The sequence below is a fragment of the Lampetra fluviatilis genome, chromosome 22, assembly GCF_964198595.1.
Source record: "Lampetra fluviatilis chromosome 22, kcLamFluv1.1, whole genome shotgun sequence".
NCBI classification, from domain to species: Eukaryota; Metazoa; Chordata; class Hyperoartia; order Petromyzontiformes; family Petromyzontidae; genus Lampetra; species Lampetra fluviatilis.
Window position 1 is genome coordinate 12,066,284 of NC_136296.1, and position 106,575 is coordinate 12,172,858.

Consider the following 106,575-nt stretch of genomic DNA (forward strand, 5'->3'; position numbering starts at 1 on the left):
GGCGGCGACGGCAGCGGCGACTTGGGGAAGCGTTCATTCGGTGGCGCGTGAGTGCGGCGTGGGAACGCGCTGGGGGTGACTGCGGACTCGATCCCGCGACGCTCACTGAGCGCCTCAAGCGAGGAGTCTGAGACGCGTGGAGTGGCAGCAGCCGAGAGTGGAGAGAGAATTGAGGGCAGGAGAGAGTGGGAGATCATGTTTAGAGAGTAGAGAGGTGAAAGATTGGAGAGAGTGGGGTTTTCCCTCCACAGTTAGAAACATGCGTTTAGATTGTTTAGATTAATTGGCTGCTATAGATTTCCACATAAGCCACTTCCATGAGAGTTTTCTTTTGGGTTAGATCGCGTAAATATGTGTCGTTAAAACCCGCCACCACCCGACACAGCCAACTAGTAAGGGTTGTCACGTAAACAGAACGTGCCAATTCGTCACTAGTACAGCACACCGGTGTGTTGAAGAGCCAAGCCACAACATTTACAATCTGAGTACGACGTTTCGCCAGTAATTACAACTAGCTTCATCAGGTGACAGCCAGAAGTGTGGTCACCACATCTACGCCTCTATATAAGGAAAGAAACAGGCGGACTTCTCTACAAATCTGGCTGTCGCCTGATGAAGCTAGTTGTAATTACTGGCGAAGCGTCGTACTCAGATTGTAAATGTTTGTGGCTTGGCTCTCCAACACACCGGAGTGCTGTACTAGTATACTACACTATACACTACACTATACACTAGTGCTGTACTAGTATACTACACTATACACTACACTACACACTAGTGCTGTACGAGTGACGAATTGGCCACGTTCTGTTTACGTGACAACCCTTACTAGTTGGCTGTGTCGGGTGGTGGCGGTTTTAACGACACATTTATATATTTACGCGATCTAAATCCATTAAAAAAACTATGGATGATATTGGTCGCGAAAGCCTCCGACGTGTCACAAGATTTATGAGTTCCGACTGGAAGGCCAAGTCAGCGTGGGGTGGACGGATTCATGGATGACTTGTTACACACTCATCCCCCATCAATCGCGTGAGAGTATATGTTTTTCAATTCGTACGCGTCGTGCATATTTAATGGTACAGCGAGTTTTGGGGAGGCCTTCATCCGGCAGCGGAGAGTCCATGGCTCATGGTGATTAAAAGATGGACGAAGTTGATTCACGTGGCCACTCCGGTCACTAGAGGCGCACACATTGTTCCATTGAAGAGACGTGTTAACACCCTTATCCATTGGGGAGCCACGGTGGCTAGGAGATGTTATCTCCCTCGCTTGGTAGACAGGAGGTCGTGGATTCGATCTCGACCCTGACGTCTGCTGCTGTATATTTGGAGTTTGCGTCTCTCCCCGTGGTTGCGTGGAATTTTCTCCGGTTTTTCTCTCCACATTTAGAATCGTCATGCGTTCAGAGTATTTGGCTGCTATGTAGTTCCACATAAGCCAATACGTTGAGTTATCATTTGTGATGTAGCTGTATCATTTGTGATAGCGAGGTCGCTTCTGAAAAATGGTTATATATAGCTCAGTGGGCCTTACCTGGTAAAATAAAATAGTTGTATAGCTATTGAAGCTTTGACAGTGCTGTTTGTTACTGGCCTCTCTTGACGTTTTGGGCCTCAGGCCCCACGCTCGGCAGCAGTGACAAGAAACAAAACAACGACACCAACACACAGCTTCTGAGAGGGACAAGACGCACACCCACCGAGGCTTTTTTGCAAAGTGGGTGCAATTTGTATTCATTGTTTCATTTTTACTTTACATTCATTTGTTTCCAGACACAGCCACAAGGCATTAGAATAAATAATCCCTCCGAGAAAGGACAAAATTGTAGCCGGGGAAACAATACCGGGCTTGAATGATGCGCAGGAATTGCACCAGACCCCAAAAGCAATTTCCATCTACGGACAACGGGAGTTTTACACGGAGGAGAAGCCATGGCAGAGCGGGAATTGCTGTCAATTATTGACAAAAGAAAATAACAATTCTTGGCATCAAAATGAAATTGATAACAAAAATCAAGGCCCGACGCGATGTGGGAGCCGTTACAAGCTTGGGGAGACGGCCGCGGAGATGTCACGGGGATTCTACTCCAGCGTGGCAAAAATATCCCAAATATATATTTGCGCGTGGACAAGCGGAGTTCTCTCCAAAGCTCTCCGACACGAGTTTGGGGGTCGTGCCGCGCCTCCTTCGGCAAGATGTCCCACGTGCTCCGTTCGCGCGGGAGCTCTGAGCGCGCCGCACGAGAACGTCGGACATCGTGCCGCACGGCACGAGCCGCAGACGGAGCGGGGACCAGAGGTTTCTCTAAGCCTACAGCCGCGCAAGCGTGATGCAAAGCAGGCGAAGAGCATTTCCGAATGTGGCGTCTGTTGCGAGAGTTTGCGATTGCACGTGGCGACCCTCATGACCTTTTGAGCAAACTCAACGCAAAACTGAGAAGCAATGTAAAGATGTGCGAGCGTTCTTTCACAGTAGTACGCGTCGTGTATGGACACACACACACATATATACTACACATCAGGAATAAAACAAATCCCTCCAGAGAGTGGTTTAACCCTACGACCGCAAAATAATATTAACAATTCCAGTTTAATGGAAAGTAGTGCCGGCACAGGTAGCTGTGGCCCGAGCCGATGGTTCGAATTAACGAGCACGGACACAATCGTTGGGCCGACATTGCGTCACGTGGGAGGCTTCATTTCAACCGGGCCGGTCCGGTGTGCCGGCGACCCAGAAAAAATTTCCACTCCCGGCACACCGCATCCAGTATACCCCCCCTCTCGCCTCGACTGCTTCTACAACTCACGTGCCACCTAGTCTAGTCGAGTACCAGCGAGCCAGAAAACAATTGCCCAAAACGTAATGCTCAAGTGGCCCGCTGATCACTTCCAGCTCACTGCCTGGCGCTCTCAAGGGAAAGACGCGACTTCCCCTCCGATGCGCCTTCAGGTTTGCTACCACGTGTAGTTCGGCACGATACTCGAATATTCAGTGGCTCAAGAAGCTCCCAGCAGGAGCTGCGAAACGTCGGGCATCGTGGCAGGGTAAAGGAGAAAAACATTTAGCCTTGCATTATTTAACAGTGATGCGATTTTCATTCAGCTCATTGGGCTTAATTTAATGAGGTGAGATTCCAGCGAGTTGAATGATCACATCTGTGAGAGGGAGACCTGGACAATTCCACTTAGCGGGGACAGTTACGCCAGCTTTGTTCGCACCAACATTTTTAGGCGCGAGTCGTGTTCACATTACGGGTGCCCGTTTGGGACTCGGGCACACGGCGGGGCTGCTCGTGCGAACGACGTAGCAGTCTCGATAACGTCCTCCGCGCAGCGGACGGCGCACGCGAGACAACCGGGTGGCAGCAGCAGCAGCAGCAGCCGCAGGAATCGAACCTTCGCCTCGGTTCAAAGTGGCTCAGTGGCGAACACACTCGGACCCGCGCGGCCACCCAACATTGCATTGCGAACACCCGTGGCGTTATTCAGCTATACCCTTCCTTCTGGAGACCAGGTGACTGGGTGTGGTACAGGTGGCTGGGCATGCCCCTTGGAAAAAAAAATCATATTCCGTGACACCTGATCACAGGGTAAAGGTGCAGCCCTGCAGTTGTTTGTTTACGCCACTGCTGGCAGAACAGCGTTCACTCGAGGGAGCTGTAGACAGCCCCATCTAGAAGGTATCTTTTTGGCCAACTCTTCCACGCTGGCCAAACGTCTCGGGGAAAAGAGTACCCAGACTTTACCTGCCGATCGACCGTGGTGTTCACCGCTTACACTCATGGGTGGGACGGTTTAAGAAACGTGTCCAATTATTTCAACCTCCCCACTAGGAGGTCGAACAGAACCGGCGACCTCTGCATCGCAAGTCCAGTGTGCTGACCATTACACCGCAGCTCGCCACAAATAATGAGACGCGGCGGCGGCAGTGGTGGCGCAAGCGGCCGTCGGCCGAGCTCCAGCATCGCCAGTGCCCAGCCGCGCTGCCCACGCCACGGCTTCCCCTCGAGCCGGCGTCCAGACCCACGCCAGTGAATCGCCCATTTAATTCGCGCAGGCGTCCCCCATCCCATGCCCCCATCCCCCGCCCTAGCCGTCGGTCCCATCCGATTGTCATTAGCGGTCACAGATATGGAGTCAAGCTTTTCCGCTGGATTGGCTACGGGTGGCGTCGCGAGTCGGGGGTGCGAGTTCTACGTTTTGGCAAACGCAGGCTCCGCCGTGACGACGGCCGAGGTTCAAGTCCCCGGTTTGCGGACCCGGTTGGAGGGGCAACAGGTCGCAATGTAGTCCCAACGTCCGCACGACCGGCAGCTTCGCGACCGCCCGCGCCCTGCGCTCGTCGTCCCACTGCGAGCGCGAGACGACTCTTTGTTGCCGTAAACCGGCGGGTGGGCAGCCTCAATTACCTCGCGCGCACAGCCACTCACTCGTTCACAAACACGCGCCTCGGCCGCTTCCGCCACCCGCGCGAGAGGCCCTTGTGGCAATTGAAGTGACTGAGCGCGGCGCTAAAATTAGAAACCGTCAGGTGAAGAAAATATTCCCCCTCCCCTCGTGCGGCTTGCAGCGAGGGATAAATGTTGTGTTGGCCGATGTTTCGAAGCGGGGGGCCTCACGTGGCGGCCGCGGGCCGTGTGAAGGCCAAGTCGCGGGGGGCCGTAGCTTCCCCCACCACTCCCGTAAACAAATCAGGTAAACATTTCGGCCCCCCTGCAGTTAAAAGCAACTCCCCTCGTCGGGAGCTTGACGCGGCCCATGTGCTTTGGCCAGCCGGCTCGCCCACGCGCGGGCGACTCAACAAACACGACCGGCTAATTCGAAACAGACAACCCGACCGTACTGCAGAAGCGTCACGCGGCACGCACACGCTGCACGGTGTCTTGACGGAGGATTTTCCCATATCTTCGTGACCCCCAATCCCAGGTCAGTTTTTCCACTTTCTCCCATTTACCTCCTTTCAAGTACAAATTGAGTTATTGGGCAACGCGAGCGCCTGATTTAGTTTGTTGTTCTTCCCCCGCACCTCCGACTAGCACGGTTGGCTACGTACGGTGCGCGAAAGAAGTTCAACGCCGTACATCTCGCTAAGCAAGGTCACACGGCACACGCAGAGAAGGGCGATCCGAGCCGAGTCGCGATCGCAAAGCGGCGGCGTCGTCGGGTGTGCGAGGGCGTGCGGCGCGCAACGACAATTTGTCGTTGAAGCGGAAGAGCGCGACGACCGTGACGTGGCGGTCCGCGGCGTCTGGGAAAACGCCGCTATAAAGTGACCCCTCACCCCTACCGCTCCCGCGTTGCTCACAAGCCAGACAACCCCCCCCCCCTCCTTCTCCGTACATGTCGGAGTGCCGGGGGGGGGGAAGGGTGGGGGCTCGGCGCCGGCAGCGCCTCCGGCTTTCAGTGGGACCGTAATGCACCGGCACGTGACACACGGTCAACAATGCACTGCTTCAGTGGCGGTGTCGCGTTTCGGTTAATGCACCGGTGCGTGGTACAGTATTCCGTATTTCCAGTCTCCCCTTCTCGGCGAGCGCGTCAACACCGGACACTGCGCGACACTTCAACGGGCCGCGAAACGCAATCCGCTCCCCGAGAAGCGATGTCCGCGGGGGGGGGGGGGGCCCTCCGATGCGCCCGGTCCCCGGGAGCGAGCCGCTTTCTCGACGACAGTCCCCTCTCTCCCGTTACGACGGGACGGGCCATCGGCGAAGGCGCGCACTCCCAGACTTCGTGCCGTCGCTTCGCACCGCGTTGCCTTTTCTTCTCTTTTCTCCTTCCCGTAGATTGCATTTGTTTGAACGTTCAAGCAATGCCACAAACCGAGGCTCAAGTCGGTTCGGCAACAGGAGCAGCAGCAGCAGCAGCGGCAAGACTTCCACATTCTCCCCTGGGTTCAGAAGGTTCAACCAGCAGAGAAATCCCGAGGGTTGCTCTGCACCGCTTTTTGTAAGTTTTTTTCTCCAAGCGTTCACAGGCAGCGCCGTCGCACCCCCCCCACCCCCCGCTCCTTCCACTCGAGAGTCAGAGTCAGTTCGGCGGCGACGGTCGTGACAGCAGCATCAGCAGCAGCAGCTTCAGCAGGAAAACATTGCAGCTGTGCGTTGTTCGTCTGGCTGGCACGGTGCGACCGCTGCGTCTTAGCGAGGGACAAATCTACTACGGGGGAAAAGGAGAGAGAGGCCGGGAGCTGGGAACCCGAATGCGGAGAGAGGAGGCAGCCGGGACGGGGGGCGGCGGCGGCGCCGTCGGCGGCGGTATGGGTCGTTCGTCTCCGTTGTGCGGCGCTCTCGTCAGATGCTGGGTTTAGACGCGACGCTGCCGTTGCGAAGGGCGCCGTTGTGGCCGGCGAAGAGGCGCTGCTTCTCGTTGCCGTTGCGCGAGAAGACCGTCTCCTGGTCCGAGTCGAGGTCCGAGTCGGACACCATGATGCTGGTGCTCTGCTGGGGCCGCTTCTTCCTGATGCCTGTGCCGGCGGCGCCCGGGGGAGACGCGCGGGGGTCAGAGAGACGCGCGGGGGTCAAAGAAACGCGTGGGTCAGAGAGACACGGGCGTCACACGACTGCGTTGCCCCCACTGCACCAGCCACGTTCTACTGTCTCTGACTTCTCATCGCGTGTTTACTGCGCCACTTTGTTAGACCCGGGCCTCCCCTTGAGAAATAGCTGGGTCTTGGTCTCAATGAGTTCTCATGGACATGTACAGCCCTTCCGTTAAACCACTGCCGGATGAGCACCATCCATGGTCGTGGCGGCTATTTTGACATTTCACCACACTCGTTGGGTGAATGCAGGGGGCGTAGATGTGGGTGCACAGAATTACAGTTCAACAATAGATGTTGCTGCACTGCCTCTGCTGTTCACCACGTAGCAGCTTGACTGTGCGTGGATGGTGCTTGTATGGGCACCAAGGACCGGTTCAAGACGATATCACTCGCCACTGATGTTAGCCGTGGCCGGGAATCGAACTCAGGTTGGTTATCGGGTTCCCAGTGCAGTGCGCAAACCATGGCGCCACCACTTGCCCCCGCATCCCTCTCTGACTCGAAATACAATTATAGAACATTTAACTTGAAAACACTGTGCTCTTCAAAAAGTACGGCTTGAATTCAAATAATGTCGCGCGAATGTTAACTCCTCTCTGCCTTGTTGTGATGACAGCCCTGGCTATTGCTCAATAATCCGTGTCGCTATCCTCGCGTTCTCTAGACCAGCCTGCAACACACAACACAGAGCGGACGCGCGCACACACACGCAAGCACAAATGGTTGCAGTTTCACGACAGCAACATTGGGTTTGGAAGTTACCCACCAAAAATAAAAATCGTCATTAAATCGTCCGACGCAGAATGCTTCGAATCATCACGACCCGCCATCGCGATTCAAGCGTCGCTTCTTGCGAGACAATTACGACACCGGCCGAGAGCAAATCATTGATTCCCACTCGCACGTTTTGACTCACGGGTCGTGGAATGACGATCCCCAGTCGTTAAAACTCCTCGACTTGTGAGGGTTGGTGGGGGGTTGGTGAATGATTACACGCCGCGTTATTGCAGTGACCCCCCACCCCCCGTTCATTACTCAACGCGGACCACCTCTGTCAACGCGTCTCAAACGCCCCAGGACGGTGCTCGCCGAGCCTGGACGCTGAACGGCGAGTCCGGGCGTGTCAGGGAGAGGGCCTTGGCTGCTCCAGTGCTCACTCTGCATTGTTAGCCTTCTCACAGGCTCCCCCGCCCGCCCGCCTCTCTCCTGGACAAAACCTCGCCGGTTGAGGCGCCGTGGCACGCCAAGACCTCGATGGCACCCTCTGCTGGCTGACCTGCTGGAATGCAGTCCGTGACTCCTTTGGCACGACCACCAACGGCGGCCATCGTTATCGCGAGGCTCATTCGACCACAACGACCGGTTGGTTCCTCTCATTCAGGCTGCGTTAATGATAATGATTATCATAAATACAATTTATTGGTTGCGCACGTCTCACCGAACGGACGCATTGTGTTCAACCACCAAGATTTATCTTTTTTCCTCGCACTGCTCGACTTTTCCCGAGTAACTCTGGTCAATTCAATGAACACGTTAGTTCTCATCTCCTATATGATCACATTCGTGCTGTCCTGTGTTCCACCCAGTTATGTTCCGATTGTGCCGTTGGCATCAACTCGTAAGAAGACATTTACATTGGAAACTATCGCAGCGAGCAGTGCACTGCCTTGAGTCGGAGAGCAACCCTGGGAGAGAGGCTGGATCTCTACAGAGCTCCCCCTCGTTGGAGTCCCTTCCGCCAGCAGTGGCGTGAGCGAGCCATTGCAGGGCTGCACCTTTACCGTTACCCCGCCCGTCAACTGCGGACCAGGCCCCCCGCACGTGACAGGCTTTCAGGCCGACGCCGAACAATTTTTAGAGTAAGTTATTTATATTTTGTTTACCCGCGGTGCGACTGCGGGAGCACCCACCCCTGTGGCTGGGCTTCATCTCCATCTCGTGGTCGTCCATGTTGTTGAGCATGCTGTAGCGTGGCTTCCGGCGATCCTTCGACCGTGCCCTAAGAGCGAAAACCCACACGGCAGCATCAGGCACCGCGCCCCCTCCCGCGGCCAAGACAGCAGCGACGGTAGCAACGGCGGTGATGGTGGTGATGCTGGTTTTGGCGTGAGTGGTGGCGGTGGTGACGGTGGTGGTGGTGGCGGCAGTGGTGATGGTAGTGGTGGTGCTATTGGTGATGTCGGTGGCAGCGTTGATGGTGGTGGCAGACGAGAAGGGGTCGAGCGGACGCACGTACCTCCGGCACCAGCACACGGTGAGCCACGCCAGCAGCCCCACGGTCACCGCCACCGCGAACGTGGTGAGCGTCACGTAGAGCACGCTCCAGTCTGGGAGACACGAGGACGAACATGAAAGATCCGCCAACGCCCCCCACGTGCACCGTGTAACAAGGCTGTCGGGGCAAGCGCTGTTGGGCGAGGAGCCTACGAAGGCCAGCACGGTGTGTGAAGGGGTCAAGGCACCAACGCCACGCTCGGCCACCTTCGTCTCCCCAGTTGCACAACGATTCTGACTAACAAAGGCCCAGGCCTGGTTCTCGCACAACTACCACCGACATTATCTGTATCCAGAAACCAGCTGCAGTGGATTTGTAGCACAGCGCGCGAGCCACGACATCACTGCTCTGTAGACCAACATGCAACACGAAGATCCCACCATGTATAGCCCACAAACGATCAAAGCAAGTTCTCTTAGCAAGCACCTAGTTAGGTCTATGTGGCTCACGAGGGAGTGCTATAGCCAGAACCACATCCGGCCGCCTATTCACCCCAGTGTTGATGTTCACACACATCACCAGGTACCCATGTAGGGCTGAGTCATCCCAGTAAAGGCCCAGGAGCAGTTTAGAATAAGGGAATTTACATGGCTCAACAACTTGAAGCGCCTCGCATATGATCGCCAACGTTCCGATGGCCCATTGCAGTTTAGCTGAGGGGACCCCCAGTGGTAGCTGTCCCTGCACAGCACAAGGCCTACGTAGCACCGGCCTGCGAGTGGGCATCAGTCTGCTAGTTCAGATAAGCGCCACCGACGTTAGTCGTCGCCGGGAGCCGAACTCGGGCGACCGGCTTCGTAGCGCAGAACGCAGATCCGCTGCACCGCCCGCCTAGCACGCCCGAAGGCTACACGTCACCGAAGCCTTACCGCAGTTACTCTCGCCGTCGCCCAGCTGCGTGCGGATGACGTTCTCCATCCAGAACGGGAAGCACGTACAGCGCTTGGTGAACGAGTCACAGCGGCCGTGGCCCGAACACGCCAGCTGGCACACTGCTCGCTCGCAAGCCGCGAGCATGCACGCGCACGCGCACAGAGGTGAAGATCACCCACGTAGCCTTTTCTAGATTGTTTTCTCACTGACTCCGCCCGTTACCTTTAGCCCAGATATATCCCCGCTTAGGATTGGATACCGGTTACCCGATAGTGGCCGTGCAGTTACCCCTTGTCGCCCACTAGATGGCGCTCTCTCACTACACTAGTACAACACACCGGTGTGTTGGAGAGCAAAACCACAAATCTGGCTGTTGCCTGATGAAGATAGTTGTAATTACTGGCGAAACGTCGTATTCAGATTGTAAATGTTGTGCCTTTGCTCTCCAACACACTGGTGTGCTGTACTAGTGACGAATTGGCACGTTCTGTTTACGTAACAAATCTTACCAATTGGCTGTGTCGGGTGGTGGCGGGTTTAACGACACATTTATATATTTACTCGATCAACCCAAAAAACCTCTTATGGACAAATCTGAACACTTGCATGCATTGCCTGGTATCTGCCGCATATGCCAGGCCATGGCCATCGTCCGTGGCGAGCGAGATATCTTGACAAATCCTGGGTTATGACCCTTCACAAACCCGCCAGTGACCACCACAGTGAAGAACGGTCAAACAACCCCTTTCACCGACACAGCTTGGGGAAGTAGGCCTTTGTCCAGCATAAGATTGAAAAAGGGCTGTAACTTGAACTTCTTTAGCACTGTACATAGCCAACCGTGTTGATCGGAGGTGACTTATCACGTGGAAATGTATAGCAACCAAATAGTCTAAACGTGTGACGTTGATTCACGCGACCACAGGGAGAGAGACACGCAAACTCCAAATATACAGCAGGCATCAGGGTCAGGATTGAACCCACGACATCCTGTCAAGCAATCTCTAAATCCGTACGCGTTTTAGCACGATTCGTGTATGAGTAAAGTAGCCTCTCTCTTAGCTAGGCACGTCATCTGTCACTACGACGCTTGTGTGCGAGATGGGGGCGATGGGCGGTGCTCACCGAAGGTGTCCACACGCAGTGTCCGGAACGCCAGCAGGTTGGTCTTCTCCCTCTGCAGGAGTCGCCGCAGCATGCGGGCCACGTCCACGCCCTTGTAGATCATGTTGGGCTGTTCCGTGAGCACGTAGAACACCAGCTGGGTGCTGCGCAAGGAGGGACACGGGCCGCGTGAAGAGGACATGCGCTCGGGCGGAGACCGCCGGCAAAGGCACGGCTCGACCACGGAATTTAATTTTACCAGTAAGGCCCCACTGAGCTATGTAGCTCTCTTTCAGAAACGACCGGGCCACAAATGATAGCTCAACGAAGTGGCTTATCACGTGGAGATTTACAGCAGCCATATACTCTAAACGCTTTTTTTTAAATGTTGAGGGAAAACAGGGAGGAACCGGAGAAAAATCCATGCGCCCACAGGGAGAGAGACACGCAAGCTCCAAATATACAGGCGTCAGGGTCGGGATCAAACCCACAACCTCTGTTAAAATCGCGTCACCGTAGCGCATCCGAGGGGACAACCGCCGTGGAGATGTCGCGCTGAGATCAGTTCAGCAGCACTGAACCGTGAAGCTTGGCGACACCGTGGGGAGGCTTTCATCCAGCAGTAGACAGATAATAACCAAAATCCGACTCACAAGTCAGCGAAACACAAGGCCTAATTAAATGACCTCGGTGAGATGTACACACACTTACCTGCAACCGCACATTTGAAAGGCTCAATAAATGGACTGCCTCTCACCAGTAGCATAGCGCGGTTGACATGTGCCCTGGAATAAGGAATACGATTCCCCCCCCTCCCCCCTCCATAGCCCACGCAGCGATAGCTACGACGCCGAGCTCTCGCGGTTATCGCGGCGATTGCAGTTAACGAGACGGTTCATAAGGAACGGGGATCCGGCCCGGGTCTTTCGCGCTGCGCCGGCGCGGCGAGCGGGAGGTGCGCTCCATCAGCGACGCCGCTTGCGTCGGGCTGCCGGCGCCGCGATAATTGGATACGCGCGTGCACCTGCACTCCTGTGGCCTTCTCCACTGACTGTGATGAACGGATTAATGTGAAGTACGCTGCTGCTGCTGCCTCAATGAACACATCAAAGGCCTCGCTGTTAGCGATTCTAAAACCCGGCCATCAAGAAAAACTCAGCAAAAAATAAATATATATTAGCGTATATATTAGCGTCAGGAAATTTTTTTCATGTTCAGGCATGCAAGCGCCCCTTTCTATAAATCAAGGGATTCTATTGAAGCCCCCCGTCAACCTTCGCTCAGTGGCAGGTCGCTCACACTGCTCTCCCCATGGTCTGGAGCGCTCTTCCCTCAACCATCCGTGCTGTCGACTTCGTGCCACTGTTCAAGTCCAACCTCCATACCTGCCGCTTCTCCTCTGCATATAACCGATTGCCTCTATAAAAAATTTGAAGTAAACTAGTATGCCCACTGTATCCCTGATATGAGGTTGCATTGCGTTACTCTTGTAGGATCTGCACACACGCTGCCAATTCATTTCTCTTTACACAGCCGAAAGGTGCCACGGTCAAAGCACATGACCCACAATTGGAAGGTTCCAGTTCAGATCCGAGTCAGGGGTTCACCCCAGACATCTAAACCTCACCGCCATCCCCACCACCATACCCAACGGCACAACCGCCACCACCAGCAGAGCCCACGCACCTGCTCTGCGTGTAGGCCTGCAGCCTCTGCACGTGGATGTCCGAGTCAAGGACGCTGAGCAGCACCGACAGCTGGCGGATCAGCAGCTCCTTCTGCTGCTGCTGCAGCTGGCTCACTGGCACGTCCAACACCAGCTCCACCAGCTGCGAGCTCTTGGGGTCTGCGGGCAGTGGCGGGTGGGTGGCGGCAAGTTAGTTTGTCCGGCCGCCCGTCAGGTCGGCTCACGCAACACAAACCGCTCCGGCGTGACCTAACGCGCGCAAATGTTGCCGAGGAGCACACTCGCCATCACACCCCCGCCGACGTGTGTATGTTGAACTTCTTTCGGCACCGTACGCAGCCAACCGCGCTAATCGGAGGTGCGACGATGGCGGCCCTGCGACCGAGGAGCGCTCCCGATGTCCCGAAATGGGGCGATCACAACTCTCGATGACGGCAAGCGTCCGTGTCTGTCGGTCTCTCACCGGAAAAAATCACGCGCTGCGCAGGAGCTATGGACTGGGTGTGCGGCTGCGCACGCGAGCAACGGGCGGCCAAGCAGTAAATGACGCGTCCATGGTGACGCGCACTTAGCGGCAGCAGCTGTGGTGTCGATGCTGCCGCTTGGCTCTATTCAGGAAAATGAGATGCAAGGTTGCAGAGGCGGGGCTCAATATCGGCCGGGTCTGTATGGCTCGGGGATTCGCAAAATATTTCTGCGCCCGGCACACGGATATAGGATATCTCCCCGCTATGGCTGTGGCTACGAATGGAAAATATTTGGCAGGAAATTAAGCAGCGCTCGATAGCAGTGATTCGTCGACTTAAATCAATTGTTTACGCTCGCGATCCGTGTGTGGAATTGTGCGAGCGAGGGTCACTTATTAATGATCCCTGGACATGATACGGAAATTATAATTTCGGGTAATGAGAATGTACAAAAACTCTACATTCAAGACAAAAAAAAGCAATACAATTAAACCGTAAAAACAAGTCAAAAAATAAATATAAAAGTATTTGATTCTTGAATTGAATCGTGGACCCCGAATCGTGCAACAACTTAATGGAACCACCGGGTTGGGGAAATTGTTACTCGCATACTCCAAAGCGCAGCGAATTAATGCACAGATCAACCACATTTCATTTCCAAAGCAGAACAGACAACGGTTTTGTCATCCAAAAGACAAAGGGGTAGCGGGCGGGGGGGGGGGTTATCATCCGAGGCGTGCGTCTGTACACAAAACCGCAATGCAGAGTAACACAAGCCCACACTCTTGGAGTGCGTTTCCGCTCACACTGAATCAACAGTGGGACGGCGCAAACGGCACCGTAGATGAACAGGGCCATTCCCCTGCCCAAGGCTTGTCGCTCCATTTGGCACCAAAACAGATGGCGCAACAAAGAGAGTGAAATTGAAAATGAAACTTATATTAACATAATGAACCTTCTCTCCCGTGCACATTTCACCATGAAGCCGACATATGCCCATATTGTGCAAACGTAAAAGACATATGCGGCGTGGGGGGGTGGATAGTTGGGGGGGAGGGGTCGGGGTGGCGCGGCCTTGCTGAAGACGGCTTACGGTGGGTGGGGATGCAGTTCACAGAATTGTGTTGAAAAGGCGCAGTGAATGAGCCTCTAATTGAGCAGCCCTGGCTGGGCCACCACCCCAGCTCTCACTCTCCCTCTCTCTCCTCTTCTCTGCTTTCAAAATTTCTCTCGTGCAGCGGAGAAAATGGGCTCGCTGCCGTACGACGCAGCCTGGTTTTAACAAAGCGGTTAAATGCAGACCTCATCTCGAGACGCTGTTTAGAAAGACACGCGCGTTGACTGAGGGTGGGAACGGGTGCGGTGACGCGGCCCAGCGGTAGCGCGCTGGCAGCTTGTTGCGGAGGTTCATGGTTCGAATCAGGCAGGCCAGCCTGGTTATTACTGCGAATGTATTAACCATAAATACTCTGCGCCGTCTGCAACACAGCGGATGGTAAAGATCCCTCACGAGTATGCCGTTGCGTACCGGAATGTGGGATTGTCCTTCCCTCGCACCTCCGATTAGTACGGTTGGCTACGTGAAGTGCAAAAGAAGTTGGACATACGTTTTCATTGCCCCCTCCTGGCAGACGACTGCCTTGCTAACGTTATTGCGAGGATACGCCGCAGCAATAGAAGATCGACAAGGGGGGAAACCCCGCCTGCCGGCGAGCGGGTGCCCAACCGAGCACGATGCGGAACGGGGAACGGCGGGGGAGGGAGGAGGGGGGTGAAGCGAACGCACGAGGGCGCGGTAGCGGCCTACCCGGTTTCACCTCCACCGTGGCCATGTCCTGGCTGCTTTCGCCCTTGTTGTCGGTCACTTTGAGGCGGAACACGTACGTTCCCTCCACCAGGTTCGTGAGCCACAGTACCGGGTGGTGCTCGGAGCCGTTGAGAACCACCTGGGACAATCGCACGCACGCACGCCACCCTGCAGTCACCCGACCTGTCCGTTGCTCCGTCGCGTCCTCTCTTTGGGGGCGTGGCCTGACGGTGGCGCGTTCGCCGCTCGTTGAAGATGTCCGCGGTTCGAATCTGGCAGGCCGCCCTGGTTATTACTGTGGTGCCTATTAACCATGAAAGTACTAAGCACTGCGGATGTCATTTGAAACGAGTAGGCCATTCGAGTTGGTGCCACGCTCCAAATTTGGCAATTTCTAAAAATTACTCGCTAATCACTCTATTGGGATTACACATATCAACATCATCCCCTGCTGTACAAATACTGCAGATTGTGTGAAACATAGCAACTTCCTTCGTGATAGTCTTGCCCTATAAGAGTGGCACAAATACCAAAATCACCAAATTAATATGATTAAAATTTTTGCAGCTAAACACGTGTGAACCAATACCAAATCATCATAAGTAGCCGTTCGTGGCTCCAGATTGAGGAGGCTACAAAGTCCGCCTCGGGTTTTCCAGTCTCTGGTGGTACCTTGTGGTCAAGGTGAACTGACTGAAAAACTGGAATGTGCTGGCAGTAAGCTTCATGATCAGTGCTTTCTCACATAGAGACCCTCAGACTCGCGCAGAGACCCACAGTCTCACACAAGAGACCCACAGACTTAAACAGAGACCCACACTCACACAGAGACCCACAGAATCATAGATCCAGACTCACACAGAGACCCACAGACTCAGAGACCCACAGACTTACACAGAGACCTTTAGAATTATAGAATTAAGCTCAGTTGGAAAGCAATACAAATGAGAGGCGCCGGCGCGAAGGAGCACTCACGCCGGCGGCGGGGCTGCTGCCGTCGCGCGTCCACTCGTACGACAGCGAGCCCTGGTCGTCCCAGGAGCGCGACCCGTCCAGCATGACCGTGTCGTCGGGCAGCAGCAGCACCTTGTTCCCGCCGGCCGTGGCGTGCGGGGGTTTGTTGTTCTCTGCGTGCGTGAGCGGGGAGGGGCGCGAGCATGAGCGTGGCGCGGCGCAAGCAGCAACAGCGCCCGGAGTGGGGAACGACGGCACGAGCGTCAATGGGGGTAAACAGCGCCAGCGCGGAGGCAGCGGTAAATGCGCGAGTGTCGACGGGTGACTAGGAGAGGGGGATGTAGCTACTTCCAAAACAGATCCGCCGCTGGTGACTCAGACGTCACCTGGGGTGAAACCGGGCTCTCGATTGAAGCCGGTTGATGGTCTCGGCAGAGTCGGTACGACCCGAAAACACGTCGGACATCTACAAAGCAGAACCGCAAAAACCCACGCAGCAGCGTCGCTCTAGGAGAGGGGTCGGCAACCAAATTAACAAGAAGAGCCTTATTTTTTATTCAGTAAAAAAACTCAATATTTCAGGAGCCGCAATTCATGTGGCGAATACAAGACGGTGGTCCTTCATAAATAACGTCACTAAGCGGTCCTTGAAAGAGCCGTGTGCAGCTCTGGAGCCGCAGGTTGCTGACCTCTGCCCTAGATCTACAGCCGCAAAGCAGAGCGCAGAACATCTGTGGAGCGCTTCCGAGCGTCGCATCTTCTCCAGGGTCCGCGCTTGCACGTGGCCGTGACCCTACGGCCCTCTGCGCGGAGAGACGTTCGTTTCGTGGGCCGCTCGTGTTGCCGTCGAACCGCCGGGCGGACGGGCGTCGTGAAACGGCCGCGCTGGCGCCGGGCCTCACCCTCTTTGACGGTGACTGTGACGGACGCGGTGCTGCTCAGGCCCTTGGCGTCGAGCACCGTCAGGGAGAAGACGTAGGTGCCCACCTGCAGCTCGCTCACCGTGGCCACCGCCTCGTCGCCGTGATCCAGCCGCACACCGGGCGGCCCGCTGCTCGCCGCGCACACAAAGATCCCTCATGTAGTCCTTGCAGAGTGAGTGCTGGTTAGTGAGCACCTATGAAGGGCGCACGAGACGGGTGGCGCAGCCAGAACCACGCCGGGACACATTTGTCTCCACGGGTGCTCGTTTACTGCTGAGTCAGCCTGGAGGAGACCCAGGCCTGGTTCAGATCAAACTCGCGACCTGAGTTAGCCATGACCCTAAATGGGAGCCTGGGTTCCGGGTTTGCAGGGCGGTGCCATAACCACTGTGGCACCGCTCCACCCGCTCGCTGAAAGCCCGGATAGCTCGGTCAGTATAATATTTCGATTTAAAGCTTTCGTGACTGCAGGTATTCATATTCTTGGTTCTTTTGGTAAAGTCACGTAGAAGGGAAATAATAAAATAAAATAAGTAAAAAATGAAATTCTCACGACGTTTCGATTGTAACACAAGCAATCATCATCAGGTGTGAAAAGCAAGAAAATTAAAAATATATATATATATTATCTAATGGCCCAGGGTTCAAATCCCCGTTCGGGCAAATATATTTTCTTCCACATTCAATAATATTTACATACCCAAAACATAAAAAATATATACTTTGGCCACATTCAATGCTGTTTAAAATAAATCACTCAAAGATCTCGCATGTGGCGTTTAACAGACTGTTGGGGTAAGTGCTGTTGGCCAGCACCCACGACTTCTGATAAGCGCACGATGGGGTGGCGTGGGCAGCATCACGCCTGGCCACTTTGCCTCCCCAGTGCTGCTATTTGATACACCTGTAATGTTCTTGGAGGGAGAGGGAGTCTTCGTAGAGGCAACATGGTTTATTATACCAAACAGTTTACACTTAAACTCTAACACAAAGGGGTAATGGCCCCTTGCGCGTGTGTGTCAATCATGACCACCACACACCTTACCAGGTAACTCATTCAAGACGAATTTGAGTCGACCTATAGCGAGTCCAAAGACTGCTTCAGATAACTGCCACTGATCTTAACGCTGAATATACAATAATCCATTTAGCTGCGCTGGTCCCTCCTGCCCACCTCTCAGCCAAATCCTATACAACTCCCTCATATTCCAAAGGCAGTGTGCCCATCCAAGTACTAACCGGGCTCAAACTTGCTCAGCTTTGCCCACCTGATTTTCTCCCAGTGGTAGGATGCGATGCTCTGGTCGTCGGTGCTCTTGCTGCCATCCAGGCTGGTGCTGTCCACCGGGATGGTCAGCTCCTTATCAGGCCCGGCCTCAGCCACGGGGGGGCGGTTGTTCTCTGCATGGCATAGCAAACAAAAAGCAAGCCAGGAAGCCAGTCCGTTAACCGAGCCTCATTCTCGTTCGGGGCTTCGGCTTGAAGAGAATGTGCCGTTGGGTACGCGCCGATGTGCACACAGACGTGCATTGGCGCTCGTTCTTTAGAACGCGCGCCAAATGTACTTGTTTCCCGCATATTTTTTAAATAAAAATACATTAAAAATTCTTGATTTGCCAATGTTTAAAAAAAAAAGACCTGGGCATTGGTGTTTGGACAAGCTGTACATTATGCTTGATAGAGAATGTTTTTGTAACACGTTACGGATTTACAGACACAATAGTTCCCAGGCATCCCAGTATCAGCTCTCTTAAAACCAAGCCACTCCCAAACACTCGTTGTGAGGTAGCTATGCAACAACAATTAGCCCCCAGCTTCCCACTGCATGGCACAGACATGCACACACACACATGCCACCAAAAGACAAAGATCCCCTGTAACACACTGTTAGGGCAGGTGCTGTTAGCGAGGCTCGTGTTGCTTCCGAAACGTCGTGATTTAATTGAGTTATTTTCATTTTTATTTTATTTTATTTTAGATTTTCACCTACGTGACTTTACCGAAAGAACCAAAGAGTATGGATCCTTGCAGTCACGAAAACTTCAAATCTAGGATGCACATGCCACCTCACACACACACACACAAGCAACCACACACTAAAAGCTTCACACAATGATCCCCCGTGTAGCCTTCAACACACTGCTGGGGCAAGACCGCGCAACTCACCAGGCTGAATGACGACGGTGACCTCTGCGGTGCTTTGCTGTTCGGCCGCGTCGGTGACTGTGAGCTGGAAGGTATAGTCGCCCTCCTGCATCGACGACAGCTGTAGGTAGGGTGTCCGCACACCCTGCACACACACACACAAAAACACCCCCGGATAACCTTAACAGACTGTTGGGGCGGGTGTGTTTAGCATGCACCTATGAAGACCGACACGTCAGAAGAAGGGGTGGTTTGACTAAAAGTCCACTCAGTCGCCTTTGTCTCCCCAGTACCTGATGTGATTACGAGCCCCCTGGGCAAACCAGCAGAAGCCCGGGCAATCGGGTACTAGAGAGCGGTTATCTCCTTCAACCTGGGTCACGACCTCTCTCACCTGCATCTCCAGGACCTTGCCCTTGGTGTTGGAGCCGAGCGTCCACTCGTAGCTCACGATTCCGTGGTCGTCGGAGCTCTGGTTGCCGATGAGCGTGACGAAGTTGCGCGGGAGCGTGATCGCCTGGTTGGGCCCCGCGTTGGCCACGGGGGGGTAGTCCACCGCCTTGTTCACCGTCACGTTGGCCGTCGTCCAGTTGCTCACTCCGTCCGTGTCCACCACGGTGAGCCTAGATGAGAGGGCCACAGTCCCCCAAACCATCGGCACCTAGTTGGCCGTGGTCGCAAGCGCTCAAGTTGGTGGGTTTTCCCGGACGATGTTAAGTTGGTGGTTTCCGTTCTGTTCGCATGGCCTCCGTAAGTAAGAGGTCCACGGGTGTTGCCGTCATCAAAAGTAGTTGTAACACAGAAGACCTCCGTAGCGCTCTTGAGCATATTTTGTGGATACGATCTCGGCTCTGCAAGCTGGACTGTACTGCATGAGTCTGAGGATTTCTTTACGGAGAAAAAATTATTGATGATGATGGCCATTGTTTGTGTTGCTCCGATCATCAAGTCTGCTACTGCTGATGAAGATGGCAGCTGCTGCCAATGCCACTCTTGTTGTTTCGACTGATTATGCAACTGCTGCTGCTGATAAAGACGATGATCATGCAGCTGATGGTGATGGCCTCTGCAGATGACGTTGCTACTGCTGCTGTTAATAATGCTACTGCTGATAATGATACTGCTACTGATGCTGCTGACGATGATGGGGCTGCTAATATTTTCTGCTGCTGTTGATGATGTTGTTGTTGCTGCTCACTCTGATAAGGACTCTGCTGCTGGTGGCGATGTCCCCGCCGCCAGTAATGATCGTACATGCCCGTATGGAATCGGGCAGCCTGCGCGACTCCCAGACCCAGAGCAAGAAACGAATGCATTGCGTGACCTTCCCGTACCCCGGGTCACTCTCGCTAACGCGACTGCGACGGTCTCTTTCGAGCTCTCGCCTCGCTGAGCCAAACAAACCGTACATAACTCTGTTCACCTGAAGGTGTAGTTGCCGGCCACCAGGCTGGACAGGTGCAGGATGGGCAGGTTCGTGACCCTCTCCTCGTGGAGGGGCCCACGGATCTGCTCCCAGCGGTAGCTCGCGATGCCATCGTCATCCTGGCTCACTGCACGATCGGCACGAGACAAGCAGCGGCGTCAAGCGCCGGCGGCACGCACCGACGCACGACGAGGGTGGGGCGCAAAATCCTCGTATTGTTATCCATTGATTGTCGGCAACATCAGCCGCCAAGACCTCTCGCTAATCCATCCAGAACCTGTGCATGATATTATCTCATCGCTCCATCTCCTCGGTGGACGATCTCAGATGCATTCCAAATCCTTAGCCTGCACTCCGTGATTACTCGTAAACATCTACAAGACGATTTGGATGCCTTTGACCAAATTAGAACTTTATCGGCGGTCACTAATATTATTTGTGAAGGCTAAGTGCTTTGGACACATGTTTATATAGACAAAAGAACGATGCAATTAGATGGGCTATGGAGAACAAATACTAATAAAATGTGTACAGCGACTTATAGACTCACAATAATCCCATAGTCTCACGCAAAACTGCAAAGAGCCTCATAGACTCACTAGGAGATCCACAGAGGGGCAATGGAGATGTGAAGGTTGCAGGGCAGAGGGAGTAGAGGGAGACCGAGCGAGAGATGGGAGAATGCGGTGGAGCGAGATTCGACCTGGATGAATTGTGCCTTATGTCAATTATTATTAGAAGATGAACAGAACAGGACATGGAGAAATACAACCAGAGCAGCAAGCAAGAGTTGACAGTTCTTGAACATGAACTGGGGTAGCCAGCACAACAACAATTAAATCCATCTGTGTGGAGCTTTGAGTGTTATCCCCTGAGAGTTACATGTGTTTTTCTTCTTCTCTCCATGAACTCCAGCGTCCTGCCATAAGCCAAATCCTCTTCAAAGTCACTCGTCACCCAAACGCAGGACCCCCCCCCCAGGAAAAGGAGCGTGTTGGCCAAGTGAGCTCACGTTTGCCGTCGACAAAGGTAGAGGAGGTGGGCAGAGAGATCTCCTGGCTCTTCGGAGACACGATGGCGACAGGGGGCTGGTTAACCCGTGGGGCTGTGAACATCACAAGACAAAGATCCTCAATATAGCCTTAACAGACTGTTTGGGCAAGTGCTGTTAGAGCGCTTATGAAGGGCGGCACGGCACAGAGGGTGGGTGGCAAGCACCACGCCAGGCCGCATTTGTCTCCTTAGTGACAAATTTTACAAACCACAGCAGGTACTTATTTGAGGCCGAGGAGACGCATGGGAGGCCCAGGACCGGTTCAGATAATCGTCGCTGGTGTTGGTCGTGAGCGGAATTTGAACTCGGGTCACCGATTACTAACGCGTCTCACTGTGAGTATCCAGGCAAATACACACGTGCGCAGAGACACAAAACGACAAAGATCCCCGACTGTTGGGGCAAGTGCTGCTAGGGAGCACCTATGAAAGCCGGCATGGCACACGAGGGAGTGGGTGGCAAACACCACACACATATGCACACACACACACATTCACTCACTCACACATCACAAACACATAACGAGACGTATACAAACATGTTAAATCTATAACTTATACAGTAGGCATTTATGCATATGAATATCACACTCGGGCAAACAGAGAAATGCATATCAAATACAGGTTGTGTCTTTTACAAGTGTACACAACTATTTTGAAAAAACGTTACTTGGGTACACTGTTAAGCGACACACCCTGAATATAAACAGTGCACACCATCAGTCCATAGAGACCGTGCTGTAACAGTTGAAGATGTTGTGCAAGTGCGTTTGAGAGATTTACCTAAGCTGAGTTTGGCGGCATATATTAGTGTATACGGGAGATGATTCCATGCTGAAGCAGCGATGCGTCTGAGCGAGTGTGCTCATTCTGGTTTTCACTCTCGGGAAAGTTACATTGTTACGAATTTGGGAATGAGGAGCAGAGTTATAGTTGGAGTAAAGCGATGGTTGTTAAGTGGGAGGGGGGGGCATATAATTGTTTCCACGCGGATGCCCAATAGAGCAAGTCTTCTATTGTCGGAGGGGAATGCCACTACCACCAATCAGTGGTTTAATCACAGGCAGCTTGCTGGATTCAAATCCAGAATCTTGGCGGCGTTGCCTGTGCAGCGTCAGCGGTGCTATGTCAGCGCCGGCTCGTGGTGTGAATGTAATCGTCAGCGCCACAACGCGTTCGGTGCAATCGTGCCACGCGACGGCGGGGCTGCGTGCGCTTACCCGGCTTCACCGTCACGTTTATGAAGCCCTCTCCATAGGCCTTCTTCCCTATCACCGCCACCTTGTACATGTAGAGCCCTGCAGACAGCTGGGCACACAAGGGTCAAAAGTACCCCCGTGTAGTCCTTAACGCACTGGTGGGGGCAAGCGTTGCTAAGCGAGTGCCTCATAAGAACTGTCAGGGCGCATCAAGGGGTGGTGTGGCCACATCACGTCCGTCCGCCTTTGTCTCCCGAATGCTGATGTTAAACGCTGCACAAGTTATTCAGTTAAGGCTGAGTGGGCTTAGGGGAGGCTCAGCGCTGGTAATCACTTGTCTCTGACGTTGGTCATGGCTGAAAATTAAACCGAGGTCACAGGTTCATAGCACAGTGTGCCAAGCACCGTGTCACCGCCCCTTCTGAGTACAAACTCTTCTCTGAGTAATGGGAAAAACTAACATCACAAGCGTCTCCGGCTCGCATGAGCCAGAGGTGACGCTGTTCTCCACAGGGCAAGGCAACCTCTGAGTGTGCGGTGCAAAGTCCACATTCACAAGGCAGGCCCTGTCTGACTATTGGAGCAGAAAACAAGCTGCCGGGTAAGTCCATTAAGGGTGCTTTCATTCATCAGAAGTGAAAACTCACACTCAGAGGCACACATTGTAGCGTGCGTTGATCGCTCGGGAACACAGGCAGCCGGTTCGCAGTTCCCTTCAAAAGCTCCTTAAATGAATGCATTCACATTCACAACACATTTTTGGCATAGGCCACCTAACCAGCTGTCTGAGTGTATGCCGTAAGACCCTCCACCACCCTACACAGCAACGTGTACGAGCGTTTAGCAACACGGCAATAATTATTTCAGCTCACCAGTAAGTTGTCCAACAATACTCACGTAAACCTGTGAATTATATTGTGCCGCAATGCAGTTCCATTTCCATCTCATTTTGTGAGGGCATATTGCTATGCTCATTTTTATCATCAAATACACATTTCCAAAAGCACTCCACCATGCTGTTGATCGTTTTCCTGCGCCTCCAGCGAGCACGGTTGGCTATGTATGCTGCAGAAGAAGTTCAATATACAGTACATACGTTACCTTGGACAGCTTGAGGGTTTGCGGGTGCTTATCCTCGATGGCGCCCTGGTAGTCCTCTGGGTGGCTGATGAGCATCCACTCGTACTGGTAGGTCTCGCCTGCACCACGTCGCATTGTCGCAGGCACAGCAGTGTCGTCAGTGTTGACGAGGGATCGCTCGTCACAGCAACACAGCCACTCGCCACACTGCAGACCACTGCAACACACCCACTCACCACACTGCAGGTCACAACAACACACCCACTCACCACAATGCAGGTCACAGCAACACACCCACTCACCACACTGCAGGTCACAACAACACACCCACTCACCACACTGCAGGTCACAACAACACACCCACTCACCACACTGCAGGTCACAGCAACACACCCACTCACCACACTGCAGGTCACAGCAACACACCCACTCACCACAATGCAGGTCACAACAACACACTCACCCACTCATCCTATTGCAGACCACAGCAACACATCCACTCACTTACCACACTGCAGGTCACAACAACACACTCACCCACTCACCACACTGCAGGTCACAACAACACACCCACTCACCACACTGCAGGTCACAGCAACACACCCACTCACCACAATGCAGGTCACAACAACACACTCACCCACTCATCCTATTGCAGACCACAGCAACACATCCACTCACTTACCACACTGCAGGTCACAACAACACACTCACCCACTCACCACACTGCAGGTCACAGCAACACACCCACTCACCACACTGCAGGTCACAACAACACACTCACCCACTCACCAAACTGCAGGTCACAACAACACACCCACTCACCACACTGCAGGTCACAACAACACACTCACCCACTCACCCTATTGCAGACCACAGCAACACACCCACACACTCACCACACTGCAGGTCACAGCAACACACCCACTCACCACACTGCAGGTCACAGCACTTGATTTTCTGCTTTTACCCTCCCACTGCTCCATTTTGGATTCCCTCCCATCATCGTCGTCATTATCGTCTCTTTGCCCCAAGCTCTTACAACAAATAACCTTGCTCAATTCAAGGAAAGTGTTAGCGCGCATCAAATTAACAACTTCGATTGTGTCGTTTGTTTCTGGCCGCTTGACGTTTTTGGCCTGTGCTCAGCAACTGTGTTATGAATATGAATGCGTGTGTGTGCATGCGTGTGTGCGTGCGTGTATACATGTGTCTGTATGCGTGTGTACGTTCATGCATGCGCGTGCTCATATGTGTGCGTGCGTGTGTGTGTACGTGTGTGTGTGTATGTGCGTGCGTGCGTATCTGCGTGCGTGTGCATGGCGTCGCTCGCGAGTCCCACCTGCCGGTGGCTCCGGGCTCGCCACCGCGTTGAGCTCCACCTCGTCCTTGGGCAGCGTCACTTCCAGGCTGTCGCCAGTCGACACGACCAGCGCCTTCACTGTGGGCACACGTGCACCGGCGAGGGACACTCGCTCGCTCACTCACTCACTCACCCACACACAACAACAACAACAACCGCCATTCGCCACTAAGTGGCGGTGACGTCACCACGACGCTTGTGCCAGGCCATGTGCACCTTGAGGCCACGTGAAGTGTCGAACGCCCGCTGGCAGGAGGTCACGGGGCAGACCCAGGTGCCATGGGTTGACTGACCGAGATGACCGAGATGACTGGCTGATGCACCACCTGTGCCCCCTACTGTACCAACTTGCTGTGGTTTAGCCACCCGGCGCTCCGCTCGTTGTTGTGAGCATCGCTCCTCCGCCCTCCGTTGTTGTTGGAGGGCGACTGCCTCCAACTTCAATTACTCATTCTCCTACATACCCACCCTACTCACTCACCTAACCACCTACCCACCCACTCAGTCACTTCCCCACACACATACTTACCCATCCACCCACTCACTCACTTAATTACTCAATTACTCACTCATTCACCTACTTACCTAAACACCCACTCACCCATCCACCTACCCACTCACTCAACTCACTAGCTCGGTCATCTACTTACTCACTCAATCACTTGCCGATTCCCTTCCTCGTTCACGGTTTCCTCTCATCCACACTGTGTTCAACCACCATACTGAACATCACCACACTTCTCTTTCTGCATCATTCCTTGCCCTGCTCCACTTTGGAATTCCCTCCCATCATCACCGTGTCTTTTCCCAAGTTCTGATAACAAGCTTGCTCAAGTCAAGGAACCATTTGCACTATCATCTATTAAGAGATTGATAGTGCCATTTTTTGACAACCTCTTGACGTTTTAGCCATCTGGACCTGCGCTCAGTTAACGGTGTAAAAACAACAACAAAAAATACCCGGCTTAGCCGTCGATGAAGTGCTCATTGGCATTGGCGTGGTGGCGGTGGCGGTGCTGGGAGGCCAGCTGGCGTTGGACGGCGGGCTGGCGCTGCTCCACGTCTCCGAGGTGTTCGCCGAGGAGAGCGGCAGGGCTGGAAGCTGCCCGGTCGCACCGTCCAATCTGTCTCCCTTCTGTGCAGTGTCGGCACCGTGCGTCGAGGAATCCCCTGCCGGCTTCCGTTTCTCTGTGGGCTTCTGAGGGGGCGGCTGGCAAGTGGCAGCATTCGTATGAGAGACACAACAATTCGTCGAATAAGTCGATTAATGATTCGATTAAAATTTCCCATCGACCGCTTTGCGTGTGGTCAGTAATACGGGCCCCCTTTAAACATGGCGGCCGGCCCCCGACATTCTGTAATATAGCAGCACCCTCCCAAAAGCATTCTCGTGGCTTTCCTGGGTAAATAATTGCCATTGCAAACAGAGTAGCCTCCAACATGCACGACTGTTGCAAAGCGAGAGTTGGCGATGGCTTGTGGAGGGCCTTCATCAAGCAGTGGATTGATCATGGATGATGATGATGTCGACATACACGATTTTACGCATGTAACGTGAAAGCGAGAAACAATTTTAAGTCGATGAATCAATTTAGCGTTACAAGGTGAGAGATCGGTGCAGTTAAGTTTGGCTTATGTCACACACCGGGCTCGTGGAGGAGGCCAGGAGGGCTTTGCCGGTGGTAAGACTGTTGCCATTCAGTTGGTCTTGGCTGAGGAGCGTCCTGACGTAGCCCTCCAGCTCCTCGTCAAGAGGCTGTGGGATGGGAGACGTCTCCATTGAGTTGTCAAACATTAATGAGAAAAATCGCGCACATGCATGGAGCGTGTAAAAACCTCCCAACGTGCGTTCGTCCTCGCCAGTATGTAACCAGCAGTGCGGAAGCCAACGGCTAGACGCAGGGCAAATGCAGTTCCTTTTGCTTTGGTTAGTGTCTCAAAGCTTTGGGAATCCCAGCACGACGAGCAATCCACATGCGCTGCAACCCGGGAACACGGTGGAGAACTACCCATCATAATTATTTCTCAAGAAGCTAATTGTCGGGCCACGCCTGTACCATTAGGGGCAACGCGAAGGCGAGATGTTAATTGCCTCGCCTGGTATACAGGAGGTCGTGGGTTCGATGCCAACCCTGACTCCCGCATATTTGGAGTTTGCATGTTCTCCCCGTGATCGTGTGTATTTTTCTCTGGGTCCTCCACTTTTTCCCTTCACATTTATAATCAACACGCGTTTAGATAATTTGGCTGCTATAAATTTCCACAAGAGAAGCCACTTTGCTGAGCTATCATTTGTGGCCATGTCGCTTCTAAAAAAATAGCTAATAGCTCAAGTGGGCCTTACCTGGTAAAATAAAAAATAGTTTTAGTCTATAGTATCATTATCGTCATCATCATCGCAGTACCTGGGCCGTATTCATAGCTCCAAGCGGCGCTGGCGTTGTCTGCCGCTGCTCCGGGCTGCTCAGCGGTTCCGTGACCACACTCTGCGCTGCTCCGGTCGTGGACGCCACAGGCCCCATCAACTGCTGGATGTACTCCAGCTCCGAGGCGGCGACCAACTCCGGCAGGGAGCTGGTGCCATTCACTGCCGGCTCCGCTTCGGGCACGCCCTTCCGGCCCATCACCTTTCCCGTGTGGGCACGAGTGGACGCAGACAATCGAGCCGCCGTCACCGGCGCCGCCGGGTCGGCTCGATCCGTCGCGTTAACCGGTCCCGCCAATCGCTCGACGACGGCCATGGAGGTCTGCACCAATTTCTCGCCCTGGAAGGTGCAGTCCCCGTGCACCCGGCAGCTCACGGCGTAGCAGCGCTTCCCGTAAAGCCATGCCAGGTTGCAGGTGGGCCGCAGGCAGCAGGCGTGCAGGCAGGCGTCCCACAGCGAGCCGTTCGTGACGGGCGGCAGGTCGTTGACGGGGGTCACGTTGTCGGAGACGTTGGCCAGGACCACGTGCGACACCGTGTCGTGGTAGTTGCACTCTTCCTCGCAAATTCCTTGCGGCGGCGGGCAGGGAAACGTGGGAAGGCACACGACACAGAGTTTTTTTTCACCACACAGGTCAATGTGGGTCAGGGAAGAGAGAACCAGGACCGGCTCAAATATCTTTCGATGTTAGCCACGGTCGGGTATTGAACTCTGGGCACCGGATTCGTAGTGCGGTACGCTAACCACCACTCTGCCACTGCTCCCCCCCCTCAATCCCCCCCACCGCCAACCCCCAATACATTTCATAATTTCTAGTTGTGGTACTCTTGCAGTGAGCAGTGGACCACCTCATGTAAGGAAATGGTCCTGGAAGGTCACATCACATCCATGCTAGGTGACCCGCCAATTATATGCCCTGCAAGGAGTGTTAATTGTGTATAAATCAAACCCAAACTCCTGATTCACGGATCTGGAGTCAGCTAAATTAAGTGAGATGCCAAATGTAATGTGATTTATTCATGCGGTATTTAATAACCAGTAAACATGTAATACTGCACTGATTAATCAATTAACGTCGATTCTTACGCTTGTAATAAATGCATCGAATCACGCATATTAGAGTCCATTCCTTGAGATTCATAAATGTGGCCATTGGCTCTCGTGACCTCTGTAGCCAATAGAGGTGCGGCATTCCCAACAATGCCAAACAAAGAAGCGATTCTTGAATTTAATCACCACCCCGGGGGGTGGGGAGCAGTGCCATGACAGCTGTGAGTGCTGCCCTGGCTCTCCCTAGAGCTTTTTAAGTGCGTCGGCTGCCCTGATGATGGCCTAATGCTCGTTAGTGCTGCCCTAGCTGCCCCTGGGACTCGTCGTTGTTTCTGGACCTTGGTTGCTTCATTCTGGGCTGTGCTGCGATGTTGTTCTCTCTCTCCACCCCTCCCCCCCAACCCCGGACACCCCCTCACCCCCATTTTTGTAAAACGTCTCAGGATGCAATTGCATTTGGACGCTTTATAAAATTAAAATATTGTTCTAATATAAGAGATTAGGCAGACATCTACAAGAGCCGCGTGGTCATGTTTTTGTTGCGTCTCCTGTTATATACAGACTGGTGCGTTCCAAATTGTCGGTGCGGTGCAGGAAAATGGTCCATCCACCCAAACGCAACATCATCCGTGGGGGGCACCTGAATCAGAATATTTATTTATTCCTGGAGGAATCCGATGAGCTATAAAGCTCTTTTTCACAGATGTGCAGTAGGGGTGGGTAAGAACGTTACAACAACAAACAATACAAAAACAAGATAGCAGTGCAAAGTACAGGAAAGGAAAAAAAATCACCCAAAAACATACAAATGAAACTAAACCATCCCCATCCTACCATGCAAAGCCCACTAAGGTGTTAACTTACTTTTCATAAGCGACCTGGCCACAAATGATAGCTCGACAGAGTGGCTTATCACGTGGAAATTTATAGCAGCAGTGCTCTCACAGTCGCCTGGCGTTGTCGCACGATCTTTCTCTCGGCCTAGCCCGGGCTGGGGCGTCACCTGCCACGTCGTGTCACCCCAGTCGGCCGTGACGCAGACATGGCCAATGACATTTGGCAGAAGCCGAGCGGTGAACTTTAAGCATGAAGCCAAACTCGACGATGGTCAATGAAACAAAACAAACGCAACGGCAGCCACAATAGCACGCGGGTCACCCCGGTCCGAAGCAGGCTGCGGCTAACACGGCAACGCGAGGGCAGTCGATGAGTTCCATCAGCACTGAGATTCTCCGTTCACCGCCAACCTAAACACTCCACGGCTCAACAAGGCCAAGCTGTCTTCGTACATTCGTACTGCCAGACATCTACGGCACGTGGGAATACAAAATTGTAACAGCTCGCACGATGCTGCAACGTCAGGACGATATTACCGTTACGACTTTTATTTCACGCTATTCCGTCACATTTTTTTGTCTTACTTAAAGGAGTATGCGGACATGAACAATCGCCCTAGGAAGGGGGCTCTCTTGGCCACTTTGCCAGCAGGGACCCCGAGGAAAGGGGCTCGGTTGGCGGCTTTGCCAGGAGTTGGCTGGCACCGGATCGTAGATGCTACTACATTGCTGTCTCAGCGTATGTATCCCACAAGTAACTTTAATACAAATGTTTGTGAACCCCCGGGGGCTATGAGAGTTTGTATGTGAACGTTTTGAAGGGTGCCGAATCCAAATATGACATCAGACATACATGTCCCATAAAGCATTATTAATTAATGGCGGCCCAACCGCGAGCCTCCCCTCTTGCACGAGCAATGTTGCTGGCCCAGGATGCCTGTCAGGAGACCTACGAAAGCAACGCCACCCACGCAGCCTACGATTGCAAAACAGGTCGGGAAACCTCATGCATATGCATGGACGTAGCACTTGCCTCAAACGCATTTGATGAGCAGAATAGAAGCCGATAGGTTGCTGTTGGCTGTGGCAAAAATACATTTGCATATTTGTGAAGTCTTTGCACCCCCACATTTGTGAGCAGCAGTTTGATTAATTTCACCGGATTTTCTATGGGGGTAGGTCCCTAACAGCCAAACAACTTTGAATTAGAGTTGTGTTCCTGTTGGATCATCTTAATGAGAGTGACAGAACCCCCCCCCTCCACCCCCGCTATGCACGGATGAACAGACGGGCGGGCAGGCAGAGCTAACGCGTCAACTCTTTCAACCTTGGTTGTTGAAAGCGTTAATAAAAGCCTACAATTATATTAGATGAGTAAACATCGTGGAAAAGTCGCCTCACAACAGCCTGTTACCGCCTTGTTTATTGCCCGGTGGTCGCCTATCCAAACATATTTCTGGACTCAACCCCGAGATCTGATTTGGTCATAAGCAACCTTTAGGACAAACCAGAACAAATGAGAAAAAAAAATTACGTACACACTGGTAAACTTATTTGCCTCAACACCTTTTCAATATGCATTTCATATAAACTACACGGACAGTTGAAACGGTAACTCCGAGTGACAAAGTCACGAAAAAACATCTGTCCTATTTATTTTTATTTTACCAGGTAAGGCCCACTGAGCTGGACAGCTCTTTTTTTCAGAAGCGACTTGACCATAAATGATAGCTCAACGAAGTGGCTTATCACGTGGAGATTTATAGCAGCCAAAAACTCTAAACGCATGTTTCTAAATGTGGAATGAAAAACCGGAGGACCCGTAGAAAAATCCACGTGACCACGGGCAGAAAGACATGCAAAAACTCCAAATAAACAGGCATCAGGGTCGGGATCAAAACCACAACCTCCTGTATACCAAGCGAGGTAGTTAATACCTCGCCACCGTGGGTATAAAAAAACGCTGACGATTTGCTCTGGGGCAATAAGTTTTCACGTGGCAATACTGTACACGTCGCCAAAACGCAACAAACGCGCTGCGGGTGGCTTGCGTCAGGGCTGGAGAGTAGCGGCGTTAGACTCCGTACAGACATGGGCATGATCTTAGCACGGCCTTGGCACAACAGGCACTTAATCACGGACTAGACGTGCTTAAAACAATTACGTTTATGTTATTGTAAAGAGGCTCTTGTTATCATGAGGCAAACAGTGTTCAGCCTCAAGTTGTTCTAATCTCTGTTTGCCAGACAGGGTGATGTATTCACCATAATATTATTTTTCTTACCAAAAAGCTATTTGGCGACATTTCTCGCAGAATAGTTAAAAAAGTACTAATTCAGCAAATCAGCCAAATAATCCAATGCAGTATATTGAGACTCCTTGTGACCTTGCTGGGTAATTAAAACATTTTTAAAATATCACTTTGTGGTGATAACAGTGCATTGTCGTACTGCTCATTCTATGCTCCCCGACGTCACCAACCCCACACTTCTCCAGCATGAAGTGTGGTCAAACAACCCACACGGCATGAGGAGGCCCAACATCCAACAGTGGATTGACAAAATAACATTTTACGAACAATCTGGTGGTCACACATTCAAAGGAGGATAAGGCCCGAGCTTAATCGCAACCATTATTCTGCATGCTTAAACCAGGAGGGCCTTTCCGAGTCTCGTTAACATTTTTCAGGAGGGTCCTGCCAAATTGCCACAGAAGGAGAACATTGCCGCTACGTGGTCTCTAATTGAGCAATACGCGGTGTCATTTTTCATATTTGGGGAAAAAAATTGGACGGTGGCGCTGGCAAACAAAAGTCTCCACTCTTCCGATTTAAGTCACGGGACCTATAACCTCCGCTGCGAAGCGGACGGTACGTATCTTTATAGTTACTAACACAACCGCAGTAATAACCAGGCCGGCTGCGAAATTCGAACCGTGAACCTGTGCCATAAGCGGCGGACGCGCTCCCGCTGGGCCCTGTCACCACCCTCACTTAAACCCCCCGGGGGTGGCTGTGAAGGGAATCTCAGAAGGGCCGCGCTCTCGTTTCACCCTTGAGGGCCACTTCTGTCCTGTGGCAAACACGTTTACACAGAGTGTGGAAACAACGCTGTCATCTGGAGAGCACCCTCGGAGCTAATGGAGTATGTTTGTCTTGATCTACTGCGAAAATATTAAACTGGTTTTTTTAGCTGCCGGTCGGACCGGCAAGACTGGATTTGGCGGCATACCACAGCCACCTTTCTGCCAATAAAACCAAATGCGCGGTCAACAGTTTTCAAGGCATCTTGTTTATCACGTGTGCAAGCATTAATTAAGTGCACAAATCAATTATTTCAATCACACAGATCAAACATTAAAATAAATTAACAAAATTCAACAATTAGGTGACTTATTTAAAAAGGTTACTTGTATGCATGAAATGATTCACAACCCACACCCAGCCAAGTGATGATGTATCACAATTCAGAGGGGCCATTCGTTTAAAGATGTAATTATTCTCATCTCGTTTTCACCATCTCCTTTGTATTGCTTGGAGTTTTCGTCTCATTTGTATGACTGTCCACACCATTAGCCTGAATTTCAACATTCATACTCAATTTGCAGGTAATTTGTATACATTGCATACGGCTGATTTTTTTCCCCTTCGTAAGAAGGCACTTTGCGAAAAAAGCTTTCGCAGGGTGTGTCTATCCGGGATGACCCTTCCAAAGCATGGTGGTTATACACATTTTTTTTTATAAACGCAATTGCTAAGCACAGTAGGCCCAAAGGCCCAATATACCAAGTGGCCAGAAACAAACAGCACCACTGAAGGTGTAATCGATAAAGTGTTCGTGTTTCTTTAATTGAGAACACGGGATGATTGGGTGCCTGTATCGTAATTGACCCATCATTCCACGTCTGTCGGTCACGAACATAAACCGGCAATGCTAAAGATTTACCGCCTCATGTGGAGTGGAGCAGTGTAACCTCTGGCCCTTGGGCAATGTGGTACTACTAAACTCCAGGCCATGAGCCACCGTGGGGGCGATGGGCGTCACCATCGCTCACTCACTCCACGCTTCGTTCTCCATACGATGAGCATTAGCACACCCAAGTCAAATCGTCTGTGTGAGAATCATTTATCTGCAATATATGCAAATGATATGCCAATTATAGACACATTTGATGTTTAGGGGTTATGGGGCAAACAGTACCGTACAAAAGAGACGGGGGAAATAGGAGCCCAAAAAGCACGGATTATTGGATTAAATCTTTTGACCAGCCATCGCATGGCGAAGGAGAGTCGTTATTACAAGCCATAGGCAGTGGTTCCTCAAGCAGAATTAACACAAAAAAAAGATCGACACATTCGTCAAAAACAGTGGCCTTAAAATAAAAAATATATAATAGGTAACATTCTGGGCAATGGCCTTTCTTTATCGCACGTATAATAAGATAAGGGAGAGGCGACAAGGCGTTTTTAAGTGGATAAGAGTTGGAGACTACAGCCTATGGTATAAAGTGCAGTCTCCATCTCCTATCCACTGTCTCTCTGGCCTCGATATGTATGAAGGGCCTTTGCCCGAAATATCAGCTGTTTTCATTGTCAATTTTAACGCCACGGCGTTATTGACCGATGTGTTGAGAGTGTTGTGTTTCTGGAAACACTGTAAAGGAGCAAAACGTGCAGACTGCAACAAAACCCCACCGCCCAACAGCGCGTTCTCACGAAAAGTAGTTTTTTCTCGAAGTTCTGCGAAAACCGAGCCAAATGCCATCGCAATTGTTGATTAATTCGTTATCAGCGTGGTAAGTAAAACCGCTTCCCTCCAGATCCCAGAGCAGCCAGATGACCCACAGCCAAATGTTTCGACGCCTGCTTATCGTGAGTTTACCCTTCAGCGCCATGACCGCGGGGTGCAAAAAAAACTAAAACCCAAAACAATGGGAAATGCCACACCCATTGCCGCCAAGTGGGTGTCTTGAGCTGCTGTGATGAGGTAGCAGTGATGTTCGATGATGAGTACGGTTGGCTAAGTACAGTGCAAAAGAAGTTTAACATACATACATACATGACAATAGGATTCATTGTTATAATGAAAACATCCATGACTAAAGCACGAATTTGCCACCGCTTTCACGTGCTGGGAAATCCTTCAGTTCCTGAAGAAGCTCCCTGCACGAGGAGTGAAACGTCGGACACCGTGCCGAACAAGACGCGGAACAACCCGAAAACACATCGGAACGCTACAGAGCACAACCAAGAAATTATACGTGGTAGGAATAGGACAGTTGAGAAAAGTTGAATTGTAATAAAAAATATTATATTTCCATTTTTACGGGAAAGTCTCACGGAGCCTCGGGGGTCATATTTCTGAGGGTACTGCATTGGGATGTTTGCGCAAGTTTCATTTTAATATGTATTGTGCGTATGGGGAGGAATCCAGTGGCTGGCAAAAACCCACCAAACACGAGCAAATAACACTCCAAGCCATGCATACATAAATTCAATAATTAATGGATCGACTGCTATCTCTTGGCCACCTTCCAACATAAGAGGGTTGTGGGAGTTTCAGAAATTTGTCCATAATCCACAAACACTTGCCTCCAAAGCACCGGATCACCAGGCTTGGATGACTGAAAATGCCACCCCTACTTTCAATGAGCAAAATCAATCAGGCGGAATCGGGGCAGGCCACATCGTGAGAGCAAATTATGAGAGACGAGAGGCTATTTGACCACCGTGTGGAAATCGAAGGCAAAAAAAGAAGCGGAGGAAGACAGCGGAAGAGATGGTAGTAAGCAATATAAAATCACAGAGTTTGGAGGCCACTGCTGGATTGGAGCAAATGGAGAAATGAAAGAATAGCAGAAAAATAATAGAATAATACTTCCTACCGCCGGGGAAAGGCTGACCACAACAACCACAACCGCGACAACTCCGATGGCATGCGAGTGCGCATTACCTGGCAGGATCAGGAGGCTGAGGGTGCACAGCAGCAGAGCAGCCCAGTGCAATCCTGTCCATGCCGAGCGGCGGAAGGGTGGCGGCACGCTCTGGTGGACTTTATCCAGGTGACACTCCATGACTAAGGCCTGCGTGTGCCCCAGCTCACATCACCTGCCACTGCAAACCGTCTCCTGTCCACAACGCAACAGACAAATAGAGACAAAATGTTCCACATGTAGCACACACAGGCTGTTGGGGCAACTGCAATTAGCGAGCACCGCGCATGTGAGACGGTGGTGTGATGTGGCCAGGGCCATGCCTTTGTCCCCCCCCAATGCTGTGCTTTCCACACGACACTGGGTACTCATTTAAACTGAGTCAAATTAGAAGAGGCCCACATTAGGTTCATAAAAACACCCCTGATGGCAACCATGGCCGGGAATGGAACTCGGGATGCCCGATTTATGGTGCAGTGCCCTAACCACTGCACAACCGCTCCCAACAATTCAACTAAACAAACACACACAGAGCAAACACGTGATGCAACCTCTTCGTAACGAGTATTTAACGTGACTTTTACTGCTCTGGTGAAACGCGATACAAATTTAACAAAAGCGATAGCCAATGTCATGTGTTGGACCAACAAAGACAAAGTTTGGCCACGACTGTAGCATGTGGCATGAGTCATACATAGGCTGGCATTATCATTCCCGAGATGCACATGTGCACACATATGCCGGCACTGTGGACTGTATGCAGGGCTTAATATCAGCCTGGTCTGTCTGGATTGCTGAACAAGAAAATATTTCTACACACTTGCCACACAAACATCCAGCCTACCTCTCGCTATGGCTGCGGGGTTACTCCTAGCCACGTGCCACATGCTCCAGTCTACGAGCGTCTCGGAAAATATTCATGAGTAAAATGAAGCCCCGGCTATACGTAAAGGGTATGACCTAGTGTCGTATTTATTGTGCGAGATATACATGTATAATATTATATTCTTGGTTCTTTCGGTAAAGTCACGTAGAAGGGAAACAATAAAATAATAAAAATAATAAATAATAAAATTCTCACGACATTCGATTGCAACACAAGAAAAAAACGCCACTTTTTCAAATTTTCTTGCTGTGGTTTTCACACCTGATGATGATTGCTTGTGTTGCAATCGAAACGTCGTGAGAATTTTATTGTTTTATATTTTTATTACTTTTTTGTTTCCCTTCTACGTGACTTTACTGAAAGAACCAAGAATATGAATCCCTGCAGTCACGAAAGCTTTAAATAAAAATGTATAATATTATTAATGTACAGCCCTTAGTCAATCCACCGTTGTGATGATGGCCTCCCCATGGCATGCCAATCGTGAGATTTGTTAGATCACACTTCACCAGCCCTGTCAGGCAAAGGGGAGGAGTGTCCTGTACCAGTTCCAGTGACTTTATCCGTGGCCAGAAATTTAACTCTGGTAGCAGGGTTCACATAGTTCATGCTAACCACTGTGCCACCATTCCCCTCATATACTGTGCATGAATAAACAATTGCACAGCAGATTATTTTCATATCAAAAAGACACACGGAGAGTCATGTCAATTCTCATGGACGCACTAGAAACGTGAAATCTGGGACAAGTATAGCCCAGTCTATGCTTGTAACTCAACAAATCTGGCAACAATGTTGAAAGTATTTGTTTAGAAACTTATAATAATGAACCTTTGTATCTGGCGGTATTTGAGGGGAGGCTGAATCCACATGACATCAAATGTTAAATTTGAAAATCCCAAAAGAAAATGTCAAGGTAAGATGAACAATCGAATAAAAGTTTTAGTTTTTTACTTAGGCTTACAATAATTCAGTTGTGATGGTTTATACGCGTGCAGATACCACATATTTATATTGAACAACTCGTTTTTTCTTGGTGCTTTTATAATACTTTGAAGCTAAAGCCAATAAACCAACTGAAGCCTGATTACAGATGATAATAATAATGTTGGACAAGAGACAATTATGCTGCTGAGTGGCAGCTATGATTAGACAGCTTGACTCAAGATCAGAAGGATGCCGAGTTCAAATCCCGGCCAAAGTTGACTCAACCCATCAACCACTCCGGGATGATAAAATAATCACCACTGTGTGGAAAAGCCAACAGTGATGGTTCTGTTGAAAAGAGTGTGAACCCCTCTGCTGCTGATGATGCTCTTGCGGCCAATGGTAATTCTACTGTGGTTGCTGATGATACTGCTAATCCTACCAATGCTAATGATGCAGCTGATGATGATGAAAAAAACGAGAATGCTACTGTTGCTGCTACTGTTGCTGCTACTAATGACGACGATGATGCAATGAATTTCCTTCTGCTGCTACAACAGCCGCGAGACTATTTGAGTTGACTTTGAGAACCAAGGTGAGAACACATATAACGGTTACAAAACTTTTGGGGCAAGTGCTGTGAGCAAGCACCTATGGATAATCATAATCAAAACATTAATTTATTCTGTACTGGAGGAATCCAATGGGCAATAAAGCTATTTTTTCAGCAGGTCAGCGCCATGCTCAGCCGTCTTTGTCTCTCCAATGCTGATGTTTACAGGCTGTACCAGGTACTCGTTTAAGGCTGAATGGACCTTGGGAAGGCCTAGCTAGGACCCGTTCAGATATATGGCACCAATATTGGCTGTGACCGGGAATCAACTCGGGTCCCTGCGCTAAACCACTGTGCCACCGCTCCACACAAATGCAGCATAGACAAGGATGTGCTGTACATAACGGCGCTCATACTATTACATACTCTAATTGTGAGCAGACTTGTACACGTGCACAGGAAACAGAGCACACTGCCACGTTAGATACGGGGTATGTGCATGCGTATGTACCACTGCCATCACATCACATAGGGACGTCCCCATGAACAGTCTGATGGAACCGTAATCAACATTGCACAATAAGTACGCGTGATTCAATGACATAACACTTAGATTGCACCACTCACAAAACCAGAGGTTTGCGTAATACGGGTTTTGTCTACTTGCAATGGCTATCTAATTTAGACGACGTATTACCCTCCTAGAATAAAAATGCACAATCAGCAATTGTTGAAGCAACTCTACGCGACCAACTTCGATTTTCTGGGTCTCATCAGCAGTCAGACTTGCCAAGCATCTGGTAAACAAGCAGCAACACAAGAAAATATTGATTTATATAGCAACGAAATGTGACCGCATCTCCAGACACTGTACAGAAACACAGGGCATATTCAGTACATATGTATATTTTTAGAGTGGGTCAATCATAGGTCTCTCCGTGAGTCTATGGGTCTCTGTGTTTGTTAGAGGGAACGGCAGTCAGTGACAGGTAGAGATGAGGTGTGGTCCTGAGCCTGGACTTAATTAGGGTCACAGGGACGACAGCACGGATTAGAGGGGGGAGTTCAAAACAATGCGAGCAGCAAAATAAACTGAGGGAATTTCCAGCTAAGGCTAACAAAAGCATTCGTTTAACAAAGCTGACTTTGCTGATGAGACCCAGATTTTTGAAAACATTCCAAAACTTTGATTTTAAAATGTGATGGTTTGTAAAAGTCTAAGTCCAATGAGTCAATGTATTCAATATCCTTTGATTTTATGGCAAAAACATAACTGATGTTAATGCATTTAACTTCCTCATTATGCTCCACTGCGGCGGTGCCATGGTTCGTGCCCTGCACTATGAACCTCGTGAACGGAGTTCGATTTAACACCAGCGGGAAAGTGGTGTCTGACCCGATCTTGAGCACCCTCTCGCCCCCAACCTGCACTGATCCGGCTTGATGAAGTATGGTCACACACAACCAATGAACGACACAGCATGGGCAAGCTTTCATGCAACAATGGATTGACAAAAGGCTGCAACAATGCAGTACTCCACTCAAGGAACACCAAAGAGTGGTAAATGTTGGTCTCAAGTAAAGCGATACAATTCTCAAAATGTGTCGATTGTTGTGATGGCCAACGGCTATGTGGCTTAAGTCACGGGCCATCACAACACACCCACACCTGCCCACCTAATTTAGCCAAGCCCATAATGCTATTACCTTACTCATTACTACAGTTGTTCGAGCAACATTCAGTACAGCAGACTGGCGTGCGTTGGTCCCTGACAGCTCCTGTAGATTCATTAAATGTTTAATATCTTGTCAGTTGTGTTTTTTACAATGCACTGTTGACTTTTAACCACGGTAAACGATATCACCACCACCACTACCGTCAGCCATGATCAATCCACTGCTAGATGACGGCCTCTCCAATGTGTTGTCATCTCTCACAGTCCGCAGATACTACTGGACAACAATCCATCTCCAGCTCCTGCACATGAGCCAATTTCATAGCTCCATCTCATCGGCGGATGTCCTGTCGAACGCGTTCCCTTCGCTTGGCTGTCACTCAGCCGTGAGTCCCGTCCATCGGTCATCATTCTAAGCAACCTGTCCTGCCTCACCTCCATTAGTTTTCTCAACAGTGAATATTCATCGTCTAACTTGCGTATGTTCTCTGATACATGCGTTACTCGATATGTCACATCGATAACCGTGGCGCCGTGGTGGCTATGAGATGTTAACTACCTCGCCTGGTATGCAGGTCGTGGGTTCGATCCCGACCCTGACGATGCCTGCTGCTGTATATATTTGGAGTTTGTGTGCCTCTGAAGCCGTGGTCGCGTGGATTTTTCTCCGGATTTTCTGCTAAAATTCCACATGCTAAGCCACTTCGTTGAGCTATCATTTTTGGTCACGTCGCTTGTGAAAAAGAGCTATAGTATAGCTCAGTGGGCCTCATCTGTTAAAATAAAAAAGCTCATGTATTTATGTTTTATAGTTTAACGCACATGAATCAATAACCTTTAAATAAAGTTGGCAGACTACGCTTTATTGACCGTAGATATATATTTTTACTAATTGCAATTACAAGCCTTCAATGCTGTCTATACTACACCTCTGTATGATCACTAAGGTACAACAACAACGTTATAAAAACTATAATAACCGTTCCCAAGTCTCTATAACTGCCTCACATTAAAAATCAACAATCATAACAATAATGAACACACAGCCAGCAGGCGTTAACATATTTCATATTTAAACGTGTGCCTTATACACTAAGCATAGGCCTGACTAAATATACACACACACATATACCGCAAGTACGTCATTAAATAAGAAATTGTGTTATTTTAAAGAGGTGGGTGGAGCGGTGGTGCAGCGGTTAGCGCCACGGCTCTCCATCAGTGTCAGCTCCCATCTGAACCGATCCCAAATGGCCTTCCTCATCTTCCAATTCGCCCTGACCAGCGTGTTGAAGTCATGACCAGGCAGGCAGGCGGGTGGATGTGAGGCAAGGCAGGGCAGACGAGGCCAGGCATTCATCCAGCAGTGGAGTGAATAACCTGTCATTTAGTTTTGACCGGGGGGGGGGCATTGGTTGATGCCAGTAGGTGGCGGTCACTGTCAACGCATCATCCCCATTCGAGTGCTTTCGACCGCTGCGAGAACATTAACATGTCACGGTATAAAGAAAAACGAAGCGATAACAACAATATTAATAAACGACCACCAACAACAAGAACAACAGCCAATAACGAGGGCTGCTCAACAACAGCCATGGCGGTTACCGCGTAACGCAACATAACGAGAGGTTCGTCATCCGTGGCCCAGGCCTTACCGTCAAATCATGACGGCAAAGACAGCCGCCGATCGGCCCCCTCGTCAACCGCCGGCCACCGTCTCCGGGTGCGAGAGAGGCGGCTCAGCCCCGCGGTGTCGTGCCGCTGCAATTCCCGCCGCGGGCTTCGCCTGCAACAGCCGCGGTCCGAGTGTGTTGATGGTTGGGCAGGAGGCTGAGGGGGGGAGGAGGAGGCGGTGACGTCACCGTAGGGGTGGGGTGAGAGGGGGGAGGTCGCTCAGGGGAGGACGGTGACGTCACCGTTGGGTGAGGTGAGAGGGAGGGGCGCTCGGTCGTTGACGTCACGGCGACCGCGCCTCGTCCGTTCCCAAACCTCCATCCTCAGGGTGGGAGGATTTGTCAACATCGTCAGCAGCTTCATCAGCACTATGGTCATCATCAGCACTATGATCATCATCAGCATTATGATCATCATCATCAGTACTATGATCATCATCAGCACCATGATCATCATCAGCATTATGATCATCATCAGCACCATGATCATCATCATCAGCACCATGATCATCATCAGCACCATGATCATCATCAGCACCATGATCATCATCATCAGCACCATGATCATCATCAGCACCATGATCATCATCAGCACTATGATCATCATCATCAGCACCATGATCATCATCATCAGCACTATGGTCATCATCAGCACTATGGTCATCATCATCATTGCCATGATGTTCATCAGCACCATGATCATCAGCAGCACCATCATTATTATCTTCACCAGCAGCACCATCATCAGCATCATCATTATTATTATTATTCGCTGCAGTAGCAGTATCATTATCTTCATCGGCAGCAACATTATTGGCTTCAGCGCCATCGTTATCAATGGCAGAATCCGCAGCAGCAGAATCATTTGCATTATCATCATCAGCAACTTTACGTGAATTTTCATTACCATAACTTACATCATCAGGAGCAGCAGAGGCAACAACATCATGATTGACATCACCAGCACCACAACATCATGAGCAACATCCTTGCCATTGCCACCACCATCATCAGCAGTATCATGCATCATAAGTAGCATCATTGTCTGGATAGTCAACAGCAGCAGAGCGTTTATGTACGAGCCTTGTCTGTCCGACCATCTGTAACGAGCAGGCACTATAACCCTCGTTAAGCTGATCCAGTATGAACAAAACTGTGGTATGAAGTTGTATTGCTATTCGGGACTTCACAGTCGTCAGCCTTGAAAACTGGCCAAAGTGATCAAACAGTTTCCCAAAACTTGGAGACAATCCAGAGAGAAAACAACTACGAGCAAATATGCAAACGTGTTTTTCCTGACAGCTGCCAGCCAGCTTATAAGGAAGACCCCCAGATGAACAGGAAAGCAGCCGGCGCCAACAATTGCCCAAAGCTCTGCGGTCCTCTACATATTAAGATCTGTTCAGCCAATGAATGTGTGAAGAAACTGGAGCATTCTAGATTTGAAGTTTTCGTGACTGCAATAATCCATACTCTTTGGTTCTTTCGGTAAAGTGACGTAGTTCAGCAGTTGTTTCTAACTGTTGTGTTCCACCTGATGACGGGCGCTTGTGTTGCGCCCGAAACGTCGTGAGTTATTTTTTTATTTATTTTTCACCTACATGACTTTACCGAAAGAACCAAATAGTATGGAAACTGGAGCACCCGAAGAAAACACAGACGTGCAAGGGTGCAACGCTCTATCGCACACGGACGAAACATGTGGAGTCCACATTCTTGCTGTACCGCCTTCTCCTGGCGAGCCAGGGCATGGCCATCAGGCAGCTTTTAATAGTGGAAAATGCACGTATTCAATTGATAATAGAGTTGTTACATGAACAATCCTGCCAATTCAATTACTTCAGCACACCAATACCTAGCGGTTAAACGTTGTGGATTGCTCTCCAACACACCGGTGTGCTGAAACAGTAAATTAGAACGATTGTTTACGGGGCAACTTTATTAAATGGCTGTGTCGGGTGGTGGATGGTTTACAACACACATTTTAGCGAAGCGGCGATCTGACTAGGAAAACAAACTATTATGAATTTGTGAATATTAGCATTGCTTGCGGAAGCCAACATGGTAAATTGAGGTCATAAACGCGCTCGACGTGGGAACCAAGTTTAATAATGGGCAGCTGCAATCCGGATTCGCACTGAGGGACTCAACAATGCCGGCTCACGTGCCCTGACGTGGAATGGGCCCTCTGAACCACACGGCATCCTCTGATTCACTCCGTTATAACGGGAGGCTTGGCACTAAGGTTATTAAATTAATATGCTGCAATGCACACTTCACGTTCCTTGAACCAATGGCCCAAACAAATTTATATCCAGGTCTCAAATGTGTTTGACAGCAAGGTCGCCGTTGTAGCTTTGTATGAGAAACTCCAGAGAGTTTGATGGAGATTATCGTTTTGGGGGTAACATCGAACGTGATATGAAACATCTACACAATATGAAATAACAAATTAGGCGTATCCAGTAAACAAATGATAAACCCGCTAAGCGTTATGGCCACGGTGGACCGCTCTTGGACCACGTCCTTAAAAAGACACATGTGAGCATTTCACACAAGGACAAAACTCCCCCGTATAGCCTTAACAGACTGTTTGGGGGCAAGTGTTGTTAGCTAGCACCAAACGAAGGTCAGCACGGCACACGAGGGGGTGGGTGGCCAGCACCACGCCCGGCCGCCTTTGTCTCCCCAGTGACGATGTTTACACACGTCACCAGGTACTCTGGACCTAAGCGAGGACCAGGACCGGTTCAGATAATCGCCACTGCTGTTGGCCTGAGCGGGAATCGAACTCGGGTGGCCGGGTTCGTAGCACAGCGCGCTAACCGCTACGCCACCGCTCCCCGCACGTGGCACACGAACACGCAGCCGTGGCGCACGCACGTGTGAGTCGAGTCTTAGGCAATCCGTTCTTCAGGCGCGCCATCTACTGACGAACAGCCCAACATACATTTTATTGATATTCAGTTGTGATTTGAAGCTTTCGTGACTGCAGGAATCCATACGCTCTGGTTCTTTCGGTAAAGTCACGTAGAAAAAAAAAGAAATAAAACACAACGTTTCGGTCGCAACACAAGCGTCCGTCTTCATTTTATTTATATTATTTGGGTATTTCGGTAAAGCCACGTAGATGGCTTTACTGAAAGACCCAAACAATATGAATTCCTGCAGTCACGAAAGCCTTAAGTTAAGATTTATACATTTTATTATCTATTCATATAAATGCGTTTAGTAGAAGAACGTAATTATTACGGGGTTTTCTGGTTACTCAGTACTGCAGCGACCGTTAGTGTAACGATGAACGTGCCAATTTAAACACCGGCCATCAGGAAACATAACAAACATCTCATCAGGCCCCATGGTGTAAACACGTGAAAAACTACATCAACAATAATCATTACAATCTCGGCCCTGTGTCAATCCACTGCTGGATGACTGGTTGTTTGACCATACAGTACTTGTACCCTGGTCAGTACGGGTTGGTGATGCCAGGAAACATAGATGTACAGTACAAGTCGTTTTCGCCACCCTCTGCTGGCAGCAGCTCAAGACATGCCCTCTAATAGTCCATCCAAACAATATTCAGGCTCAAGCCTGCTAGACTTGAGATCTGACGAGATCGGGCACATGCCGAGTAATTTGTGCCAAAATATAGAATAAATAAATAATATCATTTAAATACAACCCTCTGACGGCATTCCCATGGAATGGCATGGGCTTCGTTTGGCCATACTTCACCATACTGGTCAGTAGTTTGAAGGGAACGGCCATGGCTTGGAATAAAACTGAGGTCAGAGTTCACAGTGCAGTCCACTAACCACTATACGACCACTCAAGCTACTCTAGATACTGGAGTACCCGGAGAAAATACAACACGCATACGAGTGGGTAACACTTAAACATCTCTGCACAGATGAACTCAAGAACCCATTGTTGTACTGTCATATCGTTAGCGCAGTACCGTGTGGCTTTCCCTCTTGGTAGCTGTCCACACGAGCATGCCATGTCACACTGGAGTCGCACTCATACCCACACAGGATTCGAGGTCAAGCTTATACTGTGAATGAAATCATGACCCGTACAAGTTGTGTCTGTCAGATCAAATTTATTAAAACCACGCATTTTGCAAAAATGTTTTAAGAGGAACATATTTTTTTTCAATATTAATATAATTGCTAAACACACCACACAAAGCAATCTGTACATATTCCCTTCCATAAATATTAACTCTGTAATTGTTTTACTATTTAGTCTTTACGTTGTGTTACACATTGGAAGTTCTGCTGCTTTTCTGTCACCACGGTCCTTTTAGTTCTTTGCTGTATGTGGTGGTGGTGGTGGTGACACTGGGTCACGATTTTCCTGGCTCAGGTCAAACACCTCTGCCATTGGCGTACAAGGCACGTGTAAAGTACAAGACGTAGAATCAAACGTTGGATTGTTCTAGCCTCGCCAGATGACGACGACCTGGTATTATGATATATACACCCAAAATAAACCTGTGGTCAAAAGTGAAAACAACCAAACGAAGCCTTGGGAGGACAATTCGGGTGGCGACCCTCCCTCGGTCATGAAGCAACTTCCCTCAATGCTCTTGGCAGGAAAATTCGTTTTTAGAATGCGTCGAAGGCGAGGCGGAGTTTCGACCAAAACAAAGTGCGGCAAAGCGACTCACGACTTACTTCGCGCGGTGGCACAACCTTGCAAATGCCGGCGGAAGGTCCTCCACTAGGCGCTCTGGAGAGCCCCTCCCCCCCCCCCCCCCCCTTTATAGGGTGATTGGCCTACTCTTCCACACCGGCCAAACTTTACCCAACCAAACACGATCTTTTTGATCGACTGCGGTGTATCCATGCATGCTTCAGGGTGGAAAGAAACGTGGTGGGTGGGTGGGTATTAAGAAACACGTGTATCGTAACAACTGCTGCGCTGGGAGAACCGGCCAACTCTGAATTGCAAGTTCTCTACACCAGGGTAGCATCCCTGCTATTTAATATATTATGTTGCCTTTGGTTGGAAAAAAAATAATGAGGTGGTTATCAAAAGCATTCCGTGAACATCATGCAGCAATGCGGAGGCGTTTCCAAACATCACCTACGATTCCATTCAAACATTCCACACACTGAGGACCTGTTCATCAGTCTGCATGGAATGGTTGACCCACATAAGGCATAAGTAAGTCGTCTTTGTGAAGCCCCTGCTGTAGTAAAGGTGGACGGTTTTAAACACGAGTTTTAACTTAACATGACACGCGCAAATACCTGTGTAAAATAATAACCATATCAGAGGCGGCACACTGACAGTTGTTGGATTGGTAGCACGAGATGACATTGGTTGTATTACATTTATAACGTAACCGATTCGTGTTTAACCACTAGTGCTGGTCCACTGTATTTAAATCTATGTCCAACTGCTTGGCGTTTTCCTTACAAAATCCTTCAAAGATGCCCTGCGTGGACCTGTTTTTGTGCACATATTGTATATATATAAAAATATATATTTCCGGCGTTGTGAGAACGAGTGATTATTTGCAAACATCATGGGAACATTTTAAGAAAAGCACCAATATGATTAAAATGCTCCACATGGACTCAGCTAAACCACCATTAACAATGAACTGGGATTCACAAAATTGTCCAAAACTTGAACTCCCACATATGACGATGATGATGCGACTTCGAAGAGCTGTCATGTGCGGCTAAGTCACCTCTGAAAAATAGTAAACAGCGCAATGGGCTTTATCTGGAAATGCAAATAAAAACCCAACATGCCACGTGATAATATACGAGCGTGTTTCAAGGTTAACATGCACTTTTTGATCAAGATATTCCTACAAGAATAACATACCGCTGCAGGAGGTTGTGTGGAGCGTTAGTGGTATCGTCTAGAAAGTCACGTGTGAAATTTAGCATTTCCAATGCGGTGGCAAATGTGCCAATTGCTGTACGATGGGAGGTCCTGCTGATGCACAATATCACGGCGGTCTAAATGTACAGGTTAAAGTTCCGTAATGCGTGTATCACACACACACACGTGTGCTTTAGTGGTGCTAAAGGTTTGTAAGTGCAAAAGTCGGTCAACAAGTGGTGAGGAACTGAAAGCAGTCGTCTTGAAAAGGGCTGCATACGTGCCAGAAACGATCTTAAATCTCTGGCATCGCAACAACGGAATGGACAAAAGGGGTATTTGTAACGGCAGAAATCCTTGAATTCAATTTTGAATTTTCGATCACTATAAATGAAAGATAACGTTGAGAAACCCTCAGTGCATGATGTATTTTAGAGAATGGGTGGAGAATGACAGAGGGTGAGATAAGGTACTCATTACACACACCAATGCCATTATTCCTTAATGCAGAAAGCCCTACCAGTAATGCACTTGTTTAATTACGTCGATTCGCACACGAAGACCGGGCGGGCTTCTGAAGAGAGCCCAACAGGATGGCTTGAAACACCGTATTTACAAACACGTTCTCAAATATATTTTTTTCCCAAAAGCTCCATATGCGCGTACTGCATGAAGTACGAATCGTAAATGAAATTGGGCAAAACGTCTCATTAAAACGCGGGGCTTAGAAATGCAAACATGGTGAAGGCAAATCTGAATTTTTTTTTTGCTTTTCTTCTGAAGAGGCGAGCACATTTTTTTTAAATGTTGACACGTGACCCACCACGATAAAACCACAATGCACCACATGCACAGTACTGGGCACTACAACGTGAGGGGGGATGCAAATCCACAGCACAGCAACTGTTAATAAATAAATAAACTCATGGAGGAAAAAAAACACGAGCTCATGGTAAAGGTTTACCATCAATTCATGCTTGTTCAATGAAACTTTAGGGCAATCCAATTATTACCACTCCCGATAGGTTTTCGGGTTTCACTGCGTGTTGTTCGGCAAGATGCCCAATGTTTCAATGCAAGTTCTGGGAACTACTTTTAAGAACTGAATATCATGTGCAGCGAAACGTCGGACATCGTTAAAGAACCCAAAAACAACATCGAAGACCTGACCTATACACGGCACAGCCACGAAAACCCGCTGCAATGTGGCGTGTCCACTATCGTTTTCCTGTTTCTCTACAGTGTTGCATTATGGTCCCTCCAGCTCACGACGACTTATTTCAGGTCTCCATCACGCAGTGTAAAGCTAATCTTATTTACATTCTGTACTGCGATACTGTTCTTTTTTTTAGACCGACGGCTATATCTGGCAAGCACTATGGAGTTATCAATTTTGGAAGCGTCCCCATAGCGTGTTTTCCGATCCACCCCCTGGTCACACCTTAAGCTCTCATCACCGCTCTCCCCTCGCCCAAATATTTCCCAGCACCACCGTGCAATCGGGCGTCTCGCTCGGCGAGGTGATCCGGCTTGGTTAAGAACGAGGCTAAGTGTAAAAAAGATTACGAGGATGTTATATAAACAGGGCATGCTCCAGCATTGGTGAGAGCCTGAAGCTTTTGGATGGAGGGGGGGGGGCGGAAGGGCAGTGGGTGTGGCGATGACTCCCCTTCGGGACACATTGTACAATCCACCGCTGGATGAGGGCCAACTCACGCATTGCAGGTCAGGGGTGGGACTGTTGATACTCTATAAATTTGAGGCTCAGGGAGACAAGACTATTTTGCATCAATCCTGCGGCGGGGAGGGGGGGGCTCCCAAGCCCGATCGGTCATGGAGGTTGTTTGACCAGACGTCGTCATGCTGGTCAATTCGGGTTGGCGAAGACCAGACGTTAAAGAATACAAGTACGAGACAGCAACATATGTTGCTGCAATGCCCCCCTCGTCGACCAGCGGTGCACAATGATCACTTATTCAAGTGCCATCGAGGAAAACGACTCCGCTTGGCTTATTCAGACCCGATAAGAATTTGGGGCATTGCAGGTGATTGGGTTATAGGCAGGTCTCACGTGAAACGCGAGTTGAAAGATATGTGGTGAGCGCTGCCCCCCGCCCCCCACACATCGGTAGTGGCCAGTGGGGGAACTTCTATAACACTTTGACTATTTACAACAATGCACTGTATGACAAGGGGGGGTGTGTGGGAGGGAGGGGGGGGACTTTTTCCTTACCGAGGGCCAAATAGGAGCTTCAAAAACCTTTGGCAGGTCACGTTAAACACACACACGAAGCGCAATCTCTTCTGTCACCGCAAACAGGCCCTTTGCGGCGACAGAAGTTACACTTAAATAAGAAACACGCCGGTTGCCAGACTGGAAGTGTGCAGCGGAAAAGAGAGAGAGAAATATCTGCGGGCCCTTTTGAAGTGGTAGAACCATTGTGCGGTCGAGGGCCCATCTGTAAGTATCGTGGACGAGCAGAGCGTCACTCCGACCACCCTTGTTTTGGCCGAATGCGAGCGAGCGAGCGATGCCCCATCCTCCACGCGTGACATTCGGAAACCAACGCTGTACACGGCGAGGATTCCATTCGAGGTGTAGGCAGAAAAGGGAACAGCACCTGGGAGTATAAGCCGTACTGGAAACGGAATTGGCTCTCAAGCAGGCGACCAATGGCCAATGGACAGCTTGCGTATCAGTAATTTAATAACTTCTGACAAGCGATTCTTTTAAATCATGATCACTCCCCATTTCCCATTCACTGCAGTGAGCAAGTTGCATTGAGAAGCGATGTCGTTTTGAATTAAGACAATGAATGTACAGTATACAATTGTTATACACTGGCATATCACCTCTGTTAAAGAAGCTATGTTCAAAGTTGTGAATCCGAGCAAATGTTGATATTTTCATGTGAGAGCCTCTAATACAGCACATTCTCCAGCACCAATTTAGCACCTTGATATTCCATTTTGTCACCGTACAAATTCCGAGGTGCTGTGCCAATTATCCTGAGAGGTGCCGATAATTAGCAGCTTGGACGACTCAACACGTATTCCTCCACAAGTCTGGTCCAATGCAAGTGAAATACTGTTCGTGGAATTATTAAATCACAGCAAACTGTACAAACAATTTACATTGCAACGACAAAATTATACACTTTCATATTGCTTATTGTAAATTATATATGCATTGTGTATATTTCCCAAAAATATCAAACAGCAGAAAAAAAACAGGTCTTATTATTGTTATACTAACTCTTCGCAAATTAATTTACAAAGCAGCTGATAATGCCACGTCCCATTTCAACCACCACACGCCAAACGTCATTGAAGAAACCCTTGGGCCCCCCATCCCCTGCACCGTCAAAAAATCGATTGTTCATTTCCTCGCGATGGACACCTGCACGGCAGTGTCGACATCAACAACAACAATTATTATTATTATTGCGTGTGAATTGGTGAACGTGGCCGTACGTTTGCGGCGGTGGGGGTTGCAATTGTGGCCACCCCGCTCCCAAGGGGCCAGGGTACCACGGCCATCGAACGTTAAACTCCAGCGGCTGACCAAAGCCCTCCCCTTCACCACCTCCGACAGCCACGTCTGCGTGCACAGCCCACACAGACCGAGGCATCGGATTGATTTTCTTCCCAGTCACTTGCAGAATGTCACTCCCATCTCCCCCGCCGCACACCCCCCTCCACATCGAGAGCAATTCTTATCCTCGGGTTTCCTCTCCCTTGATCCATTTCATTCGCCCATTCTCGTGGCCGTCAAGGCGCGAGTGCACTTTATTTCCCCCTCGTCGGCGAGTACTGGACTCAAAATCCCGTGCTCGCTCCTCGATGCGCGCGTTCCTCTGCTGCGCCTCTCAAAGAGACGACTTGAGCGTGCGCGTTCACGTCATCTGCGTCCATAAACTTTATTTTTTTTGTCATCCAGCACGATCGATGTGACCACGGCCAAGGTGGAACGTACCGGGGCTGTCACGCGTTACAGCACAATCGGAAACCAGACAACAGCATGCATTGACACAAAAGTTAATTTATCGCTCGTGAGCCGAGCTCACGTTTATACACGTGACCATAGCCCTCCCCCCCGCCCCACCAAAACCTCTAATCATTGGCGCTCGCTGAAAAAATGATCAGTCGTACCACTCTACTCGGAGCACCAGTCAATATTCATCAAATTTGAGTTCGTGGCAACGAGACTCGTGGTCGATAATTTTAAAAGCAAAAACGGGCAGTGGCGTTTGTTATTTTCAAATATCTTGAAGATTTTTTGTCTCAAAAAGTGTACAAATCAACGAGGACACGTATAAGGGTGCCCTCAGTGCATCCTGACCAATCACCTGCCCCATTCCCAGCAAAACACGAATAAATCAGACCCCCCAAATATAGACAAATGCGATACATAACAATTTAAGATCTTACGATGGCCAAACATCGCCTTTCCATGCATACCGAGGCATTTAGAGTATCCCACCTTTAAGCATTCAGCACTAAACCCCCACCCTCGCTGTAAACACAAGTGTAAAGAGCACACATTATTAATATTCGCGTAAACTACGTGCCGTGGTGCAAGTAATGCCCACCAAACGAGCTTAAACCGAAATCATTAAATAATTTTATTTTTAAACAACATGCTTTTAAAATAATTGCTCACACATAACATTTAAAATGCATCTCTTACGAAGTGGGAAAATAACAAAAATTGGTCGAAAGGATAAGTGTACAGTCAGGGCTTGAATTCAGCTGGGTCCATCCAGGTAGGTGACCCAGAAAATATTCCTGGCACCCAGCACTACCAAGTCCAGTAAACGTCTCGCTATGGCTGTGGTTACTCGTCACGTGTCTACTACAGTCTAGCAGCGACCCAGAAAATAGGCTCTGGGTACGGTTGGACATGACTAGCTGCTGCCAAGTTCGATAGCAAGTCGGGCAAAACACAACGGCAGCAGCCCAAGCAACACCAGCCACCAACTTCGCACACCACCCAAACTCTCCGCAGACTTCGCATCAACCAACACCAGCGCGGCAACCGGTTATAAAAGGATATAAACACAAAATTTCATGTGTTGAAACCTTTAACCCGTTCGACGACGGATATGACGGTTGACATCGATGACAACACGATCGTCTGCTCTGGAGACGATCACGAGATTTTTCGTGCAAGTCGAGGCCGGGCGATGACATCGGGGGGCGCAAGCTTTAGCAAAAAGTTTCTCAACGTCTCCGCTGGCACACACTCGGCTCACGAGCTCCCGACACTCTTTGCCACTGCCGGCGGCACGAGCCGTCGGGGGGGGGTTTCCTTCTGCCGTCTGGCGTGGGGGGGGCGGCACCTCGCGACCAAACCGGGGCCGCCGCCGCTCCCTCTCCCCCCACCTTCCTACACAAGCAGCGAGCCGAGGTCGGTGCCAATGTCGAAGAGGTCACTGATGCCCTCGCTCTCCGCCAGGCTCCACAGGTAGTCGTCGGGACCGAGCGGCGGTGACAGGGCGACCAAGGGCAGCTCTCCGTTGGTCTCCGTCTCCCAGGGCAGCTGGTCCTCAGTCTGCATGAGCAGGCTGCGTCGCGGCGTGCCGAGCGGAGACGGGCCGCCAGGCGCCGCTCCGTTCTCTTCGACGTTCACCGGCACGGCCAAGCAGTTGACCGATGCGCCGTCGAGGCTTAAAACGTCGTTGCTGCCGCACGCCATGAGGGCCAATGCCAGGTCTCTCCTCACCGAGTCTGTAGAACCAGGCACCACGCGGAACACTTAGAGGAGGTACATTCATTATAGCTATAGGTTCGAGTCGACGCTACGGCTATGGGCAATCGTTAAGTTTAAGGCGCACGTGTTAAGATGTGTTATGTTCAGAGTAAGTTACAGGTTAGCATCAGTTTTTGCTACCCATGGAGAGTTATAGGTAAAGCAAGTTACATTTAGGGGCATGTTATATTTGTATAATGTAGCTAGATTTAGAGCAATAGGCATAGCCATGGTTAATAAGGGTAATATACATGTGTATATATAGTTAATAAAACATCCAAAATGCCAAGCGACCAGCAGCAAACAGCACTATCAAAGTTGTAATTGATAAGAGTTAAAACACGTTTCTTTAAGTGAAGCTAGGTTATTATAAAAGCTTGGAAAGAGAGACGATGGGAGGAGGGGATTCTAAAGTTTAGCGGTGTGAAGGAAGAAACAGACAAAAGTGTTGTGACCTGCAGCGTAGCGAGTGGATGAGCGAGTTGGTCAGAGTATAACCTGCAGTGTGGTGAGTGGGTTGGTTGGTTGGTGAGAGTATGGCCTGCAGTGTGGTGAGTGGATGAGTGAGTTGGTCAGAGTATGACCTGCAGTGTGGTGAGTGGGTTGGTTGGTTGGTGAGAGTATGGCCTGCAGTGTGGCGAGTGGGTGAGTGAGTTGGTTGGTGAGAGTATGACCTGCAATGTGGTGAGTGGGTTGGTTGGTGAGAGTATAACCTGCAGTGTGGTGAGTGGGTGAGTGAGTTGGTTGGTGAGAGTATGACCTGCAGTATGGTGAGTGAGTTGGTTGGTGAGAGTATGACCTGCAGGGTGGTGAGTGGGTGAGTGAGTTGGTTGGTGTGACCTGCAGTGCGGTGAGTTGGTTGGTGAGAGTATGATCTGCAGTGTGGCGAGTGGGTGAGTGAGTTGGTTGGTGAGAATATGACCTGCACTATGGTGAGTGGATGAGTGAGTTGACTTTTGAGTGCGACCTGCAGCATGGCGAGTGGATGAGCGAGTTGGTTGGTAAAAGTATGAGCTGCAGTGTGGTGAGTGGGTTGGTGAGAATGTGACCTGCAGAGTTGTGGTGGTTGAAGAGTGTGGATGAGACAAAACAATCGGTCCAGCAGAATGAATCCTCAACATAGGCAGAGGAATCGACAAGTCAAGTTCACAGGTTGGTAGTAGCGACAGATAAGTGATAAGGAGGCAGCTGACCACTGGCCAGCACGTGGTTTGAGTGATTTACGTTGAAATATGTTTAACTATAGCAATGGAGAAATCGGGTGTTTCACACCAGGTATGACAATAGCTTTTCAACTTCGGCCAAATCTGCGCAGCATATACTAGTGATTATTGGTTGATGCCATCTTTACAGTCAGTAGGCACACGTGGATAAAGACCCCCACCTCTGTTGGTGGCGTCCGGCGACCTTCCCCGCGCCTCGCCGGAGGTTCCCTGCTGATCCGGAGTGCACGGCGTTAGCTCAGAGCTGGCGCCGCCACCGCCGCTCGTGCCACTCATGGGGCTGTCGGGCGCCTCGTCGGGGCACAGGTACACCTCGATGGGGCCCCGCTTGCTCAGGAGGTGCATCCGCAGGTTCTGCGGAAGCAGAACGCGAGACACGGATAAACTTCAATGATTGGACATGGGCGAATTGTTTCCTGCACCTACGATTTGCATGGTTGGCTACGTACGGTGCGAAGGAACGTCAACATACATCGGTCACGTGAGAATTGTTTCCGTCCCAAATTCGTTGGTGGTTTTAATGATCGAAATCGACAAAGCTGAGATTGGGAAAGGCTTCTAATGTTGCTAGAAATAACGATGGTGAGAGAGCACGTCTCCACGCTCGACTCCCCTTCTGGCGAGTATTTTGTTACTTCCTTTGGGAATTCTCAGTGTAGCTGAGATTGCCCGTTGAGACGCACAACCGAGGGTGCAAAATAATCAAGTGAGACAAACGATTAAGATTGGCAAGAAAAGTAAAATATTTTTTGTTGCATAAAAGTTGTATTACGTGCAGATGTCTCGTCGGTGAAACAAAAATACTGCAATTTTTTTAAAAGGAAACAGCCATGGATCAATTGTCTTAAAAAATTAATAAAACATCACCATCAAACCACTGCTCGATGAAGGCAGTGGATTCTCACGGCTCAATGATGCAAAAATCATTAATTTCAAGTGCTATTGTGCTGGGCATTTGTAGACTACGAAAAGGAAATTGATGGCCATCCAAGCTTTCACAAACAGAAGCCTCTCTTATATATATATAATGTGAGATTTGTAAACCGAGATTACATGAAGAGATATACAAATTACAAAAGAAGACTTAAACAGGGACTACAGTACAGCACTGCATTAAAATGTTCATCGGTGACTATTTTATTTATTTTATTTTTACAACAACAAAAAACTCCCTGCTGCAATACTCCGTGTGCCGAGGGTTCATGCACACGTGGCGGGGGAGGCTGAGATCGTGGCCAGCTCCGCCACGTGCCACCTCGGAGTCACTTTCCTCCGCGAAAAAATCTACTCGGGATGCACGGGGCAGCAATGCCAGCGACCGAGTGAGGGAGCGGAGGAGAGGGCTGAGGGGGAGACGGTGGGGGGGGGGTTAATGTTGGCCACCACTCAACAGCCAGCAAGTAATCTTGATTTGAAGCTTTCGTGACTGCAGGAATCCATACTTTTTGGTTCTTTCGGTAAAGTCACGTAGGTATAAAATAAATCACGATGTTTCAGGCGCAACACAAGCGTCTATCATCAGTACAAGTCTAGCCCTTTTGCCATGCACTGCTGGATTAGAGGTTCATGGGTGGTTATCTGACCAAACAGCATCATGGCTTGTCAATGCACATTGGTGTCATATTTGCACAAAGTAATTTTTGCTCTTTCTCCCTTGTAGACAAATTAACTCAACTTAACAGCAATAAAATTCATGGAAAAAGTTTCATGCGCCTCCCCAGTTACCGACGGAGGTAATAACGCATTAACACTTTCAACCTTTGGTGGAAAGTGTGAACATTTTCCGAAAGAAACGCAACAACACAGACAAGTGGAAAGAGACAACGAAATGTAGAAGGGCCGCTTCATCACAGAACCACGGTGCCAACAGTCTAGGCTCGGAACGTTTGTCGTCTGCGTGTCGAAACTACACGACTAAACTAATTTTATTTTACCAGGTAAGACCCACTGAGCTATACAGCTCTTTTTTCAGAAGCGACCAGACCACAAATGAAAGCTCAATAAAGTGGCTTATCATGTGGAAATGTATAGCAGGTGAATACTATGAACGCATGTTTCTAACTGTTGAGGGAAAAGCTGGGAGGATTCGGGAGAAAAATCCAGGCGACGACAGGGAGACACAAATGCCAACTCCAAATATACAGCAGGCGTCGGGGTCGGAATCAAACCCACGACCGACCTACTGCATACCAGGCGAGGAAGTTAACATCTCGCCTCCACTGCCCCGACACCCACAACCCGTCCCCTTTGGCTACCTCTGCGGGATCCTGCACTTCCAAGCGCGTCTCCGGTGGCGCCTTGACAGCAATGACCGTCTGCTCGCGCAGGCTGCTCACGCCGCGGATGTCGTGGTACGTCACGTATGCCAGCGTGAGGCCCCGGCACGGAGGGGGGCAGTGTCAAGGGTAACAGCGATTATGTAACGCTCACAATCAATCGCAGTAATCCCCTATCACTCACGCAAACCCATCCCAATTGAATGTCGACCGCAAAAAACGTCAACGCTAAAACAGACGATCAGCCATCCGAGTCGGTTAGTCGGAGTGAGCGTGACTCCGTATGTAGGTCAGTCTGAGAGTTGGTCCGAGCATTGATCATAGTGGATCATCATTGAGAGTCACCGTACCTAACCTCGCCCACCACTTCCCCGGCCCCTTCCCTAACTTGTTACAAACAAACACACGAACGGACAAGGCAAAGGCATCACTTTGAACCCTACTTGCAAAGTATTCAAAAGTAATCTCCATTCTGCCATTCTGACGGCACGGAGCTCCCCCCCACCCACCATCCCCACTTCGTGTAGGTGCCACAGCGCTCCGAGGCCAAAATGTGGGGCAATGTGGGCACACAAGGGAGTGGTGGCAGATTGCAGGGAAGGATATCTCTGGTTGTGCGAGTCCTCTGTCAGTTGCTTGAGAGTGGCCGTGCAGCTCCCGATGAGGTCGTCGAGGGCGCGCTCCTTGCGACTCAGCTCGGACACCTCCTGGGGCAGCCCTCGGGCCTGGGTGCCAGTGTCCAGGGGCGACTGCCCGCTGAGTAGTAACAAGACAACAAAAAAAGGTCCCCAATGGAGCCGTGACAACACTGTTGGGAGAAAGTGCTGTTAGGGAGCAGCTGTTGAGGCCGGCAGGCACACAAGAGGGTGGGTGGTCAGCACCACCCTCGGCAAGCTTTGTCTCTCCTATGCTGATAACAACACGTGGCACTAAATGTTTACACATTTAAGGCTGAATCGACTTACGGGAGGGAGGCCCTGTACTGGTTCAGTTATTCATCACCGATGTTGGCCGTGAGCCGGAATCGAAATTAGGTCATTGCGTTAGTAGTGCAGTGTCCCTAACCACTCCACTACCGCACCCCCACACACGGGGTGGTCAGGCACATATACACACGGACACACGCATACGCAAACTCACGCACAAGACACACGAAAAACATATGCACACACACCATCACTAGGGAACACAAACAAACACAAGCAGAAGCCCTCACTCTGACCGGATCACCCCCCCCCCCCATCTGATCTCCGATTCAGCAGCTCGGATGGAACTACTTACACCCACTGAATGTGGTTCTTGGACTTCTTGCGGATGAGGTGAATGCCCTCTAGGACATTGGTGATGTCGTAGATGCGCCGCTTCTGCACGGCCAGCGTCTCGGCAGCGCGGTTCAGGTCAACGACGCCGTCCGATGACTGGTTCATGAGTCCCAGGAACTTCTTGGTGAGGAGCCCGAGCGAGGTGTCGTAGCGGGAACGCTCTGACGGTGACTTGGGAGCTTCCGTGATGAAACACGCACGCACACACACATACACCACCTCGACATCAGCAAACATCATCCTCTTCATCCCAAAAAAACATGAACGGCATTTGGGAGGAAACTGGAGTAACCAGAGAAAACCTTCACATAGGAGGAGACAATACTCAATGGTCCCCACCTATCTGTTGTTCATCTTCTTGGCTATTTCATAGCCGCTTTGTTTTGGGATTTTTAAAAAAGAATCTACTTTCTCTCTCCCACTTACTCTGTGACCTACAAACACGAAGAAGCACCCCTAAGAGGATGACCACCATGGAGATGAAGCGATGAGATTTGCTAATACGTAGAAGCTTGATGGGGGCTTTGCGTTGTGGAACCGCGAGGGTTGACGACAATTCGTGGAGGCTTTTATCAAGCAGTGGATAGACCATGGCTGATGAAGATGATCAATGCCCTGCGTTTCACTTCTTAATTTTCCCCTGAACAGGGCACAATCAGGGTTCTTCCCTTTCTGTTTGTGTGTGCCTGTGTATACACACGTGGGCGTGTATGTGTGTGTGTATAAAAAGCAGCCATCTCCTGCTTATTTCCTTTGTTTTCATGTTTGTACGAGCACCGAGCCAAAACATGCTGGGTGGTTGCAACCGCTTTGTTGAACGTTTGCCATGAAAATGTCACTATAATATGCCCAAGGGGTCAATATCTTCCCGCAACTTTCTCATTCCTGCTACTGCCAAACATTGCGCACGACTTGCTCTCGGCAGAGCTTGAGAATTACCGGCGCTCAGCAATCCACTGCTGGGGAGAGGCCAGGAGTCGAACTCAGGTCGCCGTGCGAGCCGCGGGGGGGGGGGTTATTTGAGCGTACTTCAGACAATGGTCAGTGCGGGTTTAAGTGGATAAGGTGGCATAAATGTAGGGGCATAGAAGTAGAATACGACGATGGAATTGGTTGAACTGCCCGCTTCTGCCCACCGCATAGCCCCACAGGCAGCACCTTCTAACACCGGTATCCAGCCCATGGGCTGCCTCCGGCCCACGGGCTGTAAGGTTTCCCACCCGTGTGTTGTACTCTGTGCCGAGGGTCGTGCGCACGTGGCGTGGAGGCCATGGACCGAGGCCGTCTCCGCCACGCGCCACCTCGGAGGTGCTCTCCTCCGCGATAAATCTACTCGGGACGCACGGGGCAGCATTGCCAGCGACCAAGTGAGGGAGCGGAGGAGTGGCCCTATGGCAACCTGCTTGTGCATGCCAGTCGCCCATCCGAGCACTATGCAGGCACAACCTTGCTTAGGTTACCAATTCTGACACAAGAGCAGGCACATGCCGGCTAGGAGCACCGGCAGGTCCCTGCTGGTGTTAGAAGATGGACTCTGGCACAGAGGTCAGAGAACTTAGCTGGCACCGCTAAAATTCTAGGGTGGATCGCAGGCAGCCGTTTGTGATTAAACTGGGTTTTAATGCGTAGCAAGTTGATCATCTCAACCCTGTCACCAATGACTACATTGGGATAAATTCCAGCTCGGAGAATTAAAATGATCTGGCAGCATGCACCTAACATTGCTCTCATTTACAGAGTGAGTGGGAAAGTGCTGCCCCCTACTGTGTCGACCAGAGGTCACTTAAAGGAATCTCGGAGGAAGCTCTATAGTATCCGTTAAATGCTATATTGCATACAGCATCTAGATGTGGTTGCATATCCATCCCATATAAAATCCACGTGCTCCAGTTTCCTCCCATGTGCTACTCAATAATGGAATTGGCCAATAAAGAATGTTCACTATATAATCACCACTGATGTTGGCAAGGACCGCGAGTCAAACTCATGTCGACGGGTCCAGTAGAGCTCCAATCACTACCCATGCCACCCGAAAGAGACAAGATAGTATCTCCGTAGTCTTTACAGACTTTTGGGGCAAGTGCCGTTCGCGAGCACCTATGAAGGCCGGCACGGCACGCGAGGGGGGGGGTGGTCACTAGGCTAGCACCTTGCCCGGCCGCCTTTGTCTCCCCAGCGATGTTCACACTCTGGACAAGGAACTCATTTAAGGCAAAGCCGACCCAGTGAGGCCTCGAACTGATTCAGATGTTGGTTGGAGATTGTTGACAGTGGAAATTGAAGTTGGGTCTTTGGTTTTGTAGCAATGCGCTAACTACTGCTCCCTACAGTGCCACATGCACGCGCGCGCGCACACACAGGTCGCGTGGTATCCCCGTGCACTCACTGCGGGGGCTGTGCGGGCGATAAGGCGTGCGTCCCTTCCCCCTGGGCGTGTGGAATTCCCCGCTCAGGTACTGGTGGTCAGGAACTTCCAACTCCAACTTTCTCTTCGCCTGCATCACAATTCACACGCAAAGACAGATACACAAACATGCGTCAATTAAGACAAAGCTTCCACATTCATAGCTCAGACTACTGGGGCAAGTGCTCCAATATAAAGCGTCGTACTCAAGATTATAAATGTTGTGGCTTGGCTCTCCAACACACCGGTGTGCTGTACTAGTGACGAATTGGCACGTTCTGTTGACGTGACAACCCTTACTAGTTGGCTGTGTCAGGTGGTGGCGGGTTTAACAACAATATTTTTATTTACGCGATATAACCCAAAACACCTCTATTATGGATAAAGCATCTTTGACATATATGCAAGCACATACAAAGAGTACAAACATACGTGCACATGCATACTACTGCACAACAAGCCATTTGCCACCAAGTGACATCACTAGTGTTTGCGCCAAGCTAGGTGCCCTCTTTATACAAAATGAAGAGACGCACACATAAGAGGGGGTGAGGAAGAAGTAAGGAATGAAACGAGGGTGGAGAAAGCCAAAGGTGGCATCACGGTGTGGTAGCGCGGCGACAAGATTGCTGCAGAGGTTTGTGGTTCAAGCCCTGTGGCCATCCTGGTTAATACTGAACGGTGCATTAATAAAAATATATATACGCCGTCTCCTTCACAGTTGACGTTAAAGATCCTGTGCCGTTATAAAAAAAAAAGTAGGCCACGAATGCCGGCATCACGGGTAAAAACTGCATACCGACGTCGCCCATACTAGCAGACGAAACCCGTCGGACAAACAGCGCCTTTGTGATAGCCTCCTCGCGCTATAAGAATGGTGCAAATACCAAACGTGCTAAATTACTATTATTACTATAAAGGGGGGCAGGTTTTCAAGGTTTGCTGTGGGTTTGGGGGGGGGGGCACTCGGCATGGGAAGGAAATTGCAGCGGCCGACCACCCCGGTGGGGGGGTTCTTCAATTACGCAACGGACGAGTCACACAGCGGCTTTAGGGCAGCGTCAACCCGCTGGCCTTTCGCTGGTGCCTCGACTGCTGCACATCTTTTACCCATTACAGACGCGCGCGAGATGTAACATTGCCCAGTACTGTACTCTGGTTGGCTTGCAAAAAATATATAAAATGAGTTGACGTCGAATGGAAGTTGTTGATGAAGTCGCCGTTGCTCATTTTGTTGGTGCTGCCGAATATTTTACTCCATGGCCCTTTGTCAAAGCACTGTTAGATGATGGCCTCTAGCCTTTGCATGCCATGTGAGTTGTGGGGGTTGTTTGACCATACTTCACAAATGCTGGTCTGTGCAGTGTTGGTAAGTGGGGGGCCCAAACCGATTCAGATATAACTCGGCACTTAAGTGAACCACGAGCAGATATCAAACTCAGGTTTTCTGGTTCAATGCACGACGCACTAAACATTACGCTACCGCTAATCATATCCCTCATACTTAATATAATAATGGCGATGGAAGTTTGGTATATTTCTCATTATCACCACCGGCAAAATCATCGTCACCGTTGGCATCATCATCCTCAAAGTTCCACGTATTGCCTTCCTTCAGAATGGCGCACCAGAGAAATTCCTCCGTGCACAGCCATGTGGAGCGTTCAGGAAATGGTTCAATTTATGGATGAAGTAACCGCACAGGCATCGCAAGCCAGGAAAAAAAAATCTAAAGCAAATCGTAACCACAACTGAAACTTTCAATGACACATTCAAAACAAAAGCTGCAGCACCATCGCCACCAATAACAAAAATTTACAACCTTCATTAACCTCGGTCGGTAACATGCACGCATAACTTAAATCAACGGGGGGCCACGCCTGACAAAAGAAGCGAGCGAGCAACGGCACCAGCGCGCCAGTGAGAAGGCGGGCGGCCCAAACTCCATGCAGGAACTCCTCAGCGTCTGAGGGACCAGACAGGAAACAGATGGTGCCTGTGTGAGCATGCGAGCGCACGATTGACCATCAGGGTCGACCAGCTCGCTCGCGCTCTCGCCGAACAGCACCAGTCGGCGCTAGATAAGCAGGAAAAAAACGGTTCGCGATGCTGGCGCAAGTTCGTTTCTGCTGTGCAAGCAATCTCAAGTTTATTAATAAGCTCGCGAAAATACAATCGCGCGAGAAAACGTTCCTCGTTTTTTCCTTATCAGATATTGCCTTTGGGAATGGCCCTGCTAGTGGACTACTTTGCAATTCAGCTTTATTTTTATACTGATACCCATGACAAGGATCAATTAAATGTTTTCCTTCCAGACTTGTTTATGCAAGTGAGCCATCCCCAAGCAATCATGGGACATTTGGCTTAGTAGAGGAGACTTAGGGCAAATGCTGCGAGCGAGCGCATATTAAGACTACCACAGAATGGTGTGGACAGCACTAGGACTGGTCACTTTTGTTTTCGTACGAGTGCTGATGTGTACACACCATACTAGGTACTCGTAGGTAGGCCCAGGACGGGCTCAAATGCCAATTTCCCACTGATGTTGAAAGTTAAATGTTTGGGAATCTAATCTTGGCCCTTGGGATCACGATGCATGCAGTGCGCTAACAATTGGACCACGACTCCCACTATATGTAATTACATGTAAAAAAAACAGACAAAAATCCCCCGTATAGCCTTCAACAGACTGTGTGGTGAGAACCACGCCCGGCCACCTTTGTCTCCCCAGCGCTGATGTTCTTTTAAAAATGCACCAGGTACTGTACTAATTTTAAGCCTGAGTAGACCTCGGGGAGGCCAAACAACGATGCATATATTCACCCCTGATGTTGGAAGCGAGTGAGATTCAACTCAGGTCTCTCGGTTCAAAGTGCGGTGCGCGCTCATCACTGCGGCACCGCTCGGCACTATACGCGCTTCTGAGTTGGTAGACGTCTCCGATGCTTACAAACGGAGTGGTGTTGTCAGAGGCGAGAAGCAGTTGAGTAATAATCTTGGGCGACTACATTGAGATAACAATAGCAACGTTCAGCACATCGCACAGCCAATGTGATGATGACGATACAATTCAGGCGGATTTTTTGAAAACGTGGTTCAATGTCAGCGGAAAAAAAAAATCCACTTGGCCAATCCTGCCAGCCGCAAATGATTGCCAAGTCCAAAGCAATTCCACAGGTGAGCACACCTTCTTTTACAAGTGAAAGTGAGCAAATATTTATTTATGTAAATATTTATTGTTTTATCTGATTCCATGGAACCAAATAACTGTGAGTCCAGCAACCGTTTGCAGTTTTCATTTGAAATAAAAAAAACTGAAGACCATTAAATATAGCTTAGAGCCTCATCTACAAATAAAACACATTCCTGCGGAGGGAGCTGGTAGGAACGTTGGGTTGCTCGGTCAATGGCCAAGGTCAACGGCGGCGTGGTGTATTCCGCAAATATGCCCGACTGTGAGGACGGGCACAAGCCGGCGTGAGTAGGTGAAACGTTGAGTTTTATAAGGGCACCACGGGGTGACCAGCCCCTCCCCTCCTCACCCAGCCCCACCCCACCCCTCCCACCCCACCCCTCCCCACCCAGCCCCGCCCTACCCAACCCCACCCCACCCAGCCCCTCCCCTCTCCACCCAGCCCCTCTCCACTCTCCACCCAGCCCCTCCCTGCACGATGGACGGACACAATAATCCCCTGTGGGCTGGTGTAACCAGAGGTTCCTACCAGTACAATTTATTTTAAGGATTCCATCAATACATCTTGTTCTATTAATTTGTTCCAAAAAATGTCATTTTAGAATGTGAGCACTTGAGATTGTTTTCTTCCACTGTTTCCTTTTCTGGTTTTACACGACCAGGATGATTAAGGTATTTTTCCTTGCTAATACTTTTCCAGTATAATTACCTGCAAATTATCCAGTTTTCAAAACAATGACTACCCCTGCATTCCAATCCAACTGAAGGGCGCAACTTAAATGTCCGTGGACAGTTGAAACAACCTTGAAACACTGGTAAAATGAAAATTGTATACTGCAACATAAAAATATCTAAAAACCCATACAAATAAATATTATACCAGGCTTGAATACAAACTGTTTCAATTTAATTCAAGCAAAACTAAATATTTGTCATGGCACAATTGGAAGAAAATAACTTTCCATCCTAACGCTACTCCACTGCTCATGGCTTCTCAAGACCGTATCGGTCTTGTTTGACCATACTTCACCCATATTGGTTAGTCCAGGCTGGTGAAGAGGGGGGGGGCAGGAGCAGTTCAGGTATCACTCACCATTGGCAGTGGAAAATCCACATTCCTACGGCAGAAAACAGTTGCTATAAAAGGGACAACCGGTTGTGACTTTCCACAGTATCGGTAGGCCTCATAACAAGTTAAATCACGGATGAAATTAATTCACTCACCCCTGCACGAAACAATGGCTAAGACTCTTTATCCCATGGTCCAGACCCTCGGGAGAAATGGCGACAGGCAGACTACACCCCTCACTGTCAGCAGCTGTGGGGGGGCAAGCACAGTGGCCCATTGACTCCTGTCTTGACAGGGCAACACCTGCTAGCATCAACTCCGACCCCCCTCGAGTGACAGCACAACACCTGCTTGGGCACCCGCGGTCAGATTCCATCGAGTGGCGACAGTCAAACTCACCCAGGGAGATTCAACCACTGGTTCTCACTCGATGGGATGGGGAAGCGCGCACTCAACAAGCGCGTGCACACACAGGCGTGCTTGGGACGCTCGTTCGATCGCAGCTGCCCGGGTTAAGAAGCGTCCGAACGCCGCATTTTACCGGGCGACGCTGTAAGGGCCGGTGACACCAAAGCCACACATGAACGATTTTAAACAACAGCGATAACGGCATGGCTGCTATTTTTGTATCACTCCAACTCTTAAGTTGAGGAGCAGGCCTTCGCATTTCGGCAAAAAGGCGTCTTTCGACCGAAGTGGCACTTTGCATTTTGTCAAGGGCCACTCTCCAACACCAAAAATCTGGTGGAGATAAAAAGGCCTTTCATAAAGATGGGTGGCAGGCTCCAAATTCTTTTTTTTACTCTACCATGTTAAATCCGGGTGTTGATATTTTTTACTAATGCCCAAAAAATTCTGCAAAAGTAAGAAGTAAACATTAAGGCAAATTCCATATACATGGGTAGCCTTGTTTTTCTTTACAGGAAATTAACTCCAGGATACACGTGCCTACCCCAACATGACCGATGAAGGTTTTGAAACAACTCGCAGAAGGATGCTTGCAGGAAAAATTACGAAATATTGAATATGAATGCCAAGTGTCGATTATTCAGTTAGTACTTTAGGTTACAACTATTTCACTCGGGACATAGCCTGATATCGTGACATCTCGGAAACTATGTAGAGGCTTGAGCCTGCTTGAGCCTGCATAGTGCTTGGGTGAGCAACCAACACGCATAAAACAGGTGTGGTAGGCTGCTGGTGGGCTACATTATCAGCAGAGGCAAAATACATTGTTGTACTGTACTTTTCTCCCGTCTATGCTCCTCACCATAACCAAGTGTGGTGAAGTATGCTCATATGACCCCCACAATATAGAGAAACAATGGGGGTTATTTGAATGCGAGGCATCATCCCATTCAGTCAATAATCATTACAGGTCATTAGGAAAGTAATGACCCACCAATTTATAGATTGAAATCAATAAAAAAAATGTTTAGATCAGTAGATGTTATATGGTGGTTAGCCCACTATGCGATCATGATCTTGGCATTGTCAGTTCAATTTCGGGTCACGGCTAACATCAGCGGCCAGTGCTATATGAAGAAGTCCTGAGTGGCTCTCCTTTACCAACTAGCACTGACCTGCATGAAATATGACCAAACAACTCCCATGACAGACACAGCATGAGGTCTTCATCCAGCAATGGATGGACAAAGGTCTATAATTTATCATTATATTTTGCATGCGATTGGTTCAGGTAACCCATGTAACAGTGCTACATGCACAATGGCAAAGGAAAAGGATATGTTCCTGAAGTCAAACAGAACTGTAAATCGTGACAATTCATCAAATCACAAGGGAGGCAAATCATGACATGCCAAGCATTAACATCCATGGAATCAAACCGTCAGATTGCCACCTGTCGCGTAATAGCTTGGAGACAAATTTAAGTCGAAATAAAAGTTTGAAATGCAATTGGCTTACTCCAACCTAAATGTGTCCAACCAAATGTTCGGTTTGTTATTTGGATGGCCATCCAAGTGACAGCCAAATGACAAAACTAAATTTGTTCAAAGCCACAAATCCCCTCCCAGTCTCTCACTCATACATCCCTTTTTAATAGGCCTCCACCCCAAAAAAATCACACTGCATTCAGATTAAAGCGATACAATACCACGAATAAGGGTGCGCAGCATCGTCTTAGGCAAAGGACCTTTTAAAGTATTTCCATAACTTCTGAAATGCGGCGGCACGATGCCCACACCTCAATTTAATTCCCACGTGCGGTTTATTTTACTTCTCTTTTGGTGACGCCATTTTATGCAACGCTGCCTGTGGCCACAGGTCACACATAACGCACTCTTCCGAGCCCCTCCCAAAACGCACTGTAAACGCAAACCAGTTGAAAACAATATTCCCCGTAGCCAAAATCCACCTTAGCGCGTCTGTTTAAATCGTTTGTCAAAATTTGATTGGATAGGTTTTGTTTTATGTGTCAAGAGTTCACCTGAAAAGCCTGTCGGCTCATGATAATGAGCCACAGAGAAAAAGTTCAATGCAGCATTTTACAAACTGAACTTTCAAATGCCATGGACGATGCCTGTCGTCAATCCCTAAATAACTTGCACTTAGAATTAAATCAGAAATTGTGGACAAAGTGCACAATTATCTATAATTGCATTTGTCAAACAACACAGGACAATAAGTGTATACGCATTACATGGTTGGGATTGCAGGTTGCCAAAACACCAGGGCATGGCCACATACAATAACATTTTAAAATTTTAGTATTTAACTTTTTTAAGAATTGTATTTTCTAAAGACATTCTCCTAGCATGAATGGAGTGCAATGTAAGCCCCTATCTCAAGGAATTTTGGAAATGCAAGATAATTTTTGTTTGGTTCTTTTGAAAAATCAACAACCGCTGAATAGCTCCCGCACCGGGAATTGTTTGCTTCATATCTACAGATCATCTCCCTGTGATGAAACTTGGAATGGCTCAATGCTGCATACATGCACTGTCTCTATGGGACCAAGACCATCACGCTAGCGCATGACCACGTCTGACAGGCGCCACCTTCTGAGCACCGGCAAGCCGTGTGGTTTCATTGTAATGGATGCTCATCAGCATGGCCTAGCCCAAGGGAACCCTCAGCTCATTGCCAACACAGCAGACAAAAGCCCACGCATCTCGTCACGGCCCTCTTTGAAGTGGAGCTAATCATGTGGCGGGAGAGGACATTCCACTAATGAGTTTATTACTGCTCCCACCAAGGAACTGGGCTGGAACGGGTGGCACAATGGCTATCGCACTGAGCCCAGTGACCCAAATTCAATTAATGGCAACGACTAACATCAGTGGCGAGTCATATCAGAACTGGCACTGCCACCCTACACACGACCCCCCCTTTCTCCAACCCACACTGACCAGCGTGGCAAAGAATGGTCAAACAATCTCCATGGCCGACACACTGGGAGGACTTCATCCAGCTGTAGATTGACAAAAGGCTTGTCCATCAATACATAAGCACGGGGCATCACAGCCGGTTGAGCCTACGTTTCCAGTGACAGACACTGAACACAAGGAACCTAAAGACCCAAGCACTCAAGACACACTATGGTTTAATGTTCAACACTCAGTAGGTCACTCATTCTCCTCTTCTGAGTCCACTGCCTATAACTCGCTTCTCCCCGCCACCCATGCTATCAACTCCCTGCTGTTGTTCAAGTCCAAGCTCCAAAGCTTCCTTTTTACCAATGCCGATCACTGACTGCCTCTGTTTAGAAAATAAATGCATTCACTGTTTCTGTACAGCGCCTCAAGATGCGGTCGCATTTAGATGCCATAAATACAAGCTCTATTGTATGAACTCGCACAGAGACCAATAGACTCGCATGGGGACTCAGACTTGCATAGAAACCTATGACAGACTGCCTTGCTCTATAAAATATGCTCAGTTTTTGTACAGAATTTTGAGATGTGGTCGCATTTAGACCCTGCTGTATGAAATCCCTGTTATACAATATCGTATTGTGCTGTTGTTAAAAGACCATTTTACACCCAGGCCAATTACTACACACAAATGCATCAACCCCCTGTGGATTTTTATGAGCTAGACCCAGCTCGGAAACTGCTCAAAACGTTGATGTGAATACGCAAAAATGAGTGTGCATTGTACTACTGTCAAGTACAAGCTCACACCACGGCCCGAGGCGAGCAGCAGCTCAACAACCACGCAAAATGCGCCTGCAACCTTACTCTTGACGAGTGAAGCCATAAGCATTCCTCTCCATCCCATCCCCACCCCCACAGAGCCCTGTTCTCTATTCTTCTGGAGGCCTAGGCTCATCAACTGGCAGGCGAGTGGGTTGGGTGGATGGGCTGGCTGGCTGGGGGAGCCGTCGACGGGAAGATATTAGCACAAGCTTAATCGAAAGCTACATTGAAAGCTTGTGGCCAAAAGTGACGGCAGACTCTGGTGCGGCCCACTTACACGTGGGCAATGGGGTGGGCTACCCCCCCCCCCCCTTTGTGAGTAAGCCCACCAGCTTGCCCTGCCAGGGGACGAAGATTCTACTTGGACTCGGTCCCGGTCAACATTCCTGGAAAGCCAAAAGGGCACTTGACAGCCACATCCAAGAAAACAACACTAAATATATATACCATACAATGCATTGACCAAATCACAAGGAATGTGCCTGATCCAGTCGGATCTCAGAAACCAAGCAGGTCTGAGTCTGTATAGTGCACTACAGGTCATAGGTTGCCCACCCAAGCAGGATCAGCGTGGTGAAGTATGGTCAAACAACCCAAACCAATGACACGGCGTGTAGGGAGGGGCCCTCATCCAGCAGTGGTTTGACAAAAGTGGATGTGCACATAAGACGATCATAAAATATCCAACGCTAAAGCAACTCAACATTCTAGTTTTTGTAGGCAAGTGCTTGACTTCTGACGTGCATCTGTCCCCACACAAAGTCTCAGTGGATTCACAAAACGACAACAGTAGGTTAGGGTGTCAACGTACACACGCCGTACATTTTTTACCACCATTTCCCTCCTCGCGCCACCGACGTCCATTTGTCACCTGAACCCATTTTCAAAACACTCACATTGACTTGTACATTCTGATCTCTGGACTGCACACTGCACTACATCGCACTACCACATTGGTTTAAATATCTTATTTCTTTAAATACTTAATTTAAATAATATTTTACATTTTAAAAATTTTCGACTGTTTATTTTAAGTTTATTACATTTAGATTACTTATTTTGTGTTGATCGCCGATTGTTTATTGTTTATTTATGTCTGTTAATTGTGATTATATATTGTTTTTTAATTGCTTGGTTGCACCGTGGGACTAAGAGAGAGGACTGTAATTTCATCTGTGTTGTATGTTATGCATGTAACACACTTGACAATAAAGTGACTTTAAGACTTTAAGACTATTTGTGTATTTTGTATTCCGATGAACGGCGTGAAACCATCTCACACAAAACGACCCAAAAGGCCGTGGGGACACATCAAAAAGAGAGGTCTCCATTCAAACCCAGCCCTAACTGCCTAAACTTCCAAGTGTCATTAATAATCCTGGATTAATTAAAGATGCACAAAAAAAATGTACATCGCGAATCAACTGAGATTATAACCCACGACAAACAATAAGAACAAATGTTGAGCACCACGCAGCCCGAGTGTGCGTGTGGTGTTGTGTGTTTAAGCTGGCTTCGGGAGCGGCCTAGGGCCTCCATCACGAACAAAAGCAGCCACAGCGAGGCCGGGGCTCAAACAGCAACACCGCAACCACACACTCAGAAACTTTTAGAACTTCACAATAATACAGAGCCGTGTAAACACTACACACATTTAAGGTTGTGGGGGGGGGCAAGTTGACCCACCACCCACCCCCCCAATACCACAATTATTACGAAGCGAACCAGCGTGGCCCCCCACCAATATTAGCAACACAAGCACATCTTATACACAAATAACTTTATTTTTTTTTTGGGGGGGGGGGGTAACGATTAAAAGGTGCCCCCCATTACCCCCCACTCAGATCAACAATCCACGTCCACCACAACACGTTTAGACGCCACGACACGGGATAGTGCCCCCCACCAAACTTTAGCAGCCCTACAAAATGTTGCACATCGTATACATTTTAACACTTTTGACATTTCAAGAGGGGGGGGGGGGGGAAGAACTGTCGCAGCTGAAAACAAGAGAGCAAAGGGGGGCGATGGTCCGATATAATCGATCCTCCGCGCGCCCCCCACTCGCCTTATCGATAATGGACCTGGGTCCGGACTCGAACTGAACATCAAAGCCCTGAGGCCAGATGAGCCTCGTTCTGTCTCTCTCACGGTCTCCCCCTGCCCGCTACTGTACGGAAAATGAGCAGCCATTTCGCGACGAGACAAGAGAAAGACGTGGGGGGGTGGGTGGATAGAGGAATGGTGGTGATGATGGCGATGATGATGATGATGGTGGTGATGTTAGCGACGATGGCTTTGTGACAAAAGTTTGCGCGCAAAAGTTTCGTCAAAGTCGCCACGGCAGTCACACACACACAACTTCCTCGCACTCAGCAACATCCACGGACACATCTCTCACAAGGCTTGTTGTTGTGTGTGTGGGGGGGTAGTAGCACCCCCACATTGTTTTTTTTTACCGGTGGTCGGCCAAGACGTGGCCGGGTCGTCCTGCCGTGAGGGCCTTGCGGGGTCGCGTAGGCACTGGCCCCGACACCGTCCAGTTGACTCAGCTGGTAACTCGCGGCGGCGAACAGCTTTCTGTCAGCAGACATTATCACAATCTCTTGTTTGTTTGTTAAAGAAAAACAACCACCAGCAACACCGGAGCGCGAGTTCTTCTTGATGGTTGATCTCCGAGGTGATGGGCCTCGAGAACCCGGTCCGAAGGCGCGACTCCCGACCCGACCGGGGGCTGACGAAGAGACGGGGAGGGAACCCCGAAAAATGAAGCAATGGCTTCTTCTTCTTTTGTTGCCAAGGTCGCGCGTCCAACTTGCGGCGCTAATTTCGCATTCGGCGAGTAGCTCCCGACGCCAAATATCGCAGCCTAGAGTCGAACTGGGTTGTCGGCTTTCGAAAGGAGTCGGTTTCGTGAAGCTGTGCGGTCGCTGCGCCGAGGATGCCTCGGATTACGGTCGGGTGCGCTCGACGAGCGTTAGCCGCTTTTCTGCCTAAGATGGCTCCAGGAAGCGGACAATGAATGAAGGGAGAGAGCGGCGCTGCTGCATTTGAGCGCCAAAGCCCGAACGCGCGAAATTCGCATTTCCCGCGCAATGGAAGCCTCGCCCCTTCGTTCTCCCCTCCCTCGAAGCTCGGCAAGGACCACGCCTCCATTGTGTTGTTGCTGCTGCCGTGTCCACCCACCCACTCCGCGAGCCTCCACGACGTCTCTGCCTGCGCGGATTCGTTTGTTGCGAGACGAGGCGAGGGCGTTGTGGGCCACTGTTGTAATTTATTGAGCAAAGTTTTATTTTTTGATTGAAAGCTTTCGTGACTGCAGGGATTCATGTTTCTTGGTTCTTTCGGTAAAGTGACGTAGAAGGGAAATAATAAAATAATAAAAATATTTAAAATAAAAATTATCACGACGTTTCGACTGCAACACAAGCAATCATCATCAGGTGTGAAATCCACAGTAAGAAAATTTGAAAAAAGGTTTTATGTTATAGGCTTCCACCCTCTCCTGCTCCCCGCGAACGATGACCTGTGGGTTTTTTGTCGTCACGTCTTAATTTGTCGTTCTCTTAGCCTAGTGGATTCAAGTGTTTTTAATTTGGTTTTCTGCCACGCGGTTAATGAGTGACAAGATACATCTGAACCAGTACGTGACCCTCCGTCACCAATCCACGCCGACCAGTGTGGTGAAGTATGGTCAAAACAATCCCAATGACTCGGGCATGACTGATCAGCCCTGAGTCTGAAGACTCTTTCAGGAGGATTCTGCATTGGGATGTTTGGCCAGTTTCATTAATGTTTGGAATATGGGATCCAGCCAGCATACCCATATTAATCAGAGTACCCCGGCAGATACGTGGGTCCACATTAAAAGCCCCACACAGGTACAATAACTCACTGATATTTTTACTGGCATAGCTATCTCACCAATTGCAAATTAAAGCTACCAACTCTCTCTTAGGTTTTCTATTCTCAGGTGATATGTGCTGATGAGAAGCTGCATGGATAGAATCCATGCTCCTGTCTGGTTGGGAATAATTCCGATTCTTTTGCTTTCTAAGCACCAATTCACCGATCTATGCATGTCACATAAGACTGGGAAATCAGAGGCAGTTTCTGTTTTCTAGGTTCCCCAAACTGAAGCGACAAAGCACTAGTACTTTGGCCCCACGTCACATTGCGTGTCACACACAAACGTGCCCTCCCCACACAAACAAGTGTCACAAAAAATGGGCCATAGCTCCAGGCCCACACCCACTCCCTATGCTCACACGCACATACGCTTGCACATCCTGTCACGCTCATAGGCAAACACGCATTCGCCTTCTCCAAACTTAACCCTGAAACGTGTGCATGGAAACACAAAATGCGAATAAAAGTGAGCAAGCGCATTACAAGCACACATGCAATGAACGCACCATAATAATTTGGTCCATCGCATGTAAAATGTTTCATTAATATGTTTTAAAATACTTTTTGTAAGTATGTAGTTGCTAAACTTGTCCAAAAGCTATACAGATGTGTTCTTACTTGTAAGCTGTGGTAAGTTGTTGTTATTGATGATTGGTTTAGAAACGGTGTTATTTTCATCAAAATAAGTCTTTAGACAGGCTAATATGTATAGCCTGTGTGGGCTTACTCGTGATGAATCGCACCTATAATTGCGCAGGAATCAGTATTTTGCAGCCCAGAGGGGCCAAGTAGCAGTTCTGTACTGTACTGCATCTTGCCATTCCATACTACATGTTAGGGTGAAATTCCTACTTTAGGTGACTTGGCGATTGGACCCTAAGCCACAACCATAATGACACCTGGGGAAGATTGCAGCTATGAGATGTTCAGGGGCTCTCTATTCAATGCTGGCTCAGCAGGACACTGGTAAGCCAGCATAGCTGTTTAAAGTTAACTACAAATTAAAATCGTTACATTATTGCTTGTTGATCGATTGGATAGTGATAATAAAAACAAACTATTAAGTTGCATTGAATGTTATAGTTTATTTTTATAAGTTAATGGAAAGCTATGACAATCTGGGCGGCGGTTTACAGGAATAAACACTTAAATTCCGCCTACAGGGAGAATGAGTAGAGGGTGGTTGGTGTGTTTGTGACGTGTGGTTGGTCTTTTTGTCACTTGCAGAGATACGAAAGCCACTCAGAATAGCGCTTTCTAATAAAGTGTTGCCTTTACAAGACCCACTCGCGTTCCCTCTTTGTGAATGTGTCCAGTCATCTCAACTAGCCGCGAGGTGAGTGCATAACAGAATAACATCTATCGTTCCCGAATGCATTTTTGTTAGCCGGCATATTCTCTCATTACGATCACGGCAGGACAGAGGACTGACCAGCTACACATGATAATAAATGTATGAGGTACTGTACTGAGAAAACTATTAAAAATGAAAAGAGAAAAGTTATTATTCTAACCCATAACCATCTGATTCAACAAGAGCCATTTTAACATATTCGCTTTTCAAATTTTTAATGTTTTGTAAACACCAAAACAAACGGGAACAAAATGGCATAGGATGTGTTCGGGGCAATGGTTAGAATTCAATCAGACGGCTGGTACGTTACTGGTGTCTTGTCGACGAGTTAAGGTTATAATTAGAGCGACAATTTAGTTTGCGAGTTTGTGCTGCAAGCAGCAGAAACAAAAAGTGGCCCAAAACTAGCCAAATGGAAAACAAACACCATAGTACGACCCAAACTAGTTACCAAATACTTGCCCGACGAGGGTCATCTCGATAAGTGAACCGGAAAATCGATTCGCACCTGGCACACATCCATTCGGCCTCTCACTGGGCCCGCGGCTACTGGTCACGTGTCTACTCCAGGCTACCAGCGACTCGGAAATTGAGAGCTTACCTGAGAAATTAATTTCCACAAATAAGCCTAACCAACTCATCTTGGGCTGGATATTTTTTTATGTTTAACATTTATTAATCTGTGTATTATAGAAATGCCCAAGTTATGAACATCGACATACCAGTTCCATGAGTCTCATTGTCTCCAAGTATCCTGTTATTTTGCAGAATTTGTAATGGCATATAAATGACCCCTTTGGCTGCCATTCATTATTACATTTCCTTTGAGCTTTGGTTGCCATTGCTAATTCGCAATAATTACAAGAACTATTCATAACTGTACATTCCTGCAATACAACTCAAACGTGTTATTTTGAATGATAAATAGTATAACAAAACATAATTATCACACGTGTGAGGTGCGTTAGCAAATAAATATGCAACACGAAACAGCATTACTATATTACGACAGTCGTGCACATGAGATGCGCGAGGATGTCACCGCGAGAAACGCACACACAGCTCTGCAACTCTCAACTGTTGCAAAACATGCCACGAGGCCAGACCGAATATTTCACATCGGTGCCACATGAGGTGGCATGACATTATTGATTCCAATATCTTTTGGGCCAAAAAAAATCAGTGAATTACGCGGTAACAATTATAAATTAGCCGGGCTATCTAATAATTGACTCTTATTAGCGTTGTAAATAAATCTGTACTTTTTTTGTCTGTACAAAAAAAATCTGTACTTGCTAAGGATTTTTGTTATTTAGAGGTGGCACCAATGACCTCCTCTGGCACATGGGCTGCACGTGGTTCCAATCAGAGCCGCACGACTTCCGTAAATACGACTTTAATTCCGCCCACCAATGCCGACGTCACCGCACCCGCAGCCAATGGAGCCCAACCAGGAACAACAACAGCCCGAACTCGTGTCCAATGGGAAATGAGTGACGTAGGGGGAGGCGTGGCCCAAGCTGAGAGGGCGTGGCCCAAACGGGGGGGCGTAACGTTGCGAGGGGCGGGGCTTGGCTGGGACGTGACGTCACCGCCGTCAGCTGACAGCGCTTCTTGTTCAGAGCCATTGGAAACGTTGAGATAATTAAACTATTACAGAATTAAACAAATCTTCCTTCCGATTAAAGGTACGTTTGCTTTCATCGGCCCGCGCTCGTCAAGTCGCGCTCGCCTTGAGAGTTTATTGAGCTGTAGGGTTCATGTTGTTCGCTCTCGTTGGCAGAGCTCGTCAGGGCCTAACCGAGTCACCGCCGCTCGGATAGTCTTCCCTGAGTAGGGCGCGCTGAGCCCGGCGGGGCGAGCAAGTCGAGCCGGGGTGGGGGGGGGGGTGACCGGGGAGGCCCGAGGAATATGATCTCAGCGAATTGAACAGCGAAATTTGAAATGACTGACGGTATACATGTCAGAGTTTCCGTGTCTCTCCCTGTGTATTTATGTATGTCAATGTCCTGTCTTTATTTCTGTCTGTGTCACAGTGTCGATGTATCTGTGTCTTGGGATCTATTCTATGGGTACGTGTCTCTTTGTGTCTGTGTTCCCTCTTAGTAGTTTCAAATACAGAATTTGTATTATTACCACAACACACACCTATACATCCTTTCAGTCACGGTGTTTTCACAATTTTTTGACGCGTATTGCTTTAAAGCTGTATTGAGGTGTGTGGCAAGAGGATGTGCTCTCGTTACATCTGTGGCTTTGTTTACATGGAACAGCAGCGTGAAATTTTACATTAACCTTGCCGTGACTTGAGGACTGTAATGTGTGCAGATAGTAAATACGTTCTGTTTGTTGTGGAAGCTACGATCTTGTAAGCCGACCTTATTGGCAATAGTTGATGTGGTAAATTCATATTAGAATTTGAACAGTGACACTCATATGCAATTGTCTGCTCTTTGTGAATTTTAATATCACAGCGTCTTGGAGATATATTTTGCAGCACAGAGTTTGCTTTGGAAATACCTGAAACCATTACCTCTGCAGGATCGTTAATTGTCGAACATGTTAACTCCTATGATATTTCAGCAGCCTTGTTTATTGTATCTATCACTGTTTAAAATTGTTCACACATGGTTTTATATATACAGTATATATGTACATTTCTGAAGGACTTCTGATTTGCACAAACATGAGCATTGCTTTAAAAGCCATTCCTCCTGCACTCGCTGAAATCACTTACCCCAAGATTTCCCCATTGGCCTGTAAGAAGAATTGACCGTCCCCTGAAAGACAGTTTTGCACGTCTTTGCCGCTGGTGATCGATGGCACGTCACGCGGGAGGCACGTGAAACCACGTTTTTTATTGAGTTCTAAATAGCCGAACTTAATATAGATGAACACGTCGGCGTCATCACATCTATCCGTCTATTTAAGGAATGAAACAGGAGGATTTCTCCACAAATCTGGCTGCCCGCCTGATGATGCTAGTTGTAATTACTGGCGAGACGTCGTACTCGGTTTGTAAATGTTGTGGATTTGCTCTCCAACGCACCAGTGTGCTGAACTAGTGACGATTTGGCATGTGCTGTTTGCGTGACAAAACCCTACTAATTGGCTGTGTCGGGTGGTGGCGGGTTTAACAACAACATTTATATTTACGTGATATAACCCAAAAAAACCTATATTATGGCCGAACTTAAATTGTTCCTCGGAAATACATCTTAAAACCAGTCGTTACGTGTGGCTTATGTAACGCTATCCAACATGCATTTGACTACAGAAGTCTTTATTTGTACAGAAGGCGACGGTTAATTATATATCAGAGCAAAATGTGTTTATGCATTTGAAAATGCTGTCGTAATTTAATTGAGTGTTTTCTCCCAAGTTTTAGGCAACCATTTAATCAATTTAGCCGGTTTTCTCCACGGCAATTCCCTAATATAAACACAACTTTACGCTATGTCGGATCTCATTGGACCATCTTTACGACATTTATAGTGCCCCCCTCCCATTACAGATATTTAGACGGAGACACAGATGGTGGACAGCGCTAATTTATGATCACTTTCAACCTTAGTTGTAATGTGTTAAACAAAAACAGCTGGTAGTATGCTTTCTGTCCGTCTTTCAACAGATTCGAATTGAACGAGTAAAAGATTACTCAATTTTCTATGCTGAAATTGGCTGAAGCAAGCCCAGCGACACACTCCCGCGTTGAGCAATCGCGTGAATAACGCACGTGATCTCATCCGAGTCTGTGGAGAGTACTTTTCTCGCGCAGAGCAGGTAATGCTTTTTAATTGCCCCTAATGGCCGGAGTGGTTGCTACGAATCGACAGGGTGGGTGAATGTCACCATATTTTCACTTGTTTACGTGTACATGTGTAACCCTTCTTGTCAAATTACTGCTGTATGAAGGCCTTATACCATGCTGTCCGAGTCATGGGTTTGATTTGACCAGACTTCAACACGATGGTAGGGAGCTTAGATATGGGGAGTTAACTGAAATTTCCTTTGCTCTCCAAGACCGAGCCATTACACCCATGCACTCTTGTTGTTACTGAGCAGCCTTTAACACCTGCCATGCATGGTTCTTGCCCATCCCAGCACTCTCTGCTTAGCTCCTGAGATCTGGCAAGATCGAGTGCATTCTGGGTTATTTTGGTCACCGGCTGACTTGATGCTTGTAACATAAATGAAGACCCTGATGTTCACATTGCTGCCTTTTTCTTTAAAATGCTTATGTATGCCCTTGGAGAAGCTGGAACGGAAATGATTACTGCTATACTGCCCTGTGTAAATGTTCAACTCTGCGCAGATGCAGCTAATGTCTTGCTACTCACCAGGGACTCAGTCTGAAAATCAAGTCACATGCTCCTTGGCACGAATCATGTGCCCCGGACGCGATAATTACAGCTGTTGGTTGTTTTTTGGCGCATTTGCTCACCAAATGAGGAGCGCATGCCTTCGAGCTGCACAGTGGCCCAGCCTATATAGAGACACTTGTGACCTTTAGCATGAATCTGGATGATTCCTGAACCGTTATATAAACACACTTAATGTCTTATATTGTGACTGTCGGTCACTGATTCTTGGCACTTACTGAATCATAATAAACAAAAATCTGTTGCAACAAAACACATTTAATTGCTTATTAACAGTGGTGTTTTTTATTTGTATTTGTCAATGACTGATAACTTAATGACTAGCACATTTGAGAAGCATATCTGTAAGGTGGGGGTGGTGCGCTGGCTCGGTGACGTGAGCACTGGGCTACGACCCCGTGGCCTCTGCCATGGCTGACATAAGTGACAAGTGATACGGGTCTCCTACAATCACTGTACAACATGGGGTGAAGTATGGTCAAAAAACCCCCATGACCCACGTGGCATGGGGAGGCCATCATCCAGCAGTGGATTTACAAAGGCCTACAAATGCGATTGATTGATTGGATCTCAAAGTAAAAGCATTAGGAGTAGAATGATGCATTGATTTATCAATTAACAGTCTTAAGTTTAACACGGAGGCTTTCGCGACCAATATCATCCATAATAGAAGTTATTTGGTTCCTTATATAGATATAAGGAACGAAACAGGTGGACTTCTCCACAAATCTGGCTGTCGCCTGATGAAGCTAGTTGCAGTTACTGGCAAAACGTCGTACTCAGATTGTAAATGTTGTGGCTTGGCTCTCCAACACACCGGTGTGCGGCACTTGTGACGAATTGGCCACGTTCTGTTACGTGACAACCCTTACTAGTTGGCTGTGTAGGGTGGTGGCGGGTTTTAACGACACATTTACGCGATCTAACCCAAAAAACCTCTTATGGATAACAGTCTTAAGCTCATGATACATCCATTGAATCGTTTATATAAGAATCACTGGTTTTCAGTTCGTATATGTCAGAATATTTATTTATACTGGAGGAATCCTCCAATGAGCTATAAAGATATTTTTCACAGATGTACCGACGGGGCGGGTCAGAACGTTACAACAACAAACAATTCGAGAACACGATAGGAGTACAAAGTATAGGAACGTTAAACAAATCACTTAAAAAGTATACAAATAAAACTAAACTTTGTTTTTATCTTACCAGGTAAAGCCCAATAAGCTATTAGCCTCTTTTTCAGGAGCGACCTGGCCACAAATGATAGCTCAACGAAGTGGCCTATAGTATGAAATATGTTACATGTATATAAATAGTTCACGTCACCCCTGCAACCAAGAGGTCCACTACGTTCACAACATATCACATTGCAAAACTATCATATCCCAGGGAATTACAGTAATACTTTTTCAAAGGAAGAGGAGCAAATTCCCGATGTCACAGTTGAAGAAGTAACCAGTGGCCTTTGCAAAATGAAAACAAGGAACGCTTTCGAATACGATGAAATAACTGCAGACATCATTAACGAAACAGTACCTGATGTTGTAACACAACGAGGAGATATATTTTTACACATAAACGAAACGCCTCAACCGTGGTTTAAGCCACAATCATCGTCTTGAGAGGGTTAGGGAAAACCGATTTTGAAGAACGACAGACACATTAGCCTCCAATCCACTCGTATAAATTGTTAGATCACAAGGAGAATAATGATGGACAATGTAGAGGCCAGCTAACTACGTGAACAAGCTGGATAAAAAAAAAGGTTATTCCTCCGTTGACTATGTATATACTATAAGTCATATTCTAGACAGCTTAATTTTGTGCTTTATAAACATAATATTTACTCGAAAGAAAGATAAGTGGTCTGGGGCATTTCACATCGCTGGAAGGGAAGAGGGAACGTGCAGAGATGGAGCTGTGAAATCGGTTTGCGTGCAGGTGCTAAGTCAGGCATTATCCTTTGTTTTACCAGGAGATTACATAAACCCATAGGGCACCTGAGAAACATTGCATCTTTTGCAAGGGTTGAACTTCATTGCTACATGGCAGGGCCGTGAGAGATTGACAGTTGCAGGAACCTTAATCCAGCAGTGGATTGAGCGTGGCTGACAATGATAATGTCGATGAAACGTTCTGCATTATTCTGAACGTTTGCTTTCCTATTTGCGCGACCTGGTTGTGTGAATCTATTTTAAAATTTTCTGTCCTCAAATGGCCGCCCGCCTTTTACTCTTTGCCTAGGAGAGGGACGCAGCATTCCAGAGTGCCGCCGTGTGTTTTCTTTTCCCCGGCAGACCGAGCGGAGACACAGGAGCAGCGATGTCATACGGGCGACCCTCCGGCTCCGATGGGAGCTACGGCGCGTACCGCCAGGTGCCACGGGAGAGCGGATCCGCAGCAGAGTTCGGTCGGCTCGCGCACACCGTCGGCACCAACATCCAGAAGATCTCGCAGAATAGTGAGTATCCCGTACAACAACAATAACAAACGCCATTCGCCACTAAGTGGCGGTGACGTCACCATGGGGCTTGTGTCAGGCTACGTGCACTTTAGGTTCACGTGAAGTGTCGAATGCCCGTACACACACACACGTATGCACTGTCTGGCGTTTTACTTGCGTTTTAACAACTAGGCATGTGAAAGTAGCTGGCTGGCCAGGAAGTTCAGTGATCCGAGCATGAAAACATCACCTTTGTGATAGCCTTTGCGATAGGAATAGTGCGAATACCAAATCTATGTACTTTCTCACTGAGCCAGCATCAATGAGATCCTGGGTTGATGCCCGTGTCGGCTCCAAAAGAGACAAATGCTATCAATGCGATAGACGCTAGAGATGAGTTGGTACCAATGAGACAAGAAAAATCTATTATTAAATCGGATTGTGACCGAGAATCACGACAATTTTCCGAATCGTGGAAGCAGTAAAGAATTGTACCATGCCTATTTAAAGCATTCGTTTGTTGCCGACAGAGTGAGACCATACTTCACCTCGCTGATCGGTAGGGGGCGGGTTTTGAAGGCAGGGTGCATAGACATAGGGGCATAGACGTACAGGACATTTGGCTTTTGCTGAACTGCCCTCTGCTGCCCACCACGTAGCCCCGCAGGCAATAGCAACGTATTAATGCACGATTATCACCCATCCAACCAGCATACCGTCTAAAGCCCGCTGAGCTTCTAAAATGTGCCAATATCGGGCACATGCCTGGCGATTGGCTTATCATTCCTTGATTGTCACGCAAATTTTTTTGCTCGAGAAGTCTTTACTGCCTTTGGTTTTGCGTGCACAGTGTGTTCCCCATAACGCTCTGACTTGTCCCGCAGCGTCACAGATCCAGAGGATGGTGGCACAGCTGGGTACGGTGGAGGACACGACCGAGATGCTGGAGCGCCTGTAAGTCGATTGCACCTCACGCGAATGCTGCCTCTCGCTTTATTCCCCCCCCGCCCCAACAATTACATTCCAACTGTGGTTCTTCTGTACTTCCACATCTGTGCCCCCTGCCCTCACCGACCCCGCACTGACCAGCGTGGTCAAGTACGGTCATGTATCCCCCCACGACAAAAGAGAGACCCTCCCTACAGTGGTTGTACAAAAGACTGTACACAAGTGTGATTTGTGTTTCGCGTGTTAATCCTGTACGCCTCGAGAACTCTCCCGTGTTGCCGTGCTCCCGCAGGCAGAATCTGCAGCACTACACAAACCAGCTGGCCAAGGAGACCAACCAGCAGCTGAAGGAGCTGGGTTCCTTGCCACCCATGTCCAGCCAGGCTGAGCAGGTGATCTTCTCATGCACTGCTCAACTTTGGATCTCCCTCCCATAGTCTCTTCTACAAAGCTGTTCCAAACTCACTCAATTCTATTACGCCATCAGTCGTGCTGTTTGTTGCTGACCACTTGTTTTTTGTGGTCGTTGTGGCCTTTTGTGTTGGTCACAGCAACTGTGATTTAATAAACCAAAGACGAGCTTGTTTTTGGCTAATCATCAAACAAAGACGGTCACCGCATCGCACGCTTTCAACTGTGCTGCAGCCGTTTGAAATGCTGTTCCTTCCGATATTCGGAAGCCACTGAGAGCTATGCACTTTTAAATCTAAATTGAAAATGTAATTTGTTTAGAACTGCTTTTTGTGTTTAGTTGTTCTTCCCTCGCGCGTTTGATTAGCACGGTTGGCGACGTACGGTGCGGAAGATGTTCAACATACGTACGTACATTTGATAACGCTGTTCTGAAAACTCTCGCGTGTGCAGCGGCAGCGGAAGATGCAGCGCGAGCGGCTGATGAACGAGTTCTCAGCTGCCCTCAACAACTTCCAGGCCACGCAGCGGCGCGCCGCCGACAAGGAGCGGGAGAACGTGGCGCGGGCCCGGGCACAGTCGCGCGTCACAGTGAGGCCGTCCGCTCGCAAACCGTGGTTTCTGCCGTCACACTGAAATGCGTCTACCGATGATTGGCCGATTTGGTCTGGGATGGTAACAGTGTGGGGGGCCTAGAGCAGTGGGTAGACAATGGCTGGCGATGATGAGGATAGGATGGTGATGATGAAAATTATTAACGTGACCGCATTGTGTGCGTGATATTTCTGCAGGAGAATTTCTTTGACGAGGGGCCGAGGGAAGGCACGTTGGTGAATCTTGACGGGTACGTGACGTCGTCGTTTGAGACACGAGCAGCGCGTCCCCTTGAGTTGTGCAGGATTTAGTTATTTAACGACGAACCTTCATGGTGGTTACAGAAAAGCAGGGACACAGTGAACCTGACATCCCAAGTTCAATTTCCGGCCATGGTTAACATAAAGCCTTCATGAGAATAGGTTTTTCCCCTTTTATCTGGCAACAAAACAGGTGTTAAGTTGTTAATACACCAAACTAAAAGTTTTTACAAGGAATCATGTCTGCATTAACCACAATACTTGTGGTCAAAATGCAAAGAAAAAGCATACTCTGATAATATATGCATTGTCTTTGAAACAGCATTGTCTTTGAAACAGTTTCAAAGACAATGCATATATTATCAGAGCATGATGTTAATTCTAAATGTGGAATGTGAAGAGAAAATACTGGAGGACCTGGAGAAAAATCCACTCGACCACAGGGAGAACATGCAAAGTCAAAATATACAGCAGGCGTCAGGGTCAGGATCGAACACACGACCTCCTGCGTACTAGGTGAGGTAGTTAACATCTCGCCACTGCGGCACCTGCTGGCTGCAGGGAGGAGGATGAGAGGCAGCTGCAGTCGGAGGAGCCCGCCATCACGGAGGAGGACCTGGAGGACATCAAGGAGAGGGAGACGGCGATTCGCCAGCTCGAGGTGCTCTGATGGCGCCCAGCGCACAACGCCCGGGGTCGTGGGAGGGAGAATCTCGTCGTCTGCTAATTAGCGTAGCATTGGGCTGTGACGGGGCCCAGTGGTAGCACGTTCACCACATGTTGTAGAAGTACTCGTTTACAATATACATGGATACTGATTTGGTCAGAGGTAGATCTCGGAAGCTAAGCAGCATGAATCCTGGACAATGCTTGCATGGGCAATCATCTTGCATGATGGACTAGTTCCTCCAGACTCTGGGGCTATGTGGTGGGCAGCAGAGGGCAGTAGAGCAAAATTCACAATGCTGTTGTACTATACTGCTATGCCCTCAAGTCTAAACTCCCCGCCTCCACCAACCTGCACTGACTGACGTGGTGAAGTATGGTAAAATATCGCAGAGTGTGGGGAAGAAATATCCAGTAGTGGATTGGAAAAGAGTCCTGTAGATGTGCACATGAGTGCACATAGTTACGGCTTTAACAGTGGCCCTAGCGTTTGCTCTGTTTATTTCTCAAACCACCTTCGTTTGTCCGATGATTGATGATGACAATAGGCCGACATCATGGACGTCAACCAGATCTTCAAGGACCTGGGCACCATGATCCACGAGCAGGGAGATATGGTCGGTGAGTGCAGCGGCGGTGGCATATGCACGCCCTGGAGTGCGAGCTGATGGGCCAGTTCTAATTTAAAGTTCTACGTTTATTGGTTTAACCAGGTGAGAACTGGAGAGACCAGGATGAGTCACATGTGCAAGAGTGACTTTGGGTCACCAAAATGACAAAATAAATCGCGTGAAAGCTAGTGCAACGGTAATGCGAATAGAAATCGGAGCAGAAATAACCACGTTACGGAAGAAAATCTTAAACTGCATCGAAAGGTTAAGTTATAGAAACATCAAAGTAGATTTAGGTTGATCATTATTGCACATCGGGTTAGCACGATTGGCTGCGCATAGTGCGAAAGAAGTTCAGCATACATACAAACAAGAATTTGAGTCAAATACGATTGCAATTGACGTTCTCATAAATAATCGACAGCTCGGCATTAAATTGTGATGTAGATGGGAGAGGAGCCAAGGGCATTGTTGAGGCGATGGAATTCCAGGTGTTTGGGGCATCACATGAGAATGAGTGAGAAGCACGTGAGTTGTTTTTTTTGCCCCGAGTCCATTGCTCTTTGGTGTTGGTGGGGCATCTGTGAGTTAGTGGGGCTTGTGTGAAGCCACCTGGTTTCCAGGAGGCTCAACCTGGACACATGCCGAGTTGGCAGCCCCTCCCTCCCCCCATCGGCCTCACCCACTTTTACATAGCCACGCCCGCTTATTCACCACCGCTTAATGACAAATGGCAGCTGTTGTTGTTGTGTGAGTATTTGTGGTTTAATATGTACGTGAGTGTGAAATTGTCTGTTCATGAATAGCTCGGGCTCAGTGTTGAGTATGTATGGACTGTCCTGTTCACTGAGCTGTCGCATGAATGTGAAATGTGAACGAATATGATGAGTTTTCATAGCGGTTTAGCGACGTTTACGGAAGGGCGTGTAGGTAAGCATGAATTGTTACGCGAGTGGTTTCAAGTGTGTGGCTCATGAGTGTACGTGGCCCTTCTGAGTGAGTCAAGGTTTGCTCTCTATATTTTCGCCTTATTGGCCTTATTTGGGCTTCAAAGGCAACTCGGCCTTAATTTAACACCCGGTATGGTGCATTAACCTACAGTACTCAACACAGAAAGGCATGCGGGCATGCTTATGACCACATCCCCTTCTCATTTGCATCGAGCAAATCGATGAATGCAGCCCTAGTTGTATGCGAAGAGTATTCCACAAACGTTCTGAATTACAGGCTCCATTGCACAAAGCTGCCACAGAATCGAAATCAGAATATTTACACTGGAGGAATCTGATGATTACAGTAGGGTCAGGTCAGGACATTACAATGACGAACAATGCAAAAAACACGATGGCAGTGCAAAGTATAGGAAAGTTAAACAAATCACAAACAATACAAATAAAACTATAGACTGACAGCTGCCCCCCCCCGTCTACCCCATAGACAGCATCGAGGCGAACGTGGAGAGTGCGGAGGTGCATGTGGACCACGCGGAGCAGCAGCTGCGTCGTGCCGCCGAGTACCAGGTGAGGACACGCTGCACGGCCATCGTCAGGGCCGCATCGCTTGTTGCATCGGCTCGCGGTTCCAATCCAGAGGCCATCCTGAGCCAGGAAGGACTTTTTGCCAATATGAACTCGTATTTTATGTTTTGCCCTGACAGCTGCCCGTCGATTTCCGGTACCGCTAATGTAATTCTTCCGAGGGCAAATGCGTGTTTTGCTAACGTTTGCGTGATCCATGCCCGTTGGTGATTTTTTTCCTAACTTATTTTGGGTCGCATCTTCCCCCGGTTGCCCGATTGCCACGACGCAGAGAGCCTCCCGCAAGAAGATGTGCATCCTGTTGGTGATCCTGGTCGTCATCGCCACCATCATCGCCATCATCATCTGGCAGTCGACCAAGTGAAGCGCCGGCATTCGCGCGCCAACGCCACTCGCGCCGAGGCGGAGAGTGGGACCCAGATCCCCCTTCCAGTACCCGTGCTCAATTATTCGTGGGTCGTACGCAGGCGTTGGCTGCACAGAGCCGAATTATTTAAGAACTGATTTGAGCAAACTGGTTCACTGTACATACATGACTTGGTTAACGACGAGGTGGGGTTTTTTTTCGGTCTTGTTTTCGACTTGTATCGCTAGTTCTTGTTCGGCATAACGTCCAACGTTTCACTCCACATGCTGGGAGCGTCTTCGGGAAGTGAATTCAGTTTCGGTCATGCCGGACAGCCCCACCGACGTGTTTTCATTTTCGTGAGTCGCTCTACTCGCTGGTAGCTTCTGACTTCAGTTCCTGAACAAGCTCCTGGCACGTGGGGTGGAACGTCTGACCTCGTACCGAACAACGCGCGCTAAAACCTGACAACACGTCGAAAATCCACGCGACCCGGTTTGCTGACACGGGCATACTCTCGGTACGTGCGTGCGTCAGCGCGCGCGTACCCAGCAATGGTTACAAGCGACGATGCTTAGAAACTGAGATTTGCAATTCACTTCGGTGAGGCAGTGCTTATGTGCTCCGTAAGGGAGTGCGTGGATGCGATTGTGTCGACTTTACACCGCTCACTGTTCACTTCTCGCACCTTCGACTGAGCACGGTTGGCTACGTATGGTGTGAAAGAAGTTCAACATGCGTACTTACGTACGTTCTCGCTTAGCTTTGATGTCTGCTGAATGACATTCAAATCCGTTCAGGTTCCCTGCTAACTTCGCCGAGTAAGCAACCTTTATGTTTGCAAGCGAGTCTCCTCCCGCTTGTGAACGTCGCCATCAGTCCTGGAACACGGCAGAATGTTCAGTTCTGTACCATGGTGTTTTACGGTATGGGATGTTCCATGAGAAAGCCAAACAAAGCGGTAAGTCGAATAAGGTTTGTGTGTGCCCGAAAGTCTCTTAAAAGTCCTTTTTTCTCATGAACACATGTTTTTGAAATCGCGCAGGACCGCGTAGGACAGCCCGGGACGCACGGCGCAGCTGTGTGGCTGCTGGGGTTGTCGCGACCTGGCGATGCCACGATAGACCGGTCGGTACAAGGCCCACGGTAGTCGCATCGTCGCCCCTTTCTGCAAAATATCCATGTACTGTCACTGGTTGTCACCTGCAAATATTTATGAAGTGAAATAACAAAAGTACAGTTGTTAATGCTCTAAATAAATAGCTATTACTAAATGTATAGCAACACGTTTTTTCGGAGTAACTGACAGCATGTCGGTTTTACGATGTTACGTTCGCACTCCAGGTATTTATTTGCCGTGTTACCGACAGCGTGTGCATTATAAGGGTTGCAGATTCTAACGATGCAATGACAAGAGAAGGGCTATGGTAGGATTACGGTTGAGTGGACTGCAGTTGAACGTTCAAAGTAAATACCTATTGGTACTGGTGGCACAGTAAAGCACAACACACAAAACAATACAATTGTGAAATGCAGTTACAAAGCTGTGGAAAACTGGTATCGCGATAATCATCGTATCATGAAAATAATAAATATCTTATCGTGAAAAAAGACAACGCGGCAACCCTCGTAGCTACGAGATAGCCGTTTTTTTATTTTTCAGTTGCTTCTTTGAGCGGTTCCTAAACACTCCGTGGTCCCGTTCCCCTGAACGTGTCCTTGAGTCGGTTTGCCTGTGCACCTGTTTGTGTGCTTGTGTCCTGCAAGAGACGGAGTGGAGGGAACTCGGTAGACCGGACTTCGATTCTCGGCCGCGGCTGGTATCGGTGACGAGTGATATTCGAACCGGAACCGATGTATAAACATCAGCACTGGGGAAGACAAAGACGGCCAGGCGTGGCGCTTGCCCACCCCCCACCCCGTTGTACATTGCGGCGGCCTTGATAATTGCTCGCTAACAGCAATTGCTGCAGCAGTCTGTGCATTTATAGGGAGACCTTTGTCTTTGTATTGCAAGAGTGACCTCGGCACAGGAGGCATTACACTAATTGCAACATCAAGGCCATGTATGATGTTTTGTTACTTTTGGTTTGTCAGTGGTTTCTTTGTTATGTTTTTGTATGGTTGAAACAAATCAAAACCTTGTCCCTGCTCAAGTAACATTGGGTGGTGCTCATCTCAATTGGCGCCTCTGAGCCAGAAGTAGAAATTCCATATTTCTATGGCAGGGGCCTTTTAATCCAAAGGACATGCAGTACTGCTCGAAGGCTTCCTCTTTGCAGGACTTGATGATGCCTGGCCCATATTCACATTGTCCAGTCAGCCTGAACGGTCATGAGATGGAGGTAGCCAAAGATGTGGAGCTAGCGTTGTCACCTCTCCTGGTTTTTCCATGTTCATCCTCTCTTGTTTGTGTAGCTGTCCTGGGAAATCTGAAAGTCTTCCTGGGAATTAATTGTGCTGGTTTTTTGTCACCACTCTCTCAAGACAACGCATTGACATGTATGTAGTTCTCTGTTCTGGTATTGTGAGATGTTCTCCCCATAAATGTGTCCCAGTTTTATTGTAGCTAAGAGGTTGCGACCCTACTTGGTCCTGAACTATGACCTGAGATTACCATAATGCACGTCAGCAGCTCTGTACTGTGTTTGCGCATTAACTTAGCCAGCTTACCTCATAGCGTGTGACAGGTGAACGCGATTGCAGGTGAGAGCTGGATTCCGCATTGGTGATGTGTGTGTGTGGTCCGTTATTTGGGAAGCTCTTATTACAGAAGGAAATTACGGTTTTCAACTAGCAGTGGAGATGGAGTTGTGAATGTCTAAACTATCTCTTTTTCCACTGCATAACCATGCCATGCTGGAGCCATGCTGAGCCTGTCCCGTCATAGTTTCGGAAACACCAGGTTGTTTTTCCTCTGCAGAATCTGAGTCGTGCCACTCCTGTCACACATGATGCATTAGTATTTTTTTTTACCGCGAAAAAAATGTACATGTCACGTATGCTGAACTTCTTCCGCACCCTGTACGTAGCCAACCACACTCATAAAATATTAATAACCCGTCCATTGAACCCTGCTTGGCTCCGGGCCAGATTTAAAAAAATGTAGAGACCAGAGTTTCACTGTTTGGTTCTGGCTTGGCTCAGAAAATATCCAGTGGAAAACTAGCCGTGCCGTGATGGCCCTGTGCTGGCTTGGCTCGGATGTGCCAGTGGAAAAAGGGCTCGTAAGGGCACATTCGTGTGTAATGTGTTTTGATTTTTTTTGCTGACACTATAATGCCGTAGCACTACGCAAACGCTGTAAGACATTTAACTGCACATTTAAGTTGTGTACGCTTGTGTTAGTGTAACGTTACAGTTAGATTTTAACACTGCGTTACCCCGTTAAGTTATTATGCATTAATGCTTGAGTGTACGAAGGACATGTTCATCAACACTAACCTTTAAACATAAAATGTGAATGCTGTAGAAGTGGGGGTTGGTGCCTTGTGGTTTTTGCTTGTGCGTTTGAGCAGAGTGCCCTGATAAGGTCCCACACAGGTTCCACGAGTACTTGACAGACGGGATCAGACCTGTAGGCACCTACCAATCCACACACCCAGCAACGTGTTGAATATTCACGTCTCATGGATGTGATTCAGTTAAGTAAGGTGTTTTTATTTTGCCGTTGCCTCCCGTTCCTCATATTTTGTCACATTCGTACCGCTTTTTCACTCCCGTGACCTTTCAAGTTAAAATTAGTGTCACATTTGCATATACTGTACGTCAATTGCTTTCACCGTTATTCTCGCACAGACCATAAAATGCATGGCTTATGAGAGGAATATATTTTCATCAATTAGTTTATCCTTTTCTTGTTTCCGGTGAAGACCTAGAGTATACAAATGCGTTGCACGAGTGCAGCCCTTCTGGCAATGCACTGCGGCATGGGAGCCTTCCGATGCCATGCAGGCCATGGCTATCGACTGACCATACTTCACCAAGGTGGTCGGTCCGCATAGACGTGGGCGCGCAAAATCGCAGTGACGATCGATTTTGTCGCAATGCTCTCTCTGCTGCCCACTGCGTATCCTGGCAGCGTTATGCCAGCCAACCGGTGTTCCTGGTGGTCACCCGTCCATCCACACGCTGGCCAGGCTCCGCTTAGCTTGCGACATCTGATGACGTCGGGGGCAATCCGGGCGATTTGATCGTTGGCGTGAATTCGTACATTTCGGTGTCCACCATAAACTACAGCCATAAACCAAAAAGCATTTTTGTGTAGACCTGTTCGAGAAAGAAGACTAAGTCTTCACTGGTTAGTGACGTCTTGTCGGAGTGGTGGTAGCTATGCATGTGGCCTGAAATCCAGCACTGCAGGCAGCAGCAAGTGTTGGTGGATCACCGCACGAATTTCGTGAAACTCCCTTCCCGTGAGCGTCAAGGTGCCCATTCCATGGCTCGGCAGGGCAAAAGCAGCACCGCAAGTGGACTAATCCCCATCTATTTCGATCATTGCGGGGATATGGTGTTGCCCCCTCACACATGGGCGTTTTCACTGGGTGTTCTGGTTTCCTCCCACTCGTATGAATATTCATCGTTAATTGGCTAAAAAATATTAAAATAAAAAAGCAATGTAACAGCAGGACGCTCTTAAAAAAGCGTGGCTTTGCTGGATAAATAAGTCCTTATTGTTTAAATTGTTTTTTTATAGTCTTGCGTTTCGGCATGGCGTTTGTCTGGCAACCAATGATTCAACTTTGCAATCGGGATGAAAATATTTAATTTAATAGTGTTGCATAAAACTAGTCCTGCAACATGACCAGCACCTTGCAGGGATGTTTACCCCTGTTGAAGCCAACAGAAGCCTCGTTCTCATTGCGCTGATATGCTGCAACGATTATGACCTTGGGATGGCGAAAGACAAACTCCGGCATGTTTTCTCGGTGGACAGCGCAGTAAATTAGATAAATGTTTCCATACTTGGAGCCAGATTCACGTCTTGAGAAAATAGCTGCAAATAACCCAACTTGGGCAAAAATCTGCCCCACGTCGGTGATGAACAGGGAGAGATTAAAAAATAAACCGCCCATACGCATGGATTCTGCAACGATTTCCAACGTGACATGTTGTCCTCGGAAGTATGTAATATATCGGGTTTTTTAACCTCTACGATATACGGATCGGAAATGTGAATATTAACAAAGGCACGGGAAGGTTGCAAAATGTGTTACGTGTTCGAAGAAGCGTGGGGGAGGTGCACCATTTGGAATTACGCCGAGAGACGGGAGGCGAGATGCGCGCATCGGAGAACGTTCGAGACATCGCAGCGAGAGCGTGTGACAAGTCTGGTGGTGGAGAACTCGTGAGCCGATGGTCAACGGAGGGACGTCGCCCCGAGCGGACGTCCGCCTTGGAGTCCTGAGCTTGGGAACCATTTCGTGCAGCTGCTAGATGGATCGTTATACATCGCTGAGGCCACGACAGATGGTGACGGCTTGAGAAGGCCTTCATCCAGAAGTGGATAGAGCATTTCTGCTGCTGCAGATGATGATAATTCGTTGGCAAAGCTAATTGATGAAGGGCGCACACACACACACACAAGACGTTTCTGAGCCCGGGTAATGTTTAGTCATTTACATGATGTGAGTTACGTGAGTAATGCAACGATCTGGCAGGGGTAGGACATTCCTGTATTTGAGTGAGACAGGTTTCATTACGAAAGCCGCGATCTGGCACACGTTCAGCAATGCTCTCTTTTATCGCGGCATCGAAGCCACCCACTGGAAGGCAGGTCTTGCTTTCAGGAAAGGTTATTAAAAAGGTGCAGAAATCTAAAATAACTTATTTAAAATGGCTACATTTCTCTCCGATGTCGCCGCGCAAAGACACAACGAAGTTACACATCTGGGGCCAGTGATGGCAAGTCCACGGGGGGTGGTGGGGCAGGTCAGGGTGGAGGGGGGGCATTCGATGCAATTTTAATCGAAGTCATGGTGGTGGCAGTGGCGGTAGCTACCGAGTGAGTCATTCGCGGCGCTGGCAACAGTAAAACGATGCCTCGCTGACTTTTATTTTGAAGCGGCCGGCTCATGCTTGTGTGTGAGTGTGTATCTCGGGTGGCGTTGGCAGGCGGGGGGGGCTCTTAACGTGAAGGGTTTCTTCCCCCCCCCCACCTCAACCACCACCACCGCCACCACCACCGCTGAGTGGTAACATAGCACGGCAGCCAGCGAGACTGTTGAGGGCTGCGTGGTCATTATTAATGCGTAGGGGGGGGGGTCTGGCCGCGAGCTGAATTACAGGAAAGCAAAGTGAAAAATTAAAGGAAGGAAAAGAATAGCGGGCCCGCTGGCGAGCCCCAGAGAGATGTGACGCAAGCAGCGGAATTATGAAATTGTTCGCGTAGAGAGAAGAATAAGAACGAGGAGTGCGCGACATCTCCCTCCACGCGAGCCAATTCTCTGCCAGGATTCGACACGTCGCAAAGCCCCACAAGGGGCTTGCCCGCGTCCCCTGGTTTCTGCCCGAGCCAGCGAGCGCACCCTGCAATTGGCAATTCCGTCCGCAATTAGCACCTGTCAGAGGGTGACAGACGATACGATGACCCAGGGATTCTGGAACTCGTACAAAAGCAAGATCGCAAGGGTCCTGTCCGAGAATGAGGACAGCATGGAAGAGAACGAACCTCCTCCTCCTCCCGAGAAGGTGCGTGTGCTTGGCTCGCTCGCTCGGTCAGTCCCATCGGGAACACCGCGGTGGTGACCCTGCTGTTGTTGTGGTTATTACTGCTGCTTGCATCAAGTTGAGAGAACTTCTTTTAATCTCTGCATGCACGGTAATCAGTCTCCGTTGTCACATTAACTAGGCGTCGTATTTTGTATGTATTTGTCGGGTTGCATGCATGTATGTTGAACTTCTTTCGTACCGTACGTAGCCAACCGTGATAATTGGGGGTGCGGGGGTATCGGAGGTGCTGCGTAGTGGGTGAGTGAGCGGTGGCGCCGTGGTTTGTGCAGCGCGCTGCAAACCCTGCCGACACGAGTTCGATTCCTGGCTACGGATAACGCCCAGTCGCAAAGGAGACGTGAACCCGAATTCAAGCTGATATTTTGTGCAAGTCATAAATGTCTTCGTGAATCTACGCCCCCCCCCCCCTTGAGTTTCTTGCGGACCTAAACTGTTGCTCCAGATGTTCTTGCTTGGCTTCAATTTCGCATCAACGCGGGAGTGTTTTCACACCGACGGTGCGTCGTCGCCTTTCCACTTAATTTGGCCAAATTCCAGCCGTGAATATAAAAAATACTGTATAGCTTTGTCACGCGACAAATATTACGTTGCGTGCCAAGGCAGGTGGCATTGCTCTGACCTCCGTGGTGTGGACCAGAATATCGCACGGAGGGATCTCTCAGAGGTAGCTCTGCTGTGTCCACTTCCGTCGACCGTTCTCGAACACCCTGCTCTGGGAGATTTCCGGACGGATTCTTCGTCTCATTACCAAGGGACGCTGAAAGCGCAACTTCAAGCATCACTTCACGGCTCACACCTGTTCAGGGTCACCTGATCAGGCTCACCTGTTCAAGCTCTGACCTGTCCAGGCTCTCACCTGTTCAGGCATTTATCTATTCATGCCTTCACCTGTTCAAGCTCTTTCCTGTTCAGTTTCTCACCTGTCCAGGCTGTCACCTGTTCAGGTATTTACCTATTCATGCCTTCACCTGTTCAAGCTCTCTCCTGTTCAGTTTCTCACCTGTCCAGACTGTCACCTGTTCATGTCTTCACTTCTCCAGGCCCTCAGCTAATCAGACTCTCACCTGTTCCGGCTCTCACCTGGTTGAGGCCAACATACGAGGGGCTTTGATCTCTGGCTCCACACCTCTGAGTTCTCGATCGAACATCGCGTCCGATTCTCAAAATATGCGCGCGTTAGGAATTGTTTCGTACTACTGCGACAGCGCTGTTCATTGCTGGCCGCCCGGATACGATTACCCTTCGGGCCACGTGCGCCCCCCCCCCCCCCCTAACAGGGCACTCACAACGTTCATTGTCCACCAACTCTCCACCATCGTCGTCATCGTCACAAAATAGAAACCTTTTGCAGGGAGTCAAGTCTGCATTAACCACACACTACTTGTGGTGAACATGCAAACAAACATGCTCTCATAATAATGATAATAAAGTATTGTCTTTGAAACTGATTGGTCTACACCAGAGACAGACAGCCTTCTTCAGAAAAGGCTCTCAACCTTCTTCAGAGAGGGTAACACCTCTTCTTATTTTACATACTTTGATAATGGCAAAAAGGTATCCCATGATCAGGGTGAAGCTATCAATGAGTGAAGTTTGGGGCCAGAGTAACCAGGGCAGTAGCGAGGAGACGACTTACCGCCGGTGAGTGAGCGAGTGTCTGGGAGTGAATCGGTAAGTGGTTGACCATCAGTCGCCCTCTCTGCTGCTGCTGCTTCACTCTGAGTTATTTCCGGCGCAGCGTGCTGGGACCCGCGTGCTCCACCCCAGATACGAGAACCAGGATTCCAACGTCGTTCCGAATTGTTGTTGTGCTTTGTATCGCAGAGTTGATTGTTCACAGTTACAGACGAAGGCTTTTGCACAGAAATTTAAATTAAAAGCCACGCTCCTTCGATGCCTCCTTGGCAAAACGAGTAAAAGAAAGCGCTGCTTAACAAGGGATGAATGGATTTTAAAATCCCGAATAAAGCCGTAGCGGGCAGATTACCGTCTATACTGAACGCGGAGAGGCGCTGCCCACTCATTAGGCTTTACAAATGTTTGACCAAGTTTCGACTGCATATTTCCGTTTGGGCATCGCAAATTTGTAAAAGCTGGAGTTGTTATGCAATTTGAATGTAATAATGAATGGTAATCATTTACATCTCGTTTTCAATCCACTGCTGGATGAATGCCTGCCCATGCCGTGTTGGCGTTGGGAGTTGATGTATTGCACCATGCGCTTCATCAGCGAGCCAGTTGCGGGCTGGTGCTTCAAATATCACTCGCCACCGATGTCATCGTCATCATCATCAGCCATGATCAATCCACTGCTGGATGAAGGCCTCGCCAAGCCGTCATCATTAATAAATAAACGACGTGACTAATAATGGAGTGTTTTATTTTTGAGCCGATCTGTAATCTTCAAAAAAAAAAATTTCGGCTGTCGAAATCCGGTTGCGTGGAACGCACCAATAAACCAATTTAACTCCGAATGGAAAATATTGGCACGCAGACGGCGAATGTAGAGGCATAGGTAGTGATGTGGAACTGGACTTTGAGAGAGAAAAACCTTTTCCACTCGCTTCGGCCAGAAACGAGGGCTGTCGCCAAGATGCCAATCGCCGGCTGGGGCACAGAATGTTCGCCGGCGGCCGCCACTCTTCGATAACCCTATTTATTTATTGTTGTTATCCCTGGCCTCGCGTGCGCATCACATTAAATAGTTAATGTTACATCACCATTTACTTTCTTTCCCGAACGCCGGCGACGCCGACAAATTGTCGCAAAGCGCAACAACCGCTGGCTGCGTTGCCGCCCAGCGGACGGCGAAAATCTGCGGAAACGCCCCGCCCCCTCCCAAAAGGTGGGGTTGGTTGGGGGGGGGGCAGGTAGGGTGGGTTGGGGGGGCGCAGGTGGGGGGGGCCGGGTGCCTCGGCTGTAACCGTACCCTGGGCCAATTAAGCGCAGCGGGGATTGAATCGCACGGCGCACCGGACCAAGGCTCTAAATTATTGAGCGTCACCAGACACGGCGAGCATTGTTCCAATGTCAGCCGTGTCACCGCAAATCATCCGCTCGTGACGAGTGACGCAAAACGAGATCGCACCGTCACCGTCACCACGCCACCACCGTCACCACCGTCACCGCCACCACGCCACCACCGTCACCACGCCACCACCGTCACCACCGTCACCGCCACCGCCACCACTCCACCACCACCACGCCACCACCGTCACCGCCATTGCCACCACGCCACCACCACCGCCACCGGCACCACCGACATAGCCACCACCGGCACCACGCCACCACTGTCACCGCCACCGCCACCACTCCACCACCGTCACCACCGACATAGCCACCACCGCCACCGTCACCGCCGCCCTGGAGACGGTGACGGTGGCGGTGGCGTGAATTTGTAAAAGGTGCAGCCCTGCGATTTCTTGCTCACGCCACTTGCTGGTGGAAGGGGCCGCCATGATTTTCCATTGGCCCGGTCTTTCCCAGACGTTGTTTTTTTGCAATGCTCATCCTGAGATCTACGGCAGAATTCGGCCTCCTGAGTTTGATGGATACACCTGGAAAGTCATTGGATGGGTGACCACCAGGAATACCAGGGGCAGAAGAACATTCCATTGTTGTGATCTACTCATATGCCCCCCACGTCTTAACTCCCTGCTTTTACCAACCCGCACTCACCAGCGTGGTGAAGTATGGTCAAAATAACCACCATGGATTGACACGGGGCTGCACATCTACGTGCATTTTTATCCGTAAAAAAATAGATTTTCCCAACTACTTAACGTGAGATAAACAACGCTCATTCGACCAAAATTGTGAATTGGAAACATGGGACTGACAAAGGGCTCATTGACGAAAAACGTCATTGTCTATCGCCGCCTTCCCCTCCTCCTCTTCCTCCCTCCTCCTCCCTTCTCCTCTCTCCTCCACCTCACGATGCAGGACGTCGCACCCTGAATACCCACAGTTGTGCCGTCCGTGTCTCGACTGTCCCCCACACAGGTCAACGACGGGAAGCTCCTGGAGGACGTGTCCACCTCGGTCACTCAGCTCGCCTCGAAGGTAAAGCGAACCAACCTCCTCCCCATTGCATCTCATCACAATCGCAATTCCACGTGTTGTGTTTTGTGTTGCCGCGTGACGATTTATGTTGCCCGCGGCGCTATGATTTGAGCGCTCACCTCTGCATCGAAGGGTCACAAGTTCACATACCTGTTCAGGGTCAACTGAGGCCATCGTACTTCGGGTCGATAAAATAAGTACCAGTTTGCGGGGAAGTGAAGAGTCATTATCTCTCTTCACAAGGCTGTATCCTGCCACAGCAATGCGAAATTTCCACCGCTGCCAAACCCAATTACGTGAGTGCACTTTGTGACGGACTTTTTTGTAAAGCTGCCACATTTCTGGGATGCTCAACCGGGACACGTCGTGAGCCGGTAGCCCCGCCCTCCGTCCGCCCACCCTGCCCACTTTCTCATAGACACACCCACTCGTGGTCTAGCGCCACCCACTGCTCAGGGAGCTCCGTCCCTTTGCACGTACCGTGAAGTTGAAAATCAGGTCAACACTTTTTACACGCTTTTATTTAACTCACTCTGTTGTTGTTGTCGTTGTTGTATCCTCAAGTCGTGTAACTCAATTTGGGTGCGTTTAACAGTGAAGTCTATCGGAGCCTTTGGCATTGACGTCTATTGGAGTCTTTGACATTGAAGAAGTCATTGGGACGATTTAACATTGAAGTCTATGGGTGTTTTTAACATTGACGTCTATGGGTGTCTTTAACATTGAAGTCTATGGTAGCCTTTAACATTGCACTCTATGGGAGCCTTTAACATTGAAATCTATGGGAGCCTTTAACATTGAAGTCTATGGGTGTATTTAACATTGAAGTCTATGGTAGCCTTTAACATTGAAGTCTACGGGTGTATTTAACATTGAAGTCTATGTGAGCCTTTAACATTGAAGTCTACGGGAGCCTTTAACATTGAAGTCTATGGGTGTCTTTAACATTGAAGTCTACGGGAGCCTTTAACACTGAAGTCTATGGGAGCCTTTAACACTGAAGTCTATGGGAGCCTTTAACATTGAAGTCTATGGGAGCCTTTAACATTGAAGTCTATGGGAGCCTTTAACATTGAAGTCTATGGGAGCCTTTACCACTGAATGGAGCGGCGCTCTTCCCATTGTGCCGGCGCAGGTGCACGGGGTGAGCGTGCGTGGATGGAAGGACGTCACCTCGCTCTTCTCGCCCAAATACGGAGACCACGAACGGCTGACGGAGAACGAGGAGCCAGAACCCACGCGGTCAGGCGGTCGTCTGTGCCCCCACCCCCCTCTCCACCACTCCACCCAAATGCTATGGCAACTCAGATCTCGGAAGCTAAGCAGGGTCGAGCCTGGGTAGTGTTTTGAACGGGGTGACCACCATGCCTAAAATATAGACGTATATATAGTTACCTGAACAGTGGGAGGGGCTACCTGGGTCGTGGGCGGGGCCCGAATCCAGTAAGAGCCCAATGGGAGGCCACTCCGTGTGGGTGGTGCTAGTGGCTGAGTAGGCGTGGCTATGTACAAGTGGGCGTTGGTGATGGCGACAGGAAATGCCGGCTCAGCATGCGTCTTGGTTGAGCCTCTCGGAATGTGGTAGCTTAGTAACCATGTAGTGGTTGCATGTGACCATGGCAGCATCACACGTGATGATGTTTGATGTAATCTAAGTAGTCATTTAAGAAGCCCAATATCACGCGAACAGCATCTCTCATGTACAGCAGCAGCAGCAGTGTCTTCTTGTCTCGTCATGGACATGGATTGCGTCTTGGCGCTTGCTGTATATTTGGAGTTTGCATGTTCTCCCGTGGATTTTTCACCGGGTTCTCCGGTTTTCCATCCACATTTAGAATCAACACGCGTTTCGAGTATTTGGCTGCAATACATTTTCACGTGATAAGCCACTTCGTTGTGTTATCATTTGTGGCCAGGTCGCTTCTGAAAAAGAGCTCTACAGCTCAGTGGGCCTTACCTGGTAAAATAAAACGAAAATGGTCTTCAAGTCTCGCCCGAAGTGGCTGAGCTTGTTGAGTTTGTCCGCCAGAGCGTTCCACGCGACGCGGAACGGCGACGCGGAACGGCGACGCGGAACGCGCGGTCACTGCGCGTTTTCAATCGGGCGCCTTTCGCCACACGAGGTGTGAACGGGCGATCCATCAATGCTCTCTTCCCACCGCGACCGTTCCTGCGACAAAGTCGCACGGCTTGATCGTGCGCGGACGGACACCGCAGCGTGTGACCGTCGCGTGCGCTCGTTGCGTCTGCGCTTGGGGGTGCGAACAGCGTCGACGAGAGGGAAGAGGAGCGGCCGCCGGTGAAGGAAGAAGAGGAGGAGAGACCCAGCGAGAAGCCCGACTTCTGGGGCGCGCTGCTCAAGCGGCAGAGCAGCGTCACGCGCTCCTCCCAGGCCGCCAGCCCCTTCCCGGGCTGGGGGCCGCAGCTGAACGCCGGCGGCACGGGCCTCTGCGGTGACCACGGCGGCACGGAGGTCGCGGCCGCGGGGGGGCAGCCCAGCGAGGGGGCGCTAGCGGAGTCTGCGGGCAGGGCGGGCGAGCACAGAGACGTGAGTGGCGGCGGCGGTGGTGGTTCGAGTCTGCAAGGCTGCCCTGGTTAATACTGCGATGAGTTGTTGACCATAAGAGTGAGAGTGCCGTTTGCCTCGCAGTGGACGCTGACGTCATTCGAAAATGAGTGGGCCGCCGTTGTGCGTCAGTGTCGTGGTCCACGTTTTTGTGAAAATCTAAAAATGACCAACTCAGTCGAGATCACACCAACTCACTCGGGATGACACCAACTCACTCGGGATCATACCAACTCACTCGGGATGACACCAACTCACTCGGGATCAGCAATCACATCCCCCTGCTGGGTTCACTTTGTGCTGCACAGGGGCAGCTGCCACTGGAGGTGCCCTCTAAAATGTTTGAAACGAGATGGAAGTCTCTTATTGCGTGCAAAGCACTCTGGGATGGCGCGGTGTGAATTGTGTTGTATCATAAACAATCATTATAACGGAGCGTGTCTCTCTCCTATTGTGTTCACCCCAGTACTGTCTTATTGTACTGCGTTAACACGATTATATACTCTATTTACATTTGTATTATGTCTCAAACTTAACTCTGTACAATGCTGTAATATGTTATACCCAGTACACCATTGTACCACGTACACCATTGTATCCCGTTCATCATTGTATCCAGTACACCATTGTTCTTAGTTCACCATTGTAAGAAGTTCACCATCATACCCTGTACACCATTGTATTTAATTAATCATCGTACTAAGTTTACCATAATACCCTGTACACCACTGTACCCCGTTCACCGCTATACCGCGTTGCCTCTTGTTCCACCACGTGTCCTGTGGCCAAGTCCTCGACTGACTCCGTCTCATTGTATTCCTACTGCTTGCACCCTGCCACTCAGCCACCGCTCGAACTCCGCTAACCCTCGTGGTGCATTCCCACTTGTGACGTACGCCCCCCCCCCGGCTCCACCGTGCGCTCGCGTCTGTACACCCCCCCCCCAGCTCTCCCACGTCCTGCGCCTCTGTTCTTCGTTTCCCGTGTTCTCAGCAGCCACCAGCGTCCGGACTCAAGGCCCTGAAGGCGACGCTGTTTTCTCACCGCCTGGGCGACCACGAGCGACTCACGGACAACGAGGGCCCACAGGCCACCGCGTGCGTTCCTGCCGCTCGCTCTCACTCACCGGTGGCCATGTCGCCTCCTTGTCACGCTTCTGTCACTACGACCGTGCTTCCCTGGAGCGCTGTGGGGGCTAGGAGATGTTAACTGCCTCGCCTGGTGTGCAGGAGGTCGTGGGTTCGACCCCGACCCTGACGCCTGCTGCTGCTGTATATTTGGAGGTTGCGTGTCTCTCTCCCAGTGGTCACGTGGATTTTTCTCCGGGTCCTCCGGCTTTTTTCTTCACGTTTAGAATCACGCGTTTTGAGTATTTGGCTGCTATAACTGTGCACGTGATAAGCCACTTCGTTGAGCTTTCATTTGTGGTCAGGTCACTGCTGAAAAAGAGCTACGTAGCTCAGAGGGTCTTACCTGGTAAAATAAAAAAAATAGTTTAGTTTGACTGTTTCGTTTCATCCGCGCTGTTTTCAAACACCATAACTTCAGGTCATCCACCCACTCACCCAGTCGCCATACTGCATGTCACAACTACACTTAACCACTCACCCTCTCGCTCGCCACACTGCAGGTCACAACATTTCTCTACCTGCTTCTTCCCTCGCACTGCTGAACCTCGGAATGATCTCTCCCATCCGCTTGTTTGTCCTCTGGAGCTGTGCTCCGCAGTTGTATCCACACAACCTGACACTCACCCGGCTTCGGTGTTACATTGATTGGTCAGTGGTTGATTGCAGTCGAGGCTATGACAGTTTATAACGTTTTATTCGAGCCTTAGTCTGTGGATTTAATTTATTCATTTTCTTACGAATCGGCAAAAGCAATCAAACATTTAGTAAAACGCTCGTCGTTATTAAACGAGGGGTCTGCAATCCCCCCCCCCCACCCCCATAATTATCAGGTCAGCCAATAACTGAACCTTATGGCGGGACCCCGGGGTCCCATAAGCCCTCGGCTCTCGCATCAACTGCGTTTGGACGTAATTTTATGTCTGTAGAAGGCGAACGATACGGCGAACTATCCCTCTCGACGAGCTCTACACGATGCGCTAATCAAACTTTCAAAGTTTTGTTTCTTCTGCGCATTCGTCCTCGCCGCTGCGCTTGGACACGACAACAGAACAATCCGCGCCAGGCGGGTCGCGGCGTTCATGTGCGCGGTGGGACGGAGTCGCCAAAAATGAAAAATAAATTACCATTTTGACTTTAGTTTATTCGGGACCCCGGGGTCCCGCTATAAGGTTCAATTAGTGGATGTATTATAATTTGTCTTCTTCTATACACACGTAGACAATGATTACTCATGACCATCGTCAGTGCACTGCGGTGTTTCGTAGCGTTACTACGTGATCAGCAGTCGTAATCACCGTCACGCTTGATGATTTTCATCATCCAGTAGTGGATTGATCATGACTGGGAGAAGGCCAAATTATAAGATGGAATACAAGTTGCACGGATAAGAGATTACCGCTTTCGAAAGTCAGACGCACCCCAAATGTATTCCCGGAGTCGATGACTCGCCTCACATCAGCGATCTCAAAGCGTGGTACAAGACAAAATAGAGTATCAGCACGACAATAACCCATTAAACTTAAACTAAATAACGTAGAAATGGTAAAATAGCCTTGAGTCAAGCTTTAAAAACAAATGAGTTGTAAAAGCCAAGAAGAAAGCAACGTGCTTCTTCATGACCCGGAGACTACGATGGTTCGTGTGACCTCCCTCGCCCCGAACCCCCCAGGATCGCGGACGATCACTCGGAGAAGGCCGAGAAGGGCGACTTCTGGGGGACCTTCCTGCGCAAGCACCTCAGCCCCGTGCGACCGCCCGCCAGCCCCTTCGCCGACTGGGGTGGGGGTCCTTCCGTCGCCAACGAGGCCGATGCCGACGACGACGCCGCCGCGGAAACCGTCCCCACGGACGCTGCCCTCGGGGACCAGGGCGAGCTGCAGGGTTCGTTCGGGGCGTCCGGCGGACAGTCGGACGCACTCGAGCAATCGTTCAGCTGAGCGATTGTGGCGAGAGGAAACACCTGGGGGGGCAGAGGGGGGGGGGGCACACGGGGAATTGAAAAATGTCCTGAGAAAGAGACCGGTGGCGTCGCTAGGTTAAAGCAAAAGCAAGCGAAAGCTGAGCGCCCCCAAGTAGCTCAAGGAGTTAATACAAAATATACATAAATAAAAACTTGTGTCGGGTGGTGGAGGGTCTTACGACAGAAATGTTGCCAGATCATTAATGTGGCCCAATCCAAAGAAAAAAATCAATCTGTTATCGATACAAGAAAGTGTGCATTACATTTCAGCCTGGGTTCAAATCCTGATAGAGTAATTGGGTGAAACACACTTGCTGTATTGCCATCTTCTGGCGACGTTGCAGCTCAGCAGGATTGAGATATTCACAAAGTAGTCGTGGTCCACCAACCCTGGCCTCCAAAGTGATGGATTACTGGCATACACCACCACACTTGGCTCAATGACAACGTAAGCCAGCACATTGATAAAATGTTACTTAGATGTTGTTGTTGTTGTTTTGGTTTTCGACGGAATTTAAACTACTTAAGAAGTTGGGCAAAGCCATAAGTCACTGCGCTACATTTCTGCAGTAACATTCGACGTCACCGCTATCCTCAGCATGGTTTTCAACTCCCCCGTGCTGGTTACATCGTGTGTGAGAATGATCTTGAAAAATACGCTGATAATTGGCATCGTCATAATAGTATCAGCTTATTATTTCATACATAGCAATTTGTTAATACTCTAGCTTAAATGTTGAAGTGCATAAACTATGCAAAGGCATCAATTTCCTCATTCTCCGGATGACGCGGTACAATTTTTTTCCTGTATTTTTAAAACCAACGCTGGGGGTGCGTCTGAAAGTCCACCACGTGGCCTCGATTGCCAGGACAGCCGCTTCCACCTTTCACACGAGTGACCAGATTCGAATACACTTGATCAATTACAGTCAACAGCGTTATTGCCACCACACAGCCCCCTTTCACCACCGCCGTATTTTCCAAGACACAAGCTTTACTTGCTTTTGGCAGCATCCGCTCCACACCTCACCACTTGATGTGTGACACCCCTGTTTCCCACTCTCTCGCATTGTCCGTGTTCTTGCGAGATTGATTGGTTGGTGGGGGTTTTTTCTCCTCCTTTTCAAAACGATACCAAAGTTTGTTGTGAGTCTTAATTTCCGGCATCTCTTATAACCCAGAGAATGTGGTTATGTAAATTATTGATGTTATTTAACCAGGCGAGAGCCCGGGGAAGAGTTGTTATCGCCAATGCGATAGGAGATGAGAACGGTGAAAACGGTTGGGCTACGTACGGTGCGAAAGAAGTTCAACGTAGATACATACAATGAGGGAACTAGCAGTTGAGAGGTGAGTGATTATGGAGTTTGATAGTGGTATATTGACTATAATTTGGTATGCAGTTATGTGTGTGTGTGTGTGAAATCGACTTGTGTTGCTGAAACAGCAGAAAACGTACGAATCCCAGATACATCTGGATACAATCCAGACTCGCAAGATCTGGGTCCCAGTGCCTTGCATAAGTTTCCTTAAACCAGTGGTTTTTAACCTTTCTGCAGCCTTGCACCCCTTTGGTTCTGAATCGTTAAAAAAACATTGTATCATGTTAATAAATACACAGGGGTTTGATAAGACAAAGTAAGTTGTACTTACGTGCCCTTGCTTGATGTGTGTTTTTGATGATTTCCCTTGCTGCACGATCACTATTTCAGTGCACTACGATGTCAAATTGGGGCCTATCGCAAGGCAGTTCGGCATGGTCCTTCGACAGACAGCACGAGATAAACACGATTGACACTTTCATCACGTCACGCCACCGACTTTCCGATCACGCCCTCATACGAAGGAGCGGCGCTGACTTGTGGTTATTGTACATTTGTAACACTTGCACTAAAGGAGGAGGACGTGGTGGTGATAATGATGAGACACGGGGCATGTTACACGGTGGTGGAGATGGCTTTCACGGTAAAGCATCGAACACTGAATGCGCCTTGACCACGTTGAGCAGTCGTGCCACGCGGTTGGCATGGCCACTGGGTGCAAGGACCGTGATGTGGGGGGGGAGTTCCCTGTCCAATTTCCCACCTTTCCGTAGTCCGGTTCCTGCCCTACTGTGGCTAGTGAGCCCCGATGTGCAGTTGCACCGCCTGCACACTTACACCACTGGCTCCACTCGTGCCTTCACCTGCGGTGGCACCAACGTGTACCCTGACCTATGAACCCTCTACCGTGTCGTCCTGTTCTTCAGAAGTGCATTTTATTCCTCCTTCAGTGGAGCCAGATGATGTAAATGTCGTGCTGGTGTCTGCCGTTACGGTGAGTGCTGCGTTAAGGTGTGCCTGTGGTGGTGTGTTACTGATTAAACTTCTATGCAGTTGGACTCAGACTCACACTGGCAAGCGTCCACCATTTAGGCTGTTGGCTGGCGGTTTTTAAACAATTGTTCACTGTTCTATCGCTACGACCGTGATTCTTATTTCTTACACGCATGTTGAGGACTCGGTCTACAAGACTTACTGTTTCGTCTCATCCACACTGTGCTAATGATGATGATCATAATGATGATGGTCATCATCGTGACCATCATGATGATCATCATCATGATCATGATAGTCATCATCATCAGCCCCTGCTGCATAAAAGCATCCACCAAGTCAGCGCCATCTCTGGCGACTGAGTTCTTTACTCAATTGGCATCCCACGCAGGGATCATCGCCCCCCTACCGGCAGTATTAATGCCCTCTTGCAGGCCGGTGCTGAAGCCGCCTCGTGCCGGACAGGGCAAGCTGCCATCGGGGGTTCCCCTCGGCTAAGAGAGATGGGCGCTACGAGACATTTCGTCACGCTGTCGGATAACTCTCTCCTGAAGCCGCCTCGTTGTGGCCAGCCGAGCTCGACATTGGCATTCAGAACCAACACGGCCGCCCTTCGTCACGAAGTGACGGTGACGTCACCACCGCGCCTGTGCCAGGCCACGTGCACATTGAGGCCACGTGAAGTGTCCAAGACATTGGCATCTGGCTCCTGAACACACGCAAGAAGCGAGGATAATCAGCAATAACATACATGAAAGCATCATATAAATTCAAGGATAAGTGTGATCAATACCGTTGTATAACAATCGAGAAGAAACCCATGTATACGTATTATTTGGGTCTTTCGGTAAAGTCACGTAGAACAAAAACATTAACAAAAAATCACGACGTTTCGATCGCAATTCAAGCTATCGTAATCAGGAGGAAAAAAAAGAGATGACGATTGCTTGTGTTGCAATCGAAACGTGGTAGTTTGTTTTATTAAATGTTTTGTTCTACGTGACTTTACCAAAATACCAAAATAATATGAATTCCTACAGTCACGTTTTACATGCAATGATTTTACCTTTGAGAATCGCTTTTCGGGTTTTCGTATACAAATCTGCAGCCTGGCGCTCACATCGGTTACGGGTCGCAAATCGTTGCTGCAACCTGTCAAAGAGGTGGGGGACACACGATTGTCATTTTCATTTGTGAGCCTCCGGCTGCGGTGCATTGAGTGCGTTTCAAGACGATGCAGTTGCAGGTGTTTGCAAGTCCTCGTGCTTGGGGTAGCGGCACCAGCTGCAGCTGCTGCTGCTTCCCACTGCTTGACACTGCGATGCACGTTGTACGTTAGCAATACAACAACGTTCTTGGAGTATTTCATTTGCGCATTCGTCGTTATAATTAGCCAAGATCTATCCATTGCTAGATTAAACTGTGCTTTGCATCATGGGGCCGGATAAAAATTTAGTTGGAAAAAAAGTCTCCTCTATGAACCGTTTTATTTTTAAAGTATGCCTATGAATGGTGACACTATGAGGAGATAACTGAACAACAGACAAAGCCTGAACATATTAACGTGTCACTAAATAAACTCAGGAATGTTGTTTAAAATGTAATTATTATCAGGCGCCAGGGTGTAAACTGCAGTATCCACCTAGAAACACGTTGTCCTGCGGAGGGAGCTGGTAGGAACGTTGGGTTGCTCGGTCAATGGCCAGGGTCAACGGCGGCGTGGTGTATTCCGCAAATATGCCCGACTGTGAGGGCGGGCACAAGCCGGCGTGAGTAGGTTAAACGTTGACTTTATAAGGGCACCACGGTGTGACCAGCCTCTCCCCACCCAGCCCCACCCTCTCAACCCCCACCCAGCCCCACTCTCCCTACCCAGCGCCTCCCCACCCTCCCCACCCAGCCCCTCCCCTCCCCACCCAGCCCCACCCTCCCCTCCCCACCCAGCCCCTCCCTCTCCACCCAGCCCCACCCCTCCCATCGACGGACGGACAGAATAATCCCCTGTGGGCTGGTGTAACCAGGAGGTTACTACCAGTATTATCCTCTCATATGCGCTATGAACAAGGATCATTGCCTGAAACGTCGTCGATTTTTTTCCTCGCGAGTTGGTTGAGATGTTAAAACACCAAACTGAAACCTTTTACAAGGAATCATGTCTGCATTAACCACAATCCTTGTGGTCAGAATGCAAACAAAAAATATACTCTGATAATAAATGCATTGTCTTTGAAAC

General features: G+C 49.2%; 4 protein-coding genes across 6 annotated transcripts; 2 read left to right on the plus strand and 2 right to left on the minus strand.

Moving 5' to 3' along the window:
* Positions 1–1,677: 1,677 nt before the first annotated feature.
* On the minus strand, positions 1,678–41,061 carry LOC144938558 (dyslexia-associated protein KIAA0319-like protein). Of its 3 annotated transcripts, none has more exons than XM_078866495.1 (22): positions 40,846–41,061; positions 35,169–35,343; positions 27,311–27,900; positions 26,551–26,661; positions 25,866–26,115; positions 24,885–24,983; positions 23,564–23,661; positions 22,484–22,571; positions 21,223–21,315; positions 20,208–20,337; positions 19,179–19,407; positions 18,806–18,929; positions 17,908–18,040; positions 16,619–16,767; positions 15,738–15,889; positions 14,763–14,901; positions 12,488–12,647; positions 10,823–10,965; positions 9,694–9,816; positions 8,786–8,876; positions 8,460–8,548; positions 1,678–6,471 (listed from the first exon to the last, which is right to left on the minus strand). In XM_078866495.1, the coding sequence occupies exons 2-22, from the start codon at positions 35,287–35,289 to the stop codon at positions 6,299–6,301; spliced, it is 3,285 nt and encodes a 1,094-aa protein (XP_078722621.1). In that variant the 5' UTR covers positions 35,290–35,343; positions 40,846–41,061; the 3' UTR covers positions 1,678–6,298. The 3 variants fall into 3 exon arrangements, with proteins under 3 accessions (XP_078722621.1, XP_078722620.1, XP_078722622.1); XM_078866494.1 differs by having other exon boundaries at positions 8,433–8,548; XM_078866496.1 differs by having other exon boundaries at positions 6,429–7,219.
* Positions 41,062–50,829: 9,768 nt separating this feature from the next.
* LOC144938635 (transcription factor E2F3-like) lies at positions 50,830–71,101 on the minus strand. Its single transcript, XM_078866618.1, has 7 exons — positions 70,569–71,101; positions 59,670–59,778; positions 57,243–57,462; positions 56,568–56,717; positions 55,941–56,055; positions 53,847–54,039; positions 50,830–52,440 (listed from the first exon to the last, which is right to left on the minus strand). The coding sequence occupies exons 1-7, from the start codon at positions 70,701–70,703 to the stop codon at positions 52,100–52,102; spliced, it is 1,263 nt and encodes a 420-aa protein (XP_078722744.1). The 5' UTR covers positions 70,704–71,101; the 3' UTR covers positions 50,830–52,099.
* A 3,843-nt stretch (positions 71,102–74,944) lies between these two features.
* LOC144938559 (syntaxin-12-like) lies at positions 74,945–89,051 on the plus strand. The gene is made up of 10 exons (XM_078866497.1): positions 74,945–75,060; positions 80,058–80,221; positions 81,088–81,157; positions 81,444–81,543; positions 82,016–82,153; positions 82,354–82,406; positions 82,978–83,077; positions 83,631–83,703; positions 85,131–85,213; positions 85,503–89,051. Exons 2-10 carry the CDS (start codon positions 80,083–80,085, stop codon positions 85,593–85,595), a joined length of 849 nt encoding a protein of 282 aa, XP_078722623.1. The 5' UTR covers positions 74,945–75,060; positions 80,058–80,082; the 3' UTR covers positions 85,596–89,051.
* Positions 89,052–91,867: 2,816 nt separating this feature from the next.
* On the plus strand, positions 91,868–102,019 carry LOC144938636 (uncharacterized). Its single transcript, XM_078866619.1, has 6 exons — positions 91,868–92,267; positions 96,312–96,371; positions 97,507–97,613; positions 98,640–98,919; positions 99,931–100,034; positions 101,737–102,019. Exons 1-6 carry the CDS (start codon positions 92,163–92,165, stop codon positions 102,002–102,004), a joined length of 924 nt encoding a protein of 307 aa, XP_078722745.1. The 5' UTR covers positions 91,868–92,162; the 3' UTR covers positions 102,005–102,019.
* Positions 102,020–106,575: the final 4,556 nt, after the last annotated feature.

Excerpts from the sequence above, each read along its gene's own strand:
- LOC144938558 (XM_078866494.1), bottom strand. The coding sequence starts at position 35,289 with ATGGAGTGTCACCTGGATAAAGTCCACCAGAGCGTGCCGCCACCCTTC. Across the intron at positions 20,338-21,222 it reads TACCTTTGTCGACGGCAAAC|TGAGCCAGGATGACGATGGC; the intron begins GTGAGCTCACTT and ends CCGATCGTGCAG. Across the intron at positions 18,930-19,178 it reads GCAAGGTCCTGGAGATGCAG|GGTGTGCGGACACCCTACCT; the intron begins GTGAGAGAGGTC and ends GTGTGTGTGCAG.
- LOC144938635 (XM_078866618.1), bottom strand. The coding sequence starts at position 70,703 with ATGTCTGCTGACAGAAAGCTGTTCGCCGCCGCGAGTTACCAGCTGAGT. Across the intron at positions 57,463-59,669 it reads TCGCCCGCACAGCCCCCGCA|CTCCCAAGTCACCGTCAGAG; the intron begins GTGAGTGCACGG and ends TCATCACGGAAG. Across the intron at positions 56,718-57,242 it reads AAGAACCACATTCAGTGGGT|CGGGCAGTCGCCCCTGGACA; the intron begins GTAAGTAGTTCC and ends GTTACTACTCAG.
- LOC144938559 (XM_078866497.1), top strand. The coding sequence starts at position 80,083 with ATGTCATACGGGCGACCCTCCGGCTCCGATGGGAGCTACGGCGCGTAC. Across the intron at positions 81,158-81,443 it reads ACCGAGATGCTGGAGCGCCT|GCAGAATCTGCAGCACTACA; the intron begins GTAAGTCGATTG and ends GTGCTCCCGCAG. Across the intron at positions 83,078-83,630 it reads CGGCGATTCGCCAGCTCGAG|GCCGACATCATGGACGTCAA; the intron begins GTGCTCTGATGG and ends TGATGACAATAG.
- LOC144938636 (XM_078866619.1), top strand. The coding sequence starts at position 92,163 with ATGACCCAGGGATTCTGGAACTCGTACAAAAGCAAGATCGCAAGGGTC. Across the intron at positions 98,920-99,930 it reads GGGCGGGCGAGCACAGAGAC|CAGCCACCAGCGTCCGGACT; the intron begins GTGAGTGGCGGC and ends CCGTGTTCTCAG. Across the intron at positions 100,035-101,736 it reads GAGGGCCCACAGGCCACCGC|GATCGCGGACGATCACTCGG; the intron begins GTGCGTTCCTGC and ends CGAACCCCCCAG.